We start from the raw sequence: 105,447 nt of genomic DNA, 5'->3' as shown, positions 1-105,447 counted from the left end.
GAGGGGTAAGGGCCACAAGCTGAAGCACAAGAAGTTCCGTCTCCAGGTGAGGAGCAACTTCTTTACTGTTAGGGTGACAGAGCAGTGGAACAGGCTGCCCAGGGGGGTTGTGGAGTCTCCTTCTCTGGAGGTCTTCAGAACCYGCCTGGATGCCACCCTGTGCCACATGCTCTAGGTGTGCCTGCTTGAGCAGGAAGGTTGGACTAGATGATCTGTAGAAGTCTCTTCCAACCTTAAATATTCTGTGAATCTGTGAATCTGTAACTGATGCTGATGAAGCTCAGTGAAACCCTTTTTATTAATTGCATCGTCTTTTTTTTTTTTTCTTTTTGGTAGATTTTATAAGTGCATTTTACCTACCTCCTAGCTTACAAGATAAAGCAAAGACTGATCTTTAACCTGCCAGCACATGGGATCTACTAGAGTCCTGTGCATGGCAGCCCTTCAGTTGCGGGAGTGGTGCTCAGCACAGGCCGACTGTCAAATACRCACCCAGCTTTTAGGACGAGCTTGCAGCTTGCCTTGCAGTTTGTATCGCTTTTACTCCTTCTCCAACAATATCTAAGCTTGGTAATTTTAAAATAGCTTATACTTGCCTACACGAGCTGCAGTGACCGCAGAGGAGCAGTATATCACGCCTCTTGTTTTCTGCTATCCCTGCTCTTTCTTCCTGTTTCTATTTCTATCCATGAAGTAGAAGAAAAGCTACACAKGACCATTGTATGCACTCCTAGTACCTGTTTTTTGTTTATTAAAAACCACTGAGTAAAGACATGTAACAAGGATGGAAACACTTTCCTTTTATTAGCCTTTTTCCCCTAGGCTTCTCTAGCTAGAACACAGTGAAACAGGCAATTGTGAATTATATGGCTATCAAAATATTTTGGTAATGTCATAAAACATGAGAACGAGGCTCATACAGTCTTTTTCTTTATAATCAACAAGATCTTGAGATGAGATTAAAGCCTGAAATTTAAAATATCCTTTTATTTGTTACAGTACTTGAATGGGATTTATTCATTGCTTCTGCTTACTCTTTTGTCTGCTACACTCAAATAGCAGACAGAAGCCCTGCTCTAATCAGCTATCATCCTATTTTTAATTTATGGGAGCCATTTAAACCCTTTGAATTACAGAAGGGGCAAGTAACTTCATAAACCTGAGTAATGAGATTTGTTAAACATTATTTTACCATGAGGATCTTCGCTACAGAACACATCCACCCAGGAAAATATTTAATTGAAATATAATGGGTGAAATAGCAGGCTGCCTCCCAGCAAAATCCTGCAAGGTTCCTCCTCCGATGAGGTTTTAAATTCCTTCACCTCCTGCCAAAGCCAGCATGGGAGAAGGGCTATGGAAAGACCTGGTTTGTCAACACGGATTGAAGGAGAATGTACAAGACATAAATCAGCTATTCAAAAAGTGTATTAGAATTTTGAGATCAGGCACCTTTGGTATCTTTCCTTTAAAAAATGTATGTTGCAAAGCTTCTTTTATTAAATATGGGAATAATAACGGCCATATCTGTAATTATCAAGTTAACAAAAATCAGTCTTGAGAGGTTGTGTGTCCAAGAGTTAGAAATAGCCTTGCCTGGATTTCCCTATATCTTTTTACAAGAAAATACAGATGTGATTTGCTAGATTAAGGTAGACAAGAGTATGTAAACTGGGTCTCTGAGATCACAGGAGACCTGCAGGCCATTCAGCTGTGCTCGCACGGGAGCACCAGGTGGGGATACAGCTGACAACACRAGGCTGCCTCCACTTGAGCTGGCGGAAGGGGCCCTGGCTCGCAGTGGGACTGGGAAATATCCTTTCCATTCCCCTCCTCTTCTGGCTGTTCTTGTTGCCTCCTGTTCCTCCTGCTGGGGAGGACCAGCAGGGACAGCAGCAGGCTCAGGTGCTTGATAGCTCCTTGCCTGGTCTCCTAAGGATACAGAGGCTTTTGCCTATTGTGAACTGCTCCTGGTGCTTTTCTCCTCCTGGACTCTTCGTAGCGTATGTGACTTTCGCACACTGGGAAATGTGGTGTCCAAAAGAAGCTGTGGCCAATGTGCCTCAAGGCTATGATATCTGATCACAGGAATACTCCCAGGAAGTCTCCTATAGCCCTGGATTAGTGCTTGAATTAAGTATTCCTTGCATTGGTTTTGTTTCCYTTGCTGATGCCTTTAGGCTCCCAGCCTCCCCTCCCGATGTTCTGCTGTTCTGAGCCTTGATGTTCTGAGTAGCATGTTTTGCCAGCCAGCTAATGTAATATTGTTCCTTTGAAGGCATCAGATGCTGCAACTTGATAGCCTAACTACTTATTCACTTTACTGGATAGAATGATCAGTCCTCACCTTTGGTTGGCCTCCAGTTGCGCAGCAACATTACTCCTCTAGGCATCAAAAAGGCAATGAATGCCCTTCAACTTGCTAACGCCGCTTCTTCGCTGGCTCGGTTACCTGCTCCAGACTACTAATGTTTGAGTTCCACAGGAGATGTTGATACCAACACAGGTAAGCGTGACACCTCAATTATTAATGCCCCACGATCTGATTTGCACTAGCACGGGGATCCTGCAGCTTTTGTTTACTCCATATGGAATAGGAAATTCGTAGTATTTTAAAAGTGGAGCTCATAGCTTTTCTTGGGGAACAGACAGAGAAAGAGCCAAGACACTAATTTATACAGCTTCCAGGTTAGATTTGCAGGACTATCTGTTGATTTTGAAAACTTCTGTTTCTAAGAGTCTTGTAAAGGCCTAGCACTTTTATAAATAATTTCTAAAAGTCAGAACCATGCACAGGGTGTTGAGGTTTGCACACCAAAATTGGGCAGAATCTCTAGTTCCATATGAAATCATCTTGTTCCACCTTGTTTGGAAAATCTGTTTCAAGTTTTGGTATAGTGTACTTAGAAAGGGTTATGTGTTAACTCCAAAACTCCTCCTTTCCCACTTTTTTCTTCTCTCTCTCTCTCTCTCTCTCTCTCCCCCTTCAGCAAAGGATGTAGGTATTCTACTGTTTTAACTATGTGTTTAAGGCCATTGTTTTTTGCATAGTTTAAAGGTTCCTTATTTGATGAAAAGGTTGTATCTTTGTGTAACATACATCAGGAAGCAGGACAAGTAAAGAGAATAGAGATGGCATCGATGTGAACATTACCATATCAAATTAGTGAGACGAAGAGAGAAGATGCAGGTTTGCATCCTTCTAAATATGGAAATTTAAGAAGAATGTCGGCTCATTAATGTTTAAAGGTAGTTTTCAATACTTTATGTGCAACATAATTCACTTGTGTGGTCCTGGCTGCTTTCAGAAAGTGAGGTATTACTTGTCAGTGTCAAACCTTTTAGTCTTCATTGCATACCGAAGCTCATTATAGAGGATCATAGCTTCAGGTGAGGTAACGTGATCTATTTACGCTCAAGTTAAGCATGAAACATATAAATATTTCAAACTGATGTATATTTACTAGTGTAATACTGCATATAAAATGAGTTGTCCRGTTTATCTGCCAGAGTTTCAAAACTTGCGCTTTCATTATCACATTATCTAGGTCTGGTCCCAATGGATCTGTGCTTCTGTCCTTTCCTTCAGCTGCTCCTTAAGCTCTTCTGAGCTCCTTTGTGACCCAGAATTGAAAACTTGTCAGTCTATGGCACTGACAAATGAAAACAGGCTACTAATGTTGCTCATCTCTTGATGTTTCATTCCCTGCTTACCAAGAATATCTCTTGTACTGTGCTCATGTAAAATCCTGCACAGTATAGTCATGTTTTCCATAGAGACCGATTGCAATCTGTTGATAAAGAACATCGTCTTGAGCAGATGCTCACCACTAGCTACCTCTTCTTATATTTACTTGATATAAACAATAAATAATGAAGGAAGACCACAAAGGACCATTTAACCATGTGGTCTGACGTCCCCTGTATCTTAGGTCATTAATTTTCATGTAGGTTCCACCATGCAGGGCAATAGCTTGCATTTGGATAAAATGTGGCATCCAAAAAGACAAGTTGTTCYGGATGGAAGAATGTTAAAAATGTCTTTGTACTCTTGTTTGTTCTGTGATGAATCATCACTTTAAGAAGAAAAATTGTGCACTTCATTTGATTTTGTCTGACTTCAGTTTCTTCTTGTTATGCCTTTTTCTGTTAAAGAGCCCTTCAGAATTTGGTATTTTTTCTCCATAGAGGTACTTACAGGCTGTAATCAAGTCAGTCTTTTTGATACGATAAACAGATTGAGCTCTTTAAGCCTCACTTAGCAGCATTTTTCTTCAATTCTCAAATCACATTTTCAGCTCTTAATCTGCCCCCTCTCTAATTTTTCTGCATTTTTTTTTCCAAAATATGGACRGGAATACAGCTTACAGGATTGGTCGCATGAACGACACACCCAGAGATACAAAACCCTTCCTACTTCCTATTCCCTAGCGCACATTAATCCTTGTTACCAGTGTCACACTGAGACGTTAGGATGAGCTGTTGACTACAACCCCTAAATCCATCTCAGCAAGTGCTGTCTCCCTTTCTATGCAACGTCTACGTTTCTCCATGCTAGTTACAGGGATTTAGTCCTAGTAAATATTTTCTGTTTTACTAAGCCCAATTTTGTTACTCAGTTCAGATTATTCACCTGACTGCTTGGCCTTTATACTTTCACCATTCTTCCAATTTTGTGTCATTTTCTGAAATGACTTCTTCACAGAAACATACCCCTTGACAAATGTTACTGTCAAACAGCTCTCTGACAATTTAGCATGTGTCTTGCTGACATTGTTGGGTACTACATTTTCTTTCACATAGTCTGGAAGAACTAAGCCCATCAATATACACTTCAATCAGCCAAACAAGCACACTTGTCAAATCTCCAAGTTCTATTACACCAAGTATCATTAAAAAAAAAAAAAAAAAAAAAAAAAAAGCTGGAATTATTTTTATTTATTTCATTGCAATCTTTTTTACTTAAAACCATTATTTCCACTATTCTACAGGGTTGTGATGCTGGATTGCAGTTACCTGTCATTCCACTTACCTTTTTTTGAGTAATGGTATAACTTGAGCACAACTTGTATTCCACAGTTTATTAAAATACCAACAAGTGAAAGTTCTCAAATATCTGTTCTACAGCTTGGAGTAAAAGTTGTGCAAGTTTCCTGCTAGGTCGTCATGTTTTCCATCTTTCTTAATTACTAACAGGTTGGAACAGTTGTCTACAGTCCTCATGAGATCTGCCTGTTTCTTTTGTAGCACAGAAGTATTTAATGAACATATTTGCATTTTCTGCATCAGCAAAAAAACCCACAAACTCCATTTACTGATAAACCAATATCACCACTGGAWTTTTTTTTTAATCTTAGCAAACTTACATGTCTTGTTTGTCTTCATCCCTTGCAACCACGGGGTCTTCCTGCCTGTTATCAATTTTCTGTATTTTGTAACTTGCAATTTATATCAACTGTAATTTATATCAATGTCTTGTTTCTTCACTTTAATTCTGATAGATTTGAGCTTCCACGGCAACGTCAGTGCCTTCTACGATTGCAAAATCATAGTCTTTTGGTCATTTAATGAAGTCTTTAAGAACACCCATTTTTAGTGTTTTCACTAAATGTTTTTTGTCCTGTTAAGCTTCAGGGTTTTTTTTTTTTTTTTTTTTTTTTTTTTTTTTGGTTTTTTTTCAGGTTTTTTTTTTTTTTTTTTTTTTTTTTTTTTTTTCCCAGCTTGAGGAAAGGAGCCTTTTCAAAGCGCCAGGAATAAGCAGCTTTCCCTGGCACTCTCCCTTGGGTACCGAATGCAATCGGGCCATCATCACTTGTTTCCAGGCAACAGCTAACTTTTAATTTAACAATACYTGCCGTTTTATCTATCATAATGAGGTTCCAGCACTCATCTCTGTTACAGGCTGGGGTATCTATTGGGCTTCCAAATTACCTCCTGCAACAGACAGGAGCCCTTAGTGACAGTACCACGGGTAGCTGAGGCGAGACAAGGGGCACATTTGCTTGGGTGAATAAATGTTTATCCCTGTATTTCAGCAGTTTCTTAAAATCTTTGTGCAGTTTTAGACAAGCCAAAACCTTTAGTTTTGAGGGTTTATTTAAATTTTTTTTTAGCACCCCCACAGCTTTTGGGGGCGCTTTCCTCCTCGATGCTCCACGCGGGGCACGGCCAACGGCCGCCGAGTAACGGCTGCCGGGTAACGGCCAACGGCCGCYGGGTAACGGCTGCCGGGTAACGGCCAACGGCCGCCGGTAACGGCTACCGGGTAACGGGCAAGGGCCGCCGGGTAACGGCCGCCGCCCCGCTGTGGAGCTGGGCGCTCCTGCCCTGGGAAGGGAGCTCCCGTCCGCCGCCACCGGCTCTCCTGTCGCCGCCACTGCCCGCGCGGCCGTTATTTTCCCCACACGCGGTCCCGGGCACGGAACCCGCCCCGTCCCGCTGGCCCTGGCCGCTGCGGCGCCGCTGCCGCCCGGCGCTGCCCGCCAAACCCCCCCGGCGGGGCTTGGCTGGCGGCGGGCCAGCGCGCGGAGGGTATTAATAGGCGGCCTTGGCCCCGCAAGGGCAAGGCGCAGGGTGGCTCGGGGCTCGGCTCGCTGCCGCCTCCTCCAGCGCGGGACGAGCTCGGCGCGGGAGCGGACACGAGGGAGGCGCTTCCCCCTGGGGCACCGGGCGCCCTTGGCGAGCAGCGGCGAGATGGAGGGTAACCGCTGCCGGCACGGCCGCCCGCTCTGCTCTTCTCTTCCCTTCCCCGCTGCAGCGCCGCGATGGGGGGGAGAGCCGCGCGCCGGGCCGAGGGGCTGCGGAGAGGGAGGGAAGGAAGGAGGGAAGGAGGCGGCGTCTCGGGCGCCCCGTGCCCGGCCGGGCCCGTGGCCGCTCCACCTCCCGCCGAGGGGCGGCGGGGCGGGAGGGCAGGCGGCCCCCGAGTCCCCTCCCTGCGACTCTCTGCAGCCGCGCTGTGCCCAGAACGCTCGGACAAGGTACAGCGCTTGCTACGGTCACCGGAAAAACAGCTTTTGTCGAAATAAATGATCATTAAAGAGTGGTGCAATTTCTGTTCACTTTTTTTCCTTTTTCTTTTTTTTCTCTCTCTCTTTTTTTTTTTTTTTTTTTTTTCCTTCTTCTCTCCCAGGTACCAGGATAAAACGGGCATGGCATTACAGTGACTTGTTCTGGGGCAAAATGCCCTGGGAAGGGAGCAATTCTTAATCTTGTTCTATAAATGTAGTATCCAGCTAACTTACTTGCATTAACAGAAGGCTCTTGCCTCGTTGCATAAGGGAAAACAAAAGCCCGCGATGCCTGTGAAGCTTGGTGACACMACAGGCTGGTGATTAATAACGAGGCTTCTGGAGAAGCTCGAACGATGGCAGATAACAAATTGTAGTAGGCTTAGGYTTCAGATGTGCCATTAATTGTAAGGCTCAGTAATGAGAACTGCTTTGCCTTTGGGAGAGGGAAACCTACTGCTAGTCAAAAACCTACACAAAGTGTTGTAGGTGGCAGTCCTGTCTCCCACAGGAATGTTCTTCTTGGTGTCTCTTTCCCCAKTTCTTCCCAAAGTGGGGTCTCCTCATCTAGGATTACCGTAAGACCAAAAGAAATACGTTTCAGTAGACTTTTTAGTTGTTTCTCCCAGTTTGAGAGAGTCTTCTAGCTTATCTTGTGTCTTGGGGTCTTGGGGTGCAAGACTAGGTTGTTTAGCTGGGACTCTATTGGATTAAAGTGGGAAATCTCCTAATAAAATAACTGGGAGAAGTGCCAGGCACTTTAAGAATGATTGTTCCCTCTTGTTTGGTTTGCTATAAATTAAATGAGCTTTAGTAGAATTACGTGATGCTCTAAAGTATGTTCTAGTGTGCACAGTCATTTAAGCCGTTTTGTCATGTGAATAGCAGCTCACGTTTTTGTAGATGACATGCTGAGTAGTTGTAGAAACAGGGCTGTTTAGCTCCTGAGTTGGTAAATTAGCCTTTGCTGCCTGCTGGAAGTTTCCTCTGTGTCTTTCTAAAGGATCTTCTGGGCTGTTGTACAGATGTTCCCCCTTTAGTGGGAACTTTACGTGCTTTTAACTGGATCCTGTTAAACCTGTGCGGGAAAAACACCTGGGAGGCAGAGGCTGGAGAGAGCAGTAGCCCTGGCTTTGCTTTACCCAGCTGCAAGAGCTGCCAGAGTGGGAGCAAATGTGTTCCCTGGCGCAGCGGCTGCTGTGATCTTGAGAGCAGTAGGAGCATTCCTGGGGGATGCTCAAGGACTTTTTCCCCTTAAAAARGGGGTTTTGCATGTGTAAAATCACACACTTGTGAAATGTGCCTTGCTGGCTGCTAATTCAACCTGATTTCTCTTGGCAATTCACTGCTGCCCACAAGAATAGATAGCTTGCTGACTGTCCGGGGATGGGCAGGACTCTTAAGGCTGTGCTCCCACTAACAAAAACAGTAGCAAACCCTCCTATATGGATGGGGACCACGCTGCAGACTCCAGCTGCAGAAGCTGGTTTAGACTTGCCTATGTCTTTCAATTCTAGCTGTCATTTGGCATCAATGTCGCTTCCCGAGGCTGCTCAGGCAAGGAAAAAGCCTGGAGAATTATGTGCTTAGAGGAGGAAAGATATTCCCTAGTGGGACATAAAGGCTGAGTTTATTAAACAGAGCCTCAAGCAAGTCCTTACTGGCCCATGGAGTACAACAGATAGAATTGGAGCTGGGAAAAGGGGAGGAGAGCAGCAGGCGTTCATGCAATGTGCTGCCTTCTGAATCCTCAGCCCTTCTGCACATGTGTGGTATTTTGGGGGAGTTTGTGGTTTARAATTAATTTTTTTTTGGTAAGCTAATGAATACTTCTGCAATGAAGCTTAATCTGACATTTAATAACTAAAACTAATATTTCTTCATTTTTGATTATGTATCTTAAGTTGTCACACAATCAAGAATTGTCACTTTGTAATGCGTTAGGGGATCTTGTGAATTCCAGTTCTGTTGTTTTTGCCTATTAGATAGTTGAGTTTTCTTATGCCTTAATTCCCCTGGCATTAAGTATTTAGAGCTGTCTGCTTCTCTAAGGACTACTTGTATTTCCATAAACATTTGCCATATGTTCTAGGCACAGAAGATGAGTATCTGTAATGTATACATGGATTTGTATTCTTCTGATTTTTTTTTTAATCCTTCTTCACCCTTCCCTTTCCACCCCCCTTTTACTCATTGGTCAGATTTGAAATAAATAATTCAGTGTTTACTCTAAATATTTACAGAATTACTTCTTCAGGCTTTCCAATAAAAGTTAAATTTATTGCATCCTCTTTTGCATCTTTTTGTCACAAACTCTAGAGGATGTTGGAGATAACTGTTTGCAAAGCATTAGCAGCTCGAGGGGTCTTCGATAGACATGGTCAAATAGAGGCCACGTCCTCTTTCCCTCCCACTCCCCTTTTTSTTTCTTCTTCAATCCATGCATGCAGGTTATCATTTTGTAGCTTCAATRGAGCTACATTTATCAATGTGCAATGAGGGAATAATAAATGTAAAAGATATAGACAGTTGTTGTTTGTGGTATGTCAGTGGTGGTTATTTTTGATGGATATAGTTGAAAACATACAGTCAATCTGGGTCCATATAAGGGTAATAAATGGTGAATTTGGTCTGGGTCTAACGTCTGTCTGTATTGCTGCTTGTTCAGCAATAATACATATTTAATCTTTTTTTTTTAAGGGGAGAAAGAGACTTGTCAAAAGTTGGCAACTGGAGGCCTGGATGAAAGAGAAAAAGTTAGTGGACCAGGGGTTTTATCAATGTCATAAATATGATGAGGAAAATAGTTCTTGGTGACTAAGGTCTTTTATCAGTGAGGCAGCAATAACCCTGCAAAGGAGCTGTTTAAATCTGGATGATTGGAGCAGCTTTTGACTGTAAGGCTTGGATGTCCCTGCCCTTTGTCGTATCTCACCTCGTGTGATCCGAAAAGCCTCCGAAATATGATCCTATCCATTGGCAAATGTCAGGGTCTCAGCAAGAAAGGTAGTATCATAAGCTGCTTGGCTTCCTTCCCCTACTTACCGTGGCAAGACAGCCCGTGTCTCATAGAGCTGCTAAAACTTATTTTTCTCATGCAGACCTTCCCTTGCTCAGGGATTATTGCTCCCCCTTTGCTGCAATTTAACACGTCAAGAAGCCGTGTAACTTGGTGAGTAGGAAAGCGAGCACCAAGTGCTGTGCATACCTGGTGTTCGGTTGCAGTAGATATCCATCTGAAGTGACTGATGGAAGTTGTTGGCACCGTCAGAAAGAAAAGCTACGTGAGAAAAGTGAAATATGGGCCCCAGGTGCAGCCGGCCTGGGGCTGCAGCCGCCCCTGTTTGGGCCAGGCTCACATGGTGGGCTCCAGCGTGGGCTGTGCTCATCCGCACACACTGCTGGGCACCGTGTTTGGCTTCTGCCTTAGGACAGTGTCTGTGTGTGGACGCGTGCAATGGGAAACTAGAGAGGGAGTAACTTTATTCCTGAGCAGAACCAAGCTACAGAGGTTATGTGACCTGTCCAGTGTAAAAGTAGGTGACAGATTAAGAATCTATCTACCTAGGAGCTGGCCTAGAGCACCTGGTAGGCTGGAAAGGTGCATCCCAGTTTACTATGTATTAATTTCCTCATAGGAGTAAATAATGGTGGAGCCATGTTGTAGACATAAATTAGTGGAAAAAATAATCAAAGATGCTTTTAAGGAAAAATGGAAGTGTTTATGATGCTCAAAAGAAAGTGAAGGGCATGGGAAAGTTGTTTGGACTGCACCTTGCACATTCAAGTAGAAACTTCCTAAAAAGAAAATGGAATTTTCTCTTCATTTAATCTTACATTTTAACTCTTATTGCAGAGAGCTGTGTTTTATTAAATATTTGTATTCTTAGCTGAATTTTCAAGGGCAGGAGTTAAAAAATGTTTTGAGTTAAGGCTAAAAATATAGTTTCTGCCTGAAATTACAGGCTTTCATGCATTGCTTTTAAAATCAAGTCGCAGGCTTTCCCTTTGGGAATTTCTTTTTCCTCTCAGTAGCAATCACAGAAACGTGGAGGACTCTTTATATTTTATGTGGGTCACACACAGTCATTTCCATTGCATCAAGCGCCTGAAGTTACAGACCTTGATAACCCATGACCTGTGCCTGTGATTGACCTGTATGCTGCAAATATACTCACTTTCTCACAGCAAAAGGGGGCAAAAAGTATTAAGTGTTAATGTGGAAACTTTTAATTAAAATAAAAGCCATTTTATATCTGAGATGCTCTCTACGCTGTTGGCCAGCGTTGGAATTGGAACATATGAGCCAGCAGAATCTCACTGGGGTCAGGGAGTTAGGATTTCYATTTCATAGTTGGCAACTGCCATTTCTCAGTTTCATATCAAGATGAATTCCAATTTTCCACAGCCTGTTTTCATAATTGGAAATACTACAGCATGAATCACTCCTTCTATTACTTGGTTGGCGCATCAAAATGTCATTATTAAATATTTAACATCTATTCCTGAGGTTTGGCACATTCTCTCTTTACAAAAAAAAAACCAACCAACCAAAAAACCGCTGTGTGTTGCATGGAAAACCCGCGTCAGGCTGCAACTGGACACGTGTTACGAGTGTTGGCCTCATATGGCAGCYGTCCATGCTTCTGAGCAGAACCTTGGTGTGGTGGGGAAGGTCCATGCGAAGATACTACTCAKGGGGAATGTTATCCAGGATCCTCCCTATCACTGAAGGTTTTCCATGCAGAAAGGGAAGCTCAGGAGTGGGGCGGAGGAAAGGAGTCGCTCGGTGCACTGGTGCCCTTAGTGCTGCTTGTTGTCCTTTGGGCTGGAGGAACCTGCAGAGGGGCTGTYGGGACCAGGCTTCTGCCCTGCCAGGTCCTGCTTCATACAGGTCACTTCTGCACTTTTGCACTGAGAGGGATCCTGTGTGCAGGGGCCAGTTGCAGATCTTTGGGAATGAGGCCCCTGGTTTGCTCCACATCCACAGGCCTTGCCCACAAACCGAGGAAACGAGAGCAATTGCACGAGCCCTGTGATACCTGCACATACTTTTCATTTAGGTGGCTTTCCCAGCACACTGTATTTACTGAAATACTGGGTTCTAACAAAACAACACAAGTTGCATATGGTAACATAATTGATTTGCTAAACACCAGTGTGTTTTATTTTTAAAGTGATATATTTTTTACACAAAGTAGTTTTTTTTTTTTTTTAAGAGTGGCTGTAAAGATTATGTATGCCAAGAAATTCAAGCAATTGCATGGTATAGGATAGATTTGATTCATATGTTTATATATTTAATGTTTCAACATATAGTATGGCATTGACAGTAATCCATTAGCGTGGTGGTGTGGGGAGTTTGAAACTGAAGTTCACTTGTTTGGCTTTGCTTTACGCACACAAGTAAAATACTCTGTTTTTGTAAGAACCATGACTAGATCATACCTAATGAGACATTTAAAATCTGTTTCTGGGCGCTAGTCACTGTTATTACTGCATTTGTTACAAAGCAGCAGTCAAGCCTTGGTCGGAGTCAACCTTCCTCATTCACTTGAGTTGTCAGTCAGTGGGTGCTACTACGCTGTAAACTGAGCAGGATTTGGCTCTGACATTCAAGCACAAGCTATTCATTCACAACAACCTCCTCCTGTTTCTGTCCCTTCCTGGAAGGCCGTAAATCTTTCTGGGCATTTTATTATACTTTCCCAAATGTCATCAGAATGTGCCAAATACAAGGCTAGAGTTTCTTAGGCYGCACAAGAATTCAGCAGTGGAAGTTTCCATATATTTACACCAAAATAGATGCAGGTGTTTAAATAGTGGATAGTGCTTATGTAAAGATGTAGAAACATCTGAGAAATGTTTCTGTGTGTTGGTTCAGCTGCGATTAATTTTTGTTTTGGGAAAATAATCCTGATCTTGAAATTGGAATGCTAGTTCGAAATCCTCCAGCTGCTGCAGTAGAACATTTCACTCAAGATGAAGGGTCAAAATTATGGGTTTAATCTGGTTCTGCTGAAGCCAGTGTTTAAATCCCTAATTATCTTCAACTGGAGCCAAGATCAAGGCTTCTTTTTTGGAGAAGACTATCTCGACCCTTCAGTGCTTAGTSTTTGATTTAAAGCACTGCCATTTGGTAAAGGTTTTTGTACTGTTTCAAGCTTGGAACCATTTAGCTGAAACTGAATTTAAAACATTTTCTGGATGCCTGTGTTTTGAGCCTGCTTGGGACTTGGCTATTATATTCTTAAATGCAGAATAATTTATTTGTTGCTGCTGTATCTCTAGGTTGTTTTCCTGCCATGTTTTTGGAAAACAAGAGCTGTTTGTGAAAAGATCCCTTTTCTAAATGTAGGTTGTGTGTGGATCAGAAAAAGGTTCCCTAATGCAATGAGGTGTGTCTGMGATAGAGTTGTAAAGGGCCTAAAGTGCTCGAAAAATAATGTTTTCGAGCACTTGAAATTGATTTTTTTTTTTTTTTTAAGGGAAAGCACTTACAAACAATCACATACTGGGTATGTTTCATAGCTTAGATGTTGACATCCAAGAAAGCATTTACAAGCATACTCTTTAATATGAGTAGAGTGACTCTAAAAGAGCAACTTCAGTGTTTCTGGAGGTTCACACATCTAAAGCAATAACTTTATGATAGGCTTTGTTTAAAATGACATTAAAAGCAGTTTAAATATTAGATTCTGTTTAGAAATTATATTTTTTACTACTCTTCCCCTCTCCCCCCCGCCCCTTCAGGGTTTTGCTGCAATAAAGGAGCAAGGCATTTTTAAGTATAGAAGAGTTTGGAACTCTTGTAAGAACTCCAGAAATCAGTAGAACATTAACCCTTGTTAAGGCTTGCAGTAATGTAATGAGTTGGGAATGATGTATATCCATGTCTGCAAGATCTGAAGTCCTTTACCTCAGGAGACAGTACATTTTTAGTGCCAGATTGAGGTGTTGACCGTGAAATAGTTGTTCCCCTTAGCTTACATTAATAATCTTATGATATGTCCCTGGGCAGAGTTTAGTTGGTCAAATTCAGATTTGAAATGGTAAATGATAACCCAAAAGGTACAGATCAAGTAATTGCAAGGTAGGTTACTTCTAGAAATATACTCTGGGGCCCTAAGCATGTATATTGCCATTAATGTGAAAGCTCTTTTCACTCCTTTCCCTCTGAGAGCTCAGTTTTGTCGCTCTCACAAACTTTCCCCAAGGTCCAAAATAGATGTGTGGGGTGTAAGGGTCGGCTATCAGCCATTCTTCTGATGCTTTCATCCTCTGGCTCTGCACCCGAGACTGCAAAACTCCATTTAGAGGTGACTCGGCCTTGCTTCAAGCAGCAGCAGCAGCTGTTGTTGTGCCTGTCACCTAGCCCTCCAAAGAAMTGGTTATCCTTTCCACACAATCCCTGAGGAGATTATTGTAAAGCCAAGGAAGTACCAGTTTCACATCCTGGTATTAAAAGTAGGGCTGATGCTGTTACCCACGGAAAACTTTTGCAATGCTTTGATTCTAGTAGAGACCCCAGGGTGGAGCAGAGTGAAGAGGGAGGTTCTTCCTCTCTACAGCTTCTTCTTAGGGATATTCCTGTAACCGAGGGACGCATTAACGTCTGTGCTGTGAGAGGGACTCACTTGCCCCATATGGCTTTTTCAGATCCTGTCCTCTGTTCTGTAGAGACAAACCACCTCTGCCGTACTTGGAGATCCTGTGATCTCCCGGGGATGGCAAGGCCGAGGTTTCCTGGGTGTCTGTGAAACTCTGGTTAGCACCCRAGGAAGCTGTACATGCAGCAATGGGAAAACTGACTCAATCTAAAAATACTCCCTGTTCTGTCTACCCAGAGTGCTACTGTCTTCCCGTTCTTTGTTAATACCTGGTGCTTTAAGTCATCTAAGGTCAACCTCCTAGCTTGTGTTTTCAGAAAGAAATCTCCAAGACTTTTTCAAAGCTGCAATTTCTGTATGATGCCCCTGCTGGGAAGCATGGTGGGAASTGGCCTCTCCGATGTGAAGGATTTTCCCTTTTTGCTTGTTGAAGATAGAGTACTCCTTACCTGCCAGTTCWGTCTGTCCCACGTGAGCACATTCGCCCTCTCTATAATGATGTGCAGAAGGCTATTTTTTGTCCTTCAAAACTTAGCATATTTGCCTTTGGGCTTCAAGCTAGAACTAATTTCAGAAAGGCAGTGGCTGGGCATCATTCTCACCAAAATTATGGGAAGCCTGAGTTTCCCTCTTATGTTATAGTTTGATCATATTTGTTATATTATCCTAGGAAGTGGAAGCGAACTAAAGAACCACAGAGCTATGTGTAAATACAAGCTGGTGAGTTTGATAGGGATCCTTTGARTCAGTGGACCCTCCAAAGCTTTCAGCCTTTCTAGGCAGTGTTGTCTTCCTTATGTAGCSTCTTCCATGTGAGGAACAGTAATTGTAGTAAGTGCTGGGGATGTGTTTTGTGCTCTCCTGTGGTCTTGTGGGAATTCAGTTGTTTGTATAGGCCCATGAGGGGGGAAAAATGCTAACAACTTTTTTCTGCATTCTGTAACTGGAGCAAAAAGCAAAGCAGAAGATGAAGGGCATTCAGACACTTAAGCCCTCCCACCATCTTCACTGTAGATGCCCAAGAAAACTCTCCAAGACAGAGCTGCCTGGGTGCTTGTATGGTAGCTAAGCTGGGGAGAGGTCAGAGGACAGGTGCTCTCTGTCACCAAGTTACTACTGATATGGAAGTTACTGCTTCTCCTTTCAGTGCTATGCTGTTTCAGATGTCTCGGCCTCTTCCTTTGATATCTTTGAATGTCTCACGTTCCTCTTTATCCTCAAGTTGATTAAAATCGGAGTCCTGTTCTTGCCTTATGAAATCAATACGTGAAATAGATATGTGGTTGCCATAGTTGGCTGGTGTCTTACAGGCACCTTGGATGAAGTGTCCTTCCCGAAGTAATGCAAAGGAGGAAGTAGCAACATGTTTAGGGAACACATCAAAAGAGTACATCCCATGGATGAAGGTGAGGTGAAAAAATAATGTCAGCATGGGAGAAGTGGTGATCTGTGCACCAAGTTGCTGTGGGAGGTAAGTGAGGTCACTTAACAGGATTAAGGTGGAAAGGAGTGGAATACAGGTATGGGATATTGACAACACTCTGGAGAGGTTTTATCTTAGTGGATTGAAAGAGGAGTCAGGGAAACCATTTGAGATGGGTGCAGGCAGTTCATCACGATAGAACAGGGTGGTAGGAAGGAGCAACATGAGGAAGAAGTTTGTAATTATTTCATTGACAAAAAGGGGAATGGAAGGGATGATGTGTGAAAGGAAACTTTTTCAGCTGAGAATGCCTCTTACCTGGCACTATCTGTTTAYTCACCTCTACTGTGTTCTAGGCCAGAATTGTATTTCCTTCAGTGTTTGGAAGGTTTGGGAGCATGGAGTAGGCTATTATTGTGTATACAATAACAGTCTGGATTTAAAGTAATAGAAATAGCTTTTCTGTCTGTAAAGATGCTTTCACCAAAACGCAGGATTCTCATACAGGTGAAAAGATCGTGCGAGTTTTTTCCTCTAGTAAATCATCATTGAGAATGTTTTCTGTTTATGATTTAGTTACTTGAGCCTTCGTCTGATGGAGAGTTATTTATCTTCCAGTTGGTACTTACAAACCCGAGATGCTCCAGAAGAAGAATGCTGTCTTGGTGGATGGAGTTGTCCTAAATGGTCCAATAACGGACTCAAAAGCAGGGGAGAAGTTTGTGGAAGAAGCCTGTAAGATTATAATGGAAGAAGTAATCCAGAAAGCTAATGATGTAACAGAGAAGGTAAAGTATTTGGTTTTGAAAATTTGTAACAAATATAAYGAGCAGAAAATCTTATTTTTCTAACCTGTATTTTTATTGCATTTTAAAAGGGATCGGAATTGCTTTTAGTGTGTGTCTGGGTCTGAAATGAAAAGATAACCTCTCATATCAACAAAGATCATTATAAACATCTAATAATGTAATTAGCATGCATATTTGCAAGAAAACGTAAAAAAAAATAAACCTCAAAGCACAGCAGTCACTTTGAGCTGACAAATGGATGCTTTTTTGTGTGTTTTGGTGATAGGGAGAAAGGCAATTTTTTTTGTGTGCTTTGTTCTTTATTCCTTAGGAGTAAAATGTTCTTGGGAAGGATGAGCAGTGGATGTGACACCCCTGTGGAAGGGCTGCTTCGTGAACTTCGTCTGGGCATCACGAAACCCCTGCTTAGGAATGTGTATCTGGAGAGGGGCTGAAATGAAGCCTGCTTCCCTAGGGGAGAGCACTGGTTCCTCCCAGCCCTTGGCAGAACAGCATCTGGGAATGCTGGGCCTTGAGCTAAGGATGAATTTGACTGCAGGGTCCTTGCTCCTAGCTATGATATACAAACCACGAAGACGATAGCCTGATTTTCAGGCTSTGAGGTGATTTCTGTTACCCCAGCATGCCAACAGGCACAGCTTCTCCTTCCAGCCCTCCCCAGCCCAGTTCAGACTCAGGGGCCAGGGCACGTTGCACTCCAGTGGCCAGTCGTCTGAAAACAGTGCTGACTGTGGGGYTTGGGTTGTTTTAACTCTCTTTGGGTACCTTTAACTCTCTTCCTTCTGGCTAAGTGATCATTGCTGATGTCTTCTCTCCATCATTAGGTGTGTGAGTGGCGGGCCCCTGAAACGCTAAAAACRATTCTTGATCTGGAAATGAGGGACACTGGAGAATCTCATCGGAAGCTCTTGCAACTCTGCCAAGATGTTATACAATACAGCGTCAAAACCAGTAGGAACCTGATTTCTAGTGATGTATTTTTGTTGCATGGTAATGTAAGAAGGTGGGATAATTTATACAAAGTTTTGTTACCTTTCAGGAAAACAGAGGTGTGAGTGTCACTTTTCTGCCTCTGTATACATGTATGCAAATGTTTGGTTGTGCTTCAACAGTTTGATTGAATGTTCATTACCAGAGATGGCTGTGATTGACTGTGTTTCTGTGATTACGTGTTTCAAAGCTAATTCCTATAGTGCTTAAACATTGACATTAAGGGTAGTTTCAGCCACTCTGAAGTCTTATGTAAGTTCTGTAGACAGGTACGAATATGTAGCAGTTTAGAAGAACCAACAGAAGGAGCACTGTGTGTGACTTGCTGCTGTCTGATTAGTGAGGAATAAAGTCACCATCAGTGCCTCCTTACTGGTGTAAGGGCAGTCTTAGCAGTGATTACTTTACATTTACTGTTGATCTCTATTGCACGTCTTGGAAGGCATTAGTTTGCTGATAGGCAGCAATTCCTGTTCCAGCCACTGCTAGAAAAGCATGCAGTGTTTCAGAGCCTGTACATGACATCCTTGCAAGATTAGCACTCTACAGCCAACCTTTCTGCAGTGTGTATTGTATAATCAGATCTTAGCAAAAAGAGATGAATAACAGCTGTTCAGGAAATAGTGTAGTGTGTGGGGATCAGGATTTCAGATGCATAGCCTGGGCTATGTTTTGGAAAGTGTGAAGGACCATTGATATAACTAGTGGCCCATTTCCTGGGTTTGTTCCCAGCCACAATCACTGTTGCTACAAAATAAAACTGTAAAATAATTTTGAGAGTAAATTAACACCTTTGAAAACTACTGAAAAGTAACATCACTAATCTAGTGCATTAATTTTATGCAGATATAGTRTTACTGAGTTACTGGAAGGTGTTCTTCTTTTGTAAATTGTCTTCAAATTTTCATTTCTTACATTGTGTCACCTTAGAAAGTGTATTAAAAATAAAAAATGTGCTTTGCATATAGTTTTTAATAAGTAGAAACATTTATGAAAGCCCCAGGTGTAGTACACGTTAAGTCATACAACYTACCACTTTCTGCACTTTCTGCATGTAGAAGTACCATGCTGTGGGTAAAAATTTAATTAATGACACTATTGCTGAACTGATTTTCTTTAGTAGTTGGTAGCAGACTAGAATTCTCTCATAGCTTATTCATGTTTCAAGATCATTAGGCACTTTCTATGAACTTTTCACGTGAAGTCTATAGCAAGGTTTTCAAAGCTCCTATACTGCATTGCTCTCAATATTCAGATGTTTTTTGGGATCACAGGCAGAATCACAGAGCACAGGTTTTGGCAGTTTCTATGTTCTGAAGAGGGGCAAAACCTGCCTGAATGCCTCTATAGACCAGAGTAAGAAGCTATTGTGTGTCCTCAGATGTTTTACAATAATTTATGAACAACCCACATTTATTCTGTGAACTAACATAATTTCTCCTTGTCTTGGGACCACAAAATTCTTTAATTTTACTTTCAAAAGTCTAACCTAATAAAAGGAAAGCAAGTCCAGAAAACACAGGGAATGGTGGAATGAATTACTGTGCCTTGCAGGCACCTCTGTTTAGCTGAGAGGGCTTCTGATATGTTCAGTTTCCATATATATTCTGTCAATGCTTACACTTTTCATGCTCATCTTTTCAGGTCATCCAAGATTTTTCAATCAACTCTATGCTGGAATGGATTATTACTCGTTAGTGGCTCGTTTCATTACAGAAGCGCTGAACCCAAGTGTGTAAGTGTGCTTCTTTGTCCTCTTGGGGAGGCATCAAGCATGCTTTTTGCGTGCTTTTTCCCCCTTCTCCTGATTTCTATTTTCAGTGTTATTGAGGAGGTAAGGGTTATGCAGTAATGAGAATGGTCTGAGGTGGCTGAATAGTTCACCAGAAACTTGGCAAAGCAGATGAAACCTTCTTTTCTAGTTCATGAGGTGGGTTTTAAGAGGAAAGATCTGTGTGTTTTTCTTGTTTTCTGTATTTATTTATTTTGTGTGTTGTGTATCTCTCTCTCTTCATCTCTCTCTCTCTCTCTCTCTTTTTTTTTTTTTAACTCTTTTAAATCTAGACCTTTTTCTAACTTGGTGAAAAAAATGAAATCATTAAACTTAATTAAATGCTCTTCTTTAAAAGCTTTCTGTGCAGAGTTGAGTGAAATGGTCACCTCTCTATAGTCTCCTTGCAGATACAAAGCCTAAACAAAAATATAACTGTTGCTTGCAATAGACTAATAAAACTGAAACTTAAGCATGTGACCTACATTAAAATCAAAGTCTTTCACTTCCACTGCCAAGGGAATACATCAGTGTGATACTTTTGGGAACTGAGCTTTACTGCATCATATTCATGGTATATTTAGTTTAGAGTTCTACTGTTGATGGTTGTCAACTTCTGATACATTAAAAAAAAGTGTAAAGAACCTCATTACATAATTTTATTAGCATTTTGTGGCAGAGGTTCTATAGTTTTAATACCAATCTTGATGCTTTTGTTTGTTCAGGTATACATATGAAGTGTCTCCTGTATTTCTGTTAGTGGAAGAAGCAGTCATCAAGAAAATGATTGAGTTCATAGGCTGGAAAGAAGGTGATGGCATATTTAATCCAGGTAAGCACCATTTGCATTTTCAACCTGATTTATAAACCATCAGTAATTCTATGAACACTTGGTTCCTGTAGGATATTTGAWAATGCATGCAAAATCCAATGCACAGATGAAACTCTTTCATCTGGGCTCTTGTCAAGTGTTTCTAGTAATAATTCTAAAAATCTGATCAGCAGCTGAGTGAAAACATGTCTACGCTGAAAATTAATTATGTGAAAATTAATTCTTTGCAACTGAAGCCCTTCCTGATCTTATTAACAATATTAGCAACAGCTTTATTGGACTGAGTCATTGACTGACAGACACAGATCTGATTTAAGTACCAGATGTCAAACAGTGGTGTGTGAGGAGTGTCTGTATCCTGTCTATCAGCAATAGATGTCAGAGTTTATCAAAGTGGGAGCACCAGGAGCTTTAACTCCTTTGAATGTACCTCTGTTTTAAAATGTTATGAATGTGCAAGCCAAGCAAATATTTGCTTCTTCTTCTTCAAAAAAAACAGCTTCTTTCTTTGTAGAAAGAAGCTATATTCTTTCTCTTTCTCTGGAAACTAGCACTTCCAGATTATTCCTATACCAAATTTTTAGCTTATATGTGAAGCTTTCCTGTCTAATTTTCCTATCTAATTCTGGTAGTCAAAAAAAAAACCAAAAACCAGAATCCCCTAGAAAGTTTTTSTGTTAAAACTTAAGACTGAATTATTTTTTTGACTCAGACATTGTGTATTTTCAGTGGACTCCTTGGACTTTGGTTTTACKGCACAATTGCTTAACTCAAGTTTGTCTGAATCCTGTCAGAAGATGAGCTTTTCATTGTGCTAGTTCTGTATAAGCTTTTTATTATTTTTCTTCTCTTAAGAGAGGGAAAAAAAMCTATTTGGGTCCTTTGGCTTCCCTTTATCCTGTAGAACTTTTTTTTTTATTTTTCCCCTTCTTCTCTGATTGACATTTTCTCTCCTTAATACTCGGCGATCTGGTTTCTCAAGACATTTCTTCTGCCCGTGAAGTGCAGCACAGTTGAGGTCAGCACAGGTGTTTGAGCTGCCCTTGCTCCAGTATAAATCTGGAGGAGCTGGGAAAGGTGCTTGCTGTCAGGGTGGACAGTTGGGTTGCAGTTCTTTCCTCTTTGGAAAGCATCCCCAAAGAGAGTTCAAACCCACTCTATTCTCATGCATGCTGCACAGCCTGAAGCWTTTATTATCTGCAGGCTTTTGTGGGTGAAGTAAACTATGAGGTGAAGTAAGCTCTGAGGGATGTATCTCTAGATTAATTCTGTGATTTATTTTATTGTTTTACTAAGCAGTTAGACATAGGATGGTGTCAGGAATGTAACTAACATGAAGTCTCTTTCTGCAGGTGGCTCTGTTTCTAATATTTATGCTATGAACTTAGCAAGATACAAATTTTGTCCTGAAATAAAGGAAAAGGGGCTTTCAGGATTGCCAAGACTGGTCCTGTTTGCTTCAGAAGAGGTAAAAACAAAACAGAAAAAACCCTTTTGTTTTCCTATTAGACCTTCTAACAATGAACTTCATGCATCCATGGAAAAACAATTTGACTGTGTATGTCATGGGGTTCAAGTACAATAAATCTGTCTTCTGTGAATGATATGAAGTTTTGCCTTATATCTGAATGCAGCTTGACTGGGATAGCAAACCAAACCCAACATTTGGGCAAAACCTCAAGGATCTTTAGACAGCTCTTTAAATAATTGAAAATATCCATGTAGTTTTAAAGTTTTAGAATAAAATCTATCCAAGCTGCTTAAGGTAAACAGTTTTTTTCTGCATTTCTTCAAGTTAATCTTTCTAGACACTGTTTTCTTTCACCTGTTTAAAGTTCTTTCAGCTTTAAGAGTTTATGATTGGATTAATACAGAGGTGGTGTTAGTTCTGACTCTACAATCTAAAGGTCCCAGTGGAGATCAGAATCTTATTGTACTAGGAAGTATATAGTTGCTAATGTAATGTTAGCTCTTAAATTTATGCCCTGAACAGTTTGCAGTGTAAATAGAAAGAGAAGCTTACTCTGATGGGGCCTGAGGGATATAACCATTGCATGAGTTGTCCAAGATAGCACATACATTTTTTTTGAACTGAATCCTGCTGTCCTAAAAGTGATATTTTTTTCCTTTTTCATGCAAAACAGTTTTTCTTTCTGAAAAGTGTGTATATGTAATGATTTGAAAATGCATGCTCAATCCATCAAGCTGTTTCATCTTCAAAAAAGTTAAGGGCAAAAATGAAATTGAAACATTCTAATACTTTTGAAATAACATTTTTTTTTATCATGAAATAGTGATACTTGAATTAGTTGCAAGGGTTAACTGAAAAAAAAATCAGGACAAAAATTTTATTTGCCCCTCAAAATGAATTTATTCTGGCATCTTTGCCAGAAGAATCAAACCCATAAAATATAGAATTGATGAGGAAAGATAAGCCAATAAATTACTTGTAAGGACAGTGCTTTTCATAGCAATATTTTGCTTGACTTTCTCAATACTTACTAGAGGCAGAAGCTGTACAGCAAGTGATTATGGAATACCAAAGACAAGAAGGTTTTGAAAGTTGTCTTGGAGCTCTAGGGAGCTTTATTTCCAGTTATGAGAAAGGGGATGCACAACTTCATGATTCTTATTTGAGATCCACTTGTACTGAGTCCAAATTATGTTACTTTTTAGAAGTTGGTTCTGATATATTATTGAGAATATATTTTAAAAACACCCTGCAGTAGAAATCAACACATAGTTCTCTTGTGACACTGTCTTCATATTTACTTCTAACTCAGGCTTCTTTTATTAAATATTTTACATTTCTTTATATTGAAGAAGTACCTGGAGGACAGAGACCTGCATTGCACTAGGCAGGCAACAATAAAAACATGGTCCTAAAAAAGTTGCATCTCATGTTTAGCTTCAAAGTGGATGAAGCAAACAGTGTTGGCATGAAGAAAGCATGAGGTTATAATCATCTGAAACTACTGATAAGGAAGTCAAAACACACTGGCTGCTCAAGGCCCTCATCTCATTTTAGGGCTTGTCTTCATCACTAGGTTTTGCATGAAATTAATTTTGCCTTGGTGTCAGCTCCCAAAAGTCCAGTCTGGCCCTTGACATAATACTGGTTCTTGCTCTGCAAGAACTGTTACCCTGCTGTAAGGAGGCAAGGTATGGAGGAGGAATGTATGGACAGGTCAATCACTTAACATACAAAAATAATACATGTCCCAGATTACCAAGTTCTTGGGTAAGACAGTGTTTAATGGGAACAACCCAAGGTCCTTGCATATTCTTTGGCCATCAGCCAAGAAAAGGCTCCTTGTTTGTCTGGTAATGAAACTGTAATTCGAATGCAAATAAAATGCCTAGTTACTTAAAATTATGGTGGTATACCGTGAAAACTTGGTTCTGCCCAGTAATTCTCTTGCTGGACCATTCCTGCATGATTCCCCTTGAGATAGAGGCAGTCATATTAGACAAATTATTGTACTTTGCTTTCCTGAAGCATGATTAGTGTTTCTCTAACACCTGAATACAGATGTAGTTGCARATGGCAACATGCCTTATCACCTTTGTCTCATCTGAACTTTATCTTGACCCAAGAATGTATCGCATTGATCTGAAAAGTATGAATTACTCGATCTGATAGAAATGAGGATAGAAAAGGCGGTGGAAACAATTGGGCAGTACGTGGTGGTGCTGAGCAGGTTTTTCTTAGGTGCAAAAAAAGTTGGATTTCTCCCCAGGGAAACTTGATCATGAAAGTAATAAAGTAGAAGAACACAATATTAAGYCGCCCTTGTCTCTATTTAAATTACAACAGGCAAAAGGAGTAATAAAGCARTCTCATGATAATGTAATTGCTCTGTGCAATCAGGTTTCTAGGAAACTTTTCAAAATCAAGAAAATGTATTTTTTATTTTAATGAGCACAGGGAAGATTACCTTGCCTTTTCAAGGCTGTTAGGAAAAGAAAACTGTCCAACTATAATTAATRTTACAGCAGCACACCTTAAATATGCTATTTCAATTTGATCTTGTGCTTAAAGGCACTCATTTTTCACTACAAATAATGTGTCCAAGTAAGCAAGTGCCATAAAGATATGGCAAGAGTAACTTGACCTCTTGATGTTAAAAATTATTACTTAAAAATATCTCTGTGATTGAGATGATCTTTATTTTTTCTCTTGGGGTATTCTGTCATTTCTTTTTTTTTTTTCCCCCTTTTTTAGAAAGGAACTATGAAGAAGTAAATTAATTGAAGCTCTGATTGGAGCTGCTGTATAGTCTCGAGTATATTTTTGGTTAGAATGGTGTAATTTAACATAACCGGGCTTTCAGTAAGGAAAGCAAAAAAAAAAAAAAAAAAGGAAATTCTTTTGTTTTCAATAAAATCAGAAGACGAGATTATTCATCAGCCTAGGCATGCTCCAAGTGGGTGTTGTCATGTAACTCTTATCCTCCTTCTGTCCTAGTGAGGACTTGAAAGTCTTTTCAAGGGGGACAGATGCACTCCTAAAGCTGCTAAGAAATGATGTGTCTTTCAACCTGTTTTGTTTGGTGTTCTGCTGCTGGAGAGCAGCTTTGCAGAGAAGGACCTGGAGGTCTTGATGGACTATAGAGTGACCATGAATCATCAAACTGCCTTTATGGCCAAGAAGGCTGTCAGTTCCCTAGGACACATTAACAGGAGCGTTGCCAGCAGGTCCTCCCTCTGCTCAGCCCTGGTGAGGCCACCTCTGGAGAGCTGTGTCCAGTTCTGGGCACCCCAGGACAAGAGGGACATGGAGCTACTGGAGAGAGCCCAGCACAGGGCTACAAAGGCCATCAGGGGACTGGGGCCTTTCTGCTGTGAAGAGAGGCTGAGAGAGCTAGGCCTATTCAACCTGAAAAAGGGAAGACTGAGAGGAGACCTTATCAGTGTGCATGTATATCTTATGGGAGGGTGTCAGGAGGATGGAGCCAGACTCTTTTCAATGRTGGCCATCAATAGGACAGGAGGTAACAGGAGGCCAAAAATTAAAGCACCTGAGTTTTTAGGGTGAGAGTGACAGAGCTCTAGGTGACCCTGCTTGTGCAAGCTCTCCAAAGGCCCCTTCTAAGCTTAATCATTTTTAAAATTTCTCTTCCTCCTTCTCCTTCTTGGTATCATCTCTTAAATGTTCAAGCCTCATTTGTCTTTCTCACATTTTCCTGTGCCATGTTTCATAATTAAAATGTATGATTTATTGCCTACTAGTGTACTTTTTTTGTTTTAATGCAAGTGATTCAATATAATATCTTTCATCTGAACTTAATGGTTAGAAATCAGTGCTGGAGGCTGCCTGCATTTTAAACTGTTCACATATCAGTGAAAATAATTTCCAAAATTAAACTGAACAAAACAGCCATTCTACCAACAATATTCTCACTTATTGATATAATTTGATTTAATGTAAGACTAATGACTCATCTATGTATGTTATTCTTGTAACAATCTGAATGAATGAGTCGTAAAGGCTTTGTGAATGTGTCATGTTAGAATATTAAGCATTCTTAAGAATGCTTGGTACTATCAGGTAGTATCTTTGTATGCATTTATTTAAGAAGTGGGTGATGGTGAGGAAAGCCTTTTCTTTAAAAAGAAAGAGCCCTTTGAGATGATCCATCTCATCAAAATAAGCGTGACAGGCTTGAATACCTGTAATATATTCATACCCACACATTAAAATATTGTACATTTTTCATAATTATGTTCCTCAGTAACTGCATTTGTGTGAATTCGCTGGAAGAAACTGAAATTAATTAACCACCTGGCTTCACCTTCTGTATGGAAAGAAACCATTCTAGATGTCTTCAAGGTTGCTGGAATATGAGTTATTTTAACCCTTCCATAATGATGGCGGATAGAACTCTTTTTCCTTGTGTATTTTTTTTCCCTCTTTTTGAAAAGAAGCAGTAACTCAGGCTTGGAAGAGCTTGGTTCTGAGGAAATCTGTGTAGACCTGTGAGGTGCTAAACACTGTCAGAACTGACACATTTAGCATCCCTTTGGGCAGGCATTGGGCCTAGAGACCCCATTATAGGCTTCTTCCACAAAACCCCTTTACTCTTTGCAAAGTGAGAAGTGAGTTGTGATATATGTAATCATTAAATGATGTTTCTGTGATCAGAACTAGCTAAAATTCTTTGCGAAAGTAGTAACTTTTTTTTGGAAAAAGCAGGCTGGCCTAAACTAGAGCATCTTACAAAATCATTATTGACTTAAAGCATTTCCAAGACRTGCTCTCAAGTCCTGTCTCAAGTCTGCTTGCTTTCATAGTGGCTTTTAAGCTCCAAATTCATGTGAGTGACCTTGGTATCTGAAAACTAAGGTATCRAAAGACCAAGTAAGTCCTTTTGCTGAGGGAGTAGTCGGAGAGCTTTGCAGGTCCCCATTCTGCTGCCTCTAAAGCTTGGGGCTTAAATCTCCTTGCCTGGTTGAGCTGAGTTGCTGGACCAGACCAGGGGACGGTTTAGCACTGTCTCAGCCAGTAGCCAACTGGCTGAGAAGAAGAAAAATGTAAGAAAGGGCAGAATGGGAAGAAAAAGTAGGCAATGGCAGCGGCAGAGGCTCTAGACTTGTCATTAGCCATCCCGTTAAGGGTCTCTTTTCCAGGAACATTCAGAGCTAGGGCTTGCATCCAGACTGAGTTTTGCAACTTAAACCTGTGTTTGACTAGTTTTTACCATTATTGATACTTTTAACTCAGTTCTATTAAAACAGTTTTCTGCAATGCAGCATTTCAATTTAGAAACCATGAAAATTTCTTTCTGGATGACATTTCAGAATTTCTGTTTTTCATTTTAATCTGAATGAACTTAAATATTACACTAGAATAGAGGTTTCTATTTTTAAAACTCCTATTTTAAATATGGTGCATGTCCACCTTTTTCTGTATTTTCCCTTTTTTTTTCAATGTGTCATTAATTGTTAGATACAAGATATCCTGGAGCATAGCTTTGTCAATTTGCTTTTTGTGCTAGGACRTGTTGTTGTTGTGACTATATTAAATTAACTCTGATGTCACTGTATTCTTTGCTAATGATTTTCTTCCCTTTTAATTAAGTACTTACTTTCTTTTCCATGTCTCTCTAATTTGCAGTGTCATTACTCCATGAAGAAGGCAGCCTCTTTCCTGGGTATTGGTACAGAAAATATTTACTTCATCAAAACAGATGAAAGGTAAGGAAGGAAAAGCCACGGCTGAGGTCTGAGCGCTTTAAAATGCAGTAGTGCTGTACATGAACAACCTATTTGAATGTAACTGAAAAGTTTTAAATCTGTGTCCCTTAGAGGTAAGATGATACCTGAGGAACTGGAGAAACAAGTTCAACGGGCCAGTAAAGAGGTGAGAGGGGGAGAGAGAGAGAAAGAGAGCATGAAAAAGAGGAGTGCATGCAGGTTGTGTGCTTGTCTGTGTGAAAGGAAAACTAAGAATGAGTGAAAGATTAAAAACAGGGAAGATAACATGCCAGTGTTTTTATGAGCGGATGCAGTCTGTTTGCCACAAGGTTGTGGAATAAGCTAAGGCATTCAGATGCTACTCTTTAGGGGAGTAAAATTCCACAGGGTGTTTGCAACTTAAAAAAAACCAAGTCCCAAGTACAGCACTGCGCTGAAGTATTTAGCACTCTTACGTATCTTGTGTTTCCTTTGCCTGTATTCCTTTTTTTAAAAACTTTTTTTATTTTATTTTATGGATACAGTATCTGTTTTCCCTTCCAAAGTAAATGAAAATTTTAGGATGTTTGGATGTCTTTTTTTTTTTTTTTTTTTTTTTAGTTATTGCAGTCATCATTGTTCTATCCTCTGCAGTCAGCAAGAGCTGTAAGATATGGCTTAGTCTCTAGATATGTTGTTATTGCAGTCATCATTGTTCTATCCTCTGCAGTCAGCAAGAGCTGTAAGATATGGCTTAGTCTCTAGATATGTTGTACATACCGTAAATGCTAAACTTGGCCCTATCTAGTGCTATAACAAAGTGCAGAGATTGTGTTCTATGCCTTTCTTTCCACAGGGACTTTGTCAATGAGAAAGTCACAGTATATGCATATTTCTGCAATGGTAATATATGTTTCTGTAGTCTGTTAGTTCATGTTATTGCAGCTAGAGTAACTACTAATATATGACAGGCCTCTTTATCTGGCAAACTCTTTTGCTTGCCCCTTTTTATACCATACATGGTGAGTGCAAGACAACATGTACTCCACTCATTTTGAGCAAACCAACAGGGAAAAGGGACTGACAGGCATTGCAGTGAGAGAAGATGGTTAATAGGGAAATGAGCTCTTTGTACTTGCAAGAACAGTTTTGTTTCCTGGTCTGATAAATTTAGAGCTTTTTAAATTTTTTTTTTTTTTTAATTTTTAGAAGAAAAAAATCCGGCTTTTATGATCTTGAAAGAAAAAAGTCTCTCTGCAGTCCAGTGTTGTTTAAAAACAAATGTTCAATGTTAAAATGCTYTGCTTAGAGAACTGTTACACTTGAAAATTTGAAATACATTCACTATTTTACTTGCCTTTAAGTGGTTTAAGTGGGAGTCATTGACAGATTGAAAGTTTCATTTCATCAAAGCTTCAATAAGTGGGTCTGTCCTTGGCAAACTGCAGACTTTATGGAAGGACATGTCAGTGAATTTCAGCAAATATTCTAATGACTCTTAGACAACAGAGGATGTATTCTCTAGTGACAGGAGCACAAAATTGTCATGGTCTATGAATATCAAGAGTCTTAGTCCTCTTTTTAGAGGATTTAGTCAAGAAGATTTATTTAACTATAATGGCCAGAAGAATAAAAATATAATTCCATTCTTCAGGAGGAAAAAAAAGTAATCTTTTGAATTTGTAAAAGTCCTGCACTTGTCCCTTTATTTAGTCGTGTTACCTGCTGGCTGCTGGGGGAGCTTTGTCTTTGTCATATAGCTGCAGAAACAAATTGGTGAGAACATTTATGGAAGCTGCTAAGTGCAGCAGATATCTGTGCCTCACTTGCAAGAGCTCTCTGCACTTGAGCTTGGGGCTGTTTTGCAAATGTTTGATTGACTTTTGTTCTGGGTTGTACTAGGAATGAATGACCAAGAAGGGAATTACCGGCTGGTAATTATTGTGGATCTATGGGACTCATTTAAATTTATTCCAAGGCTGCTTTTCACTGCTTTAGCAGTTTGTAAAGAAATCTTAAAGTTCAAGTAAATCTTATTTATGTACCCTTCTAACAGTCTCTGCACTGTTAAAGATGTATAAAACTGTCAGTGTAAATGTGAATTAAACCTATGTGTCCCTGCAGTAGATGACTTTTTTTCTTTCCTATTAAAGAGAGAGATTAGATTCCAGCCGAAGTGAAGTTGCCTTTCTGAAATGGCCTGAACATACAGCTTGATCTTTAGCTGATGCCCAGTTTCAGTGAAATTACACCACGTTACATCAGCATAGGCTTGCATCATATGACAGGTTTAATACCCTCCAGGGATTGCAGATTATGCAGTTTAGTAACAACTTTAATGCCTGTTCGCTAACTACATTGTCATCCTTGGGCTGGGCACTGCAACRCGCAGGGAAGTTATTTCAGCATGTCTTTACCAGCAAAGGAAGCCACACGGTCATTTCTGGGGCCAAGCCCCTCAATTTCATGAGGCTGATASAAACTGATCTGATCCTTCTCCAATTTCTGCCCGTCGATAGGCACAGGCACATACATTCACTGGGGTAGGTGAGAGCGAGCCCACCTGCCCCTGTCTGCTGTTGTTATGTGCCCTACTGGTGTTAGTGAAATGGAAAAGCAGTGACCAGAGTCACTGAAACCACAATGGGTGCCTGCTGATGTTGCTGCCTACAGCCTTTCCTATTCCTTTTTTTTTTTTTTTTTTTTTTTTCAGAAAGAGGGAGAAACAAGAATAGCAATTTTCTGTAGGCCAGGCATTGGGGTCTGGTAGGGATGACTGTCCCAGCTGTAGTACGTGCTGGTGCTGCCAAAGACAAATCCTATTCCCCAACTAAAGATCCTTGCTCACTAAACAGGCAAAAAAAAAATAGAGGTCTTGCAGAAGAAACACGGGCAGGAGCCCAAGAGGGATGAGTCCTTTCCCTCGCATGGGCAGCTTGCTGGCTGAACCAGGAGCTTTGCTTGTATTAGGCAGAAAGGCAGCAAATACAGTAGTAAGGTTTTGAAAAGATTGAGCAATGAAAATCAGTGTATAAAGTGAAATGTCAAATATCCAACACACTTTTATTTTGACAAAACTAACATCTGTCAAGCAGTCTGAAGCTGGTGAGGTCTGCCCTGTGATAGTGTTAGTGGGAAATGCTTGTCCTCTAAGTCACACTTTCCAACACAGCACCTCCCATATGAGGCTCTTGCCACTGAGAAACTAAGCTGTAGTTTGTAACATCTCTGTCCTGCTTTTTTAGACCTTGTTACACTTGAGCCCTCCAAATATATTGGAGGAAATGACTGTGCAAATGACAGTTCTTCTGTTTTGAATCCTTTTGCAGGGGTCAGCACCATTTCTTGTCTGTGCTACAGCAGGCACAACAGTGCTGGGAGCATTTGATCCTCTGGATGAAATAGCCGRTATCTGTGAAAAGCATGGTCTCTGGCTTCACGTTGATGTGAGTTTTTGTACACGGTACAGTTTATTTAGCATTGCTTTCATAAATCTGCTATCTTTCTCACTGTTGATACTTCTACATAGTAGCAAGTTGGGCTTTAATAATTTTTTTTATATAGGTAATAGAGATGCATTCTGATTTCTGTCCCATGTGTTGAAAAACAACAAATAACTTGTGTATGAAATGTAGTCAGGGTTATTTGGTATTCTCCAGTTGTATTTAAAAATGCATTTATATCAGTTTCCAATTTCTTTTGGCCACCTTCAAAAGCCACATCAAGAATGGTTACATACAAATAGAACTTTAGATTCGTTCCATATTTCAGAGAATGGAAACATTAGAATTGTAGTGTATGATCCATATGGGTTAAAATAAAGGTATGTTTTTGACTTATTTCTCCATAAATTATTCTGTTTCATATTTACAGGGTTGGCTCTCCTGTAGTTCCCCTGTGTTTTCCTAAGTTACTACAAATATTTTCTTCTTGCTTCTTTATTGCTTTAGTTTGGGGGATTTGATTCCATTCCAGAAACTACTTAGAATAATCATTGAGCCTTTGTAATTACCTCTTTGTAATTAAAGTAGTGCAAACCCAGTCATGCCTTGACTAAAGTCCATGGAATTGAACTTGGATTTGTATCAATAGAGCAATAGGGGAATCTGGAGCAGCATTAAGGGAGGTTTTTAGATCTCCTTTAAATTTTTAAAGTGTTTATTTAATGTTGATTATTTAGAAGAAATGACGTAGATAATGTGCATTTCAAATAGAAATGACTAAGGGAACTTCTGATTTGCATACAGAGTTTTTTTTCCCTTACTGATTTGGAGGAAAAAAGCTGCAGAATTCAGCCCTAGCATTTAAAGTGTCTGCAGAGCCTCCTGATGTATGTGGTCTTTTCAGCACAAGTGCAGCCTTCATGTCAGATGCTGGTGTCTAGCATGTCTATGCACAGCTAGGGGAAAGACAGGTGCATTGAGAAGCTGTGTTAGGTCTTAGGTGAGTTGAAAAGCCAGTGCTGTAGTCATCTCCCATGGATAGAGGAGAACTGGGAGCCCTTTCCTACCCTACTTGCTGTAGCAGAGCAACTAAAACCAGAGGGGCTGAGCCTGGGCTGTAGTCTGAACTTTGCCTTGTAGGCAGTTGCTAATGTTCTGCAAAGAGTTAGCTCATCCAGCCTCAGCCTTCTGTTAAACTAAGATTAAAAATGCAACTGACTCTTAAAAGTATACTGTTGGAACAGTGATTGTAGTCGTTAGGTATTAACTGATTCCCAGTAGGACAAATATATCCCATAAACCATCCCATAGACCTGGTCTATGGTCTAAAAGATGAGTTTTTCTATTAAAATGTGATTCATGTTATGAACCTTGGGTGATTCTTGGGAATTCTTTTAGATTTTTCCTTCCTTCTTTTCACTCTGTAGGAAAAGTTGAGTGGATGGCTGTTTCTTTTTGTTTGTTTTTCTTTAAAGCTTCTCACAAATATTTATATGAGAATTAAGGTAATGGAAATAAACTGGAAGCTTTCAGTGCTATTTTTGTTCAGCATAAGGTGTGTATGTATTTACATACCTATGCTAAAATGCTAAAATGAGCAGACTGTAACTCATAATGTGATAGAATGTGTGAAAAGGAACAGTGAGTATACAGGAATAAAACAGAGAGTTGTTGGGTTTCTTTTCTTCTTCTTTTTTTTTTTTTTTTTTTAAGCACCCTGTCTCCTTCTAGACTCATAGATATGAGAAATAATATTGAAAGCTTTGAGATTCTGCATTCATTTGAAAAGAAGCCAGGAATCTTTCCTGGTTTCATGTTGAATGATTTACATACATATTGTGCAATCTGATTTATTGMAAGTGAGTACTGCTTTTTTTGGTCTGCTGTAACTTTGAATTTCTTTTATCATTGTTATGGATCGTGATTTTATCTACTGTAAATGATCTCAAGAGCTGCTGATAAGGAGGACTTATATGCCAGTGTTTTTTTCTAGTCTTACACTGATGTAGCTAATTTCAGAATAGACTCCATTGCCAAAAATTTATGTTTGCTTTAGGGAAACTCCTCATTAAACCTGAAACAATAAAACTCATGATCCTTAGGAAGGGCAAAAGGGAGAACATCAACATAAAATTAGTGGCCTTTAGGAAGATAAACTTTGAAAAATAGCAGAAAAGTTCTCATCATGTGGATCTCATGTGGTTCTCTCATGAGAAGTTCATCATCTCTGTCATGCGGAGAGCAACTGAGATGGGTGAAAAAGGAAGTTAAGAAAAACGATTTAAAGATAGTTTGGGCTTAGACCCTTAGTATTATCCTAGCAGTCAAGCCATTGAACTGTCAGGACCACATGCAGGGACCATAACCACGCTCGTTTTGTGAATGTTGCAGTGCTATCACGCATGCCTRTAGGTTATTGTCATGTGTGGTGTATCTGCCATGCCCCTCTTGTTCTGCATCATCAACAAGCACTCAAGCTCCAGMCATTACATATCTCACACATGGTGTTCATGTGGCTTTAAATACCCAGCACGGGTATTTCCTCCCTGCTGGGCACTGGGAACTTGTGCACATGATTAGGCAAGAACAGAAAATCGGATTTGACCTATTAGCCTGGGCTTAGGTCGTTAGTTTAATCACATTGCAAAACCCTGTCAGCCACGTCATTCAGCTGTAAGCGATTTGTTACATACAAAACACAGTGTTTTCTCACAGGTAGCTACCAATTACACTGCAGGAGGGAAGGGCTGAAATATTAATCTTCTGGTGTTTTAAGTATAGCTCCCAACTAGATTTTGCATGAACAAAATGGATCAATCCCGATTAATCCAYCTACCTTCTTTCTCTAGCCTCATATATGGAGGAGAGGCAGTTAACTTGACTATGTCTTGGGAATATCTCAAGGAGAATTCTCATCAGAAAGCCAAGGCAGCCCTGCAGCTGTGRTAGTGAAAAATCTGGCTGGAAAATCAGGCTCAGAGTGGTTATCAGCAGTTTGTTACTGAAAGGGTAGTAGATGTTGAGCAGGATTCCACAAAGATCTATTCTAGGTTAAGTTCTGTCCAATATTTTCACTAGYAAGTTGGGTGAAAGAGTATGTTTATTATCTGAAGGTGACATGCAGATGATAAGAAACTGCAAGAGACAGTGGGAGGGCAGGATTAGAAATGAAAGTGATCTTGAAYATTTGGACGAGAGATTTGTTTAAAAAAAAGAAGCTGAGGTTCAATACGGATAGGGCTCTAAGTTTAAGCTGTAATGATCAGCTGAACAAACACAGGCTGGGAAATGCTGGCTAGGTAACAGATCTGCAGACAAAGATTGAGGGGGTTGTAATATATAACATAACAGCAGCATTTGCAGAGGGGAAACATCTTGAAGGACTGAATAAAGAAGTTAAATATATTAATTCTTTCCTTCTACTTTTAGCTCCATCCAGTTTACCAAGCCTGTGTCCAAATAAAACTTGAATTTCAAGAAGATTAAGGATCTCCAAGAGAAGGATTAGAGCAGAGCAGTGAGAATAAACAGAACCATGCTAGAATTCGTGACTAATGGGGGAAGACTGAAAGTACTCAAGTTACTTAGACTAGAAAAGACAAAGAGACAACATACARTAGCCTACAGATACTTAGAATCTGCTGCAAAGAGATAAGACATAATCTGTTTCCTATGACCACAGCAGCTATTGCAAGATATAGCAATGTTTAGGACTGACAATTTAAATCCATACCAAGAGTTGGTATTCTAAAACATGAGTGAAATGGCCAAGTTGTGCAGCCTCTGTTGCAAGAGGTCTTTACAAACACTAAACGAGTGAGTCTCAGTCATCTTGGATGCAAAAGTTTTCACTTTTGTTCATCCTCAGCCCTGGGTCCTTAAGGACCTGGTTTGTGGACAGGGCAAAGAAGCACAGAGCATAAATTCATCTCATGGCCTTGTGGGTGAAGGGAGGACAGAAAAGTGGTGAAGGTGAATGGACATGCATTATTATCATTCCTCTCCTCTAGATCTCCAAAAGTGCTGTTTTGACTTTACTGAATCGTAGAACGAGAAGCAGAAAATCAGGTTATAAATAGGAAGGCCAGTTTGGTTGTCCTCATGTAGCATGACTAACTGTGGAAACCCAGTTTCAAGTCCTGCCACAGGCAACTGTGCAGTTTGGGACAAATTTTGCTACCTCAGACTCCATCTGTAGAATGAGCAGCTCCTATTTTCTTGCCAAGAGTGTTTTGAGCATGGCAAAATAAAATATGATGGCTTGCTTATGTCCTGCATTAATGAGAAAGACATATTTCAAGACAAGKTATTAATCTTTCATTTCCCTTGTGAACCTGCACCGTTTCAGTCTCCCAGAGATCTTATTCCCATTGTATGGCCTGTGAAGCAAATAATGGTGCTAAATTTTAGATTAGCTCTTGCAGCTGTTTCTGTTACAGAAACAAGTAAAAATAAAAAAAAAACCAAGCATATGTTCTCCATACTGAGACTGGGAATCTTCACATTAGTGATTTCTCCTTTGTTCCACCAAAATAAATACATACTTTTAAAAATAGGATGAGTTTTACAGCGACTGATCACTCCTTTGCCTCTGAGGAGCCTTGTTTATATTACAGGGAACTTGTTTAAGTAGATTTTGCCTGCATGGCCACTAGAAATCCTTTTTTAATGTATTTTATAACAACTTACTCTCTTCTGTATTCTGTGACATGTCTGCTGTTTTTGTTGTTTATTTTTCCCTCTTGGCATATGCTGTTTCTGAGAACTAGAGATTCATTGCAGGTGGTGGGTAAAATCTGGGCCTTGCTGAATTCATGGATAAGCATCACCTTATATAACTTGAGTTGCCCAGGTAGTTAAACTTCTAATACACTGTGTTTGTCTGGGCTTCTCTGGAGAARAGACTGCAAAAGGAATTATCTAAATACAGGTGTCTAGAATAGATAAGATGATTCTTGAAAATGTATTTCTKTGAAGAGTAACTAAGTACAGAGAAGGCCACACACCTAGTTCTTGGGCAACCCAGGGTAGATGTGGTGAGTCTTATTCCATTTTGGCTTCGGTTGGATCGCTGCTGGCAGAAAAGCTGCTTTTGCCTACTTACTGACTTCAATTTTCATATCAAAACTCTATAGTACATTTGAGCCTGGACATTGAAATTGGCAGATGGTATCATTCGCCCTTCAATTTCCTGCGTGAATTTCTCACTAAGGAAGCTGCATGAGGAAGATTTGCAAAGCAGCATTTYCTGCTCTCACTGCCTAGGTTTAGGCTGGAGGAATGGAAGCTCTTCCTGTTCGCTGTGAGGAACATGTCTACACAGAATCCCTTCAATTCCTGTGCTTGCTTTCACAGGGAGGACAACAGAGTTTGAGACTCACTTAACGGCACAAAGCACCAGCTCCTCTATTAGGCATAGCTCTAGGAAGCTGCTTTTACTTCAATACGATTGTATTGATGAAACCGCAGGCAAATTTAGCCCACTGACTCAGTAGTAAACTAAGTTTAAATAGGGAAAAACATCTCCGGAAATCCTTAAGTGAAGCCTTATGAAACCACGCGAAGAACCACTTCATACAAATAATATTGTCTTGTCTCTGCACWCTTCCAACAGGCCTCTTGGGGTGGCTCAGCTTTGATATCAAAGAAGCATTGCAAGCTTCTTCATGGCATCCACAGGTAAGTCAGCTAAGTTAATGAGGACACTTACCAGGGAGCGAGGTGGAAAAAGCATGTATCCTAATGCCCTCCATGGGAGCTGCATTTTTGCAAATACCTATTATTTTTAATTGGAGAACTTGGGGGTTTGTGGAACTTAAAGGATTATGGAAAACAAATAGGGAAAACTGATATATCTTCTTGCAGGTATTTTTTGATCCTCTTTCACTCTCAATTACATGTACTGTCTCCCTTCCTCCTCCCTTCCCCTTCTCCTTTTATAAATTTCATAGGGCTGACTCTGTTGCCTGGAATCCCCACAAAATGCTCATGGCAGGAATCCAGTGCTGTGCTCTTCTGGTGAAAGACAACTCTGTAAGTCCTCATGTATGTGTGTGTTAACATAGTAGAGTTCATTATTGTAATGTGGTAGTGGAGATGATGGGAAAACACTTGCTAGTCACTTTTRCTACACTGCAGTGCAAAGACTGAATGATATGATATGTATTCTATGCATTCTATGATATATATTTTGGATTTCATCAAGAAGCTGATATAGGATGAGTAAGGGAGCAGAGCCAAATGATCCAAGTTACTAAACTCTCCAATAGTCAAAGTTTGTAGCTGATGCCTGTGATAGTTTCACTTCTGCACATGATTTGTATTCAGAAYGGAGTGTTTGCCACCTGGATCTGCAGCACCCAGACACTAGGGACATCAGGATCTCTAGAACAATCGTCGTCCTTTGGGACTTCAGCAGTCTGTCTTTTCTAAAAGAATGCCACTTAGTCAGAGTTACACGTTGTGTCTCCTTGCATGGGTGCACCGGAGTGGGAGAGGAGTCAGCACATGGAAAGAGGCTGGGAATGTGTGTCCCCTTTCAGAATATAGGGAGAGATAAGCCCTCTGTGCCATTAATTTGTTAACTTTTGGCTTTCAGTGTAGAGGTGCTGAGCTTCATTTTCTCCTCACTCTGCTGGTTTTTCCATCATTGCCAGGGTTATTTAGGTTTTGCAAAAGCCAAGACTAATTAAAAGATCTAGAAAGCAAACAGCAGAGCTCTGATTCTCAAGCGGCACAATGAGATGAGTCTGTGATGTGGAAAAAATCTCTGCCTATATTTTTGTCAAATTCTTTCTTAATAAAGAAATCAGTGAGAGATTAACTATTTAAAGCGCTGTATCAAACTCAGACCTGCTCTAATTTCATTGTATACCATCAGGAATGAGTTTTAGCTTATGTTTCACTGGTCAGGAATGACTCTGAACATCAGTGGGATATGGAGTCTGTGAAGACCCCACCACTGTTTTGTGGTTTATAAGTTGTTTTTTTAAATGTCTATCAAAGCAACTGATAGTTTCTATTTAGCTGCTAGTGGCTAGCTGTTTATGTAACTGTTACAACTCTTGGCCTTGAAAACTGTTGAGGATAAATAGCACAGATATTAACTACCCTTTTTTTCAGATGATAGTCCAAGTCATGGATGAGAGAAGGCAGGACAACAAGGGGAAATGTGCCTCTTCATTTCCTGGATTGCAAACTCCAAGACTATCCATGTACTCCAGCAAGAAGAATGAGTGCACATGCAAAAAAAMCCCACCACAACCATCAAAAATATGTAGTCCCTCAGTGGCAGGCTTGGGATGGCTTCAGTACTCTAACTAATCAAGTCCAGTATAGTCCAATATAGATACAGGCCCAGATAACGATTAGACTGCTTGAGCTGTATATTGCAAATTCCTCTTGAAGAAAGAGGAAGGAGATGGAGAAGGAAAAATACTCCCACTTCCTTGATAATCTAGAATCACTTTGCAAACACTGCTGCAGCCTTGGGGGTCTGGCAGCCTCTCTGTGTTCTCCTTCTGTGGAGTGGAGTGTCTATCCCATTCCTACATCTGATGCAGCGTTGGGCCACGAGTAACCGTAAAGCTGAATCCTGCGCACTTGAGGGGTGAAAGTTAAGTTGATAAGTCCTACTTATGAATCAAGCTCTAGCTCCCTTTAAGGGTTTAATGAAAGCTCTTTAAGGGCTTGGTGAGAGAAGGTTTGTTAGCTTGTTTTCCCATTAACTTGGGTTGTTTTGGAAACTGGGAGCTATCCGAGGATTAGGGTTAAGTGATTATAAGAGGGCAAATAACTCCCTTCAGTATATTTTTTCCTTAATTCTTTTAAGGCATAGACAGCTTAAGCCCAAACTGCATTTTACTCAATGTGTGGAAGGGCAAGCTCATGAAAGAATCACCRTGTTTCTGGTGAAGTGCTAATTGCTATTCATTAGCTAAAGTCCTAATGATGGAAAATTTGGTGTAATGTTTGTTTGTTCGTTTGTTTGTGGGTTTTTTTTGCCCTAGAGCATCAGTAAAGCTCTGTGACTTAGCAGTGTTTCTTCTTAAGACACTGCAGTTAGATTATTGGAATGAGATGTGTTTAAATATTTTCCTATCAGATAAAAATAAAGAGGATAGATTATAGTGAAATGCTGATAAGAGAATGTCTTCTAGCCTTAATAACATGAAATTGGAATGATTTCCAGGGATGATAGAGATGGAAATATGTGTTTGACCTTATTAGAATGGAGAAGCCTTTCCAGCAAAGGGAGATTCGATAGTCATCTGTAAAAGCTCAGATCAATGGCAATAGTTCTTCAGTGCCTGAAGAGCTGAACAAATGTGCAGCTAACTCTCTTTTGCTGCTGTGTGCTGTGTGACTTTCTGCCCTTCTATAATAGAATCCCCTTCCTCAGAACACAGAGGTGTCCTGAAAGGTTAGTTAGTGAGCTTTGTTCTTAAAATGCTATGAACCACATTTGAGTTGTCCATACTCCCTTAAGACTGAAATGCTACTCCAAATTGTGCTTGTTGGAATCTGTATAAACATAAGCATTATAACTGTATAAATAGAGGACTAATGCTAATCACCAATACTGAAGTTCTGTGACTTTTCAGTTCTTCAGTTGCACCATCAGGTAGGTAATTAGCAAGCCATTCTAGGTAATGAACAGAATTTGTACTTACTATTTAAAAGCTAAAAGAATGTAGTTAATGAAGTCCCACTTTAGCACAGAACATTATTGATGGAGATGATTGTGGTAGTCAGATCTACAGTTTAATTTCTTCCTCATCATTATCGGTATCACAAAGATATCTACTTCCCTGATTTCCTTCCAGAGCAGCTGCAGGAAATGAAGTGTTTGCCTTGCTTTCTGCTTGGGGTTAGTACAACTGGGAGCTTCTTCTCACCTCTTGAAGTGAATTGCAGGGATGGCCTTTTGTAGCAYGCTGCTTTTCAGAATTTTCAAGTATGCCCTTCAAAAGATTGTCCTTATTCCTTCAGATGGAGCAAATCAGGAAGATGTTTGTCTTGAGGTATGGGGGAGAACTGCTCATGGTTTGTTTACTCTCCACCCTTTCCACCAAAAAACTTTCTTATAACTAGTACAGGAAATGGAAAGAGATCAAAAGGCTTGCTGTAAATAAGTGTGTGTTCAATGAGAAAAACCTGTTTTGAATTATGTACAGTAAGAAATTGGAGCTTTTGTGTATTGATATCAATGTCACTAATTCTTCTTTTGTTTGCCATAAATTATAGCTCACAGCATTAAGAGTAGATCTAATCAAAGCCAAAGGCTCTTTGAACTTCATAGTGTCTCTTTGAACTTCCATAGTATATGGAAATAGGGTTTTTTTTCTTTTCTCTTAAACTTTGAGTCACAGTACAGGCACAGCATTATTTTAAGCCTGTAAGGCTRTGAGCCATAAAAAAGGCTGGAGGAAAACTCAAATTTGTCAATTTATCTAATGAAATTTTTGGAAATCTTCTGTACACATTAGTTACTGTAGGGAAACCATGGGCTACTTTTGTGGACTGTGAATACTCGGTTGGAAAGCATATTTTTTCTTTCTGTTTTTTCTACTTTTTCTTCATTTGACTAGTAAAACTCAGACTTCTTATGTCCTCACCATTTTTTAATCTATTACTTTTGAGACAGTGGCTATTAAGGAGCAACTCCCTCAGTGAAAACAAAATGCATCTTTTTTTTTCTTCCTCTGCTTTTTATCTCTTCTGCCCCAAGATCCTACAGCACAACTTCTTCCTTCCCTTCACTTGCTTCTTCATCTTGCTCCCTGGGTTTTGGTTTCATATTTCCTTTATAGCTGACAAACTCTGATGTTTTGTTTCTTTTCCTTCCAGTCCTAGTGAGGTACTGGAGGGTAAAACCCAGCAATGACTTTTCAGTTAGTGCTATAGGGCACTGCTGCAGCAGCACRGTATTGTTTTGATGATTGCACAGGGACATCAGCCACTGTCCCTCTTTTTCCCAAGGTATCACACAAATTCTCTTTTTACAAGGCTGAATGTCCTGGCCCTGTGGCTAGAGAGTTCAGATGGAATTTGCTGCCCTTTCTGCAGATATTTCAGTTGGACTGTCAACCCCCTGTATAAGTTGTGCAGAAGCCTTCTTCATGGTTTTGTTTTTCTCCTTTTGTACTCTACATGTAGCACACAGTACTTGTTTATTTGTTATGGATGGAGGGATTGAAGAATGAGGGAGATTGTTCTGTGTATGCTACGAGTTTATTTTTATCTTTTTGTGTGCGATTTTTTTTTAATTTATTTTTTCCTCTCTATATTTTATGGTCAATTCTAACATTATCAGTAGTGTATTGTAATGTAGCTCCTCTTATATATGTGTGTATATATATATATATATGTGTGTGTTCAAGAGTGACGTTAGCACTCTTGAAATGGCACTGGCTGTCATTTCAAAATCAAATTTGCAGAAGATGCAGAGAAATTGATAAAATATGAAATGTTGTTTTCAGATAGTTCAAGTAGAAGAATGAAGTTAAATCTGAAAAATGCCTTGTGTACTTTGAGATACCAGTTATTGACTTACCATGCTGCCCACTTCTGTTACTTGGACTACTCTGCACGGACGACTCCTTGGCACGCGACACATTTGCAAATGGGAATCTGAAATTGTAGCCATGTTCTTCAGGCTCTTTTTCTTTTCCAGTGGTAGACATTTTTTTTTCCTCACCTGTTTTTAACATCGCAAACAAATCCACAACTTTTCCTCTCTTTCAGGCTCCCTGTAGGGCCATCCTCATCTCTGTTCTTGTAACTTTTTGCCAGCCCTTTTCTGTACTTCAGAATATTAGAGTATGCTTGAGCATTTTATTCTTCAGCCAACAGCCTCTCTTCCTCCCCTGCACATTTAAACCCCTGCTTTCACTTTCCAGGATTTTTCTTCCCTGAAAGGTCAYTGTACTCACTCATTTTTGTTTGTTTTCTACTGGTTGTTTTTGCCTAGACCTGGGAATTAGAGCCTGCAAATTGCTGAATAAAAGTAACAAACAAACCATGATCAGGGTACAGTACCGTATAGTACCCTTTCCTAAGACTTATTTTAAATGCTGAAAATGCAACTGATAGACCAAAAGAGTAAAAGTAGGGTCCCCTTTTCCCTCTTTCCAAGCCATTTTATGTCTTGGAGCTGTTTCTCTGGTACTCACTCCTATGGCTTCTTGAGATCAGAGCCAAAATTATTCTTGAACCCCCAATTCTTTAGTAGCATTATGAACTAAATCTGGGTTTCATTTCAGTCGGTGCTTGAAACCCTGCAGAGTTCATTGAATCCAGGTTCATCCAGGGTTGTTAAGCAAYGTGGCAAGCTTTGAGCAGTCCTCTGCCCTGGTTCTGCTCTGGGTCTATTTTACTGAATAGCTGGTACAGACAAGAAAAAAATCCTTTCTCTTGGGAAACTGAAAAGATTTGAAAATGCATGTTAGGAGTCTAAGCCTTTTTTTTTGTGTGTGTGTGTTTCTGATAGGGGCTCCTGAAGAAGTGCTACTCCGCTCAGGCAGCCTACCTGTTCCAGCAAGACAAGTTCTACGACGTCAGCTATGACACGGGCGACAAGTCCATTCAGTGCAGCAGGCGCCCGGACGCGTTCAAGTTCTGGCTCATGTGGAAGGCACTGGGAACTGCAGGCCTTGAGGAAAGGGTAAACAGGGCCCTGGCCTTAGCTAGGTATGTCCTTGACATTTTCCATGTCCGTTCTGTTTAACTGACTACCTGAAGCATCAATGTGTCAATGCATTTCTAAGCAATGGCATTTCTTACCTTTGGAYAGACACAATTGTTGCATGTTTTTCTATTCTGTTTCTACAGCTTAAAAGAAGGAACTAAGCAATAATAGTGTTATCAAATCTGCTATCATCCCTATTAGTCATTACTGTTTATAGCAATAGGCATAAATGTTAGTACRAAATGAAGACTGAATTAGGCTGTCAGTATTTGTTACATTTAACATTTATGTTACCTGAAACAGAAATAGGATAGTGGTGACCAGTGCTCCCTTTTCTAATTTGTAACAGTGTATTTTAGCATTAATGTAGAAGCAGTTCCATGTGCCAGATCCTGAGCTGCTTCTAGGATGCAGCTCATTTTACTRTTGCAGAAATCAGCCGTATCAAGGTCACTGGTCAAGGTGGTTTGTATGAGAGCACAGTGATTGATGATCTTCTAGGACTGATATTTTCCTTGAATGTTAGGACTAGGTGGTAGACCTCTAAGCAGTAACAACATTGTCTTTTTACTTTTCCCTTCCCCTTAAGACTAAAATTAATTCTCAGTCATTATCTGATGARGTACATTCTTTACAGTGGCTGCATTGCTATCTTGAGGTTGCCTGAGCACAGGCATTTTGCAGCTGAGACATCAGGTTTGCTGGGCGCTGTGCCAGGCTCCTTGACTGCTTAACAGCTGTGCAGCTTTTCTCCTGATCTGTTAGAGTAGGTTTTACTCTGTTGCGCTGTTCAGCATTGCAGTGTTCCGGAACAAACCTGGATTGTTTCTGGGACTAGTCCACTGACTTTACAACTCGCTCTCAAGATCTTTTTCCACAGTTGGGCAGAGTTGCAAAAGTCTTAAGGTAATTGCAGTCATGTATTCTTTTGGAGAAAGCATTGCTTATTGGCTATTCCATTAATAAATTCCTGTTGTAGAGGTGAATCGTGGTTTCAGTAGGCTAGCTTAGATTAGATGGCTCAGGAATACTGTGATCATCTCTATTTGAAAAGTGTTATTTTCAAACTGACTTAAGTAGAGCATTCTGTGATCACTTTGGAAAGGTCTTTTTATATATGTGCGTACATATATATTTCCTTGTTGCAAGGAAGTTGACTACGAAGCAGACAAAGAAGGAAAAAATAGGATGTTTTTAGAGCATAGCTATAGCTGAGTTTGCATATCATGCTTCAATATCTTTGTGGGGTTTTTTTCTTGCCCAGTTTATCTTTTTAACACTCTCTCTTAACACTCTTAACACCTGTCTATGTTCAATGTAGATCCTCATTTTGTGCAAGCCGTAGTTGTTGCAAGTGCTACCACTTCTCTCCTCTGGACCTTAGCTGGCCCCTACTGAYATTCCATGAACCTGACATCATGATAAAACTCCACTGTCAACTGTGGAAAGATACACAAAGAAAATTGCCCCACTGCTATCAAATGGCCCTGGCAAGATAAATCATGGGTGATAGATTTTTCTAATGGTTGCTTTTTTAGGTCATTGGCAGTGTAGTTAAGGAAAAGATTAACAGCGGTGAGAGCTTGACTGACATTAGCTCTTCTATGTCAGATGATGTTTAGAAAAAAATACCTGGGGTTAGAAGGTGGGGTCTCATTCTAAAATAGGTTAAACCCTATTTAAGACGTTGAAGGGGAAAAAGAGATGCTTGTACTTAAGTCCCTAAAAAAAAWATATATTTTTTAATATGATGTATTAAAATATATTGAGACACACTGTCTCAGTGATGTGTTACGAACATACTAAAATATTGTGACACACTGTCTTATGAATAGCTTGCTGCTTGTGCTAGATACATTTTTCCTTTGTTGCAGACCAGTGCCTTAGCAGCAGGACCGAAGCACTGAGCCTGTGTTCCTTGAGACAGTCCTCCTATAAAAACAGCAGCCCTCCTTGCCTGCCTTCCCCGCCATCCAAAATACCTAGCTTCTCTCCCTCTCTATCTAGGTATAGCTACATCTACCTTATATTTGATAGCGAGCTTGTACTTACTCTTTCAGCCTAAGCCTTAGCATGGGCCTTAGCTTAGCCAGGCAACAAGCGTGCGCGGCAGGAGCAAGTCAGCGTGGGAAGGGCAGGGAAGGACCAGAGCTGTGGCTTGTTAGGGTGGGTGTTCTCTGCTTTCAGAAATGTTCACCAGCGAGGGTGTGGTTTACTGGCTCCCTAGACTACCTGTTTTTGCAGCAAGTCTGCTGAAGTATCAGGCTTTGCTGATACAGCTGTGCCAGTGGTTTCCCTAGGGTGGTGGTTTTCAGGCTTGTGGATAGGGCTGAGGGGGGTAGTTTTGATAGTATTTTTCTTTCTCTGTTACTGAATGAAAGAATTATATGTGCAATGGTCAGGAAAAGTAGCTGCAGGCAGCAAAGTACAGAATTAATCTAATAAAGAACCAGAATTGTTCACAATCAGTAGTTTAACCAGCTCTTACTAGTGTTGGACAGAAATCTCCATGGTATCATCTTATGTGAAAGAACAAAATTATGATGACTAATGGAAGTTCTCTATGAATTTGAGATAATTTCTTTCGAGTTCTCTTTGGGAAGGCTTTGGGAGGGAGAAAAGGGACTGAAGTCCTAGCCCTAACTCTGTCATAATGTCCTTTTTTCCTGTAATTCCTGAGTTACAGTGCCAGTGGCTAAGATGTAGTCGTCCTTTAAAAAATTCCTGTAACTGTTTGGATACAGAGTTTTGGTTCAAATCAATCCATTCATTGAAGATTTTTCATATTTGCAGGCAAAAGAAGAAAGAAATGGTTGTTTTAGAGCATTGCTATCATAGCAGTTATTGTACATCAGCAGTAAGTCGCTGAATGGAAATTTGTACTATTGTGTAAAATGCGGAAAAAGGACAGTACTGGAGAAGAAAATAGTCAGGAAGTTAATAAACAAATTTTGAAGTCAAACTGGGCCAAACTAGGGGAACCTGGTGGCCGCAGTAGGAATGTAAAAGCTGTCACAGTGGCCATGAAATCAGCAGGCAGGCAGCACAACATCTCCCTTCAAGAAAAGAGATTGAGGAATTAATTTGTAGAGAGCAACATCGGTGGAAAACTGCATCAGGGAAGCTCACAGCCTGCTCCAAATAGGGTCAATTTGTACCACATGGCTCCACTGAAGATCTGTGCCTGAGGACAGAATGTGGCCTCTCCTTAGTGCTCCTTGGCTGGCTGTAGTCTTTATTTGTTTTCAGAAGCTGATAGCTACTACTTTTTCCCAGCAGGTAGAAATGAGGTTAACTCTGTAGCACTTTTATTTTTTTTTTTAAATCTGTCTAGGTGTTCAAGAGCTGCTTTAGTTGTTGCTAGTGTGTGCCGTGGTGTTCTGTGTTGTAAAAACCTGCATTTGTAATTACAGGTATCTAGCAGAGGAGATTAAGAAGAGAGAGGGATTTCAGCTTCTATTGGAGGTAAGTGAAAACGGAACTTAAGTGGAGTTAAGTTTATGGCCACATTTGTGTGAGGTGTTTGCTTTTGACAAATATCAATTTATACGTGAATTTATACTTAATTAATAAGCTTTGTATAGAGCATGAGGCAGCACAGATGTGCTGGAATACGTAGTGTGCTCTGTATTCCAGCTGCATGAGCAGTCTACCCCCTTCTGCAGCTTCGGGCCTGCGTTGCCTCGGGATGTGCAGCCGGAGCGCTTTTCTACAGAAATCAATAGTTTGGTTAACAAAAAGCCTGTGCTTGCCAGACCTGTGGAAAAGACTGGATGCTAGATGGAGAAACAGTGAGATTATCATCACTAAAAATCCATGCTTTTCCTTTTATTTTTCTTCTTTCTCTCTCTTTAATTCTTTTTCTATCTCCATCTTCCCAAAGCTACAAAAAAAAGTTGTATTTTTCATCCATGTTTGCCTGATGACAGTCATATTCGGAGGAGAGTGAGTAAAAGAGGCAGCTCTATAGCTCTCTATTTCTCCTCCTATCCCTATATCCTTGGTTAGTGAGAACAATATGTGGGGACCTTGGAAAGACCTATAATTTTAGAGAAAAGCACCCAGAGGGAGGGGGAAGGGAGAGATAGAGTGTGGCTCATTGARAGCAACACAGCACAAATAGAGATGCAGATTTGATTTATACCTGCTGATGCAGCAGGGAGCTTTCCAGTTTAGGTTGGATGGCATGTAAAAATAAGGTTTCTCCTCAACTTTGAAAACTGCTTATTTGAAAATTTTATTTTGAAATCTTATTTGGGAAACTTTGCATGGGGTGAAGAATGCTGGGCAGCAACAGATGGTGCTGGGGAAGTGTTAGAGTTATCCCTTCTCCATTAACATAGAGCTCAGTAGAGAGGCTAGGCCTTTGGTAGATAAGAAAGATGCTGCAGAGAGCCAGGGTTCCTGTTTAGCTGCTGCAGGAACAGGAGTTGGGTTGGGAATGGGGCTGGAGGTATGAGCTCCTATGGGAAGGAGGCTGTGCAAGGGTTAGAGTTTTTCAGGAGTACAGGAGGACAAGAAATGGGAATTTTAAAGAATGCTAATAGGCAGTGAGGCCCATTTATGTGAGTACTTCCTGAAAAGAAGGTGGACTTTGGGCAGGAAGCTTGGGAAGATGATTCTCTGCTCCTTGCAGTCAGCAAAGCACTATAACAAGAGCCATTCTATGGCTTAGAAATGCTACTGGGTGCATGGATCAGCCTGAACTCCCCTSTGGTAATTACTTACCTGCTTGGATAAGAGCTGTGACAAAAGCACCAGAAACAGTGAAATGTAGCTAAGGGAAGTTAGTTTTTTCTAGAGTGAATAGTGTTTTCATGAGGGAATAACATATCTGATGTGTAAAAGGAAACTGAGATAATCAAGGAGGCGGTATGAGCAAAAGTTATGTAGTAGTATTAGCCATCTGTCTAGCCCTGTCATCTGATTTTAAACTATTTTAAGATAGACCATAACAGTCAGCTTGTGCTTGTGAGGAAATTGCTGCCTTTTCAGGCTCTGTGTTTATGTGTGCACTTGATGCACGCTCGGTGGGAAAAAGAAATGGGACTGCAAGAGCTGAGCCTTATTTCATTCTGTGGCAGCAGGTGGCAGGTCTGCAGTTCGTTTCCTGCTGACAACGACATTCTCCTTGATGATTAAATTGTGTTTAATGCATTCTTTGAAGTGAGGCAGAAAATGATATGAGCGGTTCCCAGTGCCCTTTCATGAAAGAACATGTCTCAGCTGGTGGGCTCTCCTCATTCAGGAGACTGCCTTAGTCTGTAATAGCAGCCCGTTCTCAGTAGGGCAGAGAGATGGTGTGACACAGCTGTCAAGCTCCCTTTTAGCTGCTTTTCCCCCCTCTCCCTTCAGCCCGGGCTAATGAGGATGGCGGGTGGGAGCAGAGAGGAGCGTGAGCGTTGACGGTCCCTGTTATGATCTAGACCCCAATTAAATACTGAGTGGTGAGCAACGTAGGTCTAGTTGAAGCGGGCAGGGCGTTTCTGCGGGTAGGATGGGGTGGATTTAGGACACGGCTCTACTCCTCACGGGTTTGCTATGTGTAAGAATGAAACAAAGCTTCTTCCAAATTTGCACAGCCTGCTCTTGTTTCCTGCTGTGGCCTCCTAGAAACACTTCTTCAAGCATCTATGAGACAGAAGCCTCATAGGAACAAATTCCTCCCCCTGTGCTGTCCCCCACATTTTCCTTTTTCCTTTTTTCTTTTCTTCTCTCTCCTTTTTTTTAAAATTTTTCCTTTAATGCATGAAAAACAACCGTTGTTATGACTCAGGCTTGCAGTTAACTCTCAGTCAAGTTTAAAGGCAAAATTTCCTTGGAAGGAAGCAGAGATGTCTCCTTTGGCTTTGCTCAAAAGATCTGCTCAGATACGTGGACAAGATGTATTGAAAATATGGCAAAGTGCCATGCCAAGGGCCTTGGGATCCTTATAAAACTTAGAAATGGAGACGGCCAGCATTAGCTCCAGCACTGTGAAATACATTGTACGTTGTATGACATRAAAGAAGATTGGCATTATTCAGTAGAAGAAGGCCTAGTGTGCATGTGTTAAATGGTGTCAAAAATCAGGAATTCCTAAGGTGTGTTTTGTGGAAAAAGCAGTGCAGGAAATATCCACTGAMAAGCAAAAGAAAATGCACTCTTCCCTTTATAGTTGCTTCAATTTTGAAACCTATCAGAGAAGTTCTCTATACCTCTCTTGCACTTTCTTTCCTAATCAAAAATTTTAGTGAGCAAAGCAGAGTTAAAGTATGTATAGAAGAGTAGAAAAGAAAAAGGAACCTCAACAGGTTTCCTTTTTTTCTGGCAGTAGGAAGAGAAGTGGACAATGTGAAAACTATTTCTGGTTTCAAAAAAAAAAAAAAAAAAAAAGGAAGGGGAACATTCAGTGAGATGGAAAGGAGACATTGATGGAGAAAAAAAAAAGATCTAAGTTCAAAGGCATCTTTTATTTTGAAAAATATGAACTGGAAAGCTTTTGACCACTTGTAATGTGTATTTCTATCCCATTTGTTATATTTCATAAGGAATCTCTTTTCTCTTGTTCAGCCGGAGTATGCGAACGTTTGCTTTTGGTACATTCCACCAAGCCTAAGAAAAATGGAGGAAGGACCTGAATTTTGGCAGAAGCTGCACCTGGTGAGTGCCACATCAGAAGCGTTATCTGTAGCTTGCTGATTTATCTGTGTGCCAGATAAGAATGTGAAATAGCTCCTGACCAGATAAGAATGTGAAATAGCTCCTGACTTTGCCCGCCATTAATCTATCAATAGAAGGCTGATTTAATCCTTAAATAGATGTTAGGAGGATTTTTGCATTTGTTCTCCATTTAGACAAGGCTAACTTTTTTTTTTTTTTTTAAAGTAAGAGATGTGGGCATTCGTCAGTGTTCAGCTTACTACCCAAGCTGTTAGCAGATGGCAGAACTAAGAGAAGATGAACGTTGTTGTCTAGACAGAGTATTTATTACCTGTTTCAGACACTTGACTTTGTCCTTGGGACTTGTCTTGCATTATCTGTAGGTAATGCAAGTGAGGAAATGCTTAAGAATACATTTCTGATGTTGAGTAGCCCAAACACGAAACAAAATGGGAAAAAAATAATTAATTTTGAACTTTTTGGTAGGTCTTTGTCATTCTGGTAGAAGATGATGAACTTCTTAAAATTTTTTTTTGAAATAACTTGCAGGGAATGAGTAGTGAAGATTTAATTATGAAAGCATTAGACACTATTATATATTGCTGAATAAGCTGTTCTGTGAGGAATTAATTTAAGTTCATTGTTTGCCCTTCTCTGAGCAGCTTCAGTGTTTTGCATTTGTATTTTTCCCTTTTATTAGTTATGAAAAACTTGAACACTGAGGTATGTACTGTAGACAGAACATGTATTCTTCCAGCCAAGTCTGGCTCTTCTAGGAGCTTTTATTTCACAAGAGTTGCCTTTAATTTAATGCTAGATACTGTTGTCTACTGAGGTGAGGACGTCTCTAACCCCAGTGTTTGTGTTGTTTTGGAAGAYGTGTTTAGCCTTTGCACTAGAAAGCCCTGCACAGCCACAGTGCAGACTGGGGGGATTTTCCTATGTTCCCAGAGCACTGGTGGGTTATGATCCTTTCAYGTGGGGCTTGGCTTCTCTTGTTGCAGTGGAGGGGCCATGCACAGCTACAGGCCTCTTTCTGTACATAGGAAGGGGTGAGACTTTGAAATGGGCAGTGGGAAGGTGTAGAAGACCTAAAGTTGTTACTGCCATGCCTGTGCTGGGGAGGTGTTTGAGGAAGAAAGGGATGAAGCACATGAAGTGCCTTTGGCACATGTGGTGTGTGTGAGAGAGGTATCTTCTAATGGGGGAGAGGGAGCAAGTTTGATACGTTTCTTGTTCTTGACTGCTTCACTCTGTCACACTGCTTCCAGTCAGYGTGGGGAATAAATGCTTAGCTTCAGTTTGTTTGCTGAAACAGATGGATGTACCCTGGAAATGTATGTCAATCTGTGTGCCTCTGGCAAAGCATTAAACCAAACCATAGTCTCCTTCTCCCTCAAACCCCAAACTAAACTCACAAAAGAGACCAAAACTTCCCCAGCCAAGCAACACACTGGCACAGATTTCTCAGTTTTGGGGGGCTAGAAAAGAGGAAACAGCTTGTGATGGCTGTTAGTTGCATTGCTGTAGGCGTTACTGGGGAGGTTGTTGGACAGAGGTGATGGAGATGAGCCTGCTGTAGAACGAGAGCAGTTCAGTAAAGCATTTCGCCTCCTGGGTGCTCTGCGGGGACAGAGCTGGGGTGCTTTACTTGGCTTTTGAGCGCCAATTTGGGGCACAACAAGGATCACTGAACACACACAATGACAGCAGGATCACCCAGGATAAAGCTGTGAGATTTTCTTTTGATTGATTTAGATTTTATTTTCTGGCCCCCCTCAGCTAATGTGGTTTTATTCTGTGTCCTAGTGTTGCTACTGTAAACAATTTAGTCTTTAAATTAATATTACATTAATCAGTACAAATATATAGCCCAGCAAGAAGGAATGCATCCTTACCAGCAAAGTGTAAGGGACAGGAGATTGAAGATGGGAGAGGCTGCAGCCCTCTGCCACTGACAGGCAGGTGGGGATGTATACAGTTGTGTCTGCCTGAATATTCCCTGAATATTCCCATTACTTCATGAAAATGAGCAGTAAAGTGCTTTAATTTACAATCTGTCTTTCCACAACGTTTTAACACCACACTTACTCTGTTTATTCAGAGATCAATCATCCGTTTTGTTGGCCTGCATATTTGACAATAATTAAGGGAAGATATGTCTCAAAAATCCCTTGAGCGAGTCATTGATTTTATTCAACTGCTTGTTCAGCCATATTGTTCAGAATAATATACTGTCTTCAAAGGTTAGTTGTGTGAGTTTTAGTGCTGGCGGAAGCTGTTTGCCAATAGCCCTAGTCTTGAGCCCTCAGCTTTGTAAGGAATTTGCATAGTCCTGCGTGCAATAACCATGCAGGTTTGCAGGTGTTCTGCTCTGCTGGCTCCTCTCCAGCTCCCGTGGCTGTATGTGGAGATGCATCCGGGCTGGCTGGATCCCAGAGATACATCCTGTTATCATTTCAGTCTCCTCTCCTAGATGTCCTGAATAAACTCTGGCTTTTAGGTTTTCGTGGGTATTTGTTTTGCGTTTTGATTTTGGAGCCTTCGTTTTAGGTATAGGATTTGCCCTTTTCATAGCCTCAAACACGCAAAATAGAAAGGTGATGGGAGAGTGTAATGTGGAGGATGTGGGACAGCCTGTGCTTGGGCCTTTGAGTCATCACCTGGACACTTGAGAACGACCAGCAACACGTGTTGTTGGGTGAGCGGGGAATTCTGCCTGTAACTACGGAGTTTTGTACTTTCCACTGCCTGCTTCAGCAGTTAGCTGCACAGGGAAGCTGCTTGCTGTGCAGTGCAGCAAGGGATTGCAGCTGGTCAGAGGCAGTCTGTGCCTTCAACCTGCTGCACTACTCTAAGTGCCTGCAAATGGAACAACCTGCGAAGGAAGCTGTGATTGAAAGCATCTTTTTGAGTGACATGCCTCGCCAAAAGCAAGGAGGGATTTCTTCCAGTGGAAGCCATACAAACAGCACATTCTGGTAAATGGGGAGCGGCTGTGACATTCCTCTGGAAATACCGAAGTGCTGCCGTTTTGTCATCGCCAAATCGGGGCAATAGCCTCTGATCTCGGACTGATGTGATTCCTGGGCTGAAGGAACAAGCTTTGGAATTGCTTTGCTAGTACTGCACGTGCCCCCTGGTGGTGTCTTTGCTTCTCTTCCTTTTGGAAATGCCATAAAGCTTGCAATGAATTTGCCTTGTTTTCTGCTGAGGATGACCAGTGTGTCACGGAGTTGCAATTTCCAGTTATACTTTCCTCGCTGCAAGCCACGTGTGCAAGTATGTGGTAAATATAGACATTTTAAACACAGCCCATTCCAGTTTTCCCATTTTAACAATAAAAACAAAGATCCATGCCTCCTCTTACTTGCAGCAATCTTCCTTGTAGAAGTTCAGAGGTGGAGGCTGCCTTTCTCGGTTGTGCTGGTGTGTTTCCAGCTGATGCAGAACACGCTGATTAGTACTAATTTTGTTGCTAAAAAGTCATCTGAAAACCCAGGATCTGCTAAGGAGCAAGGAAGGCTTTGGAGCATCCTGTTGCCAGCCCAGCCAGCCATGTCTTGCATGCTTGGGATCAGCCTGTAGTCTGCTCAACCTCACTGTGGTCTAGAGGACAAGGAAGCAGCCATGGAAGTAACAGTCTCCAACAGCCCCCTCATGCTGAGCCTTACGGAGCCTGGATTTGGCAAGAGATCTGGAGCGTAACTGTAGGTAGACTATGGCTTATCAAGTGTTGGTGCAGTGGAGAAGTACCAGTTCAGTTCACAAAACTGGGCTTAAATGATTTCGGTGRGTTCCTGATGGGTCCTTTAGGCTTTACTGGGCTTCGCTTGGCGTGTAGCTCTAAACATTATATGCGTGAGATTTCCGGTGGTTCAGTAAAGCTTTTATGCACAGCACTTAGTTTCAATTAGTCCTAATTCTAGCATATCAGTTTTAGACCTTTCATTTCTTTGCTTTCTGACCTTTTGTGAATTTAGGCCAAATACTGTGAAATGTTTTCTGTATTAGAAGGCTTGGGAGACAGAGTGTTTCACAAGCGTAAGGTGGTTATTCTCCACTGGCAAGTAATTTCATAATAAAGCCTGCGTAGCTGGGAATGTTATCCTCCCCCCTTAATAAACGGTAACCTTACCCCTGGTTTCCCTCCCCCTTGAAGAGAATATAGCTTTCTGCTAACTGAAGGCATATTTGTAAAATAGCCTGTCACGCTGACTCGTGTTATGATACATTTATATAATGAGAGGCTCTGTATCAAAGCAGAAATGTAAGGAGGCTGAAGCAGCGTTGCCTTGGCAACCTCTGATTCTTGTGGTCTTTGTGGCGTAAATCAAACCTTAATCAAGGACCCGCTTCCCTCTTCCTCCTGTATCCAAAATACCTGCTGACTGCAGGGGCAAGTCTGAGTGGGAGGGAGAACAGGACCTGCCATGGAGTGTGTTGATGGTGTTTGCCCTCTGTTCTGGAGCAGCTAGAGGAGAATGCTGTAGGCTGCCACCTCAGCACTAAATGTGGAGGAGCCGGGGCTTTGCATGAGGAAGGTCCCCAGAATGTCACTGCAAGTGAATTTCCACTTGGTATTTGTGTGCAAAATGTTGTCAGTTGAGTGCCCAACCTCCTTCTGTGCTATACTTCTTACTTTTCATATGCATTAAAATGTTATTTCATTTTTGTTGTATGTTTCAAGAGTAATATTAGAGATGTGATTCTGTGGCCTTTGAATTTTTTTGACAACAAATTAAACAAAGTTTTATTGTGTATGTTTAAAGAGTAGTATTAAAGAACTGATTCTGTGACCTTTGCTCACATGAGCAAGTTTTTACAAACAGCTTTACTGACTCTAGTATCTACCTCTGACAGGCATTTCTGTGGAGGGCTGCATCAAATGACAGGAGCATCAACAGTAGAGTTTGCACTGATGTATGTGGCAGTTAGATTGGCCGAATCGCCGTGACTGACATATCTGGAGCATCAGTCATTTGTGATTGCTGATGTTCATGTGATTAGTCAGACTGCTTCCTTGTTGTGTAGAACTAATGTAATGTGCCCTCCCTCCCTCTTCAGCATTAACTAGAACTCCAGATTCATCCATCATAGAAAACTTGAGGCAATTGCCCAAGGGAAGCTACTTGAGGAGCAGGCATGGATTTCCCTCTGCATTTAACGTGGAGTAGCAAAGTTGGAAACTCTTGGACAGTGACTTGGGCAACTGAAAGGCTGCACCACCCTTTGGAAAGGCCTGTCTGTCCTCAGTATTCAGGAGGGGAAGTTTAGCAATTCTTGAATCCTCATTTAGTTGCTTTACTTCGTAGATATAAGTAAGCAGAAACCCCTACTAAACCCAAGCATGCTGTGTGCTCTGTTAGCTCCCTATTTATTATTCTGAAGGGAAGAGTTGCAAAATCTCATCCTGATTCCATGGGCCTGGCTGAGTTCAAGGTGCTTCTGTGGGAGGGGGGCAGCACTACCGTGTTCTGGGAGAAGGGAGAGCTGGCAGCTCAAGGGCAGCAAGGTGGCAGACAGAGCCCATAGGGGGATGGGGAGTTAGCCCACAACCCACAGGAGAGCTAATAGAACATTAACCAGGACTTCCACGTGGCCGTTTCTCAAAGCACGGTGCCCAGAAGTTCAGTAAGAAAGTAAGCAGTTGCTTGTTACGGTAACCAACATCTCGTATTTTGAAACTAATAGGGTACAATATCTTGCAGTGGGTGAATAGAATGTTTGTAGTTTAATTGCTTATAAATTGTTGTTGTTAAGCAGAGAGATCTGAGCTCTGATAAAATGAGAAGAAGTGGCACAATGGCATATAATAAAGAGAAATTATAGCGGTATTTGAGAACCTTGCTAATGAGAGATTTGCATACTTCACTTTTAATCTGTATTATCTGCAGTTTTATATGACTAAGCAGTACAAAAGTATTTGGGGATGTTATTTTTTTTAAAGGTATTTAGCAAGGCTTTTTAAAAAATGTTGATTTAAGTAGTAAGAACACAAAACTAACATAGTTCTTAATTTGAGTACTTCAAGAAGAGAATACTTTGCTTTCTGACTAATCCGTGCACATAATCATGGAATTCATGGCCTTGGTCTCACTTTTTCCTTCCTGCACGATTGTTAAAACAGCAGCAGTAGATCAAGGCTCGGCTGATAGTTAAAGTCTCTGTCAGCAGAAGCAGGGATCAGTGCTTTCCTGCACTGACAAAGCCCCTCTCACCACAGTGCTAGGTCTGGACGCTGGCAGCAGTTTAATACATATTTTATGTTGGTGGGACTGTACGCCTGCTTGACTTCCAGCCTGCATATAATGGTTTGTGAGATTGTTGACCTGTTCTCCAGCTTGCTCTTTATGGGAATTGCCGGCACATCAGGCGTGAGCGTCTGCGTGCGCGTGGTGGGAATAGAGAGGAGCTTTATTTGCGCGCTGCAACCTGCAGTAGAGGTAATGAGACGAGGCTGAGATGTGAGCTGCTTCGTGCCCTTGCTTTCCACCGTAGTCCTAAATGACATATTTTAGGATTTCATGGTGTGGCAGGCTTTGCCATTTCCATCCCAGTGCTCTGCTTTACCGGTCTGCTAGACTGGCTTCTCAGGAGCAGGTAGAATAGGTTGGGCTTTAGTGAGTTGTTTTTAGGTCCATAATATAGTGAGGGGGTAGCTGAGTGTTTTTACCAGGGAGAAGCTGCTCTGTTGAAGTTAGATCCAGAATAAGAGAGAAATTCTTGCTTTTGCTAAGTTGGGGTATAGTTTCAATTGAGGTAAATGGGCAGAAATCAACATCAGCAAATTAGCCAATGCCACCTCAATTTAAACCATTAGGCTCTCTCCTCTGGATAGTTGACCATTTCCTAATTTTCTTTTGTACCATAGTGCCTTCCCACACTCAGAGTAGCAGCCGCAGCCTGAGCTGATGACGTTTGCACTCCAAACATTCCTGTTGCCAGCACACTGCCTCACAGCTCCTAAAGAGCAAAGAACAGAAAGGCAGTTTTTCTGCCTCCTGCTTTACCAGGCGAGAGCGCAGCACAGTGTTTGCGAGGGATTTACGTTGAGCCGCGCGCGCTCGGCGCCCGCTGGGCCTGGCCTCTATTGATCCCCCGTGTTGAGCCTACAAAGGCGGCTGGAGCTGTGGGGAGGGAGGCCGCTGCGGCTCCGCCGTTGTGTTTGGGCTGAATGAGGGTTTCGGCTTCCCTGAGCCGCCTGCGGAGCGAGGTCGCTCAGATCYGCAGAGGTGGAGTGGATTTCACACGGGCTGTTTCTCGCCTGCAATTCTTTTAGCGGTAATGGAGCCGCCGATCGCTTCTCGGTGCGGTAACACACGGTGAAAGGAAGCTGAGGGGAGAGACCAAGTAGAGAAAAATATTAGGAGGAAATAAAATCAGGAGAGACTGGTGGCCTCAAAGCAAAGGGCCAAACCCTGCGGGGAGAGGGGTGTGAGGTGCGTTTTCATGGAAGTGGGACCTCACCCAGCGCGGGCGCAAGGACTCTGTAGCCATGCAAACACGGCCCTTCACCCRGGTTAAACACTCGCTGGGCCGAGGGAGCCAGCAGGGCTCTTCTTCCTGACACCCGTGATCACACCGACACGGGCGCAGGTTTCATGCAGAGGCACCCGCTCCTTGCAGGGGAAGCCCAGGCTCCACTTGCGCCAGGTCTTATAAATCCTGCGTGCTGGCACCCTAAAGCCTGCCCTGCATTCTGGCTTTCAGTTTAAATATAGAAGACAAAACAGATTTTGAACCTTTGCATCATGAAAAGGTTTGCAGATAATAAATCTTTGCTTACTGATAGGAAGACTATAAAAAGCCTTATTTTCAAAATGAGAGAGCGCAGAAGCAAAGGACATTAGGAGGCCCCTGCGCTGCAGTCTCCACCCTGATCTGTTGCTACAACTTGTACTGACTAAACCACGCTTAAGCACCACAGAAGCTGTTCTTGCTCTTTCTGTGTGAACAAAGACACTTTTCTTTAATTAGACCACTTTCTAATAGATACAGCATGTTGCCTGGAGCCGTGTGTGCTTTTCCATCCATTGTTAGAGTCTYGCTGATTACAGAAGGGGCAAAATTGGAAAACTAATCTCCATTCCTTTTCTGGAAAAGTGAATTTGTTTGGAGATTAAATGAAGGAATTTGTGATATGGTTAATATAAATTAAAGATGTTTTTTTCTGTGTTTTGTGAAGGATTGAAAAAGCTCAAAATAAACACGGGGTTGGAGATAGTGGTCATCTGGTGGAGGATGGAATAAGGCAATTCAGTAATACTGAATTAACTAGATTTTTAGAAAATATCTGTTGAATAGATCTATTGTCTACATGTTCCAATTTCTCTTAAACACAGTCAACACTTATGGTATTTTAATAGTCTCTGGCTACGTTTAGCGGGGGAAAAATAAAGGCAGATGTCCTTATGTCTCACAGATGTACACTTTCGAAGAACTGGAAGCCTCTAAATCTATCCTGTTCTACGTCAAAAATATTATATGCATTCTTGGCTTTACAGTCATATACTTTCCCTTATAAAACTTGCTTAAATGACCATAGCAAATTTAGGTACTTTTGACTTTGGCTACTACATCCCAATTTCTAGCTATACTGTATTTGTTTGCCTAAGCAACATGTATTTTATGTATTTTCCTCTACTGAAATCAAGCTAATTACTCTGCCTTCCCTTTGCTTCCTTCTGGAGTTAGAACGTATCAGCTAATATTTTAAGGGGCCTTTTATACCTGCCTGGGAAGAGAACTACTCTTAATAGGAAAGCTGAGTTTGAAGATGCTCAACTCAGTAAAATTAGTTCTGCTTGATACTGCTGAGCTCTTCTTTGTACAAAGCAGCGTTTTGCTCCTGCCTGTCTGCGCACCTCTTCATTATGCTCTGCCTGTGCCATATGCCCATTAATAACCAATGATGGAAGAAAAGTTGGAGTTACAGGCTGAACTTCAAACTACAGCTCTTTTGAAAGTGTCATAGATCATGTTTAATAGCCTGTGGATCAAAATGAAACCCAATATACCCTCGCAGGGTAACTCAATAATTGAAGCATCCCAGGAATGTCTAAGCATGGGAGTCTTGAGGTCACTAGAAGCTTCMTTCTGCACCCAAGTTTTACTGGAATCAGAGCTGTCACGTCCCACTCCCCCTCCTCATCTTTTCTTTCATTAACAAATGGTAATCGGATATTAATGCACTGACTTAAGTGACTTCCTTTGGCCTTTTGGGGGAGAATGAACTAGCTGCTTTTCCCCTTCCCCCTCCCAGGTTTCTGTGGCATGAGGAAGAGTGTCCAAGCTGCGGCACCGGCTCTGCAGCGTTTTGGTGCGCGGAGCAGAGCATCAGTAACACTGTCTTTTCTGCTGTGCAGGGGGAGCCTGAACTGAGCTGGGTTTATGGCTGGGCAGTGCAAATGAGGGAATAACAGGCGATTTTCAGGTGAACCCTTGTGGTGACCGTGTCCTGGGAATGAGTGAGGCAATTGCTCAGCAGAGCCCCTGGCTTGTTAGCAGGTGGGTTTGCCTGTTCCTTAGCTCACTGATACTCCATACTGCAGCTCTGGAGATGAGGGAAATGCTTGCCCTTTCCATTGCTCCTTTGTGCAGGATTAATCTCACAGGGAGGAGAACAAGGGACATGATCAAGCAGAAACTATTTACGGTGCTTGCTAATTGTTAGTGCACAGTGTTTCTTGCTTTTTGCATGCAGCAAAGCTGCAGTGTGGGATGGGAGCAGCGTTCTTGGTTTGCACCTCTTTAAAGGCAGCCTCTCCCTCAGCCAGGGTGTGGTAACAGGAGATTCTTGGAATACTTTAAATATTTTATGAAGGTACTTGGATATCGGAAATTGCAGGTGGGCTGAATGACAGTCTCATGAATGAATAATGAGTGCCGGAGTGGTCTGTCGGTAGCAGATTTTCAAACGAGCCCGTGCTATGGCAAGCAATAAAGTTTCCTCTAGTTGCAGATCTTTGTAGCGGTGTTGCAGCTGTTCTGACCTGCCAGCTGGTACCTGCTTCGGGTTCTAAATAAACTGAGGCWTTCTCATGGTCTGCTGGCTTTGGCATCTTAATAAATAACAGCAATAAATTGGTTGCTGTGCAATAATAGTCATTACAAGATTAATAGTACAATGACTTCTTTTTTTTTCTGATCACTTTATAGGATTCTGGACAGAAGGAAAGTTAAGATACTTGATTCCACCCTTAACTAGCAGGCCTCCTCAGCATGAGTTACTATCTATTTGATGGAAAATAAAGTATCTTCTTTCCCTTATCAGACAGAAAGCAGTAGCTATGTAACTTTACAAGCCTTTATCCTGCCTCACAGGAAAGGTAAAATTCAACTGTGGTCTGAAATGTGGGCAGCAACTTCTACACCAGCTTAACCCATCTGAGGGAAATCTCATTGCACGTGTTATGTTGGGTATGAATGAGGAGCCCTTTTCATGTGGAGTTGCAAAGAATATGGAYACTAGGATGCATGCAGCATTTGTAGAATTAAAATAAAATACCTGGGCTACAAATATATATGGCCAAAGATTGCTTTGTTTCAGGGGACAGATGCAATGTTTATGGTGTTGCACTGCTGCCCAAGTCTGATGATCGCTAAAGAGTGGTCGTGTGAGGAAACGCTTTGATTTATTCTGGGTAGACCGAAAGACGCATTTTTTGACACTGGCACAGAAATGCAAGTAGCACAGGGAGAAATGTTCAGTGCCCRTGTGATGCAGTGGAGCTGTGGTGCTTTCCCTGCTGTTCCCTTCTCCCCCTGCTCTTTCCTGCCTCTTCCTGCTGCAGTGCCTTTGTACCAGGGCAGGTGTTGCTCTCTAAATGTGTGCTGAAGAGATGTGTCAGGACGAGGGATGCAATTTCTCCCTTTCCTTTCTTTTGGGCAGACCAAATGAGCCACAATCTGAAGATCTCTGCAAAGGCATCAGTTATTTTTACCTTTTTCTCTTGAATGTGCACTTCAGCTGAGCTGTGCCTGCCAGACACGAATGCTCTAGCCATCATTTTCCAAGCTTTATGCTGCTGCTCATGACCTAGGAAAATAAATGAAGAAGCTAATTTACATGTTTGCAACTGATTTGCATCTAGCCAGGAAGCTACAACTAAAAGAGTTTAAGGACAGAAGGCATTACCTGCCAGTGACTTATGTTTGTCTAAGCACATCTTCCAGAAAGGCATCTGGGCTTTGCTGGAAAATAGCAAGCTGTGACAAAACCAGCATTTTCCTTGGCAGCATCTTTCGATGCTTAATGACCCTTCCCTATAAAAGGGATTGATTGGGAAAGGAGGACAAAAGGTGATGGAAAAAAAATACCTCTGTGCACTAAAATAGCTTTCTTTTTGCCTTCCTCGCAAACTTGCAAATTATCTTCAGGTCACTTCTCATTCTTCTATTTATAAGCTAAATAGATTCACAACTTGAAGTCTCCATTAGCTATTGAATCATTTGTCTTGTGGCTGTCAGTATCCTTCCATTTTTTCTGTTATTGTTATATATATATATAAAAAAAAAAAATCTGAATTGTGTAGTGAGGACCAGTATCCGAGTTGCCAGTCTTGCATGTGGAGAGATAAAAATTGCTTCCTTAATGCATGTATGCCTGTTTATGACAATCATGGATCTTCCTAACTTTTCTTCTGCTGAATCTTTTTGGCAGCTGAAGCTGACGAGGTTGTGTAAAATATGTTTATTTTGATGATGATTGCTAAAGCAAAAACTTTTTTTGTGTATGTGTGTCTAAATGACTATTTTGAGGGGAGGGGGAAAAGAATCGTCAGGACAACTTTTCTTTTCCCCCAGGCATGGGGAGCACAGACTGACCTAACCAGTGGCCCTGTAGCTGGGAGGGCAGCCTGGGATCTGGGGATCCATGCTTAAAAGCAGCCTTGACAGATGCAAAGCACCCAGATAAAGGACTTCATTACAAAGCTTTGTTGTCTTKATCTCTTGCCAGACTTTTAAAAGCTGATTTGGGTTCTGGTGTAAAATAGAAGCAATTGTTGAGGACCCAGTTTCCTGCCAAAGAGGGTTCTTGGTTTCTGGCATGTGACYTGGATGCTCCCCTGAATTTAATTTTATTGTTGAGTGCTACAGTCTGCTCAGAGTCACTATTTTTAGAATAGCCTTTTATTCTGAGCTGAATCTCCACCTTTATTTATTTATTTATTCCTGCATGTGTAACTTAGCTTTCGGTTGTATCATTGTGTGAATGACTTCCAGCAGCCCAGACCTGGGTGACGGGCTGTCTTCTTGCCCGTCTCTTACCTGCAAATAGCATCATCCATCATTTACTGACTTCCAGAAAATTAACAGTGGGRATTAGCATCCAGGCTAATCTGATCTCTGTGGAAATTCAGTAGCAGCAGCAGCTTTTGATTTAGTCTCTATATGCTGCATGTGGAGATGGGCTGGTCATTCAGATGTTATTGGTTTAACATTATTGCYAGCATGCAGTCCAGATTTTTTCATGCTTTGCTGTTTGAATCGTTCCTGCCGTTTTCCAAATGAATGCCTTCTGCAAGGCTTTCTTATTCATGCCCTGAGTGTGAGTAAATCATCACAATTTGTAATATCAGCCAAAGACCAAAGACAAGCTGCCCARGTGTGAGCATTGCCATTATTGTGCTTATTATTCATCCATATTTCCCTAGATTCATGTCTTTGCCATTTGTTACCCTGATGAGTCACTAGATTTTTCTCTGTTTTCTCTAATTCTCCTCCTATTCCAAAACACATCCACCATTCAGCCAGGCTGTTTGTAATTTTGGAGTATAGGACATCCAGGCTTATAGATCTAAAATTTTACATCCCAAATCATCCCAATAGTCATTCCAATGTCTTGGAAAGTTCTTGGGCATCATGGTAGGAATATTTCATCTTTCTGCATCCGTGTAAAAATGAAAAGCTTATTGAGTACTTCTGTCTTGTCTGCATTTTTAGTGACTAAGCATTGCTAAGACTTCACACATCCCCAATGTACCTACTCCTGTACTTAAACTCCTTCTTCTTTCCTTAGTCTGTCAGTCATGGATTTCTTTTTCTTCTGATAAATTCTCCCCATGTCACATTTATATTGATTGCTATCTGATCTGTTTCCCCTTTTCAACTCATTAAATATTGCTTTGCTATCTTCACTTTGCCAGTGAACCAGGATGGGCTTTTAGATAAAGCTGTCTTTTTGTCATTTATAAGATTGCAGCTTTGGGGCCATCTAATCCCTTAGAGTCCTGCTTTCCTCCCTGTTTTTTTCCGCCTTAGGTTTATGTAAAATATCTCTGGAAACACCCTTTGTGATGGGGACTCTGCTTTCCTTTTGTCTGCAGCCAGCCTAGCAGCGATCAGGGGTTCGCACAGGCAAGTGCTGATTTACAGAGCAGTGATTAATTTCTCTGTGCCATAATGTGCTTGAAAATAAAGATGTATCATCCAGGGTACAGCCTGTGCCTTGGGAATGTCCAGATAGATGAAGTTATACATGGTAAAGCGAGAGGGTGGTTGGGGAGCAGGGGAAGGCCCAGACGTTGCTGCGGATTCACTTGTTTGGGCTGCCTCAATGATGCCTCGATTGGGTTGAAGCTGGACAGGCCTCCACAGGGATCCTGGAAGCAAGGTCCCTGCTTCCAAACCAAGTTCATGTCTTCTGCTGTCAACAGTGGCTGTGGGAGCTGTGCAGACCTGGAGGAGTGAGCAGAGCCCTCTCGCTGCTGGAAGTGCTTTGGGAGGCCGGTTAATACTACGGGACTTGGCGAAGCCGCGTGTGGAAAATGGTGTCGCTAGGCCTGGCTTTAGCCRCAAGGCCTCGTGCTAGAACTGAGCGGTGGCTTTGGTGGGTCAAGGCAGAGCAGAGCGTTTCTAACCGACATCCTGAAGCCGTGGCTGGTAGTAAACCAAGGTGCCCATTGGGGGGCACCAGAACAACAGTAATGGGTTTGAACTGCTAATTAATACACACTGTTAATGTCTGCCTGGTGCAGTCAGTGGGGAAAAACCCCTGTGTTTGCAGAGAGGAGGAAATATCTTCCCATTCTTATAGCAACATAATTTCCTTAGTGGTACTGCCTGCTCTGGTTTGAGATCACAAGCTGTTAAAGATTGAACTGTATAACAAGCAGGAGTTATCTACTACTTTCCAGGCTGCAGTAGCTTTCGTGTTTAATTTTTCTTGTACTTTTATACAAAGCATTTTGGGGRAAAAAAAATATCACTCGGTTTCAATGAGAAAATAGATATTTTGAATAATTATCGCTTAGAATCACTTAAGTTAGTTTCTAATAATACATGAAACTGCACTTGTTTAAAAAAAAAACCTGTCTCTTCTTGAATGCCTGAATGTCCTAAATGGGGCCTAAATAAAGTAATGTTGAAGGAATTAATATGTTTTTAACATCAGTCTTCCTCTGAATGACAGCTCAACTGCTGGTCTAAACTTTAGACATGAAGAGGTTTCCCTGCTGGATGTGGTGATTGGCATGGATAGACACTGTCCATGGCTATAGGCTCCTGGTAGGCCATGGTGTCAATGTATCTTTGCTTGCTCCTTCACCTGGCCCCCCAGGGGTTAGCAGGAGGTGCCTGTTGCCTTCAGAACTGGGGGAAAGGTGTTTTCCCCTCTGAAAAAGAAGGTTTTCTGCTGCCTACAGGCAAAGACTTCTTCCATGATGTCTTCTGCAATCTTCCAGAACTCCCCTCCTAACTTTTCCTAAAAACAAGCTGATATTTTATGTCAAAGATGTAACCCTGTTTCAGTAAATACCTGTTTTTTCTGCTTTATTTTGACCTTTTCATTTAAGCTCTCCAGTGAAGGCATTGATTGCCCGTGCATTGAGTCACAACGCGCTTCTGGAAGACAAGGCTGCGAGCTGAGACCTGGCCTTGCAGGGCCAGGGCAGCTGGAAAGCGTTAGCCAAATTGTCCAGAGTCACCTACAGTAATTAAAAACCAGAGCTGCCAGGGATTTTCACTGTGCCCATTTGGCTTACTGACCTGTCAGCCATAAGATAGTGTCCCCCATTGCACGGATCAGTGTTGAAGCACAATCAAGATGTGGGTTTGAGTCGTAACAGCACAGTTTTTGTCAGTGGAAAATGTTGAGAACAATGCATCTATCTGACAATCTAGGCAAAAGTTTGGATATCAATAAAATGAATGTAACACGTCAACAGATGGAAAACCACAGATAGAGGGTTGGTGAAGGGATACCTATCCTGAAATTATATTGCTCTTTTTATATAATTTGGCTTAAGAAAAAGTACCGCTTCACTCTATAGACCTTGCTCTGGTTATATCCTCAGATCCTCACAGTCACGGCAGTAGTATTTAGGGAACAGTGTCATCATGAAACACCTGGCTTTCATTAGGAAACCAGGGACATCTGGAAATTCCTGCATTTCAAGCTGGCTTAGCCTATTTTAGATCCCCTAAAAATGATGCTGAACTTAAAATCAGAAAATCACTCCATAAATTYGTGCAGTTCATTAATTCATGCACTAGATGGTGATCAAAAGCAGCTCAAGCTGTACATTCGCGTCCGCTTTCCAAAGTCACAGTTGACTGTGGAAAATGAAAACACATGAGACTGTCCATTTTTCCTGCCAAGCTTTTAAACTTCTTTTTCTCTTTTTATGATTAATCTTTTTAGAAGAATCCTCTTAAAGATTAAAGTAGAAATGAAAGTGGTTACTAGTGCTGCTAAACTCTTATATCCTATTGGAAGTGTGATTTTCAAATTATTTATTTGATAAACACATAGGAAGTACTTCTCTCTGTGTGATCACCAAATGTTCATAAAATAGCCCATATTTCAAGCTGGGATTAGTGCTGCTCTCACAATGCAGAAATTCAAATACGCAAGTTTTTAAAATAGTTGCTACAGACTGAAAGCCAATCTCTACATGTAGAAATTGAATACCAGTCATTAGTACAAGTGGTAAAAGGGGGAGCACTGCCCTGAAAAAAATGATTACAGGCTTCTTTATGATTAAAAACAAACCAAGAAGAAACAGCTTCTGTTCTGGCTAGCCTGACATTATAAAAATGGCTCTAATCTCTTACCTTGGGAACATTACTGCGTTGAAAGGAAAAGAAGATGAGATTTGGATTATAATACTGGAAAAAAAAAATGGATTCCACTGAAAAGAATCGGTCCAGTATACTCCTTTTGCTAAAAAACAGGAGGATAATTTTCAGGTACGGAGGCTGGGAGAAGGATTTAGATTAGGGACATGGACAGGACTAATACAACAGTATTGCTAAGAATGATGATAGAAAAATATCAAAGATGCAGCATTTAGCTACTAAATGCTGGATTTAAGAAACAAAAAATATGACATATACTGAAGCCATTAGGGCTCAGCTGCACAGTTCAAATTGTTGGAGGAAGGAAGGTATCACAGAGATGGAAGTCTCAAGAACCGGGACCTTCTCTTTGCCCTCCGTAACCTTCTCTTATGGGAAGCAGTGGGAGGAAGCCTGGCTCAGGACTGCAGTGCTCTGAGCYGCTCCATGCAAGCACCTTCTCCTCTGAAGGGATTAAAAGCTGGTGGAAGCAGCCCTGGAGCCAGCAGTGTGGGAGGTGATCCAACAGGGGCTCGCTGGGGCTCAGGATACAGTGCTGTGCTCTCAAGCCACCTTCCTTTGTGTAGAGGAGGAGGAGATCCACAGCACGTGGAGCAATGGCTTGGCTTAAAGTAGGTCTTCTGAGTCCTCTTTGCTCTGTTGCTGAGCAGAATAGAGACCCCTCATTGTGGAGGCTTTATCCCAGAAGCTGAATAAAGAGCTCGCTCTTGGTAATAACCTCTAGAGCTTTTTCACTGCCAGGCAGTCAAGGCACAGCAGGTCAGAAGTAGGACAGTGGGATAACAGCAAAGGAGTATGTACCCACGGGCCATYGTGGGGTTAAAATGGAATAAAAGGAAATTTGATGCAGCTACAGCATGTTTTACACTGGTGAGCTGTGTAGCAATGAGGAAATGTACGGAAAAGCAAGATTCCAGACAACTGAGCTGATTATGTGATTCATACGCTTACTTTTCAACTCAGCCTGGGTATAATGAGAATCATCTGAGGAAAATAAAATAGCAACAGTTTGGAGCTTGCAGGAGGGCAGCAGCCTGCAGCCACGCTGTGTTCACAGGGGCACTCTCTATTGCTCTGTAGCGCTTCGGAGAGATGAAGGTTATTGCACATACTAGATGGAGGCTTTTTCATGGCTTTTTGTGTGGTTTGGGCTTTGGGGCTGTAATTCCAACTTTTGTTTTAAGTTGGGCCTACAAAACAGCACAGATACACTTGCATGCGTGTAACATGCATGCAAATTGTTTGTGTGTACATAAAATTGGATCCCTGTGTGTACACATAATCAGATTGGCAGCTGTGCACTAAAGGGATTTGTACGCATTAAAAACTGGCTTTGAATTTATGGGGGGCAGTAGCATAAAAGCTGAGGCACCCATAGTGTGGTATTAGCATGTGTTCACAGCAATTCTTGGTTGAAGGTTTCTCTCCCTCATATTCCATATTAAGTCCTGTCTCCTCTCCTGTGATTTCCGGGAGAGTTTTTTTTCATTTACTTCTCATGGCAGATTTCACATTGGGGCGGTCACTGTCTTGTGATAGTCAGAGGAGTAGCTAATGCATGCTCCATTTTCCCTGATGAGGTTAGTAGGGTTCCTCCTGCCTGTCATCCTTTCTCTGATGCTTTCTGGATATGTGTTTAGTTCTGGTTAGCCTTTGGTCACATAATGTAGCATGCATCTACTGCGTTGGGTGCCAGAGCACGTGGCTCTTCTGGCTTCTGGGCTCTGGATGTCTTCCCTGTGCATTCACCCCTACAGCTCTTGGGCCCATCCAGGAGCTCCATAGTCTGTGAACAGTGGAGGAATGTGATTTTAAAATATCTTTGATTTAAGGTAAGCTGTTTGCATAGGCTTCATCTTACCATGCTTTATCCCATTGAGACTTAGCAGATGTGTTACCACTGGAGCCTGTGGAGGAGAGTGCTTTTTTCAATCTGATTCCATCCATTTTAGATGCTTACTCAAGGATGAGACAAATCACTCTTTAGAGGAGCTTTTTCTTTTTTCTTTTTTTTTTTTTCCTTTCAATTAACTAAAGGCAAAGCTTAGGCTAAACATCTAACTTTTAGATTGCCAAATGACGGGAGTTGAATGCTGCATTCTACATTTTACCTTCAGTGCTGGAGGCCCTGTCTTTGGGTAACACAATGTATGGCTCAATGAACCTGACACTTTCTCTCAAGCTATTACTCCTCCTGTGTAGAAGACTCTTACAGAAATAAAAGCTGCTGTCAGGAGTCAATATAAGCCAGGAGAGAGGCTGAAACTTGGGACCTTGGGACACTACTGATGTGTGTGGCATAAAGAGGGAAATACCAAAACTGGCCTTGCTGGGATCCATCGGGGCTCCGTGACCCTGTGTCCACACTGCATCTGCACAGCAGTGAAGATGGCATCAGCTGCAGTGAACAACTCGCAGGACCTGTTGTCTGCACTGTGCCTGGTGCGTGAGTTTAGCTCTGCTTCCCTCAGAGAAAACCACAAGCAGTGCTTGTGCAAGGCTATTCACAGGCAAATGGGTACCAAAAAAATACCCCATCCTGCTCCCTAAATCATTCGTGGAGCTGAAGGATGCCGATTCCATTCCTACTGTTGACATAGAGTTGTGGTTAAGAAGTTACAGTAAGTGGTTATTTCCTTTTTCTGTGCTTCAGGTCTTTCCAGCAGTTAAGATGAATATGATAATGTTGCCTTTTACCTATGAAGTGCACTGAAATCTGTGGATGAAAAGCACCGTAAAGCTCCAAAATCATTTTTAACTTGTGCTTAGGAGTATGTCTCTTTTTCCTTTTTCCTGGCTATAACTTCTTACTGATTTGTGCTTCTGCTCCTGGTGCATGAATAGTGAATGGATGCAGCTTTAGTAATATCAGGTTGTAAGAGAAATGAGAGACAAAAGAAATAGGGAGTAGCCCAAAGARACCTTTTGAATCTATATATATGCTGCTCCTGACTGAAGAATGGAAGGAAGATCTACAGCAGAACTGGTAACATGTACAGTAATATAGTCATGGTAGAGACAAATAAGTCTCTATCCCAAAGTGTTTAGTTTTATTGACTGTTATTTGATTTAATTATCAAAAACACACTAATTATGACCTATGCAATTCTAATGAATATTGGCGACAAGACTCACAAGGACATGTGATCTAATTAGCTTTAATGGAATAGATTTAATAATACATTGGATTAACATCTGTTAGAGCCAAGTATCGAGATTTATTGTTCTCTGAACAAATATTGACCTCTTGCTCTCAGGTCAATAAATCTTAAGCTTGTCTCCACTTAAATAAGTATCTACTTATTATATTAGCACTCTCGTGTTTCCTATCACYGTGGTCATATGAGTAGAGGGGAGCTGTATTGCCCTTCTGCTGCATCAAATACTTCTTAAAGAAATTGTAAGGAAACATTGAATTTCCAAATAGAAACTGAAAAGGTTTGAGACCTAAGCGTTTTTTTTTTTTTTTTAAGTGTGAAACTGCCCTCCCTTACAAGTAGAAATTTCAGAAATATTCAGAAATAATCAACTAATGGTAATGCTACTGAAAATGTGTAGCTTGCATCATTCACTTAATTATGTAGTCTTTGTATGTTGTGTAACATTGTGAGCGGTGTCAGAAAYAGCTATGGGGGTGAGTGGGAGGAGATCTTGCTCCTTGATGTGTACTGAGATGCAAAGTCTTCTCCAGAACTTCAGATTTCATTTTGTGCTTAGGATATTTAAGCAAAGATTCCCTTTTAACTGTAGGCCTCTCTAGAGGGTTGGAGTGGAATACACGTCTTTTTCATGCCTACAGGGTAGGAATTTCTTATTACTCTACAAAGGAATCAGCCTGGTCAGAAATCTGTTCAAGTCTTACAAAAGTTCCGATGGTTATAACCAAGAGGAATTCTTCTAGAAACAATAGAAAACATTAGAGGTTGATATCCTTTTTGCAGAATATTTAGACCTCGCTTTCAAATTTAATAGAGTTATGAGGAAATGTGTCTTTGTCCAACTGTACTCCAAGTAAGGTCAGCTATAAAACTCCCTGTGACTTCAGTGGCATGTTCCTGGAGGTGAACGTTGATGAGTGCAGAGAATCTTTTCTTGAGCCACTGATCGATTGGAGCCCTTATAAATTTTGTAGGAAGCTTATTTGTATTTATTGAGTTCTGTGGAACATTTTTGCTAAAGGAAGAGAAACTTAGGAGACTTCAATAGACAAGTTTTGTGTAGTAGATCATAACTGCTTTCAAAGATCCAAAGATTGTTCTGTTTTCCCTCTGTGTCTTTATATCTCTGGTAAAAAGATACATGTTGGTGAAAAAAATGCAACAAAAACTGCTACATTTTTCAGCTTTTTTTTTTCTTTCCTTTTTTGCTGAATGATTATTTCTGTTTATACTGTCTTCACCTCTTGGGGTGAGTTAGAGGTTATTGTGGCACTAAGGGAAATGATGGCATTTGTTGTGCACCAATGTGAATGCCTAATTCTCAGACCAGGCTGCAGAAGGAAAATGATTCTTGGAACAGTTTGGTGTATAAATAATAGAGTATGTAACCTGTGTCTCTGAAAGCCGGGTCCTGCCTACAGAGGTGTAGGGCAGGCTCAAAGTCAGCCACCTTTTTATTCCATATGCTCCTTTTGAGGTAAATACATTGTTCCACATGTCTGCAGGACAGATGCTGTGTTTTCAGCCTGATGTGCCTTTCCTCCCAGCTGGCCTGAATCACCTAGGGAGTCTCTGCTGTCTAGCTTCATTTAGCTAAAACTTCTATGCAGAATTATGCGAAGTTTGATTTTTCTCTTCGCAAAGTTCAAAAAAAAAAAAAAAAAAAAAACACGGTGTGTGCAAATCATTATTTTCCCTTCACTTCCCACTCTTCCTTGTTGCTCACCCTGCTAGGCACAGATTCTTGTAATGTATGTTGTATTTCAGCTGTGGAGGAGAGAAAAGGGGGGAAAAAAGCTCGCTGGAGATGAGGAGAGGAGGAATGTTGGGTGGATGAATGAATATTGTCCCAGGATAAGGTATATCTCRGCTAGAGTGTTGCTGACTTTAGCAGGACTCCATGCAGAAGGATTTGGTAGCCTTTATTTCATGTCCAGATCAGAGTAAATGAGGAGGCAAAACAATTCTAATAAATGACATTAGTTGGAGCCATATTTCACAGGATGGATGGGGCCAGAGGATCCTTTTCTATGTTAAGCTGGGTGACCAGGCCAAGCAGCGTTGCTTTTGTATTAGCAGTCTGGGTTGTGATGTGTTGTGTCCCCCCGAGAGACTAGAAGCAGCCACTGTGAAGGCTGATGTGCTGCTCTTAAGGACAAAAGGGAAAAAAAAGCACAAAAGATGTCTAGTTTTGTTGTAATGCTTGCTCTTTTTATATCTGGTTGAAGAATATGSACAAAGATGTGTTCCTTTAATAATGTTCTTTAATCCTCACTGCTATGCAAATACCAAAGGTGCTACCTTATACTAGAAGCTGCCTGGTACAAATAGCAAAATAAGCCCCTCACAGTAGGGAATCATTGCAAATTTCTGAAGAGACATTTTTCTACACCAAAAGTGTGCTAGGTTTTTGATCTTGTGTCACCGAATAATGTAATCTTCCTACTTCAATGTACTCCTCCCAGCCTCAGACATTGCACTATGATATTTTTTTTTTCTCCCAGTGGAAAAGGGGAACAGAAGCTCATCCCTATGCATACAAACTAGAAAGGATTTTATTTTTTTTTTGTCAGTAACTTTTGCTTTCAAGATGACAAGCTGCCCTTTCATTGCTGCGTGGGGAAGGGGGAGCTTTCCTTTGGCAATGTTGAAAGGCAGGAAGATGTCATGAAAATGGCAACATAACTGAATGCTCCACTGAAGAACCTTATGAATGCTATGAAAGCCTTTAAAACAATTGTTTTTATAAAACCAGTAGCACTGGACTCTCTAAATACTGGTTAAATAAATCAGAGCMTGTCATTCCTAGCTTTGCATGGTAGCCTTTGGAGTTTTCTTGATGCCTGGGCTTTCCCCATGGCCTGGCGATAAGACCTTGGTAAAGCAACACAGAAACGTGTGAGAAATAAGGCACCCAAATGAATTGTCTCAGGAGCAGATGTGGGACTGTGCACCTGGAAGTCCACACTGCTCAGCAAGCAGGTTTCGCTGTAAGGAAGCTCACACACACAAGCATCTGCAGTGCCGATTCCTGGGTGTTGTCTCTTCTGCCTCGTCCTTCTCAGAGGAAAATGCCCTYGGTGTAAAATGCCTTTATCTGAAGGCTGTTTTTTATTGCATAAATGCATAAATGACTSGTTAAAACCAGTTCAAGGCAATCAAAATTTAAGCAAAGCCGCTGTCCCTTATTAATCAAGTCATTTGGAGTGATTTGTGGGATTCATTAGTGTGTCCTGTGGCAAAAGTACCCGATGAGATGCTGTGCAAAATGTGATGCCCTAGATATAGCGCATGGCCCGAAGCTGGAGGTGCCCGGGGAATGTGCACAGGGAATGTGCCCAGGGAATGTGCACAGGGAATGTCCGTGCAGGGCAGCATCTGGTCTCCTTTGATATGTTAGTTGCTCTGAAGAATGTGGAAGTGGTTACTGCTATTTTGACAAATGCACTTATTTCTGCTTTTGTTGCCTGGTGTGGCACGAGGGGAGCACTGGCGCAAGAGCGTACAGCAATAATTTATTAGTGGTTTAGGGATGTGGGCCCAGAACAAATTCTAGACAAAAGAAAAACATGTTTGGGTTTTAGAGAGTGCCTTGGCCACAGGAACAAAGCTGTGATTGGGTGTGCAAATATTTGGTATTTCGATTGTCCCAGTTGGGGTGACAGCTGACAAATGGTCTGAGTTTGTTTTTAATTATCACTAAAAGGAGAAAAAAGCCTGCTGGTTTAAAGTGTGCAGCTGATTTTGCAGCACAAGGCAAGGGAAGATATTTAACAATAGAGGATATACTTTCTTAACGTTAAAATATGTTGAAAGAACTATTGCTTCTGAATATTCATAGTATTTAGCCAGTTTTGTAATTACGCCCAGTTAAAAAAGTGGTTTGTTCCAGTTGTTCTGCATCCAAAGATCATTATTAAAAAGACAGCCACTGTCCTCACTTAATGCTAATTAGTATAATTGATTTCAAAATTATCTTCTGAATCCACAGTAGGAAATCCAGCAAGGTATACTGTGACAGGTGTCTGTGATTGTGGCAAAGAAGGTTATTTTAATATATATCATGTTAGTGTTCAGCGCACCCAGGAGATATCRAGGCTGATTATGATAGATGTATGAGCACAGAGAAGTCCCTGCCCAGGAAGATTATAGGCATCATGCCAGGGGAAAGAGAAACCTGTTACCTAAGAGAGATTGAGGGATTTGTCCAMGACAACCTGAACAGTCTCTGGGAGGGTTAGGGGCCATGGGGAGCACTCGTAGCTGTAAGAGTCTGTGTGCAGTCCTTCAACCTCTGTGCTGTCATTTAACCAAGGTAAGAAACAGTCCTCTGAAGACCTGCTGGAATTAATAGCCCATATGTACTAGTTTAAAATCACATCCAAATATGTAGCTAATTGGTGTCCTGTTTATTTTTTTGGTGGTGAATGCTATGTGTCAATTAAACTGTTTTAGTTAATAGAGTTTTCTTATGAATATACATGAATCTAAACCAGTCTTTTTTTTTTTTCCTGGAAGCGTAACCTGTCAGACATTAAATAGCAAGACCCGTGTCTTTTAAGTAAAAATCATTAACTTCCAAATGAAAATTTGCCCCTTCTTGGGTAGCTATATTGGATTCTTGCGGTCAAATGAGAGAGACAGTTCTGTTCTGCATAAACCGTCTTCCATGGCAAGAAATAATTGAGGCAAGAATACAAAATGTGTTTTCCATTTCTGTGAAGCCACGAGCATGTGATCTTTTCCTTTTGTCAAAGGGTAGACTTTTCTTTTTTTGTCTTCTAGCTATGTCTCTGGTGCCAAGAGAGTATTCAGTAGCTCGGAGAGCTTCATAAAGGGAGTTTCCAAGCAGCAGGAATAGGTTGATCTGCTAATGCACCATCACCCTTCCAACAGTGTCTAGCCTGCTTTGGTGGCTTCCTCTCAAGGTCATAGATTTGCAGCTGTCTCTGTGAAAACTGAAGGCTGTTTGCAAACTGCCACCTCAAGCAGACACATAGGAGAAGATCTGGGCAACTCTGTTCTCCTTCCATTGAAGCCCATGGCAAGTTTGAAGTGAATTTCAGTGGGAGCAGAATGAGGTCTACAGGGCACTGCTCCCAGTAGCTGGAAGAGCTTTTCAGTGTTACATTGCACAGGTATTCAGTCCACTGGAACCATGCAAAAGACTTGGGAAAATGATCCTGAGGGACACTGCCAACATGAACTGACATTCGCTGACTTTGTAGTACTTGCTGGGCTAGGGGGGTTGCAGTTATCTCCTGCAAGCTGCCCACTTGAGTTCCACAGCCAACTTCTGCTGACAGAACAGGCAGCCACATCAGTTTTCTCATATCTTCTGGCTTTTCTGGGAGGGCAGAAATTCTACAGGTGATTTAGTTGAGCAGTTTCAGCACTTTGGTTCCCACATATTTATGGTGGGCCAAGTAATGGGTTTTTTGGTTTGGCCACTGAATTAAGAAGCTGAAAGCAATTTTGGTTTAAGTTGACCAGAAAGAAGTTTTGTTTTCAGACAAATTTAAACAAAAATTTGCTTAGTTTCAATTTTCTTAGCCCTTTTTGATCCCTGTTACAAAAATGGGTCAATTTATAATTGGATTTAAATTTTAATTGGAAACATTGTTTTGAAAAAAAGAATACTTTTGGTTTAAAAATATTGAAAAGCTTTAGGCCTTTCTGGTTTGTTTTTTCTGGCTAATACTACCTTTTAACTTGCGCTATTTGCAAAATTCCCAAATCCTTTTTTTCCCCAAAGCAATGCATTTTTATATGTTCTGTGCTTAGCAAGATAGTTTTCCCCAACACTGTTATCAATGCATAAAGCATTCCTGTTGTCTCAGCATTTAATCTAAAAATTAAAAAATGTGCAAAATGTTGGTTTTAAAAAGTACATCCTCAAAACCGCTGTTTGGTTTGGGCAAGGTGATGTTCAGCATCTGACTAGACCTGTACGATTAGACGTTGATATGAATTTCAGTAGTTCAGGTAGCTTTCAGATAACTGAGATACAGAGTTAGATGTATAAAATAAACAGCTGTGATGGGAAAGGTTGAAAATACATGATAAGGTCAAAAAAGAGAATCCTTGCAGACTCAGGGAAGGCACAGAGAAAGAAATGAAGTATTCAAGATTGGACAGAAACTTCCATTATTGGCCGGCTACTTTGCAGTTCTCCAACCTGGACCTCAACCTTCTTGCACTTCCAGTGGATCTGTTAGTTGCAGTTGTCAGAGACTTTAGTAAAGCGGAAGATTAGGAATCCACAGCCAGTAGTTGCCTGCTATTTTATTTAAGGAAGATGAAGAGATACCTGGTCTGTTGGGAAACTCTGATTCTCCTTAGGACAACTTTTTGAGGTACTTGTAACCAGAAGTGTAATTTAGGTGGTGCTGGGGGCCCAGTGGATTTAACTGATATGAACAGAAGAGCTTCTCCTACTTTTTCTACTCCTTTCCTTCTTGTCAGAAGCTATCAGCTATTTTGGACTAAATGTGCAAATTGAACCACATGCTAGTAATAGTGTTTGTATTTTTTGTGGATGGTGTCTATGCATTTTAGAAGATGATGAATGATTTGAACAAAGCTAGTAAGCAGCCTATCTTGTATCTTCCTTAAAGTTAGAATAGTTAGAATAAAGTTACAATAGACTAATCTGAACCATTTAAATACAGACTTTCATACTGTTCATCAGGAGGCAGCTTACAGTAAATGAATGCAAAAGCATAATACCATGACAGGAGTAATGGGGTGGGCACGTCACCCATTTAGCTGAGCTGCTCTGGAGACTTCATGTTACACAAGAAATCGATGTGCTGGGAAACTGCTCTTAATGTAGGAGCCATGTTTGCATAGTATGACCACTGGGAGAATCATCTCAGAGGTCTTTCTCGTGGGCAGAAGAATAAAGGATCTTAAATGAGCGTTTTATCAAGTCCTCTGAAAGGATCTGAAGGATGGAAACTTGTGCTCTAACTCGTAGGCACTCTAGGCATATGCTTTATCTTCTGTTGAGAAAGTGCTCAGCCCTTTGGCAAGTCAGCTTTTATAGTAGCTGCTGAAGAGTGTTATTTAGGCAGTCACTGCCTGAGCTAGGAGGAAATTCTTGGAGTGCTGGAGAAGCTTCAGTTAAGTACCCTTAAACAATCAGCTGCTGTGAATGCAGTGCTTTTAAGGCATCTCTCTTCTGGGTGACTGTGCAGAGCTGCTCTTCCCAAGCGTGCATTAAAGGCAGTGCCTGGCCTTCCTCATCCTCCGAGGTGTCTCCGGCTCCCCATCCTGCAGCTCGGTTTGCGTGCAGGTGCTGGGGAGGAACCTTGGCACCTTCCACGTCAGTGCAGGAATGGGGAGCRGCTGCAACCTGGACACTGGTAGAAACTGCCCAGGTTTCAGGGCTAGGGCTTGCTGCTGTTTGTAGTGTGGCTGAGCCCTGGCAGGGGGCAGAGAGAGGATTATCCTGGCACTCAGGATGATAGAGAAGAGGCTTAATGACTCCATCATTACTCCTCCAGTTTAATCACCTCTGCTGATAAAATGGAGGAATTCAGGATGCTTGAGATGTCACAGCATCGGTGCGGGTCTGTTTGGACCAGGTCCCAGGTGAAGCAGGTCCCCTGTGTCCAGGTCTGTTGCACAAGTGCCCCCTTACTCCTGGAGGAAGGACATGCCTTTGATAGCCAGTGCACTGCCAAAGTGAGCTTCTCCAAGAAAAGCCTCTAGGCTGGCTTGGTGTGGGAGACCAACACTGGGAAGGAAGAAGGTGAAGACAAGCAAAAGAGAGAGGAGAACTTGGATTTTAGGGTGCATTAAATTTAAAATTTGGAGACTGTTGCATTGATGGTCAACATAAAGAATTAGATCTACAATTTGCAGAACAAGTAAGTTCCGCAGTAAAATAATTGGATTGGTGAAACAATCTCAGTCTCACTAAATTGTTTTCCTAGGAGTCTATCCTGAATGGGGCTGCCCAACTTCCTGATATCTGAGCATCCTCAGTTCTTATTGACTTCAGTGAGATTTGAACTCATTGAACTCCTGCCTAGGTAATTAGTCCCTTATAGGTCTGTTTTTTCTGCTGCAGACTGGAAGTTCGCTTTACTTTAAGTTAGCAGTCATAGTCAGTGCTCCTCAGGTCCAAGCTTTAACATGCTTGCATCATTGAATGACTTTTTTTGTGTGTGTGTGACTTAAGTATTTGTGAATATATTCTCTCCCTCGATGCCTCCTGTGGAGAGGATGCATGACAGTCTTGTTACACTGAGTACATTATGTCAGCAAATAAAGCATGCAGAATACCTGATGCTAACCCTTTCCAAAAATATTCCTGTCAAAGCCCACACGACAGCATTTTCCTTTTTTAAGTAGAGGACACTTTGCCTTCAAAAAAGAACACATTGAGAGGACAGCTGTCTTAAAATGGAGGATAAATGAGATAATGAGTGGGAGATTCTCTACATTTCCTTTCCTTGAGAGAAGACCCGCTGAAATGTGGTATATTTACAGTCCTCATGTTGCTGAAGCTCTAAATGTTTTTGCTCTCATTCTCTCCATTTGTGCTACTGCGCTTTTTGGGATGATGGATTGTAGAGCGCTGGGTGTAGAGATGAAGAGAATCAATAGCGTGGTACAAAAGATGAAGTAACTCTGACGGGACATCAATAAAGGCTAAAAGTTGCTGCAGGGATTTGAATCTTAAAGAAGAGCTCGAGAAAGAATATTATGTAGGATTCACTACTTCTCACCTTGCACTGATAACCTTTATTCCATGCATGGAGCTCTCCCGGGGGTTCTTGTCAAGCACAAGGCCGGAGGAGCTGTTTCTTCTCAACGTCAGCATGGTGCCCAATGCAGTGTCCCCTGGGCCCAGGGTCTTCTGAGCGTTGTCACCGTGTCACGGCTATCTAGCTGGGGTGGGAGAGCTGAGCACTGACAGTCTGGGGTGGTGTTAGAGGGGTTCCTCACGTGCAAACTGAAGGAGAGCAGCAGAACTTTTATCATGGCCAACGTTACTCACTGTTTGAGGGAACTAGTGCACGGGCCTGCAACGTGGTGAGAGCAAAACCTGTGTGGTGGCAACCAGGCGGGTTCCCGTGTGGCTCCCGCTTGCCCTAGTGTTAGCTCCGTGCAGTACCACACTGGGTGACTTGTTGGGATGCAAGCTGGAATATTTGGAGTATTCTAGCCCAAGTACAGAGGACTTTTTGCTGATTAATGTACTTTTCAAGATGGAGAAGGGTGTCTCGTTCTGTCCATGCAGAACTTCAGTGTTTTTTTAGTTCAGGAATGGACTATTGAGGTTCCTGTGATGCAATTCTGAACTATAAAACAGCAACATYGAGGAGTCCTTGAATCATTGGACGTGCAGATGGAAATTAAGGTGGGAGATATTTTTCTTCCCATTATACAAGGATATATTTGATGACTTCTATTGCTAAATAATGCACTTGCACATGCACAGTAGAATTGTGATTTCATTGCTAGCTTGCATTAGGAGCTTCATGCAAGAGGTACATCTGAAACACTACATTAGATTTTTGTGGTGAAAGGTGCTATTAGAGGTGAGTGAAGGTATCACAATATGCCTCCTAACTTATCTGCAGTAAATTCTGAATGTTTCTGTCTTCAGGGTTATCTTCTTGTTTCTCAAATGTTTATCAGCACTGTTTTCACAACTTATTTCTTCAGTTTTGTTGGCAGCGTTAAGAATAAAAACCTTCTGGTTGCACATTGCATTCTGAAATTAGATTCATGGCTCTCATGTGCATAATTCATATTGATGTCACACTCTGGGTTTTAATTAGAATTCCGACTCCATCACTCTCATAGTTTAAGAAAATGGCTAAATAGGACAAGTAGCTTTGTCACAAAGACAAACCAAAATCAGCCAAGGCAAATTAAGTTAGAGCCATAAACATTCCTCCGCTGATTTCAAAATAGATTTTGAAGCAATGGCCTTTTAGGCAAGTACCACTAAACTAATATGGGGAAGCCAAGCTGTTCGTATGTCAGAAACCTCAGATGTTTCTATCTGAGCAAATTGTCTGGGAATTGCCTAGTAAAATATGCCATGTGAAAATAAAGCTATTAAGGCAAGGTTGACATCATCATTTTTCTTCCTTTGCAGGTCAGGTGGTAATTTCCAGTACTAAGTTTTAGCATTGAAATAAATTAATGCAGAAACCAAGGTTAGATTGTACATCTGCTTGCTTAGCTCGTGGCCAAGCCTTCACAAAAGGTTGCAAAGGAATGCCCTGTTCTGAAGTGCATTAGCATTATTAGTAAGACATTAAAGCGAGACATGTTTTTAAAATATTATTTCTGCCAAAATATTTAGTTATGTTGGATTCTGTATTCTAAGGGATAGTGTACTTGATTCAGCAATACATTTAAGCTTATAACTAATTTCAAGCGTAAGAACAGAGAAGAACTGCTCACACGCTTAAAGTTAAGCGCCAGGTTAGTTGCCCAAGGTTGATGGCCTTGCTGTGAGGGGGGTCAAGTGTTCAGCCACGAGGACCTGGCTGCCACTCTCACTGGTTTGTTCAGCAGAGAGACACCTAGGAGGCTTCATTCCATTAAAACAACAGGGATGGAATCAAACACCACTTGAACCTTAAATCAGAGCAGTGAAATTTTAACCTCTGTCAACAGGACTTCTCCCTTAATGAAGCCTCTGTCTAACTTTGTTGCCAGCTTAAGGTTTGCAGGGTCTAAGGAGAGAGTCCTCCAGGGACTGCTGTGTTGCAGGTGTGCGTGGGGTAGGGCTGTCAGGTGTGAGCAGTGAGGCAGCCCAGCCTAACCCAGGGGGAGGAACTGTGCCCTTCACCAGCTGCCCTCAATGTTCCCCCAGTTCAGGCATTTGATCTGAATCAAGAAGACCAGGGACCACAACCCAAGGTGTCCTGTATCACAGACAGATGTGTCATGCAACAGCCTTCTGAGGGATTTAGGTCTTGTGCTGTTTCTTCCAGATACTCAATGCGTCTAAAGCTGCAGGTCTGAGTTTTAATGTTCTTTTTGGGGAAGACAAGGGAATGAGAAACTCAGACAGTGAAAAAGCTTCTTAAGTCACAAAATTCAGTTCCAGATCCTGCCCAGATTTGCTAAGGTACTGAAGGAGACAACCCCCCTTCTCTGTCTTTACTTTCAGGTTGCTCCTATAATTAAAGAGAGGATGATGAAGAAGGGCAGCATGATGCTTGGGTACCAGCCTCACCAGGGCAAAGTCAACTTCTTCCGCCAGGTGATCATCAGCCCGCAAGTGAGCCGAGAGGACATGGACTTCTTGCTGGATGAAATAGAGCAGCTCGCCAAGGACTTGTAACGCTGCTTCCACAGCACCAGGTGCTGCACTCGCGTGTGATGTTTATGGAGAGAGTAGCATTCTGGTGCTGTCTTGTGAACGGTAGTTAAGAGCTTGACATATAGCTTGGAAGTTGTCATTTTACCTAGTGATGTTAAGGGTCTTGCAGGTAGACTCCTCAGGTAAGTATTTGCTGATGGGGGCAGAAGTGGCCAGGGGAGGCCGGTGCTGGCAGCACCACTGCCATTCTGGGAAGTGTTTCCTGGAGAAGGGAGCACTTCTGAGAATGGTATCTATGTTCCAGGCAGGGCAGCTCTTTACAGAGTGCCTCTGCACACCGTAGTTCAAACTGGTGACGTACACACGCAAGCAATACTCCTCTAAAGTTACTGTTAGGAGTGAACTTAGCTCAGGGAGTTTAACATGCTAGCTCATACTCTGACTACTTGTTGATAGTTTAGTTTGGTACGTGTTTACGGATAGAGACCTGGTTGGTAAGCACACTGATAAGGCTAGAAATTATGGACATCCATGACAATTTCCTCAAAGCCTCTAAGTAGGACGATTGCCCCTCTTTTCTTTCACCATGAGGACAGTCAGGCCTTGCAGCAGAGGCCCAGGGGGATTGTGCAGCTTCTGACCTTAGAGATTTGCAGCACCTGGCTGCACAAAGGCCTGAGCAACCACTGTTGACCCTACTTTGAGCAAGCTGAGCTCAGGGACCTTGTTAAGGTCTCTTCCAACCTGAAAACATGATTGAACTCAGTCAGTGTTTGTAAAGGTTTCCCACCCCAAAAGCTACTGCAGCTTTAGTCAAACTGAGAATGTTGGAGCAATATCTCCGAGTTTCTCAAGTCTGTTAACAGGAGATATCTATCATTTTTGGACTACTGTTGACCTTCCTCTATTTTTAAATTTATTTAGCAACTTTTGATGCACTTTAAAATGACAACAGAGAAACAATAAAATGTTTATCTGAAGATAAGTATTTTTATGCATCATGACTATTTATAAAGAATATAGCAAAATGATGTATTTATCAGGTCTGGATTTTTCTACAGAATTAAGATGGCTAAATCTCATGTAATCAATGTATAATTTATATTTTGGTACTATGATTAAAATGAGGATGATCAATGAGAGGCTACCTAGGATTTGAGAATGTGAACAGTCAGAGAATTTTTGATCAACCTTACTTTGAAAAATTAATTTCAAGCTTTGTACTTTCATTTTAAGAATTACAATATGTGTTAAGTATTTCAGTTTACTTTTGATTTATTTTTCATTCTAGCTGTTAAATGATCCATTTTATAAAGATAGAAATCATAAATATATTTTTGGAGTGAAGTTCTTGCAGCAAACATGAGAATAACCATATCTTTCAATTTGTAGATCAGCACACACTTACTTTAATTGTTTTAGTGTTTTTACCCTACTCYGTATTTGAAGTAGCACTGACCAATATGAACTTTTCTACTGTAGTGTTTTCTGTATTGCTAAAAGTGTCTTTAAACACAATGCCTTCTTGTTTTCATTTCTGAATTACGCTAGGATCCAACAGTGCATGCCATTCCCACTGTCAGGCTCTCCAGGAAAAAAGGTATGGAAAGTTGAACAAGGTCATGGTCACTGTCAGAGCAGTAGACAGGAGCGGCAGTCGCTTCGCAGCACTTGACAAATGGCTTTAACAGTGTTCTGGAAATGAATATTCCTGCGCTGTTACACTGAGCCACTAGATTGAAAGCCAACCCCCACATTGATATTAGTGGAGAGTTCTGCATAAAAATGAGTGTCAGATGTAGCCGCTGGATACTGCCCTGTGGCACCTGCAGGATTTTCTGTTGTTTGTGCTTCTGGGTTTGCCAGCTATCGTGGTGGTGGGAAGCACTTCTGGTAAAAGCAGCACTTCTGGATGTAAAGCTTGTTGAGCCACGCTGGATGGAGCGCACGGAATGCAAGGGAGGCTGGATGGAGGGAATGATTTTGCTGTTGCCTTTTCAGATACACATAGACAGTTAACACTTTTATTTTTTTTTTTCAACCTTGAAGGGAAAGACAGAGCACAGCAGCAGGATTTTTGGGCTATGGTCCAGATTCCCAGCAGGTTCTTGATTCAGCAGGAGAYAGGCCACCTTCCATCAGGTGGATTGGATCAGGTGGATCCTAGGATTTTGCCMTGTGCTGTTTCATGACACCCTTCTGCTAGCAGAAAGTGTTTCAGGCTTGTTTCTCTTAGTGTTAATGCTTTCCTGTCTTTCCAGATACTGTGATACTCAGGTTACGTGTGAATTGAAGCAGCACAGTTCCTTTCCATGGTTGTAGTTCTATAGTATTTTTAAATGAGAGCAACATTTTCAGTGTTTGCAGAAAATAGATCTCAAATCAAATATGCACTTTTTTCTTCAAAAGTAAAGCTTAACCTTCCAGAATGATGCGAGTAACTTATCTCCATATATTTCCTGTTATTTCTTACTCCTTATCATGTCCAAAGCATGAAATGTGATGGTCTTATTTCAGAGCTGTTAGGTCACTTTCTTATAGTTACTTATTTAGGACTGATATGTACTAAATGCTTACTTTGTACCTGGTGATTTTAATAAAAAGTGAAGTAAATGACACTCCTATAAATTAGACTGCGTTTGTCCTTTGTCAGTCTAGAACTGCAGAGATATGTATAAAGAAGGTACGAATGAGCTCTCCAGATCGAGGAACAGCAAGCTGTCTGCACGGGTTTAAAATGTGAAACCTAGTTTAACCCTGCTTCAGGATGTGGTTTATCTGTGTGCTGTGCCCATATCATTTTTAATAAACATCTTGGATGAGAAAGTGTCATCATTTATCTTGTTCTTGATTTCAGATGCAGAATTTAAATCATTTTTGCAGAAGTGGCATTTCTTTTTCATTTTAATATTCTAACTAGATTGGCCCGTGAGCTACCTCTTAGCTGCTGAGAAGCCCCATCTTTCAGGCTGCTAAGCCAAGTTCTGGCAGCAGTCAGGTACAGATATAAATCAGTACAGAAACTGATCTAGTGACTGTTTCTACCTATGCAATTTCTTGTGTCTACTTTTAATAATCTTTTCTCAATATGAAACTTTATGAGATGAACAAAAAACCTCAGAAGGGGCACTGTGGTGATTTTTTTCTCTTGGTTGGGTTGTGGCACCTTGCAAAACCTTTGAGTGTGGGAGCATTTTGTACTGAAGTCGTGTACAGCATCACTCATGTAAGTCATAACTGCCATTGATATAACCAGAAACCCTTGCTGGATGGGGCCCTGCCTTGTACCACTGGGATCTTTCATTTCAACACCAGTAGTTTGGCATTGAGAACATCTCAGTTGATCTATTTGAGGCTCATGCCTGAAGAGGCAGATTTATCTTTGCTTCTGTTAGCCTGAACCAAAATGTGTTTTCACTTATATTCTTTGATGATGCTATAAGATGCTCTTCAAATAGCATGGGAGTCCTTCTAAAGGTTTGGTAGAAARGAAGAGTTTGCAGTTACCTAGCAGGTCAGGTAAGAGTGGGTAAAATCCTCTTATGTGTCTGAGGCCTCCTCAAACAAACAGACCACAGGATTATATCGTGATCAAAAAGTATTTCTTTTTAAATTGTTTGGTGGTATGGTCAGACTCACAGAACTGATATGAAGTGGTGAAAGTAGCCTATAAGAATAAAGCAGAAGTGCTAAGGCTGCCTCCCCTTACTGTATCACATATGAGCTCTATGGAAAAAAACAACAGTAAGCTGAAAGATATGTCTAGTAAAATTTATGTACAATAAATACTATATATACAGTTTTTAAGTGTTTTAACAATCTGAGAAATGAAGTAATTTGCAGAAAATTACTTCAGGAAAAGAAGAAATATATTAATTCAGGAATAAAAATAGAAATGCAAGTTCTGTAGAGTCCCTTGGAACAGAGAGAAAACCCCAGCTAGAGAACTATGGCTAATACAGTCTTGTGCAGTTAACCTTTAGTGAATACCCCACCTTAGTCTGATGCTCAATCACCTAGACTTTTGTTTAATTGCAGTAAATTAAACCTTATTTTTTCTTTTTGTTAAACTTATACAGCAATGTTTGTTTTCGCTGTGGTGTACCAGACACTGGACTCCTCAAGACCCCACAAGAGAAAACAGTTCTGCCTCCAGGGTGTATTCATGGTGTCCCTCAACGTTGGGATGTGCCTGGGAGCTCTCGGCAGCTGGAAGTCGTATTTTTCTACATCAAAACTACAAAGAGCCGTTAAGGGACTGACAACATTCAATGTAAGGGTGGCAAAGAGGGATCGCATTTAGCAGAGCTACTCAGTACACCTGAAAGGAGCTGCTGAAAGGAGATGCCGATGCAAGTGGTAGGGATAAGTTCCTGCTTGGGAGACTGCTTTTCCTGTGGGATTAGGGGACAAGTCCATCTTGTCCTATCATCTGCTAGATAGAAACCACACCTTCAGGGCAGGAGATTTGAAATTGGTTGGTGAGTTGTTGTTTTTGTGTTTGTGTCCTCATGGTTGGAGGTGAAGTGGCCTGTTTGGGCCTACAGCTTTGCCTTGTGTTCAAAATGTCTTCTGAGCAGTTTTGAATGTCTTTGAGTAGTTTCCAGTGCTCACCTATAAATATGTAGAGCTTTCTCAGGCTGCTTTGACTGCAGGAACTGARTAAGACCTGGAAATAGGGAGAAAAACCTTCCTGGTAGTACTGACCGGAGCAGAGAAGGTTGCTTCATAAGACTGTCATGAGAAACTCTCTCAAAGGGTCTATTTAATGAATAATTATCTTTCTGAGGACAAATTGGATCATATTCAGTACTGGCTTTTGAGTACTTATTTTGAATAGCTCCCRAATCTGTATAGCTCTGAAACTTGCATRAATTCAGGAAGGGAGAATGCAGGGAGGAAGGGGACAAGCTGTTTTCATTGGTGGCCAGTGATAGGACGAGGGGTAATGGCCATAAGCTGAAGCATAGGAAGTTCTGTCTCCAGGTGAGGAGGAACTTCTTCACTGTKAGGGTGACAGAGCAGTGGAACAGGCTGCCCRGGGAGGCTGTGGTGTCTCCTTYTCTGGAGGTCTTCAAAACCTGCCTGGATGCCACCCTGTGCCACATGCTGTACGTGTGCCTGCTTGAGCGGGAAGGTTGGACTAGATGATCTSTAGAGGTCCCTTCCAACCTTGAATATTCTGTGATTCTGTGAATCTACCTCTCTACCGTGTTTGCTCCTGCTGTGGGGTGCACTTCCTTGACAGGAGAGCGTTCCAGAGCATGGAAATGGTTGTGGGTGAGGCCCCCCCACATGCCTTCCCTGCTTTCTGCGGCTTAATTGGTAAATGTTGATAAACCATCTGAGTTTATAAGCACTATTTGCGGTACAGTAACTGCTAAATATTGCTAGTGTTACATCCTGAAAATAATGCAATTGCAAACATTCATTATGCCTTAATTGCACATGCTAATTGCAGGTTAGATGCAATCAAAGCAGCGCTGCCTGGCAAATGCACTGTACAACCCATGAGAAACCCTGGTGGAGGGGTTTTCTTTCTTTAAATTGAATCTAGTCTCCCACAATTACATGTTTTTGCTTCAGATGTACAATTAGATGTTATTACTCTAATTCCGTAACTACACAATAATCAACCAAAAATTACATTGAGAAGCAAAACAAAACAAGGAAATTTGCACAGCAAGAGGTACAATAAAGAGAACGTCAAAGGTTTCGAGGCAAACCCACAAAAGGAAACAATGGTAGTGCGAACGATTAACCTCTGCTAAATCGAAGGTTCATGAGTATGTTGGGCTACGACAGTGAAATAATGAAGTGGTAGTTTGTATAAAAATCATCCAAGAATTCACATATGCACAAGCTCCTGTGCAGTCTGCCCTAGACAAGCATGGTCTATCTGTCCATTTTAGAAAAGCTCCTAAAGAGGACGACATCCTTCATAGTACAGCAGTGGTTTTGCATCTGTCAGGGTAAAGTTTGTTTTAAAGCTTTCTTAATAATAAAAGTGAAATTGAAAGGCAGGCTTGAAAAAAAATCCATTGGAGATGACCACCTGAAACCAGAGTTGCTCGTGTACAATTGCTGTAAAAATGACTACATTTTTCCATGAAAATAATCCTTACAATCTGCATTTTACAAAGGATTAAAGTCAAACAATGGAGTGAAGGGCAGGGGCCTTTAATAACACCATCAAACACAGATGTTGCCCTTTGATGAAGAAATGTATTTTTTTCTAAGTGTCTTGGAGACCAGTAATTTCTACACAGCTATTTAAAATCTGAAAGTATGTCGAAAGCACTTGCTGTGAAATASCAGAGGCCCATGGAAAACATCTGCCTTGGGGACTATGTGGTCTGTATCGTTGTTCTCTGCACAGAACCTTCTTCCAAGACAACTTTTTCCTGCTTGCTTTTCTGGGGATTGGCCCCTCAAATCCAGCAGGCATGGGCAGCTGCTGCTTTATCTGAGCTATTCCCTTGTTCCAGGTGAAAGGGAAGTTTACTCTTGGTCTCATTTTGTGCCCTCTCTCATGCCCGAGCAAGGTACATATTATCAGAGGGAGATTCTGAGTATTTGGCAGGAAGAGTGCGGGAAGAGCAGAAGGAGGAAGACTGGAAGTTGTAATGAAAGCAATGTGTAGGTTGGAATCTCAGAGTGGAATATTACCTTCTCTTCATCAGCTGCGAAGTGTTCTAGATCCCAGGGTGGTTATCACTCACTGTCTCTGTCAGAAGTACAAGAGCACCAAGACCAAGGCTTCACTGTGCACTGTATGATGCTGGGGACCAGTTTGGCTTGGAAATGTAAAGCATGGCAGAAAGAAATGTTGGTTGTCCTCCTTTAAAGATGATGCCCAAGGAAGCTAAAGCGTCCATTCTAGGCAAAATTTGCACTATGTGGGCATAGAAAAATTGTTGAGGAAATCAATAAGGAATCAGTAATTGCTGGAGGAAATATCATGAGTAAAAAATGGGATATTACATGATATGGGTTTACCAGATGAAGATAGCTTCTGGCTAACCAGCTGACTTTCTGTGAAAAAGGTGATTTCTAGAATATGCAATGGAGAAGATGTTGTTTGCCTAAATTTCATTATGCTATTTGATATAGCATCCTGTGAAGAAACCTAAATAAAATGGGGAGCAGGACAGAAAATGTAAGGTGGGTAGAAGCTTACTGGAGAGGGTGACGGCAAAAAGGAAGATAACCACTCAAATATTGGTATTGATTCTGGGCTAATTTGCTTTCACACTTTTATCACTGGCCTGTTCAGACTCCAATCATGTGCTCATGAGAATWGTTGATGAAGCTAGACAGGAAACTTTAGTGTTTTATATGTATGGGGAGCTGAGGGATTTTAGGAGCTGAGGTATTAGCAGAGGGAGCACTCAGTCATGCAAAGTGCAAAGTCCTTGGGGACCTACAAAAAGCTGCAAGAGCTGTTGCTGAACTGTAGGATGTAGTAAAAGCCTCGGGAGACAGGAAACTGTGGGCAGGAGCATGATGTTGGCATAAACAACAGCGCAAGATCCCTGAACGCCGCATGAACTACCGAAACTGAGCCAAGGAAGGAGGTGATAAACATGAAAGCAGAAAGAAACTCCCACCTGGAGCACAGCAGCAAAGAAACCGGAGCCAGGGCAGCTTCACTGCATACCAGGAGAAGACGCTGGCTGTGCTACCTCAGTAGTGATGGGGATGTGTCTGTGGGCTGTGTAAGCCCTGCTTGCACTGATGCAGCCAGGATTTTGGCAGAKCATTGGGGAGCATGAAGGGCTGCAGCTGAACTCGAATCTTTGGCAACAGAGACTAGCAGCTAGCCYGTGTTTAGTCTGCTCCGCTGACCTCAGACGCCAATGCCCTTTGGCCCTTGGCCTGTGCAGGCTGTTCCCATGTTTCCCATCTCACAGAAGGGTTTCCCAGTGACCAACCTGGATTTTCCTCCCTGTATTTGAAGCTATTTAACCTGTCACCCATGGTTACAGTCAATTCAGACTTTTTATGCCCTTTGCAGTTTCTCTTAAGTGCCAAGATTATTATCTGCTCCCCTGTTAGCAATCTTCATGGCTAGCTCAGGATAACTGTCATCCATGGTTCCTCATCGAAGTGCTTCAGCTAATGGTGCTGTGCAAAGCAAGCCATGGCAATGCTCAGGCACTGTAGCAGAGGAGACAGGAAAGGCCAGGCTTTTCTGTGTGCCCCTCACACCCCGGAGCTGCCGGCATTGTGCGGACAACACTTGCCTTCTGGCACAGCAAGATGCTATTGACTCTTCYTTGGTGTGTGAGTCACTCTGAGCTGCTTCGGTTAACTGCTCTGCACGGCTCTTCCCCATTAGGTATCTGTGCACTTAATTACTCCCGTTTAAGTGYTCCCATGACAGAGGATCCTGGTTTCTCAGGACATTTATTCAATCTGTCAAGAGCAGTTTGAATTCTATGTCTGTCCCGCAGCACACTACGATACATGAGGAAAAGTTTGCAGATTCAATAAGCATATTTTACTCCACCGTTATTTGAAATAATGCTATTATTTGAAATAAGGCTATTATTTGAAATACTGAGCGGAACAAGACACAGACCCCTATGGCATCYTGCTCAACACCTCCTAGGGATCCACATGCTGACTTCTACACCTTTCAAAGCAGATTTGCATCAACACTGTACTTAAATTTAGACAATGCTTATTTTGCTAATGTCATTGGAAATGATGTAAAAGGCCTTATTAAATTCAAGATATATGGTATTTACTGTATCTTCTCCACCTACAGGGACTATTGTACAAAAAAGGGTCGCCCATATTCTCCTTCCTTTCAGTGGCAGATGCCGCTTTTATAGTCTTTGGCTGTCTGCACAGTTTGCAGGACAGCTGCCAGCCTTGCCAGGGGTTCTGCAGACCACACTGAGGCCTCCAATAATCAAACTCAGGATTGACTAAAGGGCTGAGGATGAAAGCTGCCAAGCCACTAGTCAGGACCATATTCCCACCTGCTAATTCATGGAAGAATCAAGGGAACTCCTGGGAAGGGAAAGGACAGGTACTCATCAAAGTTTTTCCTYGGTGTGGAGGTGGCCAGGATAGGCATTTGGGTTTGCAGCAGGGCAAGTGCTCCCAGGTCACACCAGAGAGTCAATGTAGTCAAAGATGAGCATGGTTGGAGTTGAGGTTGCTTCTGGCAAGTCTTTAGRACACCAAGAGTGGATTTCATCTGGACTGGCCAGTCTGAAGCAGTGTAACACAGCTATGCTTTCCAGCCTCGTCTTCTCTCATGCCGGTTTGAGGATTCCTCTGCCAACTCTGTTACGATAGAGAAGACCGAAACAATAAAATACCAAATATTTTGGCCTYTTCCAGTTAGCAGTTATTCTGCTGGGTCTCTTTTGAACTGGAAGATGAAGATTGTTCTATTCCTGGAGTATTCTGCCTGACAAGACAGTCATGAGGAGAGGGTATTTCATCAGGCAGCAGCATAAGTAAAGAGCACTCCCCCTATCTCATGTAAAAGGCCTTACCCGGTAATTATTGTTTTAATGAGAACACTACATGCAGCTCACAGTTTTATAATTTCTTTTTGATTATTGCAGGAAGACAATTAACTCAGCTATTTAAAAATACAATTCATACTATAGAGAACACAAGAATGGTATCACAATCGCACGAGTTATTCATCAGAGCATTTAATATGCTCAAGTTAGTAGTTTTAGTATTGCCAAGATGTGTTGCCAAAGCAAGAAATGCAGTGGTGCTGAGAAGAGTCATTCTCAATATAGCATACATACATTCCTACTGCTAATTCCTAATGCACATATTAACACATATAGAAAAAAAGCACATATAGAAAAAAAAAGGGGAGATGGGGAATGGAACATCATAATATGACCTGTCTGACCTGGCTCATTTCTTGCRTTTGCTCATGAAGTAAATTTCCATATTTTCTCACAGAGGACAAATATTGAAAAATACAGAGTGAATAGCCAAAATACATGGCAATGAAGACTCAGTGAGGAATGTGAGAATTCTTATTTAAAAATTGAAAGGAAAAATTTCTTTGTGATAATCCATTGTAATTCTCTCCAGGATTTTGGAACCAAATACTGTATTGCAGTAGCAACAATGTAATATAAATGACATATGACATATAAAGAAAAGAGCAACTACTCTTTAAGCTGCTTGGTGATCAGTATCCGGTTGTTAATTGTTGTGACCCATATTGTCTGTTCTATAACTCCACCTCTGCTCCATAGGCATAGCAGACCAAATTRTTGAATTCAGCCCTATGAGCATCAACAGTGCCACAGTGAGATGAAGGACTGGTAGGTTGTCTTAATGAATGTCTCTGAATGCCTGTCCATGGAAACACATGGAGCTGGATTCATCTCACCAAGCTTTAGTTATTTGAAAATTAGATGTCTGCGTTCAAGGCTCCCTTGTGGTTCAGTTTATAGACATGGAGAGTAAAGTGCAGCTCCAGATGGAAGGACCTGCCCAAAATAAGGCAGAAGCCAAATTTGTGACCAATCTGCAAATCCGGTGATGCTGGGGAGGATCTGCTGCACATCCCTCTTGGCAGAGTTTTCATGAGAATTTTTGCATTCAAAGCGGATCTTCTTCTGCCAGAATGTTTTCCTCTAGAGCTAATAAAACCAAATTAGACTCTTCCCCAGATCAGGAATGAATTTTGTCTGATTATGTGTGTCATGGCTATAATAAACAGTTTATATGTGGGCAAAGGCTGTGTTTAAGTACGGCTGAATCTTGTTTGGTTTACTGTGATTAACCTAAACAATTTATATATGGATGAAGTAAGTTAATTTAAATTCTTTTTTCCATTTCCTACAGGTTTGTTAAGATTAGTTACTTAAAAGCAGCCCTTCCAGAAATGGTCTCAAGACAAGTAAATTAATGAATGTTAACATTCCTATATTAAAATGAAATTTTTTTTTTTTTTCTTCCCATTTTAATAAGGCTTACATGTCCTTTCCAGAAGCTCTTGGGCTAAASAACCTGCTGCACAATGGGAGATGTGGTTCAGACCTTAAAGCACAGGAACATTTCACCCTTGCTACGTGCCTTGGCTGTGGCCAGGCTGCTCAGGAACCTGCTGGCCCGTGTGCTGCAAGGGACCCTGCTCCTGGGCAGCATTTCTTGGTAGCACGAGCAGATGTTCCTTGTGTTTTCTTTCACTGAAGTCTTCTTCTGAGAGCTTTTAGTTMATTTTTGTTACATAAAGGATGAAACACTGGCTTTGGCATTCCAGACATTTACATAAAAGGCTTTGCTCTTTCAAAAAAAAAATCATATTTTACTTGGATTCTCAGATACAATGATTCGTGCAAACAGTCCTGAGTAGACCTTGTGTTTCCACCTTATTTTTTGATGTTGCCACTCCTGAGTCTGAGGAGGCATTTCTGAAACACTGCCAAATGATGTAGCCCCAATTTAATAGCAGTGTTTTATAATGCTGGGTAACTGTAGCCTAGAAAGCCTTGCTAGATTAGTGCAGAAAGCACTCACAGCCATTTATAAGGAAGTTAGTACTTGAAGACCAGCCTCTCTGTGCCAAATATCTGCAGCCATTGACAGACAGATATTTATCTCAAAGGAAGTTTATACTATCTCCTGTTAGAGACCGAGAAAGATAGTTTTCATCTTCACGGAAAAGCATGAATTAGATGTAATCATGACTGTCCATAAAACATTTGTTAGCCTTAAATGGTCTCCTGAAAGGTTAAAGCATGAAGTCTTTGGTGTATTTATAAAAGAAGCCAGTTTTAGTAAGTCTGTTTCTAGATTTCTTTGTATGAGATTGAAAGTGCCAGGTTTGGGCTTTGGGAGGATGTGGGGTGAAGCGCCCCATTTCTGTGCAGTGGTTTCACCCTGGCTCTTGCCAGGAAGGGGAGATTGGATCTTTTTCTTGTTCAGCAAAACCAAAGGCAGATGACAGGAAGAGACAGTCCCCATCTGAGAAGATGCACAAAGCTGCCGAGCCTGACATGACTGCCATCTTCATGCAGTTGGGTTAGAAATACACAAGATATTTATTTCTTTTATGTTTTTACTTCCTGCAAATTTTTTTTTGATTGCTTTTGGCCCAAGTAAATAAGGCTGTGGTGCAGTGACTAGGTATGTGGTACATTAAATGGTTATAGAGTGCACTGAACAGTTATCTAGGCTGTGGTTTCTCCAGGATGGCAGCCCTTGCCAGTGAGAACTGTCCTGTGGGGCTGAAGTGAGGTGGGGAGCCCAGCGAGGGAAASGTGCAGACATGGCTTTGTCTTCTATAATGCAAAAACACTGAGTTGCCTCAGTGTCCTGACTCCAAAGCCAAAGTAATTCCCTAGACCCTGGGCATGCATAGCCCAGATTTAGCTACCTGCAAGGAGAAAGAGCATGGGGTGAGTCTGCCTTTATTTCTTCCCGCCCCACGCTTCTTGCTGCAATACACGAGCAAGAAGGGGAATGTTTTCATTCAGAAGTGGTCCCTCCTGTTATACGCAGGAGGTGGCTAAACCTGGGAAGAAATATCGGAAATCTTTGCTCTCTGTAGCTTAAAATGGCAGCAYGTTTGAGAAGCAGGAATTTCCGCAGTGAGAGGTTAATTGTGCCTTATTGACCAGATGACCATTTTAATTTTTAAAGAATTTAGCCAGATAAATATATTTCCTGGGCTCAGGCCTCCCAGAAGTYTCCTGATACGGCTGTATTTCAAGAAACCACTGACTTTGTCCTCAGCACTGCACACATGAGCAGGGACATTCGGATCCCTGAGATAAAAACCAGGTGAGAGCCCCCAGTTTTTCAAGGCTYTGGATTGCCTGGGATTCTCAGGGGACTTCCCAGGAAGATGCAGGTGCCTGAGAAAACACTCAAATGCTGTCGTGAGGGGCATCCCTCATGCTAAGCTGCTTGCTGGGATGAGGCTGGGCTTTTTGGCACCCACCAGCACGAGCCGTCTGAACATGCACGCTGAGTGCACCCACTTGTAAGACTGTTTGCCAAGTAATAAGCAGTGTGAACCCAGCCAAACCACATTCATGAACAGCAAGAGGCAGTTTGGAACAGGATTTACTCTGGCTCGCTTGTGGCCAGAGGGAAGAATTGTTGTAGGCAGGGTTTTCCTCCTGCCTTGTCTTTCTTCTTCTTCTTCTTCTTTATTTTTTAATAAAAGCAAGGAGAGGGAGAAAGAGCTAGGGATCACAGGGATCAGGAAACAATTTCATTAGGGTCCCCTGGAATGCCTTTGGAATGCAAGAAGCCTTTGGGTCCCGGCACAGCAGGTGTAACAAGAGGACAATATTGGAGCAGGTGCTCKCTGCGTGGCCCAGTTGGTTTCTAGGAGCACTTGGAATAGAGATGTCCTAACGCTCCTATCCCCAGGAACTGTATCATTTTTCCCCCTTYTTTCTTTTATTATTTGTGCCTATTCCTGGAGCACTTCGGAGTATGCTGGTAGCACACAGGCAGGCTGCACTGGGACATGAGATGCTTTTTGCCAGTTTTGGAGCAGGGGTGGCCACTGCACACTTGACACTGGCCACGTGGGCTGCACCGGTCTGAGCACAGAGTGCCCAGCGAGGCCATGACGTCCTGAGCATCAAAGCTACTCAAAACCCAAGTCTTGATCAAGCTGACCCGAGCTGCTGACTTTGAACAGGAGCCCAAGCCCAATGACTGGAGAGCCTCATGGATGGACCACAGGTTCCCTCTACCTCCAGTCAGTTGCTGGAGGGATCAGCCTTGCCTCTTCTGGCTATGCTGGAGATGACACACAAGCCAAGAAACGCACATCAATGTTATTTTATTTGCTCTAATAAACATTTGATTTCATATAAAAACAAAACAACAACAAAACATGTTTACAAAGCAGGTTAAGTGCCCGAAACATTTGATAAACAAGAGTATATATTGTTCACATTCCTATTTTCATACATGATGTACAGGTGAAGTATTCCTTAAAAGAAGAAAAAATTTTCCTTTACATGTAGTAGTAAAAAAAAAAAAAAAAAAAAAAAAAAAAAAAAAAAAAATATAAAAAAAAAAAAAAAAAAAAAAAACCCTCCAAACTGTCAGTACTGTCAGGACCTCCTGGACTTCTTTTCCTTGTCCTTCAAGGTGGAATGAGGGAGAAGGCACCAGAAAGTCCCTTCTCCTTTCCAGTTTACGGCAGGGCTGGCACTAGAGGGCAGCTCCTGCTTCTCAGCAGTGCTGCAAGCTGCTTTGCTCGTTCTCTTTCCCCTCCTTTTCCCTTTTTTCCATTTTTTTTTTTTAATCCTCCCATAAAATTTGATCTAGAATTCAAATGCAGCTGCTGAGGTTTTTCACTGCTTCCTTTAAATATTTCTGAGTAAATCAGTTCAAAAAACCACCAGCAAATAGAAAATTGTTTTAAATAAAATATTTTTCATCATGAATCTTGGCTCCTATTAAAATAAACATCATTCCTATGGGTTGACAAAGTGACACCTTCTAGAAATATCAGTGTTTATCTGTCAAAGACTTTCAATAAATGGCGCCAGATATGTATTTACCTCTGCAGAATTGTTCTGTGCTGGTTAAATTTCTAATTTCTGAGGCCCACTTACACACCCTGGTGAAGGGGAAAAACAAACAAACAAACAAACAAAACTCTGAAGACAACACTGGTAGCATTTATTATATTAGGTRGATTGGGACTCTGCTGCTCCACCAAGGTCCTCAAGCAGACATCAAGGCACTGGCTGTTGTTTATTTTTTTTTTATTTTTTTTGCCCCATGCTGTACGGGGCAAAAAATGCCTGTCCCGACAGCAGTACGACCAAGGCAAAGGGAAGGGGAGAAAGCACCGCTGCCATGCAGAGGGCACAGCAAATATAGAGCACCTGCTCGGCCCCTTGTTGGCCGTGCCTTGCCTTGCACGGGTTGGCAGGGGGAGGTGAGKGGGGCACAGCTCATCCTGCTGCTGTTTCTGCAACCTGCTCACAAGCAGTGTAAGCTCAAAGCGATACATGTATGGCGTTAATGACCTCTGTATGGAAACAAGCGGGCAACTGGACTTGATGATCTTGAAGGGTCTTTTCCAACYGTAATGATTCTATGATCCTAATAATGATTCCGAGTGTGTGGGATGGCCCAAACCGCCTGGCACCACYGCTGTGGGCTCCTGGGAGGACTTTGGTGTTGAGCAGCCACGGAGGAAGCCAATGCAGCCGGCTCAAGGTGCCTGCTCACGGGGACACGGACCGCTGGGCTGCACAGCAAGTGCTTGGAAAGCCATCTTTTTATTGCATATTATTCCTACTCTTTTTGTTTTTGGCAGGGTGCTTAGTGCACAACTGCTGGTGTCGTCATAAGCCACTTTCCCGTTCTCTTTCCCCTTCGGGAAGGGCTCCCTAATGCACTGCTGGTTTCCTGGAAGCACTTTACCCCTTCTCCTTCAGAGCATGGCTATTTATAGATATATATATACACACACACTTTTTTTATATATATATATATAAAAATAGCGATTTCATAGTTATATACAGGCATTAATAAAGTGCATAATGTTATTAGCTATTCTCAAATGTCGTTTCCTGAGGAAAGTGCTAACACACACAGCTCCTCCCGCGGCAAGATGCCGCCGGCCGACGCTATGGTATGGCACCTGCTCCCCAGCTTTCAATTCCCGCAGAGAGGCCTCCCCATCCGGAGCCACAGCGCAAGGGGAGCAGTGACAGCGTCCATCCTGCAGGAAGCAAGTYGAGGCACTGAGCGGGACTCCTTCCCCGGCCAAGGTGTCCAGGAGCGACTTCCCTCCCTTCGGGYGCGCTCGGCTGCTGCTACTTGGCCGTGGTGACGGAGCCGTCCTCGGGGATCTTCTCCTCGGAGCAGCTCCGTCCCGAGAGCTTGTCGTGGTGCTTGAGCTCGCTGAAGCGCTCGGCCACGCACTGCGCCGTGAGCCGGGCCTCGGGGTCGTGGTCCCAGCACTCGATGAGCGTCTCGCACACCATCTGGATGCCCTGCGGCGCGCGGAGCGGGAGAGAAGGAGCAGCCGTGAAACGGGGCTGCCACCCGGCACCCGGCACCCGCCACCCTCCACCCGCGCTGGGGCCGCTCTGCTCGGGCGCCCTCGCAAGCGCGCCGTTACCTGCGGGCGCCAGCGCTACCGAACCGGCCCCCGAGGGGTTTTACGGGCTCTGCCATTAGCGCAACGCGAGTTAAAAAAAGAAACTCCGCTGCAATATTTTCAGCAACTGGTGCCGTCATTCCCKCACGTGGATATTCTGCTGCTTTATCAAAAAGAGAAATGGCACTTCGGACCAGCACTATAGAATCAAACAGTACTTTTTWAATAAACATCACCAGACTTCTTGGATCACATCGCTTCCCACTCAACCTTTCCCTTGCGTGCCTGCATTTTATGTGGGCTTTCCAATCCAGATTCTGGTCGCCAGCAATATTGAGCCCGGCATCAGCCCTTTACGAGTTCCTCACAAACTAACAAAATCTATGTGCAAATACGGGCCGCAGTCCCACAAGCACTTAAACACATGTCACTCACAGATGTAACCGTTTAACCTTCCTTTCAATGCTGATGCACATGTTTACAGGAGCAAAAAAAACAGTTGCATCTTTGTAATGCATTTTATAAACATAAGGTATTTGCCAGGAAATGGTGTGCTTTGCTTTATGACACTAAAAGCCCATTAAGTAGGATTTATCTTAAACTTCTTATTTAAAAAAATAACATTTCACAACACTGCATTAATTGCATAATTTACCTAATTGGCAATGTTGACTGATGTCAATGTTAACAGCAGAACGTTATTGTCTGTATACAAATAATTTTTTTTTTGCTGGCATTGAAATTACAGGCAGTAAATTAAATTAAATATTAAACATTAACTTGAAATCAATAGTGCAACAAATCTCATTATGGGGGGGAAAAAATGTAATATGTAAATCCATTCCAGAATTTCATCACAATGAATAATGAGTTCATTACGAAAACTCGACTGCAGAGGGAAGGGAATGAATATGGAAGAGCCACTGCAGTACAGGCACCGTCTACGGGGTTCAGAGCAGCCCCTCTGCTGCTGCCGACTGCCACGGCTCTGCTGAAGCCAGTGCCTCCCTGAATTGCAGATAACAGAACACTGCAAGGGCTCAAAGGAAAGGAATTACCTCCTCCTCCTCCTGCTGCACSTTTTTATGTGCTCCAGCTTGTGGCAGAGCCCCTTGGGGCAGCCCTGTCCCCAGGGCAGCCCAGCTATGAGTGACTCTGGCTGTATCTCCTCCATCATCTGCTACGTGCACCTCAGCTTCCCCAAACGCAGAGCAGAAATACTTGCTGACCACTTCTGCCTTTGCATGAGCACGAACACGCATCTCCCCTCTCCCACCCCGTGAGGCATGGGCACTGAGTTATATTTCCTTTTACTCTTGAGAAAGCTGCTGCTCTCCTCGAGTTTGCCCACAGATCCTCCTATTGTTCTGCTGGTTCCCAAATCAGGTCTCTGCACTTCTTTACTCTTGTTTTTTCCACACATGAGACCTTGACTTTCGGGTATGCAAGGAAGTGTTCTTTCACTGTTCCTAAACGTTAAGAGTTTTCTTCCATTTACTTTTTCTTTTTCTCCCAAATGAGCTAGTTCAGGACTTTTTTTTTCTGCTTTGTTAATTGGACTTTTCTAAAATACCGCATATATATTACTGATTTGGACTTCTTTCTACTTTTCATGGAAAACAAAGAAAACCAGACAACTCATAATTACTTTTACTAGCTCAACCATATTTTAATACTTCTGTAACCCATTCTATTCAGTAAAGATGAAGATTACCATACTCTCTCCCAGCTTAACATGTCAGTTAGGAAATGGCTACATCTTTAGCTTCTAGAAATGTGAAGGGCCTTTTTGATGAAATGAGATATCCACGTGTCTCTCAAAATATAACTCTCTGCCCAGTTAAAGCACCCCTTGCCCAAATAATCCTCCTCATTGCAGATGGTTACAGAAGGAGGTGGTCACTGTGGACCGGGAAGGGGCTTCACTCTGGCATAGTTGTAGGCAGAGGATGYGTTGTGCTTGGTTGCAAAGGAGACTGATTGGAATAACTCACTGGACCTTTCTTAAGGTCCTCACCTAGACCATGAGTTAATATTCCATACAGAACAAAAAAGAGAGTATTACATTGCTCCTGATGGAAATATTAATGGATCTTGTTTTTCCCTTTTTTTTTTCCAGCAAGTGTCTGTGATCCTTTTTCTGCAAAGACTAGCCAACACATTTCATTGACAAGGGGAATCAAACCTCACTTCTGATACATTCTCATTTTACTTCTGATTAAATCACTCAGAGCACAGGCTGAGAAATGCATGGCTTTGGCTTTTTTTCTCCATTCAGGCTCATTTACTGAGAAACTGGGCTGTGACTACCAGCTGGCAGGTGAAACCACACTGTCCATGAAGAGAGAAAGCCAACAGGGCACTTCACGCTATGCAATGGAAAGGGACTCACTTGTTGAAGACCTCTTATTTCCCTAATCCTGTCACAGCTGGGATGCAACTGGGACTGCTCTCCGTGTGAAGCACTGGGATTTGCTCTCTGTGCTAGAGACTTGCATGTGAAGCAGCTCTCCTTGACCTTATAGAGCCTACATACCATGTGYTTTAAGGCTCCAATTAGTCTGTGACCATCTGGATGATGGTTTAGTCTCCACTGTACTATATTTTGTTGTTGTTTTGGTGGCTTTTAGGGGTAAGCCTGGTGTCAGGACCTCACGTAGATCCGGTGGCATCAGTGACAGAGGTTGAGCCTGGGTCAAGGAAAGGCCTGTCCCACAGGGTAGGACACTGAGCTATGGCCAGGACAGCTATGGCCAGGACACTACGCTCGGTGCCTGGGGCCGTGGTGGAGCACACGACGTGGCTCTGCGGCGCTCGCCCGTGGCGCTCTTACCTGGTGGTTGAGCCAGGAGCTGGGGATCTCCGGCCGCCCTCTGTCTCTGAGGACATTGTCCTTCATGCTCTCCACGCAAGGGTGTTCTCGCACTTTGGAGCCGAAYGGCGGCTCGTACTCTTTCACCTCTGCCAAAAGGATAAGCGAACACAAGGTCAGTGAGGCGGGCTGCTCCGGGGCCACGTGCCAAGGGAGCGCGGTGTCCTCGGAAGGAGCAGGAGCTCCTGATTAGCTGCTCGGTGCCACGCCGTTCTGCCTGGCTGGCTCCAAACACAGCAAAGCCAGTTGGCATTTCCCAAAAAAAAGAAAAAAAAACGCTTCAAATGTGTTTCTCTCACCCTCCCTTCCTCCCTCCCTTTCTCTTTTCTAGCCAACTGAGCAATTTTCATTTGAACCCTTTTGTGCATAATCATATTAGCAACTGCCAGAGCATCAGTGTAGGCCGTAATGGTGACTGCAGTTGCCTTTGAATATCACTGAGGCCAAACTCATGGCGGCTCTAAGGACAGTTTTGCTTGAGCCTGGTTTGCAAGAATTGCTTGCCTTGGTCCCCCTTAGTTCCCTTTGGCGTCACACACACTTACCAGGAGAAATTGAACCTGAAACCTCTGCAGGGCACAGATATTAACGTGCTGGGAGGAAACAGTTGCATGAAAAAGCACAAAGCTGCAGTAAGAAGGGGTGCTGGAAGCTGCTCTACCACCGTGCTGATTACTGAGCCATGCTCAAGACAGGAAACTGCTCTTATTTCAGGCCTCTGTCCCTAAAYGGATCAGTTTTGACCCACGATGCAGCGGGTACAGTTTCTGGAACGGGCTGCTGTCRTTCCACTTTTTTTGTTTGTGCATCGAGTATTTTCTTTGGAGAGAGAAAGGAAAAAGCAGAGACATATGGGCAGTTTGGAGAAAACTCAAGAACTCTCTGAGAGCGGAAATATTAGAGTAGATGCTGACACAATGTAGAAAATGCTGTGGTTTCTTTGGGAACAGATGGAGAATTTACTCACAGGCCTAATGACTTACTAGTATTAGATAAAGATTTATGAAGTTGGCCTGTACTACAGTGTCTTATTTCTTTCTAKGAATTAATTGAGGGCAAGAAAAACTGAAGTGTAATCTACAAGGCAGTCTGAAGAACGCATGTGAGTGCCGAGGAGATGTGTTGTAAGTGAGATGAACAAGATGGGAGAAACAATCCTTCTGTGAAATGCTACACCCCAACGCTCACCCATCTGAAAGGGCATTTTACAGGAAGAAAAGAAAAAAAAAGGCTCTGTGGAGGATGATGAGAATGATTAAAGGCCAGGAAAAAAATCTCATAATCTCCTTTTAAGAGAAGAACCTCTAAAGTTTTGTTTTGTTTACTTTAGAAACAGAAAAATGGAAAGAGGTGATAGGATAAAAAAAAAAGTGGTGCTAATGATTGAGATGATAGGTTAGGTCCTATCCCATAACAGGAAAGGGGATATTCAACAAGTGAAAGGTGGAGAATGTGACTTGCAAGAAAGGTGTTTGTTCTCAAACACCTTAAAGTCTGGCTGTAGAAGTCACTGATACATTCTGGTCACAAGATGAGGAATTTAGCAGGTGACAGGAAAAAGAGACRGGATTTCTAGCACCTAAAATAGTTCCAGCTACAATAAAGAACATTCTGGAAGGGATATAAAACCCTGTGCTTCAGATCTCCAGCATTTACAGGTCCAGCTGCAGTCAAATGTGTGCACACGGAGGCAGACTGCCCCACAGCTGCCTCTTGCAGAGCTCTCCCTTCTTCCTCCGAGACATTTGCTGCTGGCCACTGTCAACACAGAGCCCTGGGCAGTGGCTACAGTCCTGAAACACAACTCTTGCCTTCTCACAAGTAAATTTTTCTTTAAAACTCAAGGGCCAAAGGCACACCAAGTTCAAATGCACTGCTTTGAGTTGGAGATTTCTGAGCCAAAGTCAATTTACAAGTCCTTAGCCCTAGGAACTAATTGGGAAGTTGCCATCTTGCTGGTCAAGTCTGATTTATGATGCAGTAGATGTAAAATGATTACAAAGTAGATATCTTCACTTCTAGAACTAACCAGAACATTAGTGATTGCTGAGGAAGTCTACATAGCGTGCCAGGCACTGGACCCTCAGACTGATGTTTGCCATGCCATCTACACCAGTAACTACTTGCCAATGGTAGCGGTCTGAGGCATCAGCCAAGGTGCAGGGATACGTACTGCAATATGCAGCACTAGCACAAAAGATAGAGCCTCTCTCAAGGAGCTCTTATGGCCAGTTATCAGGACAAAACCCAAGGGAGAAAAAACAAACTGGAAAAAGAGCAGGGAGATGAGATGGAAGGGCCAAGCAAAAAAATGGCATTCTCATTCTTTCGACTGCAGCATGATACTATCAGATCTTCTGAAAGTTCCTAGGACTGCATGGTCTACTTATAAACAGACCATCACATGCATGTATACATCTTTTCCATGAATTCCCTGCAAGCCTGGCTCTAGTCTGCCCTTCTCTGTATTTTTCAGAGGAGTCTGAATGTCCAACAGGGGATCCAGTGCTGTCATGCTGATGGGTTCCCTCTTGTTGAGCTTGATTCCAAAGCCGTTCAGGTTCAGGAGATGGTTCACAGGGGGAAGGGAAAGCCATTCTGGGCAACTGATAGCTCCGTAATCAGTTCTCCCTGTCTGAGAAATTCCGCCTATGCAAGGAGCTTTCCTTTTCCAAAAGCAAAGACTGAATAGTTTTTGATGATTTTTTTTTCTTATTTAAAGAAAGAGAAATTGAGGCCAGATGTCAATTCGCTGTAATGACTGTAGTAATGTATTTGTGCTTTCCCTCTGTTTGAAAAGCACGCAGCATTTTCTTGCTATTTATTATCTTGTTTCTCTTTCCCTCAGAAAGAAAAGCCCACTGAATCCTTTTGCAGTAAATCATCCTGATGCTCTGGAATCTCAGGTGTCAGACACATTTTGCAATAAGAGCTGGGGTTATTCATGGATCATGTTGACATGCTACAGTAGATGTAACAGATGTCCATTTGAGGTAGGTTAACATGTTTGTGGCCAGCTGCTTGTGCACTGTGTTACACACAGGCTGAATCTATTTTTCATTCCCTATTTCTTTTACTTGTTTTTCAGACCGGTCAGGCACTAAAAATGACAATTGGCTGAAGTGCCATAAGTACCTGGGGCATCATAACATCTTCGTGAGCTACAGCACCTCAATAATGGCAAGGTGCCTTCAACTTTAACCTCCAGCATTTAATCCCTATGTTGTTGTGAGCTACTTTGCACTAATCACCGCACCTCTGGTTCCCTTTGCCACTGCCATGGCCATAACTCTCAGAAAGGCTGAGACTGGATTTTCAGCCCCAGATAAAGGCACTCCTGAAAACCTATTTGCTGTGACTGATGAATGCTTTGGAAAATCTGGCTGAGGGTTCCTCATGAAAAAATATGTCTCCGTCTTGTGACCTTTTCCTACTGTAAGTTCTCTGTAATAAGACTCTCTTCCCTTGGGTCTGGATGCAAACCCTGCCGACGCTCCCCTACACGATCCTCCTGGTTTCAGTGGGACAATTCCTGCTGCTGGAAGACGAGCGTTCACTTGTGGAATTGAATCAGGAATGAGATGAAATAAGGCTGGCACAAATGAATACCAGAGTTCTGTCCAGTAGGCTTCCGTTCTGAAACTTTTAGGTCCTTTTGCAATGCCACTCATTTTATGGCTACAAACGCTGAGCCACAGATGGGACAAATCAGTGGCAGAGGTACCATGACAATTCATGAGCACACATGCATACCCAAATATTTGTGTGTGGTGTGTGCTCCACATTACTGGAAATTGAATGGTGGGTCTATCCAGCTGCTGTGCAAAGCAATTCAGCAAAGGCTTCAGAGATGCTTCAAGGGTAAGGGGTTCTCAAATACTTATTGCATGCTTTTCCTAGGCTTAGCTTTCCTAGGATAGGTGACATATTTCCCTGGGAATAGCTGTAGAGGGAGGATCAAAGACCCAGTCTCCTTTCCAAAGGTTTGGATCTACCTCAACTCTTCCATAGGGATAAGGTTACAGGCTACTTGGTCGCTATGTGCTGGATCTTGAGGTGGGAAAGTAGTGGAGTGCAGAGCACATGTAAACATGAGGCATAGTGCAGTGATCTTATCTATGGTTACCTGAGCTGCTTGACCTCAGCTTACTCGCTCACATGGAGTTCAGTAGTAACACAGTATTTCCATGACCCTGCTCTCCTGGGGTGACCCCACACTGTGGACCCATGAGCTTGGGGCTATATAGCACCATGTGCCAGTGCTGTGCAGACACTCCCTGGAAGGACAGGCTGAAATCAGGATTCAGAAATGTTTACTGACCCAATTAGGGTTCTTGGCTGACTCTTTCCAAGTAGGTGTAAGATTAATCAGAACTTTTGCTCACATGAAGCACAGCTCTGCTAAAACAAGGCTGCCATTTCTATCACAGCTTGGCTGCTAGACTAAAGTCAGCCACAACTCCAGGCGGTGCAAAACTGCACAAAGAACATGGCCATTTTCTGAGGGGTTTAGCTCTTCCCCAGTCTTGTGCATCAAGAAGAACTCCCTCCGTGCTCCTTCTCCCCTGCCACCCGCAGCAATCCTACACCCATAGCCACTCCGGTAAAAAACAGATGCTTTTCATTTCTTTCTAGGAGGCTGTCAGAGAAATTACACTTGCCTCAGTCGCCAAAGCCGTGTTGCTCTGAAAGCAAGTGGTTGAGATGAAAATTATATATTTTTTTTGCAATGTGCAGCATCTGGTGCACAGCTGTTGCACTGAATGAAATACCAAGTTAACGGCAGTGTGGAACAATTGAAGTTCTCCCTGAAGTCGTATTGCTGAATTTCTAAATATGCCTCTTAAATTATACTCCGGTGAAAAATCAGTCAAGCTCGATCTTTGCCTCTGTCTCTCTCTCCCTTGTGCCCCATTTCTGCTTCTCCATATTTAGCACAACAAAGTAACAGTGAACAGCGTGGCCTTTCTCGAAAGCTGATCCCACCTGCTCGGGCACTACGGCAGCTTCCCAGGATGGATTATGCTGACAGATATTTTTGTTTAAATGTCTGCTCACTCCAAACGCCTGGTGTACTGTAGGGACCATGTTCTACACAGCCTCTCTAGTGAAAGGATCTGCCTCTGTCACCTCCTGCGCTCACCACACAGCGCTCACACATTGACAACCAAAGCCTGAGAGCATTAAAGACGAAGTCAGTGTATCTTTATGCAGCTGAATGGCAATTAGCTCCCCTCACACTTCACTGAAGTTGTTAATGTCATGGTCTTAGCATTAGACTGATACTCCTGCTTCCAAAACATCCGTGGACTTCTTCTAATAACAGCAAGCTAACGTGGCCAGCAAGTCCATGCTGCGGAGATTCTCTGCATCTTTGCGGCCCCTCTGGAAGGTCTGGCTTCAAGCAGGTTGAGCTAATCCAGGTCTTTTTTCTCGGTGCACAAGTGTTTAGGAGGAGCAGAGGGGCTGGCGTGCGCAGAGCGAGCTCCTCTGGAAGGCTCAGCCTAGATAAGGGAGTCTCACAAGTGACAGATGGAGGGAGAAAGCAGCAGGGGAGCTACAGTCATGAATCACTGCAAGGGTATTTCTCCAGCTGGTTGCAAAAACAGTCAGCCTGCATGAACCAAAGGATATATCTAAGAAGGAAATGAGAGAAACCGAGCAATGCTGCTGCAGCTCAGTCAGTACCAGACACAAGTCAAGGGAGCTACATCCTGGGAATGGTATTTAGCTACTCTGCATGAAGACACCAAGCTCAAGTTCCAGCCCCTGGGACCGACAGACTTGCCCAAATATTCCTGTGGTTTTGCTGGGGAGTTTAGCCACCTGGAAAAATGACTGAAATATTGAAATGCAATCCAAGAAATGTGTTTCTGGAAACAAGGATGACTGAGGAATGAATAGGAAAAATCAGGACTTGGGGATTAAAGCTTCATCTTGAAAGGAAAGGGGATGCTGGACAAAAGAGACCTGTTCATTTCCTAAAATTGGTACTTATTCTCAAGGTAATCATGGGTCAATCTCTTCCAGTTAAACATGCTGGCTTTTTTTTTTCCTTCCTTCCTTATGAAACTCTGTTTACATCCTCTTTTAGTAGTTGCCTTCTGAGAAGAGYAGCAATGAGGTTTGCTCTTGCCACAGTCTCCATTTCACTGCACTCAGCAAATATCAACAGGAAGGGACTCAGGCAGCAGTAAAAATAAAAAACTCCACAGTTGCTAAATGCAAGAAACAGGAAGAACTCAAGAGACAGGGAAAAGATCCCTYTTCTCAGGTTTTAAATCTCCTCAACCACATTTACAAGACACAATGAAAGGCTGAGCTTGTGCCATTATATTTAGAAACACCCAGGCCCACAGAGTTAAATGTGGATAGGTTTGCCTTGAAAAACGAAGCCAAACTCAGGTTAAGTTCTGGAAGCATCTCTCTTCTCTCTTTCTCTCTCTTTCTCTCTTTCTTTCTCTTTCTTTCTTTCTTTCTTTCTTTCTTTCTTTCTTTCTTTCTTTCTTTCTTTCTTTCTTTCTTTCTTTCTTTCTTTCTTTCTTTCTTTCTTTCT

The 105,447-nt window shown here is 41.9% G+C and overlaps 2 protein-coding genes across 2 annotated transcripts in view; one reads left to right on the top strand and one right to left on the bottom strand.

The window, feature by feature from the left end:
* Positions 1-16,047: 16,047 nt before the first annotated feature.
* Positions 16,048-81,670, top strand: GADL1 (glutamate decarboxylase like 1). Its single transcript, XM_026045495.1, has 16 exons — positions 16,048-16,088; positions 16,642-16,828; positions 17,674-17,800; positions 19,484-19,574; positions 20,336-20,442; positions 21,795-21,910; positions 27,560-27,639; positions 27,751-27,805; positions 30,948-31,064; positions 36,676-36,740; positions 37,013-37,094; positions 42,553-42,752; positions 46,164-46,215; positions 49,303-49,392; positions 79,780-79,973; positions 81,484-81,670. Exons 1-15 carry the CDS (start codon positions 16,048-16,050, stop codon positions 79,951-79,953), a joined length of 1,584 nt encoding a protein of 527 aa, XP_025901280.1. The 3' UTR covers positions 79,954-79,973; positions 81,484-81,670.
* A 13,736-nt stretch (positions 81,671-95,406) lies between these two features.
* The window catches only part of TGFBR2 (transforming growth factor beta receptor 2), a gene marked incomplete at its 5' end in the record, with an annotated part of 54,296 nt that continues 44,255 nt past the window's right edge, over positions 95,407-105,447 (bottom strand). The window contains 2 exons of the mRNA XM_026045494.1: positions 95,407-95,912; positions 98,853-98,980. Coding sequence (XP_025901279.1) covers positions 95,733-95,912; positions 98,853-98,980 — 308 coding nt within the window. The remainder of the gene's footprint in view (positions 95,913-98,852; positions 98,981-105,447) is intronic.

Source organism: Nothoprocta perdicaria, unplaced genomic scaffold, assembly GCF_003342845.1.
Source record: "Nothoprocta perdicaria isolate Ctin4 unplaced genomic scaffold, notPer1 scaffold_40, whole genome shotgun sequence".
Classification (NCBI taxonomy): Eukaryota; Metazoa; Chordata; class Aves; order Tinamiformes; family Tinamidae; genus Nothoprocta; species Nothoprocta perdicaria.
The sequence above is the reverse complement of the archived record's forward strand: the minus strand, read 5'-3'. Positions and strand labels throughout refer to the sequence as shown.